General features: G+C 32.4%; 2 protein-coding genes across 2 annotated transcripts; one reads left to right on the forward strand and one right to left on the reverse strand.

Moving 5' to 3' along the window:
• Positions 1-22,052: 22,052 nt before the first annotated feature.
• Positions 22,053-39,163, reverse strand: LOC132716620 (uncharacterized). The gene is made up of 5 exons (XM_060699928.1): positions 38,891-39,163; positions 30,276-30,889; positions 29,891-30,049; positions 28,359-28,704; positions 22,053-27,047 (listed from the first exon to the last, which is right to left on the reverse strand). Exons 2-5 carry the CDS (start codon positions 30,810-30,812, stop codon positions 24,454-24,456), a joined length of 3,636 nt encoding a protein of 1,211 aa, XP_060555911.1. The 5' UTR covers positions 30,813-30,889; positions 38,891-39,163; the 3' UTR covers positions 22,053-24,453.
• A 2,486-nt stretch (positions 39,164-41,649) lies between these two features.
• On the forward strand, positions 41,650-95,885 carry LOC132716621 (protein ELYS-like). The gene is made up of 36 exons (XM_060699929.1): positions 41,650-41,746; positions 49,885-50,003; positions 51,554-51,810; positions 54,396-54,525; positions 54,900-55,043; positions 57,090-57,270; positions 57,895-58,017; positions 58,397-58,653; positions 62,074-62,212; positions 62,862-62,952; positions 63,623-63,716; positions 64,546-64,733; positions 66,028-66,118; positions 68,032-68,121; positions 68,661-68,801; positions 69,936-70,040; positions 70,696-70,792; positions 73,961-74,075; positions 76,382-76,495; positions 77,699-77,800; positions 78,513-78,703; positions 81,057-81,151; positions 81,488-81,669; positions 82,101-82,248; positions 82,997-83,117; positions 83,586-83,657; positions 84,414-84,533; positions 85,057-85,247; positions 85,761-85,890; positions 86,416-86,685; positions 87,399-87,601; positions 87,942-88,546; positions 89,651-91,679; positions 92,567-92,629; positions 93,008-93,212; positions 93,903-95,885. Exons 1-36 carry the CDS (start codon positions 41,664-41,666, stop codon positions 94,147-94,149), a joined length of 7,533 nt encoding a protein of 2,510 aa, XP_060555912.1. The 5' UTR covers positions 41,650-41,663; the 3' UTR covers positions 94,150-95,885.
• The last annotated feature ends 48,294 nt before the right edge of the window (positions 95,886-144,179 follow it).

The raw sequence follows: 144,179 nt of genomic DNA on the forward strand, positions 1-144,179 counted from the left end.
TTATTTACACTTTTGTGTCATTTAGGAACATATTGGGACAAAGAGTGAGGTTTGAAGCGCCTTAAACCGGTATAAACACCCCAGTGGTTTAACTACAACTGACCGTTCCAAGGCGGTTCCCTCTGTGTTCCTTCACATGTTTTTCGTGTCTGTATTTTTACTTGTTTCGGATGTTTACATGTTTTGTGATGTCTGTCTTGTCGGATTGTCGTTGACTGTAGGTATTTTCTCAACTCCCCCTCGCATTTTTTACGCCTACCCCCCCCCCCTTTCACCCTTACAGCTGTTATCCCTTTAATTCACATATAGGCCTGTTTTGTTTTTTGTTATTTCACACATCACGTGTCCCTTTCCTTTCGCCGCCATTGTGTCTACTCCCGGTTTTGGTTTTGTTAATTTTTCTATTTTCTTATGTAGTAAGTATGACATGTTAAATTTTGAATGGTCCAAATTTGAACAAAATTCGTTCACAAATCAGCTGTTTATACTAAAAAATGAGTGCCTCTGAGTATATTGACTTATTTTTATGACATCTGATGTAAAATAAACAAGTGCTGCCAAGTTAAAGAGTTCATACCAGTGTTCATAAGAATTTTGACTCCTTTACCAATGTGTGTAACAGAAAAATCTTCATTTTCTTTCGATAGGATAAATCTGTCTCTATTGTACTCTTTTCAAAATGGTATTTAATCGCTATATATATTATCGCTATATAGCATATATAGTATGCTCTTGATACATGTACTTATAGTTTGCTTTTGGATACAATTGCTATTTCCGACGAAAAATATAAAATATATGTACAGTTTGAACAGTTTATTTGAAAATGCTGGGCCTCATAGAGGCATCAGTCACATATACAATAATATATACATATAGTATGACATATAAAGAGATATCCACGAAATATGCTGATGTATTACATGGCCAATATAAATCAAAAATGAAAGTGTTACATTATGAAAATAAGCTTAGTTATCAGTTACTTAAATGCTGAAATAATTTTTTTACAGAATACTGCAAGTTTTAACAATATACTCCTTTCTGGGCTATTCATTAACATAGAAAACTTTATTGAATTAACATTAGTACTATACCACCGTAGGGAACGTGTTACAGTATCGCGTTTTTCGGTTACAGTATAGAATTTTCAAGATGGAGGATTATTTGTTGGGAGGACTGGTAGGTGATTTTTAATCCGGTCCATACTTCAAGTTGTTTAGTTTCTAAAAGATGTTTTTGTGCTTTGCTTGTAAGGAACAGAATCCGGTATCTAGTCATATATTTCTTCAGACTCTGCACCGCAGATTTATCGTGATATTGTCTCATAAATATGCAGATTTGACAGTTTGAAAATTTGAATCGAGAGACCAACGCATTTTTCTCCAATTTCGAAATTATTTATGCATGCCTAGAAAATGTAAATCTGCAAAACGTTAGTCCGTTATGTTAGGAAACGTTTATAAAAGTACATGACCAGTTGAACCTATTTTCCTGTTCGTTAAATGCGTTTGAAAAAATAAACAATGTTACAGTATAGAGCGAGGTGATTTATGCAAGGTTACAGCATAGACCTAGCGATTTTTATCCGATTTTGTTACAGTTTATACTCAGATTTCGGTTACAGTTTAGACTTCTATATTTTCTATATATACTAGGTAAAATGTATAAATGTTACATAGACATTTAAATCTCTGTGAGCTTATTGGCCCGATGATTATTCGTCCGTCTGTCGTATACATGTGTGTTCAATCTCATCCGCTCAGTAACTACTTGACTAAATGTGATGAAATTTACATGACTTTCTACCAATTAGTTGTTCAAATGGTTTCGGTTGCAATCGGGGATACGAAAACCCAAAACATAAATTTTGAAAAAGGGCAATGTTTAAAGACCCTTCTCGTCTCGAACCAAAAGCATTCAAATCAAATCATGATCATGGCGTCATTTCGAATGCTTCTTTGTTGAATTTACGATTATTTTGTCATAATTAAATTAAAACTCGTTTTTATCTTATTTCAGTCATTCTGTATAGCAGTTTTCATGTTTCTGAAAAAGAAAATAATATTGACAGTTATAGAGTATAAATTAAGGTCAGACAATTACAATATCTTCTCTAGTGAGCCTGATGGAGGTACATAAAAGTGGCAGAGTCGGGATAAGGCCGTCGACTTCACATTATCTTTCATTTACTGCTGTAGTTGAAATCCAATCATGACTTTCGATTATTTGTTTGTGAGGAATCTATCAAGCTAATTTACGGAAGGTCGGTGGTTCTAGTCAGGTGCCCGCTCGTGTCTGAAATGTTTCACAAAGGGTACGTATCTGGGGTATTTCTTTACACTAAAGCAGGAATGTTTTCACATGACCTCAGTGTCGTTGAAACTTAAAATCCAAGAAAGCCAAACGTAACAAACCCTTTTAAATACTTACAAAATACATTAAACTTAAAATGAAATTTAATGTTGAAATATTGCTCACTTAAAAAATGTTTAATTATTCTTAGGGTAGTGCCTGCTTGTTAATTGTGTCTTTTGACAGTTTATCTATGGTATGCAGGCTTCATAACCTCCGATCCCCTCTCAAAATTTCATTTTATTTAGTTTCACTCATTGTATTCTCGTTTAGGGCACACGAATTTTTTAACCTGGGGGTAATATGCCGATTTTCATAGAATGGCAATAACGTGTCACATTGAAGGTTCCATGATAACCGCCATATGAACACATCCGCAGATGTTAAAAATTCTTAAGTGTACCAGTTCATTTTTAATGTGAATTTTGCTGAAGCCGGTGCTAGGAGGCGTGGACGGTAGCTTGCAGTTACCACTACCGTCCATGAACAGGTTTAATCAAACTGATCCTGCAACATTTTCATGTTTTCCGTGTTGGACATCTGTTAAGGATTCTTTTTTCCCTATTTTATTACTAATAGGCATTGTTATAATGTGTAATGAAATCAAACAATAATCTTTCTTCTCTCAATACAATTCGATAGAAATTACTGTTGTTGTCGTGAAAAACAGTCCTTACTAGAACATTACGTATTCTGCAAAAAAGTCTCAATCTGAAACTTAAAGTCAGAAAAAATAGCAAACTATAACTTTTCTGCTGAAGGAAATAAGTAATACAACCTTTCAATAATGTATTAAATAGAAAGGTATGAGTTATTTCATAAAAATAATGGATATACGAACTTTGTTTGAAATTTGGCAAGTATCTAAACTGTAACCGAAATCTGGGTATAAACTGTAACAAAATTGGATCAAAGTCGCTAGGTCTATGCTGTAACCCTTCAAAATTAACCTCGCTCTATACTGTAACATTGTTTATTTTTTCAAACGCATTTAACGAACAGGAAAATAGGTTCAACTGGTCATGTACTTTTATAAACGTTTCCTAACATAACGGACTAACGTTTTGCAGATTTACTTTTTCTAGGCATGCATAAATAATGTCGAAATTGGAGAAAAATGCGTTGGTCTCTCGATTCAAATTTTCAAACTGTCAAATCTGCATATTTATGAGACAATATAACGATAAATCTGCGTGCAGAGTCTGAAGAAATATATGACTAGATACCGGATTCTGTTCCTTACAAGCAAAGCACAAAAACATCTTTTAGAAACTAAACTACTTGTAGTATGGACCGGAATAAAAATCACCTACCAGTCCTCCCAACAAATAATCCTCCATCTTTAAAATTCTATACTGTAACCGAAAAACGCGATACTGTAACACGTTCCCTACGGTGTATACTCTCTAGTACTATATTTTTTTCTATCAGTATTAAAGAATTGACAATTAAATAAATAATGATATTCATCACCAAGTGAGCTATTATTGCATAAATTACACACTCTTAATTCTCTTGGTATATTACAAAATCTACCAGACTCAATAGGCATTTTATGGTTCATACATCTAAAGCGCAATAGTACCAAAGCTAAATGAGATGGTAAAATATCTAAAAACTTTTCAAATCTGAATTCACTTTTGTACATTCTAAAATTCAGACTTTTACTTGATTGTGACATTTCACTATGCCAATTTTGAATGAACTGATCTTTCAGTCTATTTTTAACAATTTTCTTAAACAATGGAAGAGAAGTGGCAACATTATTAATCCAAAAATTTGATAAAACCCAGTGAATCTAGTAATTTACAAACACTATTCATCCATGGGAGTTTCAACACAATTTCTACAATACAAAGAGTGTGACACATCATACAATATATGGCTTATTGATTCCTGTTTGCTACTTAAAATCTTATTCCAAAAGCACAAAACTCTACTTTTTATATGAATAGATAAAGGTAATATCCCTAAATCTCCATAAAGCATGCAATTTGGAGTACTTTGTTTCAAATTTAATATGAGTTTATAAAATTTTAATTGAAATCTATCAATGATATTCACATTTTCAATTCCCCCACACTTCGCTACCATATAACAATAAAGGTGCTACCATGCTATCAAATAAATGAATTTGCATACTGATAGGCAAATCCAATTTTCTAGCCTTAACTATAATTGAAAACATAGCCTTCGCTTGCCTGTTCTAATAAATGATTCTTTGTTTTAGCAAATTTACCATTATAAGAGAACTTAACACCCAGATATGAAAAATCATTCAACAATTTCTAGCAAATTACCTTCAAAACTAAAGGCTGGAATATTACATAAACCTCTTTTTACTTTTACAAAAAACAACAATTTTAGTTTTACTAGGATTAACTTGTAAATGCCATAATTGACAATAATTTGACATTGCATCTAGTGCTTTTTGCAGTTCTTTCAGCAGATTCAGCAAATATGACAGTGTCATCAGCATATAAAAGAATATACAATTTAAAATACATTTCAACATCAGAATCACTCAGGGTATCATTTACAATGTTTGATAGTAGATCCAGACCATTAAAATGTTGTGACAGGAAATAGTTTAAATCATTTAAAAATAAAGAAAACAATATGGGAGATAAATTTTCACCCTGACGAACGCCTGTATGACTTGTAAAAAAATCCGACATATGACCAAAAGAATTAATTTTAACACAAGATTTAGCTTGTAAATACATGTTATAAATGATCTTTATACATTTACCATCAACATTATTGCTAATTAATTTCTGCCAAAGTGCAGTTCTATTTATGCTATCAAAAAGCCTTTCTATAATCAATAAAAGAACAATATAACTTTTTACCTTTAGACAGATATAAATCAATCAAAGTTTTCAGAGAAAATATATGATCAGTAGTGCTATACTTTTTCCTAAATCCAGCTTGTTCTTCACAGAGAATATTATTACTTTCTAAAAAATTATTGAGTCTAGAGTTAAGAACATTTGTGAAAAGTTTCCCAAAACAACTAAGTATAGTAATTCCCCTATAATTATCTGGATCGTCTATGTTACCCTTGTTTTTTGTATATTGGTAAAATAATCCCTTTACTCCAAACTTCAGGAAAAAAATTCCAGAATCTAAAATAATATTAAACAAATAACAAAACACATCAAACATGCTGTCGGGTACATTCTTCAGATATTCATTCAATACATGATCAAAGGAAGATGATGCTTTATTGTTTTTTCAGTGAAATAATAGCTTTACGTATTTCTAATACAGTAAATGGTTTATCTAAATCAGAGTTATTTGACGAGACATTAGTTATATCAAAGTCATCAATGTCAACTTGAGTGTCAACCTCATTCAATTTACTAAAATGATCAAAAAAAGCCTCAGTTGTTACTTTGTTAATAACTTCCTTCCGATCACCTGAATATTTGTTCAATAGACTCCAATAAGATCTAGGATCTTTATTTTTTAAACCTTTAATTTTATCAACAATGCTTTTCTGATATGCTCTAAACTTTTTCTTAACTTCTTTTTTATACTGTCGGCTACTACAAACTAAACTATCTTTATTTCTGCAGTAGGGTTCCTGCTATATACATGTTTCTATAATTCATATATTGAATACGAGCATTTTTACAATCACTATCAAACCAAATTTTATTGTTTTTCTTAGACTTCCTATGATTAACATTTTCTTTATAAGATCACAACTTACAGCTGCATCGGTTAAAATACCAGACACTTTACCGGTCAAATGATTAACAACATTTACATCAAAATGACGATTTTCACAAACCTCTTTAAGCTCATCCAATAAATTTGATACAGCTGTGCTATCGAACTTATGCTTATAACTAGTACTTAAATTAGAACTCCACACAGGCCTATAACAAACATCATCTTTAGATTTGATACTTGCATCCATAACATTACAATCTGGTATAATGTTCAAGTTAAAACAAAATTCCAATGCACAATGCACATCAGATAAAATTGGATCAAATTGCAAAACATTAAAATATGTTATACAAGGGAACAAAATTCCTGACATAAGCAAATAATCAATCAAGCTACCATTACCTTTATTACATGTGTTTCTACCAATATATGCATCATTACCACATCTACCATTACCAATAAAGATATTTGCAGATTTACACAACTGAATAAGTCTCTGGCCATAATTATTACATTTGCTGTCACAAGAAAAACGTTCAACAGGGAAACCAAGTTCATCAAGGTTAGTCATAACTATATGTTGCATGGTAATATCATCAAAATTTTCATTAATTACATACTTATCAAAGTCAACAAAATCACTCAAGGAACCAGTTCTTGCATTGAAATCACCAAAAATACAGAATAAACAGTTTGCAAATTTGATTTTCAAATCAATAATACAACTTTCTAAGCTATCAAATAATTCAAGAGAGCTATAATGAGATCCTTCAGGAGGAATATAAACATTTCCAAAGATGACATCAGAATCTTTGCATTTTAAAAATAAAAAATTCTCAGAGCTACAATCTAACACAGTTAACTTTGTGGATAAAGATTTCTTGATAAAAACTCCCACTCCCCCCGATTTATTACGGCATTTATCTCGAAATTTGTGAAAGAAAACATAGTGTTTCATACAAACAGTGTCATATGCATCTAATTTAGTTTCAGAAACAAAAAATATATCGTATTTTTCAACAAAATTAATGAAGTCTGGAATTACAAGTTTAGATCTAAGCTCACATACATTTATAGAACAACATTTTGTAATATTAGAAATATTAGACATACAATATACATGATCATGTGAAATATCATCACAATTATTAAAAGAATTAAGCATACTTAAAATCACTAGAGTTAACAAGTGATGATTTTAACTGACTTGAGTAACTTGTACTCGAACAAGGTTGAATATTTATTAAACACTGATCTATATGACTAGAATTATCATTGTTCCACTGATTTTGATTCACTTGGCCCAAGTCACTGTTATATTCGGTAACTGTTTATCATCATGATTACTTAAAGTAGAATCCTTGTCAGCAGATACACACATATTAACTTGATTAGAGTCATATTTTGAGTTCATACTACATGCCCCTATATCACTATTATGGTAATAAAAATCAACGTGCGATAACTGTTTATTAATGTTGTCATTTTTACTACAAGATAACTTGTTTCCATCATCACCCTGGTTAGAAACTATATCAACTGAAATAAACTTATTGGAATCGTTACTTGTTGAACAGTCTTGACCACCGGTCAAGTTATAACTAGAACAAAAATTAAATGAAGTTGAACTAATAGGGTCATTTATTCCCAAACATAACTGGTTACGAGTAGACTGAGCCTGTAAGGTTTTGAAAAATACTTTGACGGAAGTGACGTCATACCATTCTAGTGAATATGTTCCCGATGGACTATAGTTGATGTGACTCGGCGAGCTTCATCCTTAATGGATTATTTATGCCAAAGGTAGATGTTGTGACCGACTTTATAGCCCGTGCCAAAATTCGACTGGAAATATTTGGATACTATTATATGTATACATTCGATCATTATACCTTAAGCTCTTAAAATTGCCAAAGCTGAGAAAGATGTTCAATATTCCACAACAAACCTTTTGGTATTTAATCGCTCTTTATATTTATTTCGTCACTAAAACATCTGTATTAACTAGTATTTATTTTATTCAAACAAATTTGTTAGTATTGCGTTGTGAAATCTTTTTATGTCCCCCCCCCCCCCATGAAGAGAGTGGCATATAGTAACCGCACTGTCCGTCCGTCCTTCCGATGCTCTTGTCAGCGCTTCATCTCCAAAACAACTGAGGAAATTTGAGTGAAACTTCAAAGAATTGTTCGTCACCATGCCTAGTTGTGGATATTATCTTGATTTTCCGCTTGACTATCTAATGGTTTTTCAGTTAAATTTTTAGAAAAAAATATTTATCAAAGGCAGTCGGGGTTATAATACCGGTATTTTGGCATTTATTTTGGATTTTATGTCAAAGCTTCCTTTTGTCATTTTTCAGTGACAGAGAGCTCTTGTTTAATATTGAATTGCAATACGTGAAATCACAACACAAGTACGAGTCTTAAATATACTATTAAATTACTGTTGAATTATTTCCTTAAATATTCATAAAATATGATAAACAAGATCATCAAGGAAAGGCGGCGTTCAATGAACGCAGCCACCAACCGACCCATTAACAAGAGCAAGGAGTGGGACACCCACACTGAACGCCGAACAATCCCTTAAGGATGAAAATATAAGATTGATTGCATATACGGGGAGACTTTTTACAGCCGCCACACGGCACAAACAACACGGTTGTAAGCCTGTGATTAGATCAGAACGGGTTTGAGGTCATAAATAGCCTGATTTTTGCCCGATTTTGAAATGCATTCTGTGCAAGGTCGCTGGTAAAGGAGATGACTGTATCTCAAGCACAGTTTGAAAGGGTTTTCATTGCATCAGCTTTCTTGGTATTTCTCCTGACGACACACAATCTTAGCATCAATCGGTACATGGTAAACCAGTGTGATATATAAAACGAGCAGACATCCAATGACAATAAATCATGTAAATGTGTTAATGTATAGAATGTAAGGGACAAATAGCTTTTTTGTGTAATTAGAATGGGATTTTATGATGGGTGTAAGTGGTCGCACTGTCATACTTCTTATTTTCCAACTCTTGTCCTTTTTAAAGACGAAAAATCAGGATACATGACCGCACACTGCGAGTTTTGCTTATAAAATAAGTTAATCATTAAGGAAATTTCAGTATCACAGTTTATTATTACTTACATAACATTTCGGTATTAAGCGCTTTCAATCATAAAAGGATTATACTGCACTTATAAAGATATATATTAATTTAGGGCTTGGGGGTTGCAAAGAATCATGGTCGGTAATGTTGTCAGTGTGAGATCTTATTCGTGCTTATACCCCATCCATGCTTTCCTATGTGCTCTGTCTCTTTTGATCCTGTGATGCTGGGTAGTGTAGTGGTTGCGTTCTTTGAACGCCGCCCTTCCTTGTTGATCTTATAATACGTTATAAAGATTCCTTACAGGTTATATGACCTATATGAACGTATTTTACAATAAAAAATCTCACCTTGTCGCTCAGGTTATATATACAAATACAGTAAAGACTGTCTTAGTGGCCCCCTGTTTATAGCGACGTTCTATCTTTAGTTTCCATAGTTAGGTGCGCCGAACAGTATTTACTAAATAAATGCTCTGTATGTAGCGACTCCCTGTGACCATGATTTAGTCACCCGTTACGGTATTTGCGCCGTGAAAAGCGACTTTTGCAAGGGGTGCAGGGTTTGGACTAGGGGCGACTTGGGCGAAGAAGTCACCTTCGGATCAGCGACTAAGTTCAAAGAGATTTTGAAGTCGCCCGATTTTTTTAATGATCTGTCATACTAATTTACGCCGCTAGGTCTGTTAACAATTTGTTTACCTCTCAATTACAACCAATTACCGTTAATCCGCTATTTAAGAACGCGTGTCAACATCAACAAAGTCTAATACACGCCGCAAGGCAAGAGTTCACTATGTTTATCTTTTTCATTATGTATTCATGCGATTGACGAATCAGAACGCGCGTTGTATCTACGGCAGTTTGCATTGACCAATCGGCGACACGCTAATACACTGTGGCTGTTTGTTGACAATTACACAAAATGGCGACAGATTCAATCAATTTTCGCCGATTGAGTGATTAAAGACACCTGCATATACATAATTGCTGCGGTGTTTTGGCGAGTAAAGATAAACAATGCGCAACGTCTTAAAGGTGTGATAATGTTCGAAATCTCGATTGTTAAATTTTTTTCGGAGCACTTATCTGTAGAAATTATGTGAAGGTTTGTATGTACTGTTCAATACATTGAACTCCGTAAAGTAAACAGGCTGATTATACAAAATTGAATGTATCTAACATCTCATTAGTAAATTTGAAATTAAACATTTTTTTACAAACAGATCTATCAATATAAATTACATTTTTAATCAATATGTTACTTTTAAATACTGATGTAATGGTGTAGTTTATAATCTAAACCAATTATACATGCAATTTTAATACTGTCCTGTTTTTTTTACAAATGATATTTGGTATAATTAATATCAATAGAAAATATAATTAAACCCTAAGTATGGTACTATCCTGCTTTTCAACAAAATATTGGTATGATATGTTCATATATCCGAATTATGTAGAGACTGTCCACAGTGACACCCTATCTATGATGACCTTTTTTCTTTTCTCCCATCGAAGGTCACTGTTAACAGTTTTTACTGTAGCTGTTGATACGTTGTATTAGTAGATATTTTTTTATATAATTACTTACATAAAGCTTAAATGTGAATAGCAATGAGAATAAAAAGAAGAGAGGTTAAAAATGATAGACTTTTGTTTCGTCATTTGTAAATGAAAAAGTGATAAACTTGGCCAAGTTGAAAATTGCGTCCACTAGGGTTCTTAAACATATTATTATATCATAGCCCTCTATCATTCCTGTTGGTAGTAGACCACCTATAGTATAATTCTTTTGTTGTCAAATAATCATTTTTGTTTTGTCATTTGTTATTTATTTCATACATTTATACTAATGTTTAGCCGACTGATTAAAGTTTGATATTACTTTTTTTAATGTACATGTAGTTCATTTTTATCAAGTTTTTTTATAAATTCCTTGAAACCACCACAAGTATTTCTTTGTTATCTTGCATTAGAGTTGATAATAATAAAAAAGAACACACGACAACTCCAGCCTCACTAGTGAAATAAGACCTCTGGTGCCCCGTTCAAGCATTATTTTAGGCACAAGGGGCCACCTGAATAGACCTGCATACCTTTTATAAGTCAATTTTGTCACTTCCACAAAACAAAATGTCCCCAATAGAATGTTAATTCAAAGCAGTGAAGGGCAAGTTTAAAAGCTGCCAGGCTTTTGCATTTACGCCCTAGCCAAAACACACACACACACACACACACGCACGCACGCACGCACGCACGCACACACACACACACTGATGTTTTTAGCTCGAAATAACAGTTATCCCAGTGCCCGAGCGTAAACGTAATCACTTTACATATAGCTTTGAAACTTTGTGCACTTGTTCACCATCATTCCGCAACTTTTACACAGGTGGTGATAACTATAACAAGCATTCTGACAGAATAGTGCCCCATTTTCAACTTAGAATTTACATTAAAATTTGCGAACCACCTAAAATATTTTCAGATTCTATTGACATCTGGATTTGAAACTTTGCACACTTATTAAACCTCATTCCCCAACCTGTACACAGAAAAGGGTAACTGTATCAAGCATTTTGACAAAATTGTGCATCTTTTTCAACTTAAAATTTAAGTTAAAGTTTGTGTACTACCTAATATATTTTCAAAGTCCAGTGACAGGTGGCTTTAAAACTTTTCACATTTGTTCCCTGTTATAATGCCAATCTGTGCAGGAGATGATCACAATATTAAATTAAGCTTTCTAACAAAATAATTCCCCTTTATTTACTGATTTTAGCTCACCAGAGGACAACTTGCTGATAATAAGCTATTGTGACACTCCTTCATCCGCTGTCCGTCATCATGCGTCGTCAACATTTTCTTTATAAACAACATCTGCACTGAAACCAATGAATGCACATTAATTAAACTTTTCAGAAATGATCTTTCGGTGTGCCCTTTCAAAGTTTTTGAATTTTCTGATCGCAGATCAGTAAATACAATGCTGACATTCAATCTCTGGCACAGAGATTTCACGACAAACCTAACAACAAGTAGTTCTCAGAACAGCTTAAGACTAGCGATGTAAAAGAAAGAAATATTTTTATTTTGTTACAAGTATCCAACAAATTACAACGCATTCAAAGTTTAAAAGTAGCGTTGGCTTATGAAATTGTCGATAAATGCACAATCACAAATTACGCGGATGAATATCATTTTAATCAATGAAAATGCTAATGTTAGCGAAAACTTCAGAGCGTAGTACACAAATAAATCTGACTGTCAAGTAGTGGAATATATACACTGAACAAAAGTTCTAACCGATCACCCCGAGTTTTCGTTTATATATGAAAATGAATAATACCAATAGATCCGACTTTTATTTTATTTCGAAGGGAATGAACACATTGAGAATAATAAAATTATAACATTTTTCTTTTAAAATAATACTTTTATCGATATTTTAAAAAAAATATTTTTATAACAGCCACTCACCTGTCTGATAGAGGCTCCAGTATTCAACACTCCACTGTTTCAGCACGATTCTGCATCGACATTCGTGCCCATTTTGTTTTTTTTCAATTATAAAGTTAACAAGGATTATGCAGTGTAAAATTTAATACTCACCACGCTCTGCACAAACATTTCGTGCCAAAATGTGTAAACCGTGCCCTGTCTCCCGCGTGAGTGCATGGAACCGTATTAAATTATTTTTCTTTCCACAAATCGGTAGAAAATGACACAAAAATCACCTCTGCAAAATTTTATAAGGATCTATTGACCCGTTATAAAATAATCAAAATTTTAAAAGTGATCGGTTAGAACTTTTGTTAAGTGTACATGTCGGACTGTTTTGGCGAGAAAATTTTCGCTAAATAATTTATATCAGTGTTAAACAACAGGTTTATCGCGAACAAAATACCTCGAAATTAATAAGGATTACAAACCCGAAATGGAAATGGAAATTCTAAATTTAGAATTATCTGGGTTTTTTTTCTCAAGATTTCTTCATATAACTTCCCGTGGTGCAGTTGTAACGCGCTCGTTTAGGGTGTGAGAGGTCTGGAGTTCAAAATAATCCCAGTTGAGGCAACTATTAAAAGTGTGGCTGTCATAAAAAATAAACATAATAGATTATTTGATGCAACTCTAGTCATGCAAAATTCCGTATGCATCAAACTCAAACTGTTATAAAGTAAAAAGTCTAAATGCAGTCGCTGCATCTCGGTGCCCTGTAAGATGAATTATAGTATATAAAAATAAACTTTTGTACAGGAAAATACATACGGATATACAGTACGATTTAGACTGCAAAGGTCAGAAAATCCCACAGAGCTTGCAGCCCTTTGATTTCAAATGGTTCCGATCTGTTGCATATGTCGGTCAAGGGGACAATGAAAAACACACAAATAAAGCATTATTTTCTCAACTTAAATGCCTATAGCTTAAATATTTGGCATGTGGTATTGCATTGTGGACCCCTACAAAATGTACACGTATCTAAATCAGTCTGTAACTGACATTTCGATCAGCGACTTGTCGTCGGAAATTGGTTCTGATGTCAAACTATTTATAATTTTCTCTTTTATTTGCTAATTATATGTTAAGTCTCAAGTTTTTACATAAACTCAGTTTTGTCAACATTTAAGAATTGCCTTTAACCATTTCTGTTTATAAGGACTGAACAGTTTGTTTGGTATAGAGTACTATAGACCTTTTTACAATACGATTTTCCATAGCAACGAATGTTGCATTTCGGCGCATGCGGCATTCTGCGTGGGCAAAAAGCAATTGATGTCTAAATTTTAATCAAACTTTAAAGGCTTTAAAGAGCAAGACAATGTTAATAGTCACCCCAAAAAAATAAATTTTTGGGATGACTTAAGGCGGGTAAAGTACTTGAAAATGTGAATTAATTTTTTTAACAGATTCTACAAAAAAATGTTGCGGGGAGAATAATTCAATGGTTCAAAACGGGCCACACCATTCTTGATGAAAATATTGAGATATTTCGCACCTTACCATTACTTGGTGTGACATTCCTCTAAAACAATGGTTGCCTTCCTTTTTAAAGCATTGAAAGCCACGTAGTTAACAAGCAACTTAAAGCAATGTATTACCTATTTACTAAACAAATAACTCAGACTTACCGATTAGATCTATTATAAAAACTATTTGACCACCTGGGTTTAAACCCTATTCTGACATTACACGGGGGAGGGGAAGTGTTACAACGAAAGTGGATTCTTATGATAAACTTGTTTGGAGTTCTTTTTAGATAACCTGTCCACGGAGTTCCTGGAAAACGTTACGGATTTCCCCTGTGGAAAAACTTTCTATTATTACTTGGAGAACTCGCGTATTTTCAAATTTTCAAATTTCAATCATAAACTTCCGTAGAAGTGGGAGATACGGATGGTACTCCTTATAATAAAAGAATTTGGAAAATTGTGTGCGACAATCAAACTGGGCAACGAGCGCATTACTTTTTACATTGTAGTTTTTTTCGGGAGACAAAAAGAGGCATTTTTTTCCAAAACGCAAATTTAAAATTAAACGAAACGCGAACTTTCGGCCTGAAATCACTATTTAGGGTTTCAAATAACCCATGTTTAAGGAGCCTCGTGAAATTCAATTAATCTTATAACCCAAAAACTTTTCCAATTTAATCCTAATGCAGTCTTCCATCAGTATTCAAGATTTCATCCTAATATTTTCTCACTTTGTTAAAATGTTGTTTTCCTTTTAAATTACGTGTTTAATTTTTTTTTTCGCAAACATTTTTTTTGGCAACTGTAAAATTTTTCTTTCAAAATGAATTTATTTTTTCAAAAAACAGATGTCTTTTTTTTTAGGAAAAAAAGGGAAATTATTTAATTTTTAAAATTTTAATAAATTCCCCCATTATTTAAACCATTTTACTAAAAAAAAATTTTTACCCATAGCCCATTGATTTCCTATTCAAATTTTCCCCAAACACGTAGTAATACTTTAAAAATTTATAAAAGGAATTTCCCTTTTTCATTGTAGATAACTTTTAGCACGATTTTTCACGTGCAGTTTTACTACATTTTTGTGCAAAATTTTTTTTTTACCAATTCGTGTTTTAAAATAATACGGGTTTCGTATTGTGTTGTTAATCCCTTTTTTAAATTTTTTACAATAGACAACTCCTTATTTTTTTATTTTTTTTTTCAAAGTATTTTACACGTGAATTTAACTAAATTAATGGTGTCTATAATCGATTTAATGTTAACAAACACCGCTGCTCGATAAAATAGTTTGTATCCGTTTTTTTTATGGCAAGTGTACTGTGTTAAATGTTTATGGATTTTGTTATGCCCCCATATTGCTATTGAAAAATGGAGTGATTAAGACGACGTTTTTCCATCAGTAATGTAAATTGAAACAGCAGGGTGTAAAGATAAAATTAATTACCACTGTATTACATATATAACACAATTTGTATTGCTACACTTCCTATTGAATAACTGGATGGTCAGGCGGCGTGCAAGTTACGCATTATTAAAAATAACAATGTTTATGGATTTTGGGAGTGACGTGCATTATTAAAAATAACATGTATTACGAAGAAGCGGATAAAATGTGTTATATCTTTTCCAAGCAACCCATCTTAACTCTTCAAGATTTTGAAAAAAAAAAATATTTAAAATCTTTTTATGTGACTTAGATTTTTCTGTTTGCATCACAGGCAAATCGGATAAAGGATATAATCATGTATATTGAACACTAAAAATGCATTATCACCAGTTCTGATATTTTTTCTGAATGATAATTAATCTCGATTTCATGTTATATAATTTCTTTTGTTTTTAAATGAACTATTTTAACAGCAAATAAGTTGACTTTTCATTTGCTAATAGATATACGAGGGCTGTTCAAAAAGTTCGTGGACTGCGGCTCTACTGTTCACATCTTTTAATTTGCGTATATGATTTTACAAGAGACATATATGAAAATATGTCCTTAATAAATAGTGAAAAAATCAATACAATATGTTTACAAATAAAAATTCTGTGACAGCTACAAATCACAAGGGGTGCACAATCCGGCGCACGCTGATGATGAAACAAAATGACGTTCGTGACGTCGCAATATATATGAAACATTTTACCAGCGTCATTGTTTCTGAAAGTACTCTTTTTAGTGTTCAATATCTGCGGATCATACACCAAAACCATATTTCTGTTTGTGATGATGACCCGAGATATAAAGTGGTCATCTTTTCGCTCCATTCTCCGTATAAAGGTCCAAGTGCCGCATACTTTCTGTGCTTATCGGGATTTTTGAGTAATTTCGACACTTAACGGACAGTGTTATTAAGTTAATTCAATGGTAGATTTATAGTATCAATTTGAAATCGCCCTCGTCCGATCTTTAAACAATATGATTATCAATGATAAAAAAAAATATTTTATCAACTGACAATTATTCTATGCAGTTAATCTACTCAACACCGGCTAACATTAATTCTCAAACGGACCAGGGTAAATACACGTAATACAAATAATAACTACAATTATTTATTGTCAATACGCATATATCCTGATGAATGAAATAAAATATTATTTTAATTAAATTAAATTGTTTTGTCAGAATTGAATGCATAGACCCAAGGCAGAAATTAAACATGTCAGACATCTCGCAAAACTTTCATAACTGGACTTCTGTAGATCTTTTGCAATTGACGTAACAAGCGTCCAAACAATTTGCCGCTAAAATTATCCGTCACCCTATCTGTCTGTGAGCATGTATTTGCCGTGTTTGAATCGCATGTGCGACCTGAAACCAAGAGACTTGCTCGCCAACTCATTGTTCTTCGTTAATTTAATCACCTCATAAAAATATAAATGAGTGTCCCACATTTATTGGTAAAAAATTACGAAAGAGCGAATTTCTAGTTTTTTTACGGGCTTTATACTACCCAACTTACCCATCTGTCTACTGCTGCTCAAAACCTGTTTGTTCAGCTATTCAAAGTCCAAACGACGTCAAATGTCAGATTTATGTCATTTAAATATTAATAGATGATTACTTGTATTTTACTTCATAAAACAATCATTCAGTTTGTTTCAACATGTGTTTATATTTAAACATTATATGAAAAGTTCGGCGTGCGCCGATGTTGCGTTGCCATGGTTATTAAAGTGCCCATAACTCATAAAGGAAATAAAAGTTAACAATAAAAGTAAATATTACTTTTAGAAATAAAGACACTTTTTCGATTCATATCCACTAAGGGCATTTTTATGAACCAAGTAAAAAATGACAGCAAAAATCCACGAACTTTTTGAACACACCTCGTATTTCCACATCTTCTTTAAAAATGATCTCAGTGTCAGGTCCGTGATCGTTAATTGTTAAACAAGTATCTTTTCCATGCCTTTTTATGGCATTCTTCGCCACAAAGCTATAAAGTGACCTTTTCTACATTTGTTGAAAGCTATTTTATATAATTTTCTACCGTTTACCTTGAACTAACTCGGAATTGTCTATGAACTTCTACTATATTTCTTTGTAGGGCGAAGCATTTTTTGCCCAACGCAGATTGCGCATGCGCGAGAAAATTCTAATTCCGGTCGACTTTTCATAGCAACGGACCGCGTCGTAAAAAGGTCTATAGATTGGCAGCATAATGAACTTTATTTTCTGTCGTTACTGGAAATTTAATTTCCACATCGTTTTGAGGTTTGACTTCAACGTATATGTACATATTGACTTATTATTTTATTACATCTGATGTAAAATAACAGTGCTTCGAAGTTTAAGAGTTCATACCCGTGTTCATACGAATTTTGACTCCTTTAGATCTACCAATGTGTGTAACAGAAAGAAATCTTCATTTTCTTTTGATAGGAGAGATGTCTCTCTATTGTACTCTTTTCTCCGTATTGGCCTTTTCAAAATGTTATTTAATCGTTATATATATTTATTTCGTCACTAAAGATTTGCATTTATTAGTATTTATTTTATTCAAACAAACGTTTTAGTATTGGAAATTGCGTTGTTAAACCGTTGTGCTAAAGTATTTTTATGATATTGCATTGCAACAACACCAATGCGAGTCTTAAATATACTTCAATATACTATATACTATACTATACTAAATTACTGTTGAATTATATCTTTAAATATTTATATGCATGTGATTTGATCATAACGGGTTTGAGATATAAAAAATGGCCTTATTTTTTCCCGATATTGAAATGTGTTCCGCTTGATCTTCGCTTGTAAAGAGGATACAAGTAACTGTATCTCAAGCACAGTTTGAAAGGGTTTTCATCATATCAGCTTTCTTGGTATTTGTCCTGATGTCACATAATCTTAGCATCAAAAAACAACTCGGTACGTAGAATTTTCATTGGTCATTTAAAAATAACATACTGATCAGGGACTTCAATTCGCCATTCTAAAATTAGAAAAAGAATCTAAAGGTCCTTTCTGAAACGTATACACGCCTAAATTTTGAGTTAATATAAAAAATATCGGGGAAAAAAACCTGCACTTTTCTCGTACACGATATCAAATGATTGTTGTTGTTTTCTATTGATGTATATTTTGTATATTAATGCAGAATATATTAATGTGTAAATTAAAACGTCAGTAAACATGTCTACGAAAGACTGGAAGGGCCATTTCACTTTCATGAATTCTCGATTTCATCTTCATGAATTCACAATTTTAACTTCATGAATTCCCGTTTTCAACTTCACGAATTTACGATTTCAAATTCATGAAATTGAAATCGTGAATTCGTGAAGTTGAAATTGAGTATTCATGAAGTTGAAATCGTGAATTAGTGAATTTGAAATCGTGAATTCGTTAAGTTGAATCCATGAAGTTAAAAACGTTAATTCATGAAATTGAAATCGTGAATTCACGAAGTTGAATTCGTGAGGTTTAAATCGTGAATTAATGAAGATGAAATCGAGAATTCATGAAAGTGAAATGGTCCTACCAGTCTTTCGTAGTCATGTTTACTAAATGTACAGGTAGAAGTCAGAGGGAGCCAAGGGAGAACATGGGGGATTGGGAAGAATTTCAAAACCGCAGTCAGTTCCAGCAGCCATCGCAACTTGGGATGTGTGAGCTGGAGCAGAACGCCTTGAGTCAGTTTGCCCCTCCTTTTCGCACGATTTCTTGACGCAGACGTCTTAATTCGTCTGCATAGTACGTACCGTTTATGGTATACCCTTTTTCAAGAAGCAATTTATTTTTCCCCGACATCCCAAAAAAAATTTAAACCACATTTTCCTGCTGAGGAAACCCCTTTGAATTTTTTCGGAGGAGAACCAGGGGGTTCCACGCATGCCTGTTTTTGGTTTCTGGGTCGAATGATGGACAAAGTTCATCCCGAGCACGGTCCGGTAAATAAAATCAGGTTATCCTTGACCCGACAAAAAATCTTTAAATGTCAAGTTGGTCGTTTCTGGTCGGGCAGTGAAAATGTCTGGGGCCCATCTATGGAAACCTTACATTCCCTGACATCAGTCGAAATTTCCCGTATGAACAGAAGCTCATCCCACTTCCCCAGAAACCCGCAAAATCTCGCATTTGTGCACATTACCCGATCTGCAAGCTAAACTCACCACTATTTTTCACAGTGTTATAGGAAGGGGGCTCGTTCCAAGTGTATCCATGAAGTCTTCATGGATTTCCTTGGGGGACATCCCTTTCTTACATCTTTAATGACGACTCTGATTTCAACTTTCTCCATTTTGTCTAAATGACACACCCTTCTACTGATCAAAATTTGTTTTATGTTACCTAATCTGTGTAAAACCGCGTGTAACTTGGTCAGTTATCTTCAATAAGATAAAGGTATCGACGTATTGTGTGTAAATATCAGTGTAGTGGCTAAAAGTATGTTGGGCCGAGAACTTTTTGATCATACCTCGTAGAAAAACAATTAGCCTATACAAGGCGTTGTTTGCGATCAGAGAGACAGGACGTAAACTAGTTAAGAAGGGAACCGTTTTCAATTGAGGTAAGCTTATGAAAGAGACCTCGATGCCATATTCAGTCGAATGCTTTAGAGATATCGCAAAACACAGCGTGAACCTCCAATCCTTCGTCAAGAGCCTTGCAAATATTGTTGTATATGTATGTAATTTGATTAATGGTGGAGTCACCTTTGACGAAACCGGATTGATAAGACGTGAGGAGGTTGTTGGCAATAATATAGTTGTACAAGTATTTGTGGAAACATCTCTCTATTTCTTTACCTATACAGCTTAAAAGAAAAATGGGTTGGTAGTTCGAAGGTTTAGATGAATCATTCTTTTTAAATATAGCAGTGACATTGGCTATTCTCCGGGAGGTAGGAGAGGTAGATTTTGAAAGTAGCATGTTGAAAAAGTCAGCCAAACGTTAAGACAGAAAGAACGATCCTTCTCTCAGTAATCGGGGATAAATAAAGTCTGGCCCACCGGCTTTCGATGGGTCAATTAACGAAATAGCATCTTTGACATCTTCTTATGTAATTGTTATTTGGGGATGAGATGAGTTTGTATGCAAGATCATATTTGGGAGTTGTGTGTATTGAACGTCAATGTTTGATTGTGTACAAAAGAAATTATTTAATAGTTCTACCTTCTCTTTGTCAGTAGTTGCAGAAATTCTGATATCAAGGAGGACTGGGTTTGTTGGTTTTGATTGGTTTTGTGTGAAAGATTTTGTCAGTTTAAACCAATTTTTCGTTGAAGTATTTGTTGAGTTTATTTGTTCAATTAATTAATTTTGATCTTCATTTTTACATTTTCTTATTTGTTTAGTAACCGCATTTCGAAATATTCTCAATTATTGTCAAGATAACTCTGTATTCATCAGTTTTGCTTTTTGGGCGTTTTTGCTTTTTCTAATGAGATTTTGTATTATGGTGGTCATCCATGGAATATCATGTGGTTTCATTGTTACTATTTTTTAGGATTATTGTTGTCTGCGGCGATGAATATGATACTAGTTATTCGGTTGACTGTTTCATCTATATCATTGTCAGTGTTTGTTATGGATTGCCAGTCTACTGAGTTAATTGCTTTTCTATAGCCAGAGTAGTCACCCTGTCATAAAGCCATATTTTGCGTTTGTATGTGGTACCCTATGGTTTCGAAAAAAATAATTACTGATACAATTGGAATATATTTAACGAATAACATCTGGAATAAATGGGTCTGCAACAAAACTTGTTAATATATGATTCGTGTTCTATACAAACATTCCATCGAGTAGTGAGCAAGAGCGTTCTGTAAAGTGGGTTGGTGTAGTAATAAGCTGTTCTGCATTGGAGAGGTAATGAGATTAGACAGTTTGTTTGAATTAGAATTTAGGAGGTTTATGTTAAAATCGCCAGCAATCAAGATATTGTCAGATCTCTCGTAAAATGCTTGATCTATACAATGTTAAAGAAGAAGACAATGCTTATTGTTAGAGTCTGGGGGTCTATAAATACCGCCTAGAAGAAGTTTACGACTGTTTATATCAAATTCCACCCATATACATTCGATACCACGTACAGAATAAATCAGATCTTGTATGAAATCTTAAGCTCTCTTTGAAATAGATCGCTACTCCGCCACCGACTCTGTCTGTTTTGTCGCAACGAACAGGGTACTGGAAATTTGGTATTTCAGTGCCATTGTTATGCATTTCAGGACGAAGCCAGGTTTCATTCATAAAACTGTGTTTAGAGTTCAAGTATATCGAGCTTAAGTCTAAGGCTCTAAATATTTAAACACATAATACTTAACCCACTATTTATCAGCTCAGAAATAGAAGATGCAAAAGATGAGTCGGTGCTAGAGTTGCTTTCAGCAGATGGACCAGGATTAGGATGAATATCTCCATCACAAAGTAATATTATTGATAGCCATTGAGGAAGTATAAATGTAGAGTAAAAACGGATGATGATATTTAACGTATATTTGTCATTGGTTCCAGGTTCTGTCTGTGACACTGTCATATTTGCATGCAATAACAATATCATTGGGGATGGTATCTAAAAACATTTAAGTAAGGCATCAGAGACAGGACATATATGTTTTATGTGTCACATCCTCCACAAAAAACCTTGTGCAGGTACATTGAAAATGAAACTTTAAAAAAATGAATTGCAGGTACATTGAAAATGAAATTTATAAAAATATGAATAAAATAAATCAATGGTAGTCATAATAGGAGTGTTGGTGCAGCGTTAATGATTATGATAACTATAAAAATGTGTCTTGAAAATTATAGAAAATTATATTTTTCTTTAGTGCCGATTAATATAACTGTTTTCTATCAACTTTATATCAAGTCAGTAGCAAAATGCATGATATGAAATAATACTGATACAAAAAAGGGACAATTATTATCATTTACAAAATATGACAAGTACATGAAGACAAACAATCAGCATTACTTACAAAGAAAACCATATATACATGAACACAAAATAATTACAAGTATTTGAGTTAAGCATGGGTATTTTGATTATTTTTTTTTGCTGAAAAATGTTTTGTTTCTTTTTTAAATTTTAAAGAAATGTAAAGACTTAGTATTTATGCTTTTATGCAACTGTACAAATTAACAAAAATGACTGGTGCTTTAATAATACTTTTAAATTCATGCATAAGTTCAACAAATATGTACAGTCTGGAAAATATATATAATGTATTTGCAGAATAAGTCCAAATATCAAAACATGGTAAAGACTGATAAAACTTTATCCTCCTTAGATTAATATTCAGTTCAAAATAATTTTATTTAGTATCGACGAATTTTGAAGAAGAAAAATATTGCCAGATACAGTAAGTCATGAATTTTTGGGCCTACTTTACATGGCTTAAAATATAGATAAGATCATTTACAAAATTAATGGTTCAATATTAAAGTGGTACATGAAAAAGAAAAAAAGAAAACAAGAAAAAGAAAATAACAAACAAACAAAAACACGACAAAACAATAACAATGAAATTAGATGATTGTTATCAATTACATATACGACAGGTATGTAAAAAGTCAATACTTTTCACACTGAAAAAAATAAACAAACAAACAAAATACAATAACAGGGATTTTATAAGATTATGAAACACGAATATATGTTTGATTCTTTTCCATGTGCTATATTTTCATGATTTATATAACGAGGAACTCATAATTTACAAAGTAGGTCGGATACATCATAAACATGACAATTGTGTGTAGTTGAACTAAGTCAAGGGAATCAATCCTAATAACAAAAGTACAGAGTAAGCAATTGGTCCCTTGTCCCTTATATTCGTCAGCTACCGTCCAATATAATTATACAATAAATATTTTTTTTACTGAATAAACATCGTTTTTATTTGAATATGTTTTAACGTTATTGTTATTATATTTCCCGTGACATTTTATTAAATGAGATATTCACTGTATGAAGAACACATATATTAGAAATAAAACTACATGTATATAGAATTACGAGAGAAAAATAGCTTATAATTTAGTTGAAGCCGAATTCGTATTAAGGATTCAAAGGCCTTCTTTAAAAAGAGTTGGTATCTTCGTAACGGTCCGTTTGTGAAATCTTTGACTTTCTCTTATAAAAATGTGAGCAACTCAACCGTTAAATGATCAGTATTACAAACACACATGGTGATCAAAACAAAACAGATTAAACACAGCGTGACATACTATATTTTACACTGTTAAGCCGTCAACAGTATATCTTTGACAGAAATGAGTCAAAGTCTTTCTTGGTTTCGATGCGGGCTTTGTTGTCTTTTATCAGTATTACGCCGTCTACGGTCCTTGTTCCGCTCACAATCTTGTCTTTGATTAATTTACGAGTCTGTTAAACAAAGGCCTCGTGTAAGTATAAGGTCTTCATTGAGGTAAACGCCTGTTAACTTTGAGACTTTTAACTTGTCTTTATTGCTAAAAAGTTTAGATCTAGCACGATAACTCACAAATTTCACGATGATGTCCCTTGGTTTCATATGTGAAGACGTAGCTTTGAATGGATTTGCCCTGTGCGACCGATCTACGTCATCAATAGTTATCTCGGCCCCATTGCCCAAGCGACATCAAGCACGATTTAGTCTGTGGATTCGCCACTTTTTGGCGGTACGCCACTAATGCCTAAGTAACGGCGAGAGCACTGGTCAGATTTGTCTTTAGGGGTCATTATTAAATGTGGGTTACTTTTCACGATGGTAATTTCTATATATAGGGAGGCCATATTACTTGCCGATTCAATATTCTTTAAATGATAAAAACCAGGGCTTGATAATTCCTTGGGGGTCACTTTACTTCACTTCATGGTAACAGGTTCGATATTTGATCAATCGCATATTGACTTTCCTTTGGTTGTAAATACAAACGAATTTTCGCTGTTTTTATCATTTGGGCAGTCGACTGTGAATGAGGTTGATTGACGACGGATTATTCCTTTGAAGTCTTCAAAAGCTTTTAAATCTGGCAATACTGTACATTCATCAATCTCCACACATACTGGATGGTCAACATTTTCCAAGTCCGTACGCACTTTGTCAAGGGCTTGCACTGAAATTGTAACGTTCCATAATTTCATCTTTTTAATTTTTGGTGGCAATTTTAGAACCTTTTCACCGACATTCATTTTCCGTAGTTGAATAATCTGTAAGTGACTAAACGCTTGAAGCTTTTCCAGAATACTTTCAATATCATCTTCTGACTCTTGAAAGCTGCACAAAAATGTTTTAAGTTTATCTGCCTTCTCTAAATAATTTAGATATGAAGGAACTGTATTTAACTTTCCAACATCACATGACCTGAGTGAAGAAACATTAATCTTCATGTCTGATATTGGGATACAGTTTAACCTTAATACTTTAATATTTTTATTAGTGGACAAATCAAGTTCGCAGCATCCTTTAATATTATGATCAGAATCAGCGCATTTTAAGTTGTACAGTGAAACCTCTAGCAACGATGACTCTTCTTTGAGATAGCCCAATAATTTTATTAACAACTCATGCTGAATGACAAATCCCTCAATAGCAATACCCTGCAGATTCTTCAACTCTCCGAGCTGGTCGAATAAGGCGTTTGGCCATTCACATTTAACATCGTTGTCCCACTTGTGACAATTAAGTGTCAAGTACTTAAGAGTATCTTTTGACCCTTCTAGCAGAACATTGACTTCTCCACCAATAGTATCATTTCTGTAAAAAACCTTTTCAAGACCTTTTGTTTCATTTAGCTCGAACTTTTTAAGTATCTCGTGCAAATTACTGATATTTTGATTCGATTTGATACTTACTGTTTTAATATTTGCTTTATTTACAGACAAGAGTTTTTGTAATGAATTTGTGTAATTGTGAGATTCACATTCATAACCTATGAAAAAATCCTGTAGTCTGAGAAAGCATACTGTATCAATATCACAGCTTTCATTCAAAATGTCAACAAACATATTTTGAATTCCTTCTAATGCCTGTGTGATTCTTCGGTCCCAAATCAGCGAAGATCTTCTGTATTTTTTTGTTCTTTTGTCTGTTGCCGCAACGTCCATTATCATTCGAAACAATTGTTCTGAAAACCGCAAACTAATACCAGAAAGAAAGGAGTACACAAGTTTCATCTGAAGAATGTCGTCAATATCTTTACATACTGGCCGGACGAACTCTACGATATTTTCTCCTTTTGAGTATATAAATAGTGCTGCAAAGAATTCTTGTATCGATTTATGTGCAAACGAAACTTTTCTCTTACAAGTTGTCATTTTTTGTTCTTTACTTTGTGTCAAAATACCGGACTTTAATGTAATATCAAAGTTATCTTTCAAAGTCTTCTCAGCTAAAGTGCTATCAAAGACAAGTGTGCTTTCCCTATTTGGAGAAAAGAGGTTGCAAAAGGCTAAGTTACTGACATTTAGCAACATTTGGTAGTGACTTTGGCAGTATTTTTGCTCCTTAAAGCATAAAGGTACATTGACATCGGGAGAATATTCCGTATTATTTAAATTCTGACATCTTGCTAAGAGAAATTCAATGACTCTTACATAGAATTCACTCTTTGATCGCCCAAAGTCAATTTCATCATACCAAAGACATATCATATAGAGAAGAAGTAGAGGAATTTCTCGGAGTTTTTTTACGTTCGTTTTCTCTATTGTTTCTTCAAAATCTGCAATCTGAGTATCAATGGGGTCTTTTTTACTTCCTACTTCTTCCGACATTTTTGAAATAGCGTTTCTTGTTAGTTGTCGCACCAATTCTCCATTAAGTCCTTTGATTTCAACAGTATTGTCAACTTCATTACTTTTCAGCTTAAGGACACTGAGCTTCCATGGTCTAGTCGTAGTTACTATGGCAGTATTTGGTCGGAAGTTCCTATGGGGCACTTGTTTTTCTGGTTTTAAACATGTAGTAGGTGTTGTATGCATCCATTCATCAAGTCCGTCCAATATTACAAGGCATTTTTCCTTAGACAAAATCTCCTCTAGGAAAGTACGTGTATATGTTGATGGTTTGCACATACTATTCAAGATTTGTTTCTCAATCATACCATCTATGTTACATTCGTCTTCTGCATTGCGTAAAGATACTAGAAATAAAAAACTAAAGTTGCTCATAGTATTAATATCCTCATTAGATTCTTTGGAATCCGGTTGATGTGCTTGACACCATGTCATAACCAGTCTTTTACTAAATGCAGTTTTTCCAAATCCGGCGTCTGCTGTAACATATATTTCATCATATGTTTCATTTCCATTTGGCTTATAGAACATGTCCCTCAGTGATTTTATTGGAACCACTTCTTTTTTTAATTTTGTGACCATATCTGGCATGACATAGAAATCCATCAGAGGTGTTGTGACCTCCTCGCACAAAGGTGAGAGTGGGATAGAGCTGTATTGATTTGCATTGAACTTCACGAGGTCATCTTTAAACACTGCAATTAAAAATAATGAAAGTCTTGTAATATTCATATATTATATTTAAATGGTTTACTAGCACATAAACTAAACAAGACCCGACGGATGGCTAAATATTTGGGTTCATGTGTTGCATCCAAGTATAAGGTCACACACTCATAATATATTCAAGTAAACTTACAAACAACTAGACTTGCTTACTACAAGCCGGAACACATTTGTGTTTCTTTCTTATAAGTTAGACTTTACTGGTATATTTTAAGAAAATTGTAAAACATGTAAATGGTTTTGGAATATTAAAGACAGATTATTTGTGTACATGTATTTTCCAAAAAAAAAACAACATAATATGTCCGGCATAAATCTTTAAGGATCAATTTAAACGGTGTTTTTGTATCAAAATTTTATTTTCATAAATAATAAAGAGACAAGGTCACACTGTTTGGGAAGTTGAACAGGCTCAATCAAACCGAGCCTGCAACATTTTCAATTTTGCCGTGTTGGGCTTTCTTTAGGGATTCTGTATTTATCTATTTTTGGAATATTAAAGACAGATTATTTTTGTACATGTATTTTCCAAAAAAAAAAAAACATAATATGTCCGGGTTAAATCTTTAAGGATCAATTTAAACGGTGTTTTTGTATCAAATTTTATTTTCATAAAATAATAAAGAGACAAGGTCACACTTTTTGGGAAGTTGAAGGTCTACAGATATAGGTTACAATTACGGTCGCTAAAATAGTTTTTTTCCTGGTCGCTAAAATAGTTCTTTTCATTTTCAATTTTTGTTATATTGATTGGGCTGGAAATGTGCCTAATAAAAGTATCTAATTCAGAACTACTTGATAGGTAAATGACGTTATCCATGTATGGTATACAAATATTCCAAATATTAAGTGCGAGTCAAGTTTGATAAAAAAATTATAAACTTAATTGTCTAAAGTGCTACGAAATCAGAAAAACTACACAAAAAGCTTGATCAATGTCAAAAGAAGGCATTGCTGAACTTTAAATAAAAGCTTATTCCTATTTCAAGCTTTGTCTTGTTAAGCGGGCAAAAGTATTTTCTCAATTGCGTTTCATTAAAATCTGACTTGCAGTGAAGGAGAAGTCGTCATTCTTTTCAAGTTACTGAATTAATAAAAGGCTTTGTCGGCCATTTCTGCAGCTAACAAGAACGATATATTCTAAAATGTGAAATGTAGGGCCATTCCTATCACAACGAGGTTGTGGTTTAGGATATGACAGTCTTTTTCTTTGACGTTAAAAACGTAAATATACTGGTGAATTATTTCCAATTCAAAGAATAGATATAAATAACAATTACCTTTCTTTAAATCATCATAAGATTCTCTTTTTTTCTCAGCTTTATTTTCGATGTTTTGTAAGCTTTCTTTAACTATGTTCTCAATTTTTATTATCCCTTTATTGATATCATCACTGATTCCATCTCTAAACTTGGACAACCGCATCTCCATTTCAGAAATTGACATTTCTGTTTGACCTTTAATGGCAGCTATTGAGTCTGTAATCAATTTCAGATTTTGTTCTTCAGTTTCTTCTTTTCGCTTGTCGCTAACATCTTTTTGTCGTCGCTGTTCAATTATTTTTGCAGCATCAACCAATACACCTCGTAAGTCTTTGCTTTCGAAAAAAAAATCATCATTTTCTAGCTGTAAAGAAAGTTATATTAATCAACATTACATTGTTACAAAGAAATATTTTTCCAACAAAGTACGTACATTGTATTTGCTTCAATAGACTAGATCTTTGTTCTTTTTACAATTGCAACAAGCGTCTTGTTTCTACGCTAAAAATTGCATGTTTTCTTTGATGATTAGGCTTTAAAAGATACTTTTGTTTTCCTAAAAAGACAGATGATGAAACATTGGGATACATTTTATTTGAAGAATATCGTGTCGTCTTATCTACATGGAAGCTTCTTAAATATACAATAAAAAGAGCATCGTTAAGGCGGGCTTTACACGTCCGTATGTAAATTTGTTTTTAAGTGATATAAAAGTAAGTCAGATTATATTGATACATGCCAAAGAACTATGCTCTTGTCATATGGAAAAAAACAAACAAAAAAACTTATGCATCCAACGATTAAAGTATATGTAAATACACTGGCTGAAACAACAATTATGTTGGTTTTTAAATGATAATACTTTGAAGAAAACAAATTATAGTGTACCAGATATTCACAAATGCTCTGATTACAAATATTTTTATCACACCCCTTTACATCAATAACATCAATACCCACACATACATGTACCTTATTTTCATGATTTGTACAAAGTGATAATTCTACCTTAATAAAGCCAGTAAAGTGATGCTACCTCACATATTAATGTCTATGGTCTGCACTTTTAGGTTGGAGGAAAAGATTTTATGACATGTATAGTACAGTATATATAATTCTATGTATAAGTGAATTGTGCCCCGAGCCATTTTTAACACCAGTGGAATGATTTTTGTAACTATTGCAGGGTTCTTTTTACAAATAAGCCATTCAGAAAAGCAGTGGAATCATTAACTTTCTGCAACTATCACCAATTCACTAGATCTCAATATATTTGCATTTCTTCTTTTGGACATATATTTTGTGGTAATGTAAAATAATACAGATACAACAACTTTATATCAGCCCTTAAACATTTGAATTGTACTTGTATCATAGTCAAACCAGGACAAGCTTGAAACATCAACGTGAGTTTAATAAAAGCACATAATTATTTGGTACTAAATAAACTTAATTATTTTGAGAGAAAAAAACATGTACAAGTAACAAGAAAACTAATATATTCAACTGCATTTAGTATAGGAGGAACAAATATGAGATAAACCACTAACCTGAATTAATTTTCTTTTAGCATCTTGAGCAATTTTATCATATGACAGACACGTAGCGTCAGAAAGAAGGGACTTCAGTGTTGTCAAATACTGTGAAAGGTCTGAATCTTCTATTTCAAAATTTGGAGAATGACGAATGGACTTTCCTATTTCCCTTGCCTATACATAAAAAAGGTCAAAGGAAAGGAAAATTTGTTAATTTAAGACTTCATAACATATATGACACGAATTACGAGTATCATTACCAGAACAAAAATCAATATTTTCGTTATTAGCAAAATATAGTTTGAGCTTCATAACTCAACCAGTTCTTTTTTTTATAAGATTTGTAAAATTATGATGCTATTAAAACTGTCGTTCATTAGAAAATAACTTTTGTATATACCTGTTCAAAAATATGACGCTTCTGAATTTTCTTGTCAAATTCCTTGAAGTTTAATATAACACTTATTATGCCATTGAAATCGGTGCCATCTTCGCTCTGGACGTTATCGTAACCATCAGGGGGCATGAAACATTTTGCTAGTTCCCATGCATTTGTACACCACTGCTTAGCATTTGTGTTACGGAACGACGGACCATCGAATCGATGAACTTTCTTAAGTTCTCTGTAAAATGTATCACAAATATTCTTTGGGCAACCACTTTCGTTGAATTTGGTACAAGCATTTCTGTGAAAACTGCACTTTTTCCCATACTTTATTTTACATATTCCATTTGTAGGGCACTCAACAACATTTTCTGTTCGGCAATTTGAACAGGTACCTTTATTATTTCCTTTGCTGTCTTTTAAAAGCTTCTGTTGAAACAGTTTTATCTCTTTGTTTACGAATGGTCGAATTCCCTCTTTTGTGAAAAATATAGCCAATCCTGCTTTACACCAATTATGATACTTTGAATCGTTCTGTTTCTTCGTTGCCATTGGGTCTATTTTCTAATCAGTGAGTGGTACAATATATGTAATTCCGCAACTTTGATCGGCAAGATTGTCTGGATGAACTGAAGTTATATATAGGGTATAAAGCTATAACTTATGAGTTCTAAATTAAATTTTATAAATATCAAAATTATAATGTTTCCATAATCATATGGTCGATCGTCAAACTAGTTGTAACATAAGTTGTTTCTGTTTAACAGGCATGAGTATTGCACGTAAATAGAGTGAAATGTTCCGGAAGAAAATAGTATGCTGCTATTTAGAAAGGCGTTTACATTTAAGCATGGCGGGGCGTCCGTGGCCGAGTGGTTAAGGTCGTTGACTTCAAACCACTTGCCCCTCACCGCTGTGGGTTCGAATCCCGTAAACAGGGACATTTCGATCTTTCATGTGAGGAAGATAGTCCAGCTAGCTTTTACGGAACGTCAGATGTTATTCTAAGTCACGCCGTGCCCCGGGGAAATAATCACGGAGGCCCCTGGGGTTTCCTCCCCCAGTAAAGCTGGAACTCGCGAATGCCCTTACGTGTCGATGTGACAAAAACCCCCAAAACAAACAAAACATTTAAGTTTAATATGCAAAATTTCTTGCATTAACTTTCGCTTTTTAAGGAAATATTGACATTTTTTATATACAAACATTAAGGAATATTCGTTTTGTGCATAGTTTTTTAAAATCTTAAAATCAAAAAAGTTATGGAGAACAAAATCTTGACCTTGGGGGAAGCAACCTTTGATGTTGAGCCTCCGATTGTGTATAGGGGGGATCATTTGTGCAATTAATTTTAAACCCTTTTGAATGTTAATAAGTTTGGCGGAATGAAAAATAGTGTTATAAAAGGGAAAATAAAAGCCTCGTTCAAATTTAAACAAAAGGCGATGCAGCCAAAAAGTAGGATTTTAGTCCACTTTTTTCTCTCTGAAATTCGTGATGTTCTTGTTGTGTAAGGTACATATGATATACCTTCTCCACAATTTTCCTGCATACTAGATTTTTTCATTGTTTTCGTCTCGATTCATCTGAAAATGCGCGTCACAGATTCGAAGCGAAGAAATTTTCACGAACGGTTTGAAATTCGTGATAACGTACGGCTTCTTCTCTAATTCACTGTTTACTAGTTTTGATCATAGTATGCATACTTCAACTGAAAGCCTATATTGACTTAAGAGTTGTATTTGTTGTCAAGATAAGCGTCATCATAGCCAATTCTGCCTAGATTTTAGCGCTGTAAAATATTGATATCGGGCATTTTCGTGTGACGCAAAATATTCAATGATGTCGTACGCGACATATTTTTCTACTTGGTGGATTTCAATTTGTCCAGTCAGCTGATAATGAATTATTTGTATGTAGGAAATGATAGATATCTGAAAAAAATGTTTGTCAGGTCAGAAATTATTAACTGCACAATGCTGCACCATCCGGTATAAATATCTTTCTAGCTAGTGGCGTAATATATATTCGTTGTTAATATACCAATTAAAACACACGTGTATAGTTTGAGAATATTTTGTGGAAAGAAAAGCCTCCACTTTCAGGAAACATGTGTCTATTGTTGTCTTCACAGTGTTGTGCGATAATTATTGTCTTATCCCCTTATCAGAAAGAAGAAACGCATCAGCAGAGCTGATTAAAAAGGTACAGACGGCTTGATATATTTTCTTTTCCAAAGAAAAAGTCTAAAATCATTCCTAACAAATTTCTGATAAGGAATATTGATATTTGAAACATAAAAAAGTGATTGCGACTAGCTTACACACAAATGAGATGAGCCTGTGTTTATTCAATCTGGTCGCTCATTAAGAAAAATACATAACAGAGAATAATGAATGAGTGTAGGTTCTTTTCTAACTCATTCAATAAATTCAATATAGAATTTATTGCATGAGTTAGAAAATAATGTTATGCGAAAAACTTCAAAAAATTTAGTAAATAAGAAGTTTCCTGTTTATTGGACGGGCGGTTAATATTGAAACGCTACCATTTAGCGTGACGCTGTGCCACTATGACATTAGATATATTTGCGCGACATAGCCTTACAGTTTTTTTTATTAAAGTAGACATTTTAATTTATTCAAATAGGCTTTTAAGCCGATGAGGACATTAAACATGCACAATAACGAACAGTGTATGACGTAAACATATATACATAATATCAAAAATCATGAAAAGTTTGGAGACGATCAATTTTGATTGTTAAAGTAAATACCAGCCGAAATTTTCTTAAGTATGTACATAATGAACATTTTCATATCAAAATTGATATTTAAACCACTAACTTAAAGGTCTCTTGTATATACATATACACATACATACGCACATATACGTGTACATACATACCAAAACATACATTACATGAGCCATTAATGCAAAATTGTTGTATATCAATTGATTTTTAATACATAAACGTAATTACTATATGTTTATACACATATCCTACAAAATGAAGGTCCCTCCGCATAAATTGCGGATTTCATAATTGCAAATGAAAGGAACGTCATAATTTTATCGAAACATTTACATGCAAAAATTTGCATATCATATTCTTCCGGCGTTTTTTTCCACAAACAAAACAAAAACAATAATTTCTTTTAAAAAAGTATTGCAGGTATCAGCAATAAAAGAGTGTCATTGGAATTTGCTTATTAATTTCTAGTGGTAAACATTTTACCGACCATGAAATATAAAGTTTCAAATTTGATTTGGATTTCGGTGTTTTTATCCATGCCGGAAAACCCGTCTGAAACCTTTAATGTCAGACCGCTTATGCGCTCAGATGACGTCATTATCTTTACGAAAGAACAGTTGTAAAAATTATTACGCAACTATTAAAATTGTATTTACGAAGAATACGTTAGTGTTATCTCTGTTCTACAGAAATTAAAACTTTCGACGGACGATAGCAGACCGAGACATATTCTTATTTCTACAAACATACTACGGATAAATACAAAAATTGTTGTTTTAAGTTTTATTTAGACTTCTTAATGTTTTAACAAATCCGTCAACTACCCCGGCTTTCCGTTTTAGTATTGAAAGAATCCGAACCATAATTTATTATAGAATTACACAAAAATGCATATATATTTTCCGGTTTTTACCACAACTAAAAGAAAACTAACTGTTTAAAAAATAGTAATTAATGCTGGGAGTTTTGCATTTATTAATCTAGTGGTAAAATTCCACCATAAAATAAAGTCAAATTATATGGTTACCCAAGCCAAAACCGTCTACTTTAATTTAGATTTATCCTCAGTAGTCATTATAGTTTAGAAACGAAAGTAAAAAAACCAACCTATTAAAATCATTTAGTCGAATGTATATTAAATATTTGATCCGTCAGTTTACAGATTGTTGCGAGCATTAGGAATACACTGGAACAGACATTAAATACAAACATACTTAGCGTTTAACTTTATTTGGGTTATTATGTTTACAATCGAACTACGTCGAGCACTTTTCCGTCATGTTTCGATAAGGTTATTATAGATAATAGCCGAGGCAGTTCCGAATGTAATGTTTACTTTATTTCGTCACTATACCTTTTGTCACTAAACATACTTAGCGTCAAGCTTTATTTGGCTTCATTAATATTTACTTTATTTCGTCACTTTACCTGTCCATTTTTACGAACGCGGTTCTATGAAGCACTATGAAAAATAGAAGACTGATATGAACGGACTTTTGATATATCATCGACTTTTGTTCTTCTATGAACATTTACACAAAGAATTTTCAAGAAATACAGCGTTTACATTGGATGGCAAATAAAGCTGGACACTATTATTATTTATTTCAGTTTCTTTATTTAGATTCTACAATATCTTAGAAATTTGTGTAAAAACGTATTTTCATTTTCCGTATTTTCATATAGAAAATTTTTAATTATGCAAAACATATTTTCCGTATTTCATTGTCTTGCCGGACTACTTTCTATTTCCGGAAGATCCCAAATTTTAATATCAGCATGTTATTATAACAGAAATCCAGATTTGCTTAGATGAAATACATATTAACCAAAAATACCATATTTTGTGACCACTCATGAAAATTTCTTTATATACATACTATGAAAATAATCATATTTTAAAAGAAACTTAAATTTCCTCTAATTCAAACCTCTTTGTGAAAATTTCTTTTCGCTTATTAGTGACAGCATTTCATCCTTATGTATCTTTACTTTGAGAACATTCACAATTTCAGGAAAAATGGAAAACATATTTTAGCAGTATTTTAGACCATCTGTTTGTTTGGAACGAAACATGGCGTGATTCTCGCCCCATTTGGGATAGATTGGACCCTTTTTGAAATTGAACCACTGACCACTTTTCTAGTTTGTTGTTGGTGAACTTTGATTATTGTTGAGTTAACCTGCCAATGGTGTGTACTCAATGGTGCTATGATCACTTCTGCCGAGTTATCTTAAAAACATTGCAGCAGGTTAAATGTTATAGACAGACACGAAATGTAGACTTCCTAACATTTGACCTATAGGTGTGACCTTGAAATTAAATTATTGCGCTCTGCATTTCGTCTCATAATGTTGATCACTTGTGCCAAGTTAGTTAAAAAACGTTTTAGTGGTTTAAAAGTTATGCAGCGGACACGAAATGTAGATTTTATACATTTGACCTTTAAGTGTGACCTTGACCTTGGGGGTAGCGACCCAATTATTGCGCTTTGCACATGTTCTTATAATGGTGATCAATTATGCCTAGTTACTTTTTAAAAAAAATTCTGCAGTTAAAACGTTACGGAGCGGATACAAAATGTAGACTTTTTAATATTTGACCTTAAAGTGTGACCTTTACCTTTTGGGCAGCAACCCAATAATTGTGCTCTGAACGTCATCTCATAATTGTGATCAGTTATGCCAAGTTATTTAAAAAAATCAGTGGTTTAAAATTTATGGAACGGACATGAAATGTAGACTTTTTATTATGAAATGAAGACTTTTTAACATTTGACCTTTAAGTGTGACATTGACCTTAGGGAAGCAACCCAATTATCGCGCTCTGCACATCGTCTCATTATGGTGATCACTTGTAGCAAGTTATTAAAAATATTTCAGTGGTTTAAAAGTTATGGAGCGGAAACGAAGTGTAGACTTTTATTATGAAATGAAGACCTTTTAACATTTGACCTTTGAGTGTGCACTTAACCTTGGGGGTAGCAACCCAATTTTTGCGATCTGCACATCGTCTTATTATGGTGATCACATGTGCCAAGTTATTTCAAAACAATTTCAGCGGTTAAAAAGTTATGGAGCGGACTCGAAAATGTTACGAACGAACAGACGGACGGACGGACTGACAGACGGACAGACAGACGGAAGCCATTCCTATAATCCCCTCTCCGCTACGCGAAAGGGGATTAAAAACATGAAAGCCATAGCTATGCAACTAGCCCAGATCATTTATTGAGTAGTAAGTGTGTAAATTATGTAGCCATTGGTACAGGTAAAACATAAAATTAGTCCATTTTGCCAGTTTAGGTTCACCTCATGCGGAAAGATGGACGGACTTGCTAATGAGACAGTATTTATGTGGCAATTGCATTATTCTCTCATTCGTTCTTCTTAGCCACAGAAAGGGTAAGTGCCGTATAAAAGCACACGGAATGCATGTCATCACCAATTGTTTCTATCGCCAAAAATCCAAATGTTAGCTCGGACGGACGGGCCTACGGACGGTTCGTTTACTGTATGGTATGCCCGGGACATAAAACGTGTTATTACCACCTGGTCAAAATATAAGTATGATCAAACAGTGAAGATAGAGTTTCATGACAGGTGTGTCAAAAATGTGACCACTAGAGTGTTAACAAGGTTTTTCCATATTTGGGCGGTGTGACCTAGTTTTTCATCCGAGATGACCCATGTTCGAACTTGACCTAGAAATCATCAAAACAAGATTTTTCTATTTTTAGCTCCTGTGATCTAGTTTTTCATCCGAGATGACCCATGATCGAACTCATACGAGCAATTACCTATAGACAAGCAACCTGACCACGTTTGATGACGATTGAGTAAAAAATGCGACCACTAGAGTGTTAACAAGGTTTTTCTATTTTTAGCTCCTGTGACCTAGTTGTCCATTCGAGATGACCCATATTCAAACTCATCCGAGCTATCACCTAGACAAGCATCCTGACAAAGTTTTATGATGATTGAGACAAAATTTGACCGCTAGAGTGTTAACAAGGCTTCTCTTTTTTTAGCTCCGGTGACCTAGTTTTTCATCCGAGATGACCCATGTTCGAACTCATCCGAGCTATCAACTAGATAAGCATCCTGACAAAGTTTGATGATGATTGAGACAAAAATGTGACCGTTAGAGTGTTTACAAGGTTTTTCTATTTTTAGCTCCGGGACCTACTTTTTCATCCGAGATGACCCATGTTCAAACTCATCCGAGCTATCAACTAGATAAGCATCCTGACATCCTGAAGTTTGATGATGATTGAGGCAAAAATGTGACCGCTAGAGTGTTAACGAACAGACGACGGAAGGTGGACGACGGACATTCAACGCTCCTGAAAGCTCACCCTGAGCTAGCTCAAGTGAGCTAAATATAAAGGGACGAAATTACTATCAAGCGCAACATCAAAACCAGATAAGAAGGTACAGACTTAAAGCGTTAATTCGACTGTGTGCCGCATTGGCCAGCGATATCGCTTTGCCAAATTTTGGTTTTTCTATTACACATGAAACTCAGTCTGACTGTAATAAAGCCATGTTATGAAAACGATATTACACTAGTGTAATATAACACTGAGGTGACGTCATTTGCGTACATAGTTAATGCGCGCTAATTATAATGTTAGTTACACTGAAGGGTCGCCCATGAAAACTGACACATTTTAACTGTAAAAATCTGGAAACAAAGTGATCCCTCGGAAGCAATAACCACAACAAAATAACAAGAGAATTGCAGACTCAGTTTGATTGAGTCTGTACATGAGGGATAATGAATATGTGCAACATCCCTCACGCCCCCTAGCACTGTAAAACCATTCTTATTTTGGGTATGTGATAAATAGAATATTAAATTCGTGAAAATTCAATGATAAATTCATTGAACTTGTTGAGTATAACAATATTATTAAACTCGTTCAATAAATTTATTATTTAATCTTTACTCATTTAATATACTGTATCATCTACATACACACTAAATGCATTGTTTCTGTTTTAAATTTGTTTTTGTTTTTGTTTGAAAACGTCAGAAAGGTAGAACAACACACTTGTTTCTATTTCACGAAAACTTAACATTTATTTTTTAAAAATGTGTCTGCAAACAAATTTCAATATCTATTATACCTTGATCTAACTACAAAGGTTTTATATAATTTTACAAATGTAATAAAACACATCTATACGAGACAATAGTTTCAATGCGAGCTTTATTTTCAGTGATATCGATTTAGTTACCTTTGAGGTCGCAGGGGTCGGCTAGTTTATCAATACATTAGAGTAGATATCGTATCTGAGTGAGTTTGCTTAAAAGCGCGTCAGATATAAAATAATCTATTTGTATTTGTTCAAACACGTATGTTGTAGATATGATATGTTATACATGAATCTATCTTGCAGTGGTGCAAACGTGCACTGTTAATCAATACAGACAAAAATAACTGCCACTTGGGGTTATTCTGACCTCCTAAAAAGGCCGTATAGTTTAAGTATTGTATGGAACAGATAGTATAGATAAGTCAGTCTGGCTAAGAATTTGTTTTGTACCCACCCCAATGTCCGTATTTTATAAACAGTTATCTGCAAAGGTATACGTAGGTTAGTTTTGCTAAATTGTGGTACTGAGATAAAAATGTATGTTGTTATATGATTGATAATTAGCTGAAAAATGCCCCGTTAACGATAAAATTTAGCTAAAATATAAATGAGCTACTGGGTCCATATTGTCTTAAGGACGGAAGGGTCTAAATAAATTTATCTTAGGATCATTATAAACCTGAAACAATCACTTTCAAATGATAGCTAAGCATTCAATTAATAAACGTATATTATACTTATAAAATATAGGTAAATAAATCGTTCTACTTACTTGACTATCTCCTTTATTTTCAGAAAATCAGCCCAGATCATGTAGCTGTCAAATGATCCCAGTTACATGTCCAAACGTGTACAGAAATGTTTGATTCACATAAATTTCCATCAATTCCAATCTACATTGTGCTGAGGTTCCATTAAAACCATTAAATTGATGAGTTGAATTTTCTTTAACAGTTGCTAAAGATCAAACGAGCGTCTTCTTAGCTCCGTTCATCAGTTATATTTATTCCGTATATTTATATATTTGTTTAATTTAAGTGCAGTATAAGATACATTAACTATATTATAGATAATGGACTGATCCGTTAGAATAATCATAATGATATAGTGACGCGGCGGTCTAGTCCACTGTCACGGTGTAACAGCGTAAATATCAATTACAGAACAGAACAGCACATAATTTTATCTTGGATTTGTATATAGTGCATCATCACTGCAATATAAATATTTTAATTAACACAATACCTTTATTACACGATGGAGAGGTTTCTAAGACATTTCGTCGTAATTTTCGTAATTACAATTGGTTTTATTTGATTTCTAGCTTATTTGCGCGACCATATACTCAACGGTATTTATATATGTACACACACTTTAAATTAGTTTGCACGAAATACACATGTACTTGTGCACAGCGCTAATACTGCTTGCACTTTACACTTGACAGGTCAATAATTCACTATTAGTCCCGGGTTCGAGTCCCGGTCAGGCTGCACATTTTTCTCATCCTGTGACACTGGTATATATAATAATACAAGAAGTTAATAGATGATATAATAAACCGTCTTATGTGTGGCAATTCATTTACGTCTGAAGTAAAATTGAAAGAAAAAAGTATATACATGTGGAACTCGATCGTGACAAAATGTTTGTTAATCCGTTGAATTGATATAAAAACAGATATTCATTAGGTAATACTGGACTTTTCTTCCTCACTTTGCTAGGTTTCGCTCCCAATTAACAACTTGAATTGGACTGGAAAAAGACTTCGCCCGTCCAAAATTATATCTATGTCTCTATGACAAATCTAATCAGTAGGACTATCTGACGTAGAATTTTCTATTGGACGTTATTTTTTGCCACAGTGTTTATGATAAAAGCCCAAAGTCGATAAAAACAAGTTAACATATGTTCCATATAGTTTGTTTCCGAGAGGTGATTTTGGAACTTAAATTTCCAGCTGCATGCAGTTTATAAATAACACGTAGAGAGTCTGTAGCGTTGCTGTATATAATTTGTTTATTTATTAAAGTTTTTTTGAAGTTTATTTATTATTATTATTTGTTTTTTTGTGTTGTTTTTTTTGTTTGTTTCAGAACATGAAAAGTACAATTTGATCGGTTAATTGTTTGCAATCGATGCATGTATATTACCTATTTAAATTATAGGCAGTGTAACTGTTATTTATATATGGACTTCGGTTTAGGGACTTGGACCTTAAGGGCATGATAGTGAACAAACAATAACAAATATGACTAAGAAGTGGACAATAACAAACGTAGTATGTAAGGCATTAAAGGCATCAGACACGTTACAAAATCCAACCAAAATAAAACAACACAAGTGTGACCTCGCTTTATTATATAAAAGGCGGCTACTTCAGTTAGTTTTTCAAACCTGAACTACATGTATGTCCGCACAGCACTATCCAAATCATCTCTAAAGAAAAAAAAACTTCTTCAAAACGAACGAACTTGTTTTTTAGTTTCTAAAAGTCCACAAATTGAAGAAAAAAATTCAGATGTTTTATGATAGTGTAATGCAACAGCTCTTACACTGATGCGTTTGTCTAAATGCGAAACAGTTCCTCTTAATTATGTGGAGACAAAGTGTTTACGCATGATTTAATTTTAGTCTGGTTCCCTGATATTAAATCTAGGTAAACTACAGCACAAAAATACGACAAATTAAAAAAAAGAAAAACGAATGTATGTAACATTTTTTTTATGATATGTTAAATATTAATTATTATTTAATCTTTTTAATTATCGGCCATAAAGATTAATTTATAATTGAAATATCGATTTGACATGTCCAGAATGTACATGTTAGTGTTCAATGTGTCGTCTGTAGCCTTTTGTTAAACACTTTTTTTCCTTTTTTGAGTTTCTTGTAAGCAGGGTCTTTCAAATAGAATTGAAAGACCCCGTTGTGAGTCAGGTGTTCAAAATGTGTCTTGTGTATTTGTTTACAGTGTATGATCGTGATGTATGTTGTTTGTTTTATTCCAATATTTATATTTGACTGGCACATGGGAGCTTAACATGTGCTTATATATGTAGTCTTTAAATGTTGCAACGTTATGCCTTTAAAATGCTTAGTGTTACTTTTTATTTGCATACATGTATGTGATTGTCCCATGCAGTTTCCTTGTTTTTATATACAATGTCTGTTTTTAGCTAATGTAACTCTTTTACAGGAATGTACATATATATGTATATCTTACTTTTTGTATTACCTTCTTGAATTTTTGTAACTTTTAAACATGCTATAATTTCTTAAATCCGTGTACTTAGATGTGCATGCTTATGCACATGTCTGTTTATAGCTAATGTACAATTCTTTTACAGGTATGAACATATATGCTTATAACGTTTTAGTTACTTTACTTCTTTAATCCATTTACATATGTATGTCGGAAAATAGCTCATGAGCTAGTGTTTTCTATTAAAATATACCCGACGTAAAATAGTGTTCTTGTATCTTGTATATAACTTACTTTCGGGACCGCAAACTGAATATCATTTCTGAAAGTAACGTCGCGCATGCGTTCCACGAGCCGGGAAAATGGCGGTTACCATGAATTGAAAAGTGTGAATTGGAAATTTACGTGTGAATTATTTCATGAGTATGTAACAAACCTCTTGATTATCTATTTTATATTTGTTTTGTAGTTGATATCTATATGTTAGAGCACTGTCATCAATCTTCCTTCAATAATAGCGATCCAAGTGACGCAAAAACGTTCCATACAGTCTGATAAAATGGGTGGGGTAATCCTGGATACAGTCGGTTTGGCTATATCCGGGTTTAGACCCCGGAGTATATATAATAAGGTATAGTACTGTATCAAATATAGAGGTCTATTTCAGGAGATTATTGGTGTCAATATGAAATAGCTAAATGTCATCATTATGCAGGCCTTGACATTAACTTTTTTATTTGGTTGTCCTGTCGGGCTAGCCTAATTAATTCGGCGTGAACGGTTTGACCCATTTTACAGACTTTTTTTTTTTACTGTCAAACCGTTACGCCTAATTTTAACTGTCATTTTTACGCACGGAAAATCTACCGGCAACACTATCGATAGTTTGGACTGATTTTTACTGCTTAAACATGAAAGTAACTTCAATGTCCTCTAAAAATCAATAGAATATAAATTCTTGTACTAACTTCTCCTAGAAAAAATATTAGATTGTACCTGTCTTAGCGCATACATGCGATTTATTTCAAATTTGTACTGTCTACATTATCTTTGGCGGACATGTTATGACGTCATCGTAAAAAATCGATTCCGTGAAAGCTGGTAGTACCTACCAGTGTGTCTAGCAGGTAAGTTTGGGTAACGCAGGAAGATTAACTTGCAAAAAATATAGGGGAAATAAATCTTTTCATTATTTTGTAATAAATTTGTTTATTATTAAATACTAATGAAAAAATACCAATGTGTTTAACATAAAATGCCATGGTAGCAAATAGGCTCCGTACAAGTGCTGTTGTTTAATATTTTTTAAATGTTTTAATTTACAGTAACATGTGCTCAACACTTATCAATAGGTGGTTTGCCTTCTTGTTTACTGCTAATGACTGCCAATGTCACTCTCGCATAAAATACTGACTTCATTTATACATGCATATTTATATGACAATTAAGAACGTAAAAGAAATTTAATATTTATGGGAACTTTTTGAATGCACATCAAATTATTCAGTATTTGTACAAATAATATTTCAAGAGTTTTTTTTCACAAATTGCCGATAAATAATACCATATCAAACCTACTGATGAAGATTAATGTCTTCTTAACATACTTTATTAATTTACTAAAAGGAACTTTATTGTGATCCAGCCATATGCTGTGCAACTATAAGGGAATGGTCACATATTTTAATTGAAATAGATTTTAAAAGAGGATATTAAAAAAGGTCATTGAGAAGATAAGAATTTTCAAATGAACAGATTAAGAGACTTGTACATGTTTAAGGTGTATGTCTTGTTGTTTTATACTGTTTTGGTGCACTTTTGTTTGTTTCCTTTGTTTTCTCGTCTATGGTAAGTGTCTTCCTTTTGCCCCTAGTTTTATTTCTTTATTTCGCCCCCTCCCCCTTCCTTGAATTTCCTATCCCCTTCCCATGTGCTCGTTACTTAGAGGCCCTATTAATCATTCATTTAATTTCTTTGATTTTGATTTCCTTGTCAGTTACCATTATTTCTTCATATGTTACTGTATCATTTTAGTAAAAAGCCTGACCGTGCTCTCCCTTGCGCCCTGTCTTGTTTTTGTTTAGGATCCTCCTGGGCTCCTTGCCAATTAATGGTTCTTGTTCGTGGGTCGTGTTGGGGTTGCGTTCATTGAACGTCACCTTTCCTTGTTCATCTTGTTTAACATATTTTATACATGTATACCGAACCGTATAAACAAACACATAATGATTATTAATACAAGGTTCGGCAAGCAAGCAAAGAAATGTAAAGAAAATAGAAAAAACTTATCCACCCATCTCCCCGTCTTAAAACCCCCACAAAAAACGCCTAAACTGCAAAACCGAAACATAAATACACATAAGTGCCCAAGACGGCTCTGGTAGGTGCAAGTGCTCCATTGCGCCGGTTTAAACATAACTTAAACATAATAATGTTGAAATTTTTAGTCAACACCCACAGAATGTGTACAAAATACGGAGATAGTCATGGAACTTTCAATGTGACACATTCGAGGTGCCGTTTGAAATGAAAAGCGGGCACTAGATAACATGGAATTTTGCGACAGTCGTTCTAACAGACGACTACAGTAATTTAAGCAGACTATCTGCCTTACATTGTTATGTTATTCTACGTCTAAATTATGGTCACTAAATTCCCATTTGCTGCGTTTTTATCATAAACCCCGTCATATCTGTGCGACAATTGCATTTTACTGAGAGCTGTAATTTCTTAACTTGAGAAAAGGCTAGTCTGAAGTGTGAAATTTTAAGTTTTTTTTCAGAATTTTAAGTTATTTTTGGTTGCTTTGAACTTCTTCTCCTACGCAACTGTCCTCAATATTGTTTTTAAGATAATAAACTAGAAATTGATATGGAGTGTAATACAAATTGAAATTCTTCTTTGCTTCATCATGTATAGTATTTATAATATAATTCATTAAGATGTACCTACAATTACATTGTATTTTCGTATGTGGGGAATCAAAGGCAGTTCAGAAATTTCACCTAATGATCACAGATGTTGAAAAACCCAACTGTATAATTTCTAATTTGACAGTTTTATTTAAACAGACTTAAATGCAGTATGATCTTATGTCGGACATTATAAACTATTTAATTTCTAAGTAAGGTTGTCAGAATTTCCTTTTTACATTTTATTTTTAATGGTGAAATATTCGTGTGTGAATATAAGAGTTATTCCTGCAATAATTCACACCAATAACATAAACAAATTGTATTATAAGGCTTGCGTATACTATCGATTGCCACCGATACCTGTGGTACACCATGAAATGTCACAATTTTACCATGACACCGCTTCCAATATGGCCGCTTTCAATAATTTTCAACGATTTAAAAAAAATAAAGTGGAATATTTAGACTTCTGTTTGACTTTGAAGTATGATAATTTGGAACCTTACATAAAAAACGGTCCTCTTTCACGTAATGTAGGCCGTTTTTTAAAAACTTTTCTAGTTTTCGCTCCCAACAACTTCTAATTGGGAAGCGTCCGTGCATAAAAATGCAGTTCGTGGTTGGACTTGGAAAAAAGACAGCGCCCGTCCAAAATTATCTCGGTGTCTCTTTGACAAGTCTAATTAGTTGGACTACCTGTCGGGCAAGTATCTGAGTATACTCTGTTCCTACACGGATTTATATTACAAGGATCGGACACTTTCGTTTTAGCTTAAAGTCTCGTCGCGCGCATGCGCGGAATCGCACATCGGATAAAGGTGGACAGAATGAGAGATGGCGGAACGCGGGAGTGCGAAATATGACAGATTTTCACAAGAGTGTGTGGTGTTATTGCAGCATTGTGAAAATTTTTACACATATTAATGTATTGAGTACAGTATTTATTTTGTGTCGCTAAAGTATTATTATATGAAAATATGCTGATAGAACGCTGTAACGCTGAGTTAAAAAGTACCTAATTTAAAAAATATTCGCCCATTGTTAAGGCATACTCTCTACACTTTGACGCCCTTTTACTTCAAGCACAATTATTACCCGCGATTTAGATTAAGATAATTATTTTCTACATGGTTTAATGGTTGCCAATGCAAAAAAATGTTTCTTGATTGTTTTAAAACTTTTAAAAAAATTCACGTTTGAAATTTGTCTTTTTTCTGTGAATTATTTCAAAATGATTTGAACATTTTTTATTTGATTACCTGAATAATAGTATAAATATAGTATTCTACTAATAAGTGTATTAAATATATTTTCAGATCATTGAAAAAAAGCGTTCATACATAGATGAATTCATTATATTGGCAAGGAAGAAACTTTTATTGGCATACAGAACAGCTGTTTTATAATATTATTTTTTATGTTTAAACAGATTTTTTCATAGTTATCCTTCACAATTCACGTCAAATGATTTATTTGTCATACGTTTATTTTCATTATTTTTCAACGAAAGGACTATACAAATTTACTTGTATATATTCAATATATTCAATTTCATTTATAAATGTTAATAAAGAAAATAGATTTACATTGTATTTATATATATCCTCTTCAGAATCATTTTCTTATCACACATTACCATGGATTGAAGTTAAAGACCGCACGTATACAAAATATACATTCAAATTCTATTTGTTTTTTGACGATTGAGTGTTGCAATTATCACATGTAACCTGGTAATGAAAGTTTGAAAATAAAAGTTTTTCAATTATCACTTGTTACTCTGTTAATTAACCCCCTTCAAAAGTAATTAAACTTCAAAGAAATTTAAGCGATATGTGTAAAAAATAATCAAAATTACTTTTTTATTTCGCATAATACTGACTCAAACTGTAAATACTTTATTGTTTTTCTAGCTTTACATTAAAAAAATATGATTAATATCTTTCTACAGGCATTCAAATAAAAAAAAATAATTAAAATATACGAGTGACATTGTAAAGCGCCCGCAATACATTACCCGTAAAACAATTGTGCGTTAATAAATTTGACTACATAACCCAATAAATCTTAAATATTGCATCTTTGATCATGTGTGAATAAACTAACAACGGCTTCTTTTTTTTTTGAAATTGAATTTATTATGTTACCATAATAATAAATTTCGAATACCTGCGTTTTATATTAAAAAAATGTAAATTTACCGCGGATTTCGTCAAGTTAATTTTTTAATCGTCGTTGCGGACAGAGATAAAACTGTACCTTTAAAAAATAAATTAGATATTTGAATTAAACAATTATTTTTCTTCAAAATAAACTTTAAATTTCCAAAATCGGATAATAAATGGAAAAAACTATATGGTATTTTGTAAAATAGGTATCCGTTGCGAACGGGCATTTACGCTTAGCGCTGTACCTTTATCGGGTGCACGACAAGATATTTAAGCATTTATATAGGGTTAACTGGGAGTGTCCGATCCCTGTAATATAAATCCGTGGTTCCTATGATATCAAGGGTTCTATGATATCAAGGTATTTAAATTTTCTATGACTGCTAGTAAAAGCAACACATAATGATGCTCATATTTGTAAAACTTGCTCACTAGATTCATTTTCATCTGCCAATAAATTTAAATTGGTGAATAATGAATGTATTTGTGGCAAGAAAACTATTTTATAAAACCTTCATATTTGACCACCATTTTCCTTAATGGTTTTTACACAGTCAATTAAAATATGTTATAAACACATATACTGACATGTAGTCTGTTCATATTGTTTTAATTTTATAGCAAGTTAACTGTTGGAAGTTTTTCACAACTTAACCTGAAAGTTTTGAACAATCTATCCTTCCATACTTGCTTTTTTGGGTATTACCTTGATACCGTACTCCATAGTAACCTCCTCTGAAATTACCCAAAATGGCAGACATTGAAAATATTCTAAAAAATGTCATTTATATTGGTTCTTTTGAAATAATTTTTTGACAATCAGGTCTGGAAAAGGTTCAATTATAAGATGGAAGAAAAATCTCATTCATTTATGATATTTATATTTAAATATTTCCGATAAACGTTAAGTACCGTGATATCATAGAACCCCGGGCTACTTTTGAAAATTACTTGCCCTGACCCAAAGCTTGCTTGCCCAGACCTAAACCCGTAAAGTGTTGAAAACGACCATACATTAGTAAGTTTCGCGAAAAAGGGTTGGCAATCTTTGAAACCATACTCATTGTTTCACTAAAATTGGTTGGAAATAGAGGTAAAGTTAAAAGGCTAATTTAGATTTTAATATATATAATTAGGCATTTTGAAAAAAGAAAGTAAAATAAAAATTGTTATTCTGACACACAAAAAAATTCCCTATTGAATTTTGTGCAACTGATGTATAAAAATTACATTAATGTAGTACTTTCATCATAAAAGCATTTTAACAAGTTGTGAAAAGTCCGTGAAGAGCGAACAGAAACTGTGCTCCCTTTACCATGTCTAAGTCGCGAAAATATATGACAATTTTATTTACCTATTTTGGATTCTTTTTACTTTTTAATTTTTAGATCTGTTTTCCTTGTGAAAGTTGTGAATACGACTCTGTAACATATCTACAGATGAATTGTTATTATTTTCACATTTAGCTACAGGAGAAACTTTTTCTTTGAGGAAATTACAATAATTTAACAGCAAAATAAACAGCCTGAAATCGTCAAATGCTTGGAAGAAAAAACATATAGGCCTATATCAGCTACATTAAATTAAGTTCAGTGTTGTGATTTGAACTTCCACAGGGTTTAAACACTGTTAATAAGAGGTTATTCGTCAGACAACTTGATAGCCGGTCAGGGTTTTTTTCCAGTATTTTGGGAACATGACCCATACCCTTGAGATTGGGAATTTTAGCGGCATTTTGCCCACAATTTGGGGAAAAAACCCACAACATTTTCAAGTTTCCTGAGGCAATATATTCCTTTTCTGATATTATAGGATTTAGTTCACAAAAGTAGGTCTCTGGTTTTCAAATTTTTGAACTGTGTTATTGTATCACCTGTACCATTTAATCTGTAGCTGAAACAATTTGCAACAATACCCAACTTTAGCACCACTATGATACAACAATTCATACTTCAACTCGTATTTGTTGGAACTAAATAACCTTTGATCAGGGACAGGGACAACTGTATCTGACTTAAACTCGTCGCTAGAACTTTTAAAACCCCCAGACGGAACATCATTGTGGTAACTCACGGTCACCATTGAAGGCAATTTCTCACTAGTACTTGCAGTGTCATTCGCCATTACCGTTTCTGAAGTACTTTTTTCCGAGAGAGTCGCTTGCTTAAACATTAAATCAATTTTTCTGACTTGATCAGTGCTTTTTTAAAGTTTTTTAACGTGTGAGACATTTTGATTTACTTTCACTTTCGAAGGTCGTCGCTATCTTTAGACGCTCGATAAACTTATACTGAGAAATCAAGCGTCTACTTAACACGTGGGTTGTTTAGATGCCGGCTATTTGCTTAATTTTACGTTCCACAAAGATCGATTTTTTAAAAATTTTTTTTAAGTTTTCGATTGGGAATTTTTGTATCAAAATTGGGAAAAAAACATACTATTTTCAATTGGGAATATGACCGAATAATGGCTATAAAATCGGCCAAAAAAAAAACCCCTGCCGGTGTACATGTACAATTGCCCCTGCTGTGAGCTTCAGCATGTTTAGTCTCGACAAATTTGATCCATTCTAATTAAATCTAGAATTAAGATTGAAATCGTAATTTCCAAGGATTACTGGTCATAAAATTGGAATTTAATATGTTAACTAATGATTTTTTTCACTTGCCCTGTCGGACAAGTTCTTTAAAAATTCACTTGCCAGGACCAAACTTTTGGTTGTCCCGGGCAGTCGGACAACCATTAATCCATTAATGTCGAGCCTTGGTCATGGAAAAGTGTCTTGGAAAGGTAGTCCAAGAAGGCAAAATATTGTGCAACTATTTTTTGTATTTTTGATTTTTTTTTTCAAAATCTCCCCTATACATACAGTATAATAGTACTTTTTCTATGGTGAAATTTGAGCGGGGATTTTTAGCACAATTCATATTTGAATGAATTTGTTACCATACCTTTAAAGATAGTTCTGGCTTCCAAAATTTTATAAGCCGCTTTTCAACATTTTTGTTACCCTTGTCCTAGTCCTATAACATAAGATGTTTCCGTTCGAACTACCTACACTCCAACGTCTTATAGACTTCTTCACGGGATTATGGATAAATAGTTCTTTACTTTTATCATCTATATTATTATGTATGATGTAAAAAAATCAAAGAACCTTAATATTTCTTAAAAAACGTTCAAAGTGCAAATTGCTGACAGTATGATGATGAGGCTTCTGTGAAAAATTATTGAAAACCTGGTTTTGTCGCATCACAGTCATTTCTTGTTGGAGTTATGCTGGTGGCCCTTATGGCTTTTCAATTTAAAATTTTTGTTAACACTGGTTGTATTAAACAGATAAGTGTTAAAAACATATGCGATGCTCTTGTTTTCCTTGTATTTGTATATTGATATCATATGATCATAATTATTATCTTGTTAAGCTGAAGGAATCTTATGGTAATGAGAATCAGTATTTGTTTTTATGTTGCTTTAGGGTGACAATGAGACCTGGTGTTGAGCCACATCATGTCTCTGACATGAAACCATTTCTACCATCAACATTAGCATGTTTGGAGGATCAGCCTGCTGGTGCTTTCTCAGGAGTTTTCAAAGGTAAACCTCAATTAGTTGTTGCTTAAAGTTACATGGAAAAAAAAAACTGATGTAGACTACAGTATACAATGTATAATACTATGACAAGGCAAGAATCTTATGTTAGCCAATATGTTTATTGTGCTGTTGCAGGTACACACTGTCCAATCCCCAAGAAATTTTCTTTTAAAGTCCTGCGAGTTTACCCCATATGAAAATAACATAGATCTGTTCTGTCTGACAGAATTCTTTGATGAAATTTCAATGTTTTTTTGAAATATAATTACAACGTAAGCAATTTTGTACAAAATTTATATGCATGCACAACAGAATTTTTCTGAAGCTTCAATACATACATTTTAAAGATATTATATTTAATCATCATAATTATATGTCTTTTCTGCCTAAATTTTAATGTACATGATTGCATCTTTCTTTAATATTCTTTATAATATTTTTATCAAATAGGTTGTCTCATTAGCTACAGCTCCCCAATCTATGCTCCCCACCCTTAACCTGTGATCCCCCAACCTTAATATGTGCTCCCCCAACTTTAAAATGTGCTCCCCCACCCTTAACCTGTGCTCCCCCACCCTTAATCTGTCTTCCTCCACCCTTAACCTATGTTCCCCCACCCTTAACCTGTGTTCCCCCCCCCCTTAACCGGTGTTCCCCCATCCTTAACCTGTGTTCCCCCACCCTATTCCTGTGATCCCCCATCCTTAACCTGTGTTCCATCACCCTATACCTGTGTTCCCCCACCCTTAACCTGTGTTCACAGAGAAAAAATTAGGAAAAGGATTATAATCAAATGGTCCTAATTATGTTTTCATTGATGTATGAAACAAATTTTACATGAACCATATCATACAAAAATGCTTTGATTCATATCCAAATGTTAAAACTGCAAATTTACAATGAAACTAGCTTTTACAAACAATTTGTTTATCTGTTGTTTTTTCAGCTTATTTTAACACATTTAAGTCATACATGTATCTTGGCCTTCCATCCACATTTCCTGGATAACTAACAAGTAATTTAGATTACCAATTTCTCGACAAATAACTGACTGCTTATCCTATATGATTTGAGATAAGTAAGAAATAACTCGAGAAAAATTCGAGATTATTTGTCACCGAGATATTTTACCTTACCTAAATGTCCAACCAATGACCCATGGGTTACAAATCCAGTTCTCATCCTCCTATTGAGCTTAGCAGATTTTTGCAGAATGACAATTATAATAATAATGATTAATTAAAAAATTATAGTAACTACAATGTAAGTCAAAATAAATTTCAAGTTCAGGATCAATGTTTGGTTTAATTTATAAAATGAAGCGTACTAGATTTAGACCAGTTTTTGGGTTAAAAATGGCTGACCTAAGTAAAGTGATTGATGGGCTCCAAATAAGAGTACAGCAAGACGGACATCAGTATAAGATTGACATTTTTTCAAAATCCAAAAGCTGTCTGTCTGAAAGATAAAATTTTTCCCAATTTATAAGGCATGCATTGTTGTAAGAAAGTATAAAAATGACTGTAGTTTGAACTTGTTTTGAGTAATTATAGATGGCAAGTCTGGCTGGATTGTTAGAGGGAGTCTTCTTGAAGTGGTTGATATATCTACAAGTAAACGTTGTGCAGCATGGCAGTTTGGTCGTATCCTTAGTGATGAACACACCAATGTTACATGTGTGGAGGAGTTTAGATCCGGACAGACACGAAAGCTGCTTGTAGGCGTGTGTAATGCTTCACCTATTGGCCTCATTTGTGTGTTTGATGTTGCATTGTCAAAAGTGATCAAAGCTGTGGAGATACCACACCCTGTAAGAATCTCTTTATTTTTAAGTTAAATACTTCGTTTGATTTCTTTCCTCTCCATTTTGTAATGAAATTAGCATATTAAACAGGGGAAACAAACTCAGGCCTAGTGAAGAAGCAAACACATACAGGAGTTTATAATTATTATAAAGAAACAAACAATTGTATTACAGTTTACTTCAAGGTTTGAGTTGTATCCAAGGCTGAATGGTTATAGTAGTTATCTTATCACTTAACATACATGGGTTATATCAATGAAACAATGAACTATAAGTACTGCTGTTGTGTGGTTCTACCTTAATAATCCTACAATGTAAGGAGCAAACTTTAATATACTTTAAATTCTATAAAGACTAAGAATTTGATATACTAGTCTATTATTATATTTTTGTATAGAGGAACTGACCTTTGTACATTTGATATATGTTGACTGTCCATATTGCTGTCCTTTCTGGTTTAAAGGATTTTAAGATATACATGTACCATTTAAACAGTCCACAATGTTGAATCTTGTTGAAATTAACATCCAAACAGTATATGTACACATACTGCTGGCAAAAGGCTTCAATTAATAATCATGGCAGCGACTTCAGGGATCATCCTGGTCAGGATTTTTAGTGAGAGATTTTCTCTCATTTGAGAAATTTTGATGAGAGAAATTAGATTTTTTTGAGAGATTAAAAATAATTTTCATGATGGGCGAGGTTAAAAATATGGAAATTTCTAACTTTTTAAAAATCACTGTACATATAAACATTGTTTATCTAATGAGGATATAAGAAGATGTAGCTCTGTTTATTACAGTGATTTTTGTTTTCACTTTTTTAACACATCCTATGCCTTTTCTTTTGTGATTTTTTTAAACATAATAAAATTCTAATTGTGAAAAATAAATATAACACCTTTATTCTGAAATATAAAAGAATTATACATGGATATCTACTACAACTATTATTTGCAGTCAATGTTCCTAATGGACAACACTGTACTGTACAGAAGTGATTGTTGAGATTTGAAGAATATTTTTATAACCTTTCATTTTGTTTTCTTTATGATTCTCTTCACACACCTCCCTCCATTAAAAAATATACCTGAACACATAATGACAAATATCTCCATATCCACAAATATAAACAATAACTAAAGTAATTTTTATTCATAAACATCATTTTTAGTGTTATAAAACACCTTTAAATAACACTCGGCTTCCTTTTAGTATTTTTTTTAATCACGACATCGCGAAAATATGTGACAAATGAATATTTGTCTGTCTTCCGCTGAAACATTCACAATTCTAGCTGTTGCTGATTGCAATTATATAAAATTAAATATTTTTGTTCAATAAAAGAACATTTATTATCGGCTATTTCATCAGGAATCGTAAAACAAAATTTTTAAATTTGTCCTTTACGGCAAAATTTACCGTGGTTGATGTGACATTTAGAAGACAAATTTTACCGGTAGATTTTTTTTTGACATGTCCATTTTTATGTTAGTCTGTGTCTAAAATTTTTTATTAAAATCAATTAAAAGTGTTTTGTGTAAATTCTCGACTTACAGATAGATAAAGGTTAGCCATCATACAGTATTTCTGTACGGTGAATTTGCGGTCTCCGATCGGCAATTATTTTAGGCTAAATAATTCAAAGTGTTGGACTACTTTTTGGAGTTTTTTACACCGATTTCATTAATTAACAATTTGAAATTAAATTCTTGATGGGAATCGTGAATTTTTCATCATATTTTTGTGTAATTTTAGCATTCCTTAGATTGTGTTTAGACATTTTCCGGCTCAAATTGCCGTGCGAGATTTTCTCTCATTTCACAAATTTCTCTGAGATTTTGGTGATATTTTTGCGAGAAATCGCGGAAATCGCCCCCTAGAATGATCCCTGGACTTAAAGCTTGACTTTATTTTTGATATGGAAATATCTTACTCACACTGTAGTTATTGGAAGTTTGTTGAAGGTTTTTATTTCAACAGCATAGATTATTTTTCACTGAATGGTTTTACTTGAAACATCACAAAATGTTCTCAAGAACATACAATGTAGTTGTTGGTCACTATTAAAGACAAATAATTTTAGCATGATCTTTTTGTGTGAATTACGTCCCTTTGTGAAATTAGAAAAATTCTGGTTAAAGTTTTGCACACATCTATCTCCTTGGCCACTTAACTTCTGTAAAGTATTTTCTTTAACCCTTAACATGCTGAATATTTTAAATGGACTTGTCCCACTTCCATTTTTGGGACTGTCCATTATCAATTTTAGGGATATCAATTTGAATATTTAAAGTTTGTCAGCCAACAGTATAGAGCCTGGTCAGACTGCACGGAAGTGCAGGCTGGCCTGGCTCTATACTGGTGGCAAAGGCTTAACACTTTCGGTTCCAGCACTTTAAGGGCTAAACTTGAAAATTATTATCAGAATCGTAATTTAAGTTCATAGACCAAACCAGATCCTATCGATTTTTACTGAATTTATTCCCTTTTATGAACATAATTATATAATGCTTGTACCGTTAAGCTGTCAATCTGACAGGTATTGTTTTATTACATAACTACATATAAATCTTACTACAATAACAGGTTACAGAGGTGGAGGTGGTGTCTAATTTAACAGGGAATCTTGTACCAAGTTGGGCACTCAGTGAACATCTCCGGTATTTCTGTGGTCTTGTAGCTGTAGGCACAAACACAGGACAAGTCTACCTTGTTGGTAAGTATTAGGTCAGGATGCATATTTATCTGTATTTTTAAGCTAACTAATGTAAGAATTTGCATTGTCAAAGTTCTCTGTTTTTGGTCTAAAAAGTGTATTTGAAATTTTCTTTGTTCGTGTATTCATAAATTTTATCTTAATCTTAGTCAAAAAAGGAAATGCTGCAGGAAAAAATTCATGTATTGCTATCTAATTGACGTTTGATTTCAAATGCCAGTATTTATGAAGATAATTGTCTACATTGGATGCAAAGAATGAGGGAGGATTGAAAGATCAATTTATCTCATTTATTCTATGTAAACAACTTATGAGCTGCACAGAAAATAATCACTTGTTATTACTGGCTTTAAATGTTATGTTTTAATTTACAGACATGTGTACTGATGACAGTGAATTTTTCTCTGACGAAGAAGTGCCGAGTAAACTACATTTTATATCACCACGTATCCGAGACATAGAGAATCAGAGGTTTCACTGCATGTCACAGGGTCTTCATCTAGCTATGATGTTAAATGGTAGGTTTACATTTTACCCATATCATACATGCCATAATTTTTAGACTCATTTCCGGGACACTTTTGGCATTGATCAGCAAACGTATTTTTAAAAATTTTACATAGTGGCATACAACCTATATTACCGCGTATTTACAACTTGTAAATTTAATGACACCATAGACAAAGGAGACAGAATGTCAATGATTATTAACAGTTTTTCTATCTTTTTTAAGTATTTAGGCATCGTTAATTCAATCAGTCATAGAAAAGAATAAAGCTATGTTAAGTAATGACAATTAGCCATGTCGTTTACCTGAAACATTCACTGAATCTTGTAGATTTTTTCACCTCATATTTAGTGGTAATTATCAAGGTGTTTGACCACTAATAACTGCCTCCAGGCAGATTAAATTTATACTGGCCAGTTGTTAATTACAGTGTATGACACCTTCACTCAGGCAGCCACAGGGTGTAAACAATTAATCTTTTAATTGATCAAAATTATTGCCGATACTAAATTGTTTGTTGGAAGGGGCACATAGATATACCAATCAAAGGATCAGTGTCACCATTGCAATGCTGTTAGGGGATAATCGTTCGTTATTAGTGTTCTTGACTAGTTAATAAAAACTTGACAATAAAATTATATAAAAATGTAAAATTTCTTACTTCAAAGTAGATTTTTTTTTTACCGGGACATAAATCATCTCCGGGACAGACACCTTATTTCCGGGACTGTCCCGGACATCCGGGATGTTATGGCATGTATGCCCATATGATCTAAGAAGTTAAATTGGCTGTTGGCTATTGACTAGAGATTACTATTGTAACCATGTAGGACTTTGGTGTAAATTGTCTGTGAATAGTTTATGAAAGTTATACTTAAAGGCCCATTATGCCCCTTAAATGATGTTATTCTTATTTCTCAAAAGATTTTTATTGATTATGTCCTGTTCAGGTTAAAAATAGTTACTCATTGGTAGGTAACCTGAACCATCATTTGCTTCTGTTGCTTTTTGGCTTGTGTGGAAGTCATGATACTACTTTGTTTATATTTTTGTACTTTTATGTCAAATTATATCACATGCAGCTGCACTTTCGTCAGATGGTAACCATTTAAAATGCTCTAAACTCATTATTTAAATGTTATAAAACTCATATTTTTCCATTATAAAGAAGGGAAAAAAATATTTTTTTCTCAGGCATAATGGACCTTTAATCATACATTTTAATACCCACCAAATTTTATGTTTGTTTACCATTGTCCTTCCTTTGCCTATTTGTCCTTGCTTCTGTCAGACAATTTCTCTTGTGAGCAGCACCTTTATCTAGCCCATAGCCTTTTAGTAGCAACTGAATCTATCCATGGGTAAGGTCAGTCCGTGCATCCATGACAACTGCAATGTTTACTATGCAGTCAGTGCTTTATAAATTGATATTTTCCCTAAACATAATAAATGGTTTGTCCAGGTTGTAGAATAGACAAGTCCACTTAACATATTAAGCCTGGTAAGGGTTTATAACTGTGATATTTGATATATTTATACATTACCTTCCGTGGACCTTGACACCTGGGGGATATTACAGATCAATATTGTCAAGGTCACTAAGTCTTAAATGACTAAACATACTTTATGGAAAAATAATGTATGGGGCATTTATTGCATGTTTTGGGCATTGTTAACTTCAAACCACTTGCTTCTCACAGATAAAGGTTCGAGCCATGCAAGCGTTATCAGACTCTACAAGTTAAAAAGCTATCTTAGCTAGCTTTTAGAAAATTGATGGTTCTACTCGGGTGCCCGTTTGTGCCTGAAATAAAAAGAAAAAAATAAGGTTGTGTCTTACTTTTGTCAAGGTGTCATTATGGTGCATGCATTAGTACTCTAGATATAAAATACAAACTTACCTGTCTAAAGTGACTTCCAATCAGAGTTACATAATAAAGTTGCTAGGTCTTTATTTACAGAATTAAGTATTGGCATTTAAAATGTATTACATTGTATGCTGAAATGAACTACAGCTGACCAAAGTGTTTTAACAATAATACAATATCTTTTTCAGATAACATGATCAGCAGAAATGGGTTTGAGTACCAGAAACCTGATGGACTGGTTATGAAAACATTCCATACAGACTGTGTCACAGTCACCTGTCTCAAATACATTCCACAGACTGGTATACTGGTTGTAGGGTTTAGTTTTGGTTGCTACCAGCTGTGGAAACTTAATATACCAGTCCTAGAGTATGTAATCCTTAAACTTGTTTATTGACAATCTTTTACACATCTTTCACTAAATAAAATCTGAAAAAAACTTTGTATTATAGACTACAGTATGTCAAGCAGAGAAAATGGTACTGCCTTTGAATAGGATTTTTTGTATCAACAAATTGAATGTTAAATATTGACACTGTATGGAGTTGAATGTTAAATGTTATATAAGACTACAGTAATAAATAACAAAACAGTCATGGTTTTAATAGGAGATGTGCGGTACACAAGAACTGTAACTATTAACTTAATAACTTTTGAATTATTGCCTTTTTGACACACAAAAATTCTCATGTGACTGATTTCCCAAGATCACATTGAGTAGGGAATTCATAACTAAAGAACCTTACTTGCTAGATCTTCTACTATAGCCCAGTTTGTTGACATGTAGACAGGCGTTGGTGCTACTCTGCAGAGCTCTAGTTTTCAACTGAAACTAGTCACTTTACCTTATAATTATCTGTACTAATAATATGAAAGTAAAATGTCATGACCATATTAAAGATAAATCTGGGGGAAAAAATGTGTTGTTATTGCTACAATGATTTATTTTGAAATCTAGCAGTTACGTTATTTGTTTTATTTTGTTTGGTATAGATACAGCAGCAGACTAGAGCCAGACCCCATGCCTGTTACTCATATAACTTATCAGGAACCAGAAAATGATCCCAAAAATTTCTGTTATATCTGGATTGCCAGAGGTCAAAAGGAGTCGGAGGAGTAAGAAAATGATAAATTTACAATTTACTTATATAATTTACATTTATCACAGGCGCTGGAGTGTAATAAAGCCATTTTATAAAAACGATATTACACTAGTGTAATAACACTATGATGTGACGTCATTTGCAGATAATTCCACTTAAAGCATAACAAAGAAGAAAAGTGGAAAATAGATAATTAATTAGGAAAAGTAAAATACAAGATATATCTCTATTTATTTCTTGTTGTGTAAGTTTTTGGAGGAATAAAATAGTAATAAAATGTAGGATTCTCTTTTACAGTAGGTATTTAAACACATGTGATATATTCATCATATTTAAAGATAAATCTTTTAAAGAGGATTACCTTACATGATACCCATTCTCTATATTTTCAGTCAAGGTTTGGATTCAGTCAGCAGTATTTCAATGTATCAGTTGGCATTTAATCAGAAAACATTTTATAGTAACTATGGTGTTTACTATGAAGAACTGACATCTGTGTGTTTACGATTAGATCATGAACTGACCTCGAAACTCGTTCAGTTTGGTACGAATTACGACGGTGGAAGTCGTGTAGTGTCGTGTTATACTCTGTCAGATCCTCGTTATCAACCGCCAGCTAAATTAGATGACAATGAATCATTTGAAGAGAGTAAGTATCTTATCTAAGACATTAAAAGATGTAATTATGCCCCCGCCATGTAATGGCCGGGGCATATAGTGTTACCCTGTTCCGTCCTTCCGTCATTCCGTCCTTCCGTCCTTCCGTCATTCCGTCCTTCCGTCATTCTGTCATTCCGTCATCATCAGTTTCCGTTCATTATCTTAGTAACGGTTGCACACATTCAACTCAAATTTGACATATGGATATGTCATGAGAAAATACAGGTCAAGTTCGAATTTGGTCATGGTTCGATGATTTTTGGCAGAGTTATGCCCCTTTTACTTTAAAATAAAATGAAATTTTCAGTTTCCGTTCATTATCTCCCCAACGGTACAACACATTCAACTCAAACTTGACATATGGATATGTCATGAAAAAATACAGGTCAAGTTCGAATTTGGTCATGGTTCGATGATTTTTGGCAGAGTTATGCCCCTTTCACTTTGAAATAATATGAAATTTTCAGTTTCCGTTCATTATCTCCCCAACGGTACAACACATTCAACTCAAACTTGACATATAGATATATAATGAAAAAATACAGGTCAAGTTCGAATTTGGTCATGGTTCGATGATTTTTGGCAGAGTTATGCCCCTTTCACTTTGAAATAATATGAAATTTTCAGTTTCCGTTCATTATCTCCCCAACGGTACAACACATTCAACTCAAATTTGACATATATATATATCATGAAAAATTACAGGTCAAGTTCGAATTTGGTCATGGTTCGATGATTTTTGGCAGAGTTATGCCCCTTTCACTTTGAAAATAATATGAAATTTTCAGTTTCTGTTTATTATCTCCCCAACGGTACAACACATTCAACTCAAATTTGACATATGGATATGTTTTTGGAATGCCCAGGCCAAGTTTGAATTTGGTCATGGTTCGATGATTTTTGGCAGAGTTATGCCCCTTTCACTTTGAAAATAATATGAAATTTTCAGTTTCTGTTTATTATCTCCCCAACGGTACAACACATTCAACTCAAATTTGACATATGGATATATTTTTGGAATGCCCAGGCCAAGTTCGAATTTGGTCATGGTTCGATGATTTTTGGCAGAGTTATGCCCCTTTCACTTTGAAAATAATATGAAATTTACAGTTTCTGTTCATTATCTACCCAACAGTGTTACATATTAAACTCAAATTTGACATGTGAATATGTCAAAGGAAGGCGCAGGTCAAGTTTAAATTTGGTCATGGTTCGATGATTTTAGGCAGAGTTATGTCCCTTTCACTTTGAAAATAATATAGATACATCTTAGGAATAAGCAGTTTAAGTTTGAATTTGGTCATGGTTCAATGATTCTGGACAAACTTATCTTTCTTGAATGTTGGAAAAATTTTGAACTTTCAGTTTCAGCACTCATACTTTTGTGGAAATGTATGTAGCCATTATTTTGGCTACAAATATCAAATATGCTTTTTTCAAAAGGTTAAGACTGAATAATTTCAGTGCCTTGAACATTGTATGAAAATGGTTTGTGTTAACATTGAACAGTTTTAAGGGCTTTGAACTTAAAATTAAAAAAATAATTTGTGCAAACAAATTTGGAACTAAATATTATAACATCTGAAATTTTGGCTGCATGCGGGGGCATCCGTGGCATGATGACACATTTCTAGTTTTGATATAGTTGTTATCCAAGTATAATGATAGAGATATACTGAAAATACAAAGAAATGAGACCAAAGGATACAGATATGCTGAAAAACTGAAAGAAATTAGGTTCAAAGCATATGTGTATATTAAATTGCAGTTTCACCAACTCACTTTAACCCTTTACCACATATGACCCCCCCCCCCTTTTTCAGGCCTGAAATAGTGAAAAAATGTCCTATTTCAGGGCTCTCGTTAGCATTTTGAGACTGGGGCCAGGGTCCATGCAGGGGGGGAATTTTGCATGATTTTCAAATATTTTTCATCCAAAGGGGAATTTCCACAGAGGAAAATTAATTTAGAAAAAAAAAACAGAAAAAGGTGAATGTAAGATTCAGTTAACAAATAAACATCATTAAGCTGCTTTCATGAAATATTTCTGTTATTTTTTTGCTGTACGACTTGAAATTATGCGACATGTTGGAATGATAAAACCCGTCCGGAATGTTTATTTATATATACATACTAATTTCCGATTGCCGTTCACAGAATACTTACTATTTTCCGGTTGCCGTACGCGGAATATGCATTCGCCGATCGGCGTTTTCTATGCCCATTAAAAATTAATTTCAAGGGATTTTAAGGGGGATTTTTTTCGGTTTTAGGGGAAAAAAACACACTTTTTTGGTGGGGGAATGTGGCCGATATCCGGCCCCATATTGTACCAAACGTGAGCCCTGTATTTGGGCCCCAAACACGTTTCCGTTTGAGAAATGTTGCTAAAAAAGTGAGCACTTTTTCGGCGCCGCCCCCCATCCAAAAGATACATCAGGGGGTTGCCAGAAGGGGGATGTGCCCCCTTCTGTTTGGGGGGTTTGAAGGGGGGGCAGAGTCCCCCTCATCGCCAAGAAAATTTTGGACTTGTGAGAGGCTTAAAATGACCCCAGGTTCATTATAAGGTAACGTGTAACCAACGCTGAAAAGCCTTTGACTCTATCTCAATCCCTTGTGAAGTTGCAGCACTTTGAAATAAATTTTGATGGAAAAAATCGAGGCAAAATAGTGATTTTGGCAATTTTGAGATGTCCCCTTGTTGCCATGGTAACAGGAAATTTAAGACTGAGCATGTCGTTACAAAGGCAATGGTCCAGTCAACATTTGTGCCAAGTTTGATTAGTATTGAAGCATTTTTCATAGTTTCATAGCAGTTTGAACTTGTAAGAGGAGGCTTTTCACTGAAAATGGCCATTTTTCACAATATGCTCATGGGGGAAAGGGTTAAGTAAATATGAACTCAGAATTTTATTTGACAAACTGGTTAAACTGCTTGTCCCACAGTTCTTTGTGTTTAAGGCCATTCAGGAATCCTAGGGTTGGTCATTTATGTGAGAAAGCTTTCCTGCAAGCTTATAGAAGCCAGGTGGTTCTACGGAGGTGCTCGTCTGTACCTGGATAATGAATTGAGGGCACTTGACATCTGTCACCAGTAAAGGGGAGAAGTTGTTATATGATCTCTACAGTTAAGATGTGAATAATCCCCTTAATTTACTCCTCAGGTTTATCAGATTATCAAACTGTTCAACTGTTTTTTATTTATCAATAGACGTATCATTAAGAAATTAAATTGACATTGCAAATAAAATGATCAATGTGATACAAAGCAATTTGAATTGTCAAAATAATTCACTATTATCATATTGCTATCATGCTATATTTATGTATTAAATGTGTATTACTTTTGATTGATGTCTACAGTCAACCTAATTGTTTCATTCATGTAACATGTATTGTTATTATACAGGTAGTCATGGGCCTGACCTAAGTCTTTGTGTGTTTGTGTGGGAGGCCACAGAGGGAAATCTGTCAACAAAAGTTGGACGACATTTAGCTATATTTGACATTAACAGGTGGTACCATGCTCAGATGCCTTCATCTATCAGGTATACCATATATGTATTTAATATATGTATGTTTATAGTAGATATGAATGCTTTTTATTGCTTCTCCTTAAAAAGTTGCTTGTGTGGGACTGTTTACATGTAATGGATTAAGTGAAAGGGTATGAAATGCTTCCGTTTAAAAATTCTTTTTCAAGGAAAAACAAAGGAAAGTAAAATGAAAGTTGAAATGGATCTTGGATAAAACTTTTTGCAACTTGAAATTGACTGTAAAAAATGACAATAAAACTAGAAATGGAAGGTTATCTTTACCCACTATAAACATTTCAAAAGAAACTTGCAGCCTTGATGGAAACACTATTTATCAAAAGTTTAGAAACACTATCAAAGGTCTAGAACCACTATTTATCAAAAGTTTTAGCTTATTGCCTGATGGAACAGGAAGTGATTAAGCCCATGCCACCAGTGAACACCTAAGCCAAGTCCATACAACTGTGCAATCTGATCAGGCTCTATACTGTTACAATGTTGGCTGACCAACTTCAAATTTTCATCTTATAATGGACAGTTCTGAAAACTGAGACTGGACTAGTCCATTTAAGAAGTCCAGCAGGTAAAGATTTTAGAGGCTTATGTATTTACTGTTTCATACTTGTTAGTGACTGACAAACGTGTGTTTATTTTATTTCAGATTTGTCCATGGATCAACAGACATGTGTGCATATTTTTGTTCGTGCCGACTAGACCTGGCAGCAGAGAAAGCAGGAAATGATAGTTTGTTGGTAATTAAGTTTATTCTTCATGATATCAGTTGACAATGTTGTATATAGCATGTTTGTATTCTAGTTTTATGCTGGGTTTTCATTATAAACAGATTGGCGATTATCATCAGTTGAAATGCTGTTAAAATAGGTTGTATCTTTAGTCTGTAGATAAAAATATCCCCCTTGACCCCTAGACAAATTAGTTGTTTTTGTTGCTGCATCTGTTGCCTCATGTAAAAGTGAAATACTGTTTTGTAACATACTAGGTGTAAAACATGAAAGTCTTGCCCATAAGACAAGGCTGTGCTTGTGGTTAGGCACTGTTACTACCAGAAAACCAGACCATTGAACAGGCCTATCGGGCCCTCCTTGAATGTTTGACCTGTACAGAATAAGCTGTATTTAAATCAGGATATAAAAATAGCCCTGTCAGTATAGTAAAACATGGACAAGTTCTCATGAGATTTAATACTACTGGCTATTTGTTTAAACTTTTGAATTTGTGTGTTAATTTGCTTTAAATGTTGAAACTGTATAATGTTGAGTTGCAGTATTTTAAATTAGATTAACTAAATTTGAGCCACTAAGAAAATAGCTATGCTAACTGGCCTGAATATATTGGCTACTTAAGAAGGTTGTTATTCTGAAAAGGTTTATTGAAATAATCATGATATGTTGATTATTACAGATGGTACATGTAAGTACAGACAGACTGAGGAAATTCACCAACAACTCCCCAGTACCACCAGATCAGTACTTTTATCCCTCATCATTAGCTTTCAGTAAGTGACAAATTCATTACCTTCAAAAATTTATAATTGGTATTATCCGATGGAAATTTACCATAGCAAATCATTATAAAAATTGTTTGCTTTAATCTCTTGATAAAAATATGAATAGTTACATTGTAGCACTCGATCAAAATGTGAAAACTTAAAAGTAGAGCGCTGACTTTTGAAGAATTGCATGTAGAGTGACAAGTAGTGTTATAATGTTACGATAGGTGTTCCTCACTGTTTTATATCTAAATATATAAAGGGTAAATATATGGCATCTGAGTCTTGTACCTTCACATACAGTTCTTAATTTTCATGACAAATATACCCTTCATATCTTTGAAAGTCCATCATAACTTTTGTCGAGATATTAAACTGTATTATATTTAATAATCTTTTAACGAGATGTCATCTTCGATATTATGCTGAGATAATGTGTTTGAATCATTTTAATCAGCTTCACACTGAATATCTTAAATGGACTGGACCATCCTTCAATCTGGACTTTACCAGTTTCAAAATAGTGACTGATTAAATTGGAAACAGTTCATTTCATGATGAGTCTGGACAGATGACTACTCCAGCTTGTATGTCTGTGCTGACAGTCTGATTATATTCTATACTATTGGCTGTACATTTTCATTAATTTAAATGTTCAGTTCACAATGTTATGCATCTAAATCTAGAACATACCCAGTACACAGGGCTGGAATAAAGTATTTCTAAGCACTTCTGATATCGGGATTTATTTATTTATATATGACACCAAAGTTAACATTATATCAAGCTGATTCACCATTGTATATAGATTCTAATTGATCTTCCTTGTTTATAGATGCCTCTTTGATATTTGAAAGTGGAATAGTAAATGCAGAATTTCTTGGTTCCCAGCGTGAGGTTTTGGCTAGCATGGAATCCAAGGGACCAGCAATCCTTATGCAGCCTCTTGATCTTTATAACTTATGTGTACATGTAGGATTATTACCTAGACCAGTGGATATAGTGTCAAGTAATCCAAATACGGTACAGTACATTTATATATATATATATATATATGATATGTTTTAACTTCTTATTTATCTGGTATAATAGGGTCAATTGCCATTGCCTAGAAATCCCAATAGAGTTGTTTACATCTGAAATGTCTGCAAGCCATTGAGCCAGGTTGTGGTGGGTGGTTGAAGGTTCAACCCGCAAGGTTCAGACATCTTGTGCTTACTTTATGTGATAAAATTGGAAGGACCTGCTTGGCATAAAGGTTTTTAATGATTTTGATGCATTGTTTAATAACGATTTTAAAGCTTTATTATTTAAAATTTCAAAAATGTGTACAGAATGATAACTCCAGGTCATTGTCAAAGTATGCAATTTTCTTCCTTCTGGTGAACTTTTACTGTCAAGCTTCGAGAAAAGTCTAGTGCATTGTCTGTATTGACAGCTCATGTTATATCATTTTATGTCAGGTTATTTAAGGTATTAGCACCCTAATGCATTACCTCCGCTTTGAAGAGTATTCAAATAGGCTAGAATTACTGTTAACTACATTGAAAATGAGGGCCATGGGTTCAATCCCCAGAAGGGTCAACTTTTTTTTTCTTTCTTTTTTTCTTTTAACATTATTTATGTATCTCTCATGTCCCATATGGAAAGAAAAAAGTGTTTAGTTTTGAATTTTTAATTTATATAGGTATTTATTGGCTAAATTATGCTAAATCTAGTAATAAATATGGTACCTGATATTTTCAAAGTGTAATATAATCAAAACTAGACGGTAAAAGTATTTCATATTTTACAAGATCAACCAATATACTTTTTTAAAAATTTAGGGAAACTTTGAAAACAGGCACTCATTTGGGTAAATTTTAAGAATTTTTTTAATTAGGCTCCCTAAGTAAAAAATGGTCAGACAAGTGGTAAAAATGGGTGGGGTAGGGTAACATTTTTATACAGATTTCATAAATTTTAAGTAGAAACCATAATTTTGCTTATGTGGATTGTTAGCTGAATGGTACTATTTGTTTCTTACCAAAAATTCATGGGAAAACATTTTTCATTAGAATGTTATTGCAGATTATTTAAAGGTTCCTCATTTCTAAAAAAGGGCCTTATAACATCCCAGTTTGAGTTCAGAAAAGTGGCCATAACTTGATTTCCGTACGGTAAACTTTGTTTAAATTTTGCATACAGGTGTACTTTAAGGTATACATCTGACCTATGATGTCAATTCTTTAGTTCCTGATAGTGCCCATTAGGGTCCTAATACCTTAAGGCACATATATGATATACATCACTAATAATGATAAATTTGTGATTATAGGTTGTAAAAAGAGAATTACTTCTAGGATTGGCATTGGAGTACAATATGATCAGCTTTCTAAAGAGTTGTATAACAACCTGGGCAGGTGGAGGTAAATATTGTCAACTTTTATATTCTATATTGATGTAGTTGTTTACCATTATCAGACTACACTTTCTTTCTTGATATGTCAGTATGGTACTTAACTCACAGGAAAAGAACACTAATGGTTCAATGGTTCATTGCTTATGTCTTATATTTTTACATGGTTACTTCAATGGGTAGGGGAGGAATGCAGATGTCAAATTGTCACTTGTATTACCCTCTCATTGTTTTGGCAATTTGGAACAATATGTTGCATTTATTACATGCTGTACTAGAATGCAGGAAAATGATGATACTTTACCTGCATGCAGTGTTTAATAAACATTTGTATAATCGTATCTAGTTTCTCGCCTTCATTGGCATGAATAACAAAGAGGTAGCATTAATTCTTTTATTTGAGGAAGTTTTGTGTTAGCTTATGGAGGGGTATAGATGGATACCGAAAATAAGCTATTTTCGCGAAAATAAGATTGCGGCTACGAAAATAAGATTTATTTTTGAAATAGTGCATTTATCTGTTTGAATAATTATGTAAGTAATATACTTATGCATTCATTGAATGATTTTACAGCAAATTAAAATTTCAGAACAAATAAAAAATATTTTGATAAGTGAAGTTTGAGCCGAAAATACTCTCACGAAAATAGCTCAAATTTCCGTGTAAAGCGAAAATAAGATCGGGTCTACGAAAATAAGATTTATATTTGATAAAATGTAATTAAAACGTATTTTTGTTATTAATAATTGATTTGTATGAATGAAATAATAAATTTCAGAACCAAAAAAAAATTTAAAATGTGAAGTTTGATCGTATGAAAATAGCTCAAATTGCCGTGTAAAGCGAAAATAAGATCGGGTCTACGAAAATAAGATTTATATTTGATAAAATGTAATTAAAACGTATTTTTGTTATTTATAATTGATTTGTATGAATTGTATATTTTTTTCCTTCTGTCAAATAGAAAGATCTTGTCCGTGCATTATCTAATTAAAGCACTAAAGCAATAAAGTTATATACTGATCTTTTACTAAATGTAGATATTATTTTTACATTACACGTATTTTAAATTATCTTTTATTTTGGTATAGATCATTTCCATATTGATATTTTATTTTCATATAGCTAGACATCTTATTGTTTACAGATTTTGATCTTTTTTCGTACCATTCTGAGACAGATATTATGTTCATACAAATACATTTGTATTATTTTCGTATTTCATATTCACAGACCTTATAAAAATATTTGTAAAAATCTTACTTGAAAAAATTATTTTCATACAAATTTTATGTTTGCACAGATCTTATTTTCGTGCAGATATATCAATTCATACAGTAATTTTTTTACAGATCTTATTTTCGTATAGATCACATTTTCAATAGGATCTTATTTTCGTACATATAGTATTTTCATGCAGGTATTCTTTTTAAACATAGCTCATTTTCGTATATATATCTTATTTTGACAAAAATCATATTTTCAATTATATCTTGTTTTCGTACAAATATCAATTCATACAGGTTTTAATTGTTTTCGTATAGATCATCATGATTTTCAATTGGATCTTATTTTCGTGCAAGTATATAAGTATTCTCATACATATATTATTTTCATACAGGTATTATTTAAACAGATAAATGCACTATTTTAAAAGTTAGTCTTATTTTCGTAGCGCGATCTTATTTTCGTGAAAATAGCTTATTTTCGGTATCCGTCTATACTGCTTATGGAGGGTTGCTTCCTGAACTTTAGTATGTTGATACTTTGTTATTTATTACATAATAGGCTATTTTAGATCTTCTTCCTTCAGTAAAGCTAAATAATCGCCATGTCATTAACTTTGTTGATGATATTTAAAATTGAACGAAAATTGGAACAAATAGCTCTGTTTATATATTCTGTAAACATTTTTGTTCTAGAATATGAGAATCATGGATGTACGTTAAAGTTTCTTCTAGACTGGGCGTGGGAGATGGTTTCCAGTACCAAACACAAGATTGATTCTACATGTAAGATATGTTTTAACATGCTTATACATATAAGAAAAATCTATCCAAAAAGGTGCAAAGATAAATGCAGATTTTACTCCAATATGACTCTTGTTTATTTGATTTTTTATCCTTTTATATACGCCTGTTTAAAAAACTGTTAAAACTATAGTTTCCCCGCTGGTGGACAGGCAGGCGGTATCCACAATTTGTCCAGAGCATAACTCTTACATGCATTGAGGAATTTTAATGAAACTTCATAGAAATGTCCATTACTAAGAGAAACTGTGCCGCGCACATGAACCAGGTCTTTAGGTCAAAGGTGAAGGTCAAGAAGTCATCGAAAAACGCTTGTCAGGAGCAAAACTTTACATGCATGGAGGGTTTTCATTATAACTTGGCACAAATGTTCATCATTGTAAGGTGGAGCGTCACATGCAAAACTCAAGTGCCTTTGGCTCATTGTCAAAGTATGCAAGGTCAAGGTCACACATACTATTCATGATACAATCTGTACAAATTATACATAAGAAATGAATCCTGATACATTTATGTTGTAGGTGTTATACTGTATAACTACTCGGGACTGAATTTAGATCAGCGTTCCATGCAGACTTTGATACTCTGTAATCAGCGTCTATCTCACCTTGTCACTCTGTTTAAAACATTCCAAACACAGACTGGACCTATCACAGAACAAGGTAAATATTTCTTAACTATTAAAATTAATGTAATAATTAGTTTTCAGTTTATTTATTTTTTAATCAGAATGGTTTAAAATGGCTTGTTACTATCACTTTTATGAAATTGAATTTGAAAGAGATCATCATCTAGGTGTTGTTAAAGTTCTAAAATTAAAACTTAGTGCACATGTAGCAAATATATAAAAGGTGAAGTATGCATTTGATTACTAGTCAGACCTGTTAACCACTCACCCATTGAATTATTTGACAAGGATCTGAAAAAGTTTAAGTTACTGTAGTCCGGTATTATTCCTGATGTTTTAAGTTTCACTATTATTCGTGAATTGGTTGCATCACAGATTTTTCAAATTTCTTTTTTTTTTCTGATGAATATATCCAAAGACAAAAATCTAACATTATTTTTCAACAATGTCAACAAATAATGCCCTTGAAATTAAATACTCTTTTAACAAGAAATAATGAAATATGACAAAAGATTAAAAAAAGAAAAAAAATTCATAATTAATTATATTCGTAGATTAAATAATAAACTGTCACTTAATGGGACAACTTTAAAGTTGTATTAACAGCCAATAAGTTCGTCATTGTATGGAAATAAATGTAACTGAGACATTGTACCCTGTTATATTGTGGAAATAAGATATATAAAATATAGCAACTTTAAATTACTGACCCTGCCGACGCAAATTCATGAATGCGCGAAATAATTTGGGAATAGTGTTTTCATGAAATAAAGATCATGCAAATATAAAGTGATTTACAGTACTAGTACAAGTACTACATAAAGATGACTTCAGTTAAATAGGTCCAAATTATTGAATGAGTACCTTGCAAATAATTGTTTTCTGTAGAATTGTAGTAAAATGGAAAAGAAAGGCACAAACTTGATAATATTTGGGTGTACATGTATAAATCCTACAATGCTGAAATTGAAACTGTGATAATTCTGCCAGACAAATCTGCATACAATCATTAGCCGGCTATATACTGTTAGCAGCTGAATTTTTGTATTTTAGTATTAAAATCCCTTTACCTTCGAATGAACTGTTCCAAATAATTCAAGGCAGGGCAAATTCATTACACACATTCAGCAGATTAAATGATAAAGAAATTGGTGTACATTTATTATAGGTGAGGCTGAGTTAGAAAGTAAGGTACTGGTATCCAGTTTATTGTCACATCATTTAAGTGTGGTACTGTGGTTTGTAGGAGCCGGACTTCTACCTGAGGGTGATGGTGGGTATTTGTTTCATATCTCTCTTTATAGTACAGTATTAAATCTATTAAAATTTTAAAAAATCAGTTTACATACTTAAATATAACCAAGGATATTAGACGACTATTAATAGTTTTGGCCAAGTGATTAAGGTTGCCAACTTAAAAATCACTTCCCCCTCACTGCTGTCTGTTCTAATCCTGTAAGGTACTTTGGATTCTTTCATGTGAGGAAGCTATCCAGCTAGTGGGGTTCTATTCAGGTGCCTGCTCGTGTATGAAAAAATGCACAAAGGGGCAAAAACTGCTGACTTCATTTTGTCAGAATCAAATAATACTGGAGAAAGTTTAGGGTAGGACTGTATTAGGAGTTCTACGCAATTAAGGTTTAGAATTTTTCAAACTGTACACCGAAGTTGCTCTATAAATACATTATCCATATCTGTAAATGAAAAAAAAAAGCTCACACATTTACAATAACTTACTTTAGCTGAACTGTCTTTAGATTTTATTTCAATATTTGGGGAAAAATACTATTTTCCATTTGAAATATCACCCAATATAAAAGAGACTCTGAATATCCAACTGTAAATATAGTAATATTGATTTCATCAAATTATCATAAGTGTGAGGACATGTTTATTGTATTTTTAAACTAATCTATGTGATATTTTAGACACCGAGGTAAGTCTTGGTGGATTGTATTGTTACCCAGCAACTAGTCTGATGACAGCATACAAGAACAGGAGAACTGAGCTTCAGAATATACACAGGTTAGTGAAATAATCTTCTTATATCATTCTTATATTACAATATGATGACTGCAGGTCTGCAATACAGGGACTGCGTTCAGGGCGAAGTAAGGCAAAAAATTCGCCGTAAATATTTTCACTTCGCCCTATATGATCTGAAAAGCGAAATTCTAGTCGCCCTAAAATCTCTATGAAATGTCTGACATGTATATTTCTCCACTCGGTAATACTGCCTGGAGGCAGATTTAATTGTGTAATTTGACGTAATTAGCACACGCGCTGAAGCATGGCCATAGCGACATTTTGAAATCACACTTGGAAATCTACATCACTAAAAATAGCGCATTGATTATACGGTAAATTAAAGCTGTGAAAGACCCTGATATAAATGCAGCAGATGATAAAAAGCAAGCTAATTGATAATTAAGTCACCTCAAACGTATATTTGTGTCTTAATTACAATATTCCCTGTACGTTTTGTTTGTTTCACAATATTCCTTAAACGTTCTGTTCGATTTACTAGTTATGCCCCCGCCATGTAATGGCCGGGGCATATAGTGTTACCCTGTTCCGTCCCGTTATTCCGTCATTCTGTCATTCCGTCATCATCAGTTTCCGTTCATTATCTTAGTAACGGTTGCACACATTCAACTCAAATTTGACATATGGATATGTCATGAGAAAATACAGGTCAAGTTCGAATTTGGTCATGGTTCGATGATTTTTGGCAGAGTTATGCCCCTTTTACTTTAAAATAATATGAAATTTTCAGTTTCCATTCATTATCTCCCCAACGGTACAACACATTCAACTCAAACTTGACATATGGATATGTCATGATAAAATACAGGTCAAGTTCGAATTTGGTCATTGTTCGATGATTTTTGGCAGAGTTATGCCCCTTTTACTTTGAAAATAATATGAAATTTTCAGTTTCCGTTCATTATCTCCCCAATGGTACAACACATTCAACTCAAACTTGACATATGGATATGTCATGATAAAATACAGGTCAAGATCATATTTGGTCATGGTTCGATGATTTTTGGCAGAGTTATGCCCCTTTCACTTTCAAAATAATATGAAATTTTCCGTTTCCATTCATTATCTCCCTAACGGTACAACACATTCAACTCAAACTTGACATATGGATATGTCAAAGGAATGCGCAGGTCAAGTTCAAATTTGGTCATGGTTCAATGATTTTTGGCAGAGTTATGCACCTTTCACTTTGAAAATAATATGAAATTTTCCGTTTCCATTCATTATCTCCCTAACGGTACAACACATTCAACTCAAACTTGACATATGGATATGTCATGAGAAAATACAGGCCAAGTTTGAATTTGGTCATGGTTCAATGATTTTTGGCAGAGTAATGCCCCTTTCACTTTGAAAATAATATGAAATTTACAGTTTCTGTTCATTATCTACCCAACAGTGTTACATATTCAACTCAAATTTGACATATGGATATGTCAAAGGAATGGGCAGGTCAAGTTGGAATTTGGTCATGGTTTGATGATTTTTTGGCAGAGTTATGTCCCTTTTACTTTGAAAATAATATAGATACATCTTAGGAATAAGCAGTTTAAGTTTGAATTTGGTCGTGGTTCAATGATTTTGGACAAACTTATCTTTCTTGAATGTTGGAAAAATTTTCAACTTTCAGTTTCAGCACTAATACTTTTGTGTAAATGTATGTAGCCATTATTTTGGCTACAAATATGAAATATGATATTTTCAAAAGGTTAAGACAGAATAATTTCAGTGCCTTGAACATTGTATGGAAATGGTTTGTGTTAACATTGAAAAGTTTTAAGGGCTTTGAACTTAAAATGAAAAAAATAATTTGTGCAAACAAATTTGGAACTAAATATTATAACATCTGAAATTTTGGCTGCATGCGGGGGCATCCATGGCATGATGACACATTTCTAGTTCTCCTATATGTCCTGTTTGATTTACTATTTCCCCTATATGTCCTGTTTGATTTACTAGTTCTCCTATATGTCCTGTTTGATTTACAATTCCCCCTATATGTCCTGTTTGATTTACTAGTTCCCCTATATGTACTGTTTGATTTACAATATCCCATATACGTTTGTTATCACCATTACATTTATGATAGTAATATTCATCATTAAAACTAATGTAAGTTGATAGAATTTGGATAATTATTATGAATTAAAGAACTTTTCTTTTTAATAAATTGCATTTAAAAGTTAGAGTCAGAAACTGTTGAACCTAAAAAAAAGAATTAAAAAATGTTGTGTTGATGTAAATCAAATGCAACTAGTACTTCATTAAATATCATCAGAGCGATTTTCAAATACACATTTGTTTATTTTCCATGCCATACACATGTATATTTTATATGCATGTACATATAAAGGTGTACATGTATATTTTGTGAAATTAAATTAGAAAAAAAAATCCAATGATTTGATGATCACTTCTCCCTAAATTTCAAAACTTCTCCCTATTTTTCCTTGAAGGGAGAAGTCACTTCTCCCTAAATTTTCAGTCCAAGGTAGTCCCTGCAATATTGAAATTTTAAACATTCTATGCAATTAAAAGTTGTTGAAATTTGAGATATTTACTACATAGTCAAAAGAAGTTGTTGAAAGTTGTGACTTTATTGCAAAGTCTGGGAGTGGAAGTTAGATGAAATTTGATTAAAGTATTTCATAGTCAAGTGGAGCAAGTTGCTGAATTTTGTGTGATATAATATTTTACAATCAGGGACTGAGCATTTGTGTTAGATTTTTTTTATGACAAATGGTACTATTGTTAAGATTTATTATGGTACAGGAAGTTGTTAAATGTCAATGATATATTATTATATATTATGCAAGTCAGTGAAATGGGGCTTTCTTGTTAATTGGCAAACTTCCTTCACTTTTCATTAACCACATGCCTGTATCAATGCAAAATTTTGTTGAACAAAATGTTTACATACATAAAGTTGAGAAGGAAAAAAATAACATGATGGTCTGTTATCTGCCTATATCCCTTCTCCCATATTTCCTTTTCCTTCTGAAACCTGTAAAGCTATATCATTTAAAAAGAAACTAAGAAACTCTTATGGCTATATGTTTTTTGACTTGATATTTTGATAGAGTGTCAGTCAGATAGGTCTGGCATTATTTAAGTTCTGTAATTGTGAACTTTGCTTTACGTATTTAGTGATGTAGATGAGACTAACATGTTAATGATTGACGGACTGGTGGAGACAATGGGAGTACAGGAGATGTGGGAGAGAGAAGGTGGTACTGGGCTGTACCCTCCACCTAGCATACATGTAAGTTCAGTTTTGATCATTCTTAGTTAAATATATTTATTAAGAAATGAAAAAGTTCTTCTTTATATTTTGGACTGTTCTTGTAGGTGTTCGGGGTTTTAATCTTTAGAAATAGAACAGCGTAGCTTACAGACACCTTAAAGTAAAAAAGTTTGGTTAAGGTTTGTAATCTTGGCAAAAGCCATTTATTAGCCAACATTTTCTCAGTAAGTCATTTAAGTCAGTTTGACAAATCTACTTGCTTTGATAATTCATTCTGTTTGAATTTTGTGGTTTATGTTACAGTGTAGATTGTTGCAGCAGAATTTTTATGAAAGCTGGAATGGCTGACCCTTTTCTTAATTATTAATGAGATTATAGTTGCCATGAAATTAACTTACCATATTCATGTTACACCTACATGCTAGGCTTGTTAGGAGGGGTCTGCATATGTTTTGTGCATAAGTTGTAGGGCTAGGACCTATATATATGTTTTTAGCTTGACTATTCGCAGAATAATCGAGCTAATGCAGTCACCCATTTGTCGGCGTCTGCGTCCCTGTGGTTAAGTTTTTGTATGTAAGCTGGTATCTCCATAACTACTGAAGGGAATGGATTGAAACTTCACACACTTGTTCTCTGTGATTATCTTAGATGATTGGCCCAAGTCCCATAACTCTGATTTGCTTTTTTACATAATTATGCCCCTTTTTCGACTTACAAATTCTTGGTTAAGTTTTTGTATGTAAGCTGGTATCTCCATAACTACTGAAGGGAATGGATTGAAACTTCACACACTTGTTCTCTGTGATTATCTAAGATGATTGGCATAAGTCCCATAACTTTGATTTGCTTTTTTTATATAATTATGCCCCTTTTTCGACTTAGAAATTCTTGGTTAAGTTTTTGTATGTAAGCTGGTATCTCCATAACTACTGAAGGGAATGGATTGAAACTTCACACACTTGTTCTCTGTGATTATCTAAGATGATTGGCACAAGTCCCATAACTCTGATTTGCTTTTTTACATAATAATAATGCCCCTTTTTAGACTTAGAAATTCTTGGTTAAGTTTTTGCGTGTAAGCTTGTATCTCCATAACTAATGAAGGGAATGGATTGAAACTTCACACACTTATTGTCTGTGATTATCTAAGATGATTGGCACAAGTCCCATAACTCTGATTTGCTTTTTTACATAATAATATAGCCCCTTTTTCGACTTAGAAATTCTTGGTTAAGTTTTTGCGTGTAAGCTGGTATCTCCATAACTACTGAAGGGAATTGATTGAAACTTCACACACTTGTTCTCTGTGATTATCTTAGATAATTGGCACAAGTCCCATAACTCTGATTTGCTTTTTTACATAATAATGCCCCTTTTTCGACTTAGAAATTTTTGGTTAAGTTTTTGCGTGTAAGCTGGTATCTCCATAACTAATGAAGGGAATGGATTGAAACTTCACACACTCTTGTTCTCTGTGATTTTCTAAGATGATTGACACAAGTCCCATAACTCTGATTTGCTTTTTTACATAATTATGCCCCTTTTTCGACTTAGAAATTCTTGGTTAAGTTTTTGCGTGTAAGCTGGTATCTCCATAACTATTGAAGGGAATGGATTGAAACTTCACACTCTTGTTGTCTGTGATTATCTAAGATGATTGGCACAAGTCCCATAACTTGGATTTGCTTTTTTACATAATTATGCCCCTTTTTTGACTTAGAAATTCTTGGTTAAGTTTTTGCGTGTAAGCTGGTATCTCCATAACTATTGAAGGGAATGGATTGAAACTTCACACTCTTGTTGTCTGTGATTATCTAAGATGATTGGCACAAGTCCCATAACTTGGATTTACTTTTTCGCATAATTTTGCCCCTTTTTCGATTCATAAATTCTTGGCTAAGTTTTTGTGTGAAAGCTTGTATCTCCATAACTACTGAAGGGAATGTATTGAAACTTGAAGGGTTTGTACCTTTTCGGACAATTTTATATATTCATATAGGTAAGCATTATTATACTCAATGAAACACCCTTGTGACAAATTTTCGAATAGTCGAGCGTTACTGTCCTCCGACAGTTCTTGTTCCATTACTGTTGAGTTTTTAACTGTCGGTAGATTTCGGCAATTGATTTACTGTGGAAGAAACAGGTTATTACTGATACAGAATCCAGTAGCATTAATATAGCTCTCTATTTATTCATGGTTACACATACAAAAGAGATTGAATTTTTTTTTTGCTAAACAAATTCCACAGAATTTGATGGTCAGACATAATATAAAGTATAAAATCATTAGTAAAGTTATCTTCTGTTTTATTTTTCAGGCACTGTTATCATCATACCTTCTGGAGAACTGTGATATGCTGTCGAAACAATGTCTAGTTCTATACCTACTTCTAGATCTGGTATCTGTCGACAGCTCAGATGAAAATGAAACTGTAAGTTACTGATCTACCATTATATTGTAGAATTGTCATTGATTATACATGTAAGGCTGCAAGAATTTCATATAGTTTGGAAATACCTAATGCTATAAGAATGACAGTATCATAAAATACCACCTAACGACCACGCCACAAATAGGACCACACCGCTATTAAGGGCACTTTTCAAAAGTACAAAATAATTGCCTTCTTTATTCATTGCGAAAAATGATCAGTATATCGACCACGTCTCTAATCCGGCATAACGACCACTTCTGTCAGACATGTGTGTGTATTTCTTATTAAATCATTAACCTGTATAACGACCAATTATGCAACATAATGACCACCTAACACAATGTGTTTATTGCCCCATTGACAGAATCTTTTCTCTGCCGTAAACAAATACACCAGTCAAACGAGGTCATTATCTGTCTAGCATTCTAGCGGCAGCATGATTCAACTAATTTTGTCGGTAATTAACAGGCGTTCAATTGCATTTTAATTTATTTGTTGATGGAAAGTATGTGAAAACTCGCTAATTTCACAAAGGATTGTTGGACTTTATAGATATGCAATTAATGGTTTAATGAGTCTGTTGGTCTGCTAAATATTATAAAATTGAACAAATGAAATTATGCACCTAAACAAGGACTTTATATATTTTTGGGGAAAAAATGTTGAAACCTCAGTCTTCTTTTAGTTTGCATTCTTATGAAACTTTAAATCATTCCTTGCTTAGTCTATCAACAATTGTATCATGAAAATATATTATTATTAATATAATTATATTTAAAAGTTTAAAATCTAAAGAAAGTTAAAAAACCTATATCAATGTCTTAGGCATGAGTACATAAACATTTAGTTTAGTTGGACTGCACAAGTTCTAAAAGTGGCTTATTCACTATTAAGACCAGTTCACTATTTAGACCACTTTTAGTCAGTCCAGTAATTGGTCTTAATAGAGGGAATTTGCTGTATTCAGATGAAATATATACAAATGTACAGGTATTAGCTGTTCAGCTTAAATTTAGAATGATGTTGAAACTGTAATAGCAAAAACAAAATCTCAAAGAAAAAAAGAATCAAAAAATCAATTCTTATTTTTCTATAGACTATATATGCCTGAAAGAATTCTGGCAAGAATTGTTTTACCAATTTACTGAATCATATTTACAATTTGAAACATTCTTTAGTTTTGTAAAACTTTAATTTCAGTTCTCTGAGAAAGTCAGTGGCTTTGCTCGTAGATTCAACCTTCCTCAAACTCTGGTGAAATTAATGCAGGCATTCTGGTTGCTTGATCACAGGGATTTTGAGGTGAACTTAATTTTCTTAAAGTTTTATATATTATTTGTACATAGAAACATTAAACATGAAAAAACTTAGTAATCTCTTTTAAAAAGTTATTAAGCTTTTGAGGAATTTGACTTAATGACATTGTTGCTTTGCATTGGGTATGTTCTGCTCTTTTATAAGACATGTTTAATTTTCTCATCTAAATGAACATATCCTGATTTTGTGCCTTATTTTGTGCCTTTTAAGTGCTACTTAATATGAAAGTAATCACTCACATATTGTTATTAAAGAGTATAGGAAAGAAGCCTGATTTTTTCCCCATACATTTGGCTTCTCTTTAAAATGAATATTTATAGGCTGCATTACGAAATCTTTATAGGCTGCATTATGAAATGTATTTTAATTATCTTGATTCCATACTGATTGTCTGAAGCTCAGTCCCTTAGATGAAAATTTGATATTTCTGTGAAGAAACTTTGAGAGCAGTCATTCTCAAAAGTTATCACTTCTACCTAGTCACTTACTCTGCCTAAATAATATATGAAGGGCATCTTTGGCCTTTTTGCAGTAGCTTTAACAGGTTGTCATTCTACCTTAGATGACCAGTGTCTGATTTACAGCCTTACAAAGTAATTCAGATAATTAGTTAAAAAGATTTGGTACCATTATGAACATTATGCTACAGAAAATGTAATGAAATATAATATTATCAGTTTTATTTTATGTTTTGTAGGAAGCATTAAGTTTAATGTTAGATCCAATGGTGAGAGCTGAATTTGCTAGATGGCAGCATAAGCGGATTATTAAAGCGTTATTGTACCAAGGTGATGCCAAGATGGCTCTCAGGTACATCACAAGTGTACAGCCTGCTCTCACCACACCGGAAGAGGTGAAACTGAAACTCACAGTACTACTGGCTAATGAGTAAGTACAAGTTGTCAATTAAGAAAGACTGTTAAGTTATTTGTTTTAAACACAGAAGCACTATTTCCTGGGCTCTGTATATTAAATGAATAAAGTGTACTTTTTGTGCCCCCCACTTTTGAGCATATAAATTTGTCTTTGTGATGTCAACATACATCCTAGAGATTCTGTGGAATGCATGGTTTCTTAATTACTTGACAGAAAATTACATAAGTACTAAGTCAGATAAAATATTGTGAACATGTGTATTAGTTTTATTGTAGAACAGTAATCCTGAAGTACAGAACCTTGACTATGATAAAATAAGTAATTTTACACACCGTTCCTTTATAGAAAGTTAACAAAACTTAAGCATTTTTATATAGAGGGACGGTAGGGTCCGCTGTGTTGTATAGGCACAGGTTATTTGATGTTCTGCATAGTTTTTTAGCTGACAAAGTTTGAAGCTTTATAAGTATCTTATCTTGCTTTTCTATGAAGTTTTGATATTCAAGTGTGTGACTTTTGATTGTCTTGTATCCAAGTTCCTTACAATGTATACAGTCAGACATATTTTCACCTATAGATAAATGTTTATCCTCTTACCAGACCTGGGGATGATTACATTGATCAGTAATTGATTTAATTACAATTACTTTCAGATTTTATTGTAATTGATTACAATTGATTACTCAGACTTGTCTCTGTAATCAATTAAATTACAATTACTTTAAGAAAGTAATTGATTGATAATTGATTACATTCAATGTATAACTATAAACAAAAGTTTCTTAATGCTTTTTAATATATACAATATATACATTATATAAACAAAGGATTTCCAGCTCATCAACAGTCATCAATTTAACACACTTTTAGTTACTGTCACATCACTTTATCATATTTTAGCATTGCACTTTAGCATCATAAGTTCATGAAACCGTCTGTCAGTCAGACTGCATCTATCAGGACAGAAAATTTTACCCGCAACACTAAACAAATGCTCTACAGGGGCTGATGATGCAGGAATGGTCCTCGGTCTTCTTGGTGTAGGTTTCATAATAAACTCTCTCTGCCACAGAAATTTTGATAAGTGTCAATTGTACAGTATGCTGTATACAGGTGTTAAAACAGGTGTGAAAACAATAAATTTTTGTATGGGAATTCAGAGACAATAGGCTTTACAAAGTATCAATTTCTTACAAACACTTCAATGGTACATCAGTATTCATTATAATTTAGACACATTGTCTATCACCTAACAAAATACCTAACTGTTGCATATAATTAAAATATGGTAATATGCATCTGACATAAACTCTAGAATATACAAAGTAAAGAAGTTATCTACATTGTTTGAAACTTTTTAAAACATGGTTTAACCAAAATATGTGAAACAAAATTTAACATAGTTACCTTTATGTGGATAATGGAATTTGAATGTGACTAAGTGTTTCCATTTATATTCCTAGGGCACAATTTGCAAGGTGCTGTCACATTTCCAGATGTCTCTTTAGGAAATTCAAAGACATCATTAATCCAATGATATGACATTTTGGTTGGAATACCAGCCAAACAATGATGTCTATCTTTCAGTTAGAATTTGGTTAACTGTATGGATTTAAACTTATTTCTGCATTGTGAGTGATGTCTTATTAACATCGCACTTGATATTTTACTACCATTATGGACAATCATTGTTTATTATGACAATTTCTATTATTTACTTCAAATATGGATATCAATAGATATCAACAATAATGAATATTCAATAAAAATCAATTTACACTCTACAATTTGTGATCAAAGATCATTATAAAGAAATATAAGTTCAACTGTAACATGTGAAATAAATATTTTGAATTTCAATAGTTTTATGTAAAATTTGAAAGTAATCAACATCAATCAAATTGTAATCATAATTACAGACTGAATTTAAGCTGTAATTGATTAATTACAATTAATGTAATCAATTTTGAGCAAGGTAATCAATTACATGATGATTACAGTGTAATCATGTAATCAATTAAAAAATCGATGATTACGATTGATGATTACCCCAGGTCTGCCTCTTACAATCTGTGTAATTGTTACTGCCATGCCACTTTAACAAGACTCTTAGATTTTCAAGCATGCTGATGGCAATAATTTTTGTTAACTTCTTGGATTGCTGTTACAAAAGGAACGTTAAACTCTCAAATCATTTGCATCAACTGTGACATACATTTTGTCACCAGTAAAGTCAAGCCACTCTTCATGTGTAATATATATACTAATCAGACTGAACTGTTTACACAAATTTGGCATTTTGATATCTCAAGCCCATGCAACTTAACAAACTAAACTATTTTCAGTAAAGTATTGGTATTTTCAGATTAACTGCGGAGGCTTTGACATATCAGAGAGTTTGTAGAGACAAGAACAACATGAATGATTTACTATCACATCTCTTCCTCGGATGCCAACAAAGTAAGTAGCTAATAAATAATCCAGCTGATCTTATGCCTAAAAACAATTTTTCATTATCCTCAACTTTTGATTTATATTGAAAAGTTGACATGTTGTTGCACGGAAAATAAATGCACACAACTACATCTTTAAGGACAATTTTTAAAACCAGTCAATTGTAGAAATTTGAAAATCTTGAATGTTGAATTAGTTGATGCTTATTTTAAAATTTGTTATTTTATCATCTGAACCACAAAGGAATTATTACTCAAATATAATTTTACATTATAAAATGAATTATTTCATTTATTTTGAGATTATTTCATGTAAGAATTTTATATTTGTTTTTATTCTCAGCAAAGACTCTAGGTCGGTTGCTACAGTTACCATTGAGCAACGAGGAGGAGACAATTCTGGTAGACTATCTGCTGGCCAGTTCGGAGCCTCATTCACAAGAGTTACTGGTCATGCATTACCTACAGAGGGCGAGATTTGTTGAGGCTATACAGTTGAATGAGAAACTAAAACATTCTATAATGGTAAGTATAGACATATTGAAGTTGGTAATGAGTTACTGTATGTACTATTACAAAGAAAACTCTCATAATTTCAAACCTACTCCACACCTCTGAACTATAATACAGTCAGAGACTAAAATCATTCAAGTTTGCAGTATTTTAATGTTATGTATATGCAGATGATATGTTTTATATTATAAAGTTTATGTTTGGACATAATTTACATCTTTACAAGTTTTATAAGCTATAATAACATACATGTCTAGATTTTTTATATAAAATTTAACCAATCATTTTGATATCCTTGAAATAAGTTTACATGATTTTTCAACACAGACAATGTTTCATGATTTTAAAAATTATCAAATTACTTCAAGTTACCCCTAGAAGTTGAAGTCAGTATTGAGCTTATAACTCCATGTTTAATTTGTGAAATAATATTACCCCTACAGACAGAGGCCAATGCCAAGGCGCGGGAGCGGGCAGCTGCACGTAATGCCATTGTTGATAGCTATGCCAGCCTCCTACCTCTAGTACAACGACGATTGATGCTGGAACAACTGCATGTACCAAAGAAAAATATACAGTGGAGACGAGAAGGTTGGTTAATAGTTTATATAGTTGTTATTATAATAAAAGTCATACAAAAGTCAATTCTGTATGAATACTTATATATTGGATACAAATGACAGACTTGTGGCACGAGGGTAGTGCCTGGAGGGACATATAAAATTATACAGTCTGAATACTTTTCTCATGGTTTGCCTCTTAATTTAACATTTGATAATAAAATTCCTGAAATTTACATCAGATGTTAACATTAGTTAATATCTTGAAGGCAGCTTGGAAAATGCTTGAATATAGGATAATAAATTGTAAGTGGTAGCACAACAAACTTCAGAATTAGGTGGTTTTTGATTTACAAATATGAGATCAAAGGTAATGCAATATTAAATAAACTTTAAAACTAAATAAACATTTCTATATTGAAAAAATGTTTGTAATGGAAAATGTAAGAACGGGAAGAATATATTTATAAAAATTGTTTGCATTTCTATGTATTTTAACATTGTTTTCTAAATACATTTAAATGTGTTGTAATTTCACATTTTCAAAGTCCTGAACCATTGTGATGTAAAAGTCTTTCATACATTTGATAGTAAATATTTCATTTTGATGTCTAATTGAATGCTGCTGCTTGCTTTGAACATTTGTCATTTGTTGATAAATATTTCATTTTAATGATCAAGTATCATCATTAATTTTCATGAAAAAACATTTTTTTTTTCTGATGGTGACTTTGTGTTGACTGTGTAGATTAGTGTTAAACAATAAGTTATATTTACAGTACGACGTCCCACCCCACTGTCAACAAAAGTCACAAAGAACAAAGCTCGAGCGATGTCCCAGTCAGCTTTTATCATGACTATCATGGAGAAATTGGATGAAATCGAGACAGAACAACCACAGTATGATCTGTTTTACTGTTTATATGTAAACCTGTTCATTTAGTTAAGAAAATAGTATTACAATTTCAACATAAAAGAATGGATTATTTCAATGTTTCTGATGTTTGGATTATTTCAATATTTTTGATGTTTAGATTATTTCAATATTTCTGTCATCTGGACATGGATTAATTCTGTGTGGCTGTGGATTTATTGTCAGTATCTTAAATTGTCTCAGATTCTATATTCTACAAGTTATGGACATTGACTATAACTTTCTGTGACTTTTTGAGTTATGGTCATAGACTTTAATTCTCACTGACCTTGAAGTTAGGGTCATTGACTTTAATACTTTAATTCTAAGTGGCCACGAAGTTGGGGTTGTTGACATCATTGAATATATGTTTAGCATTACCTGCTAAAATTGAATATTAAATAAATGATGTAATGAAATATAACTTTACTTTATGAGCATTTTATCTTGTATAGGAATGAAGCACTGGACAGATCTGTAGGGCCATTTATCTGTACCCCTGTCACCCCTGCCAGGAGGTCTTTACGGTAAGACTCAAATCCTCTTTCACTATATAATAAAGACCATATATAGTAAAACAAAAGGAAACCATTTTGATAAAGACATCCAAATTGACAATGTTGTAGCTTGGTTCCATGGACAGCTGTGTCTACAGTATATTCCTCCTAGCATTGGCTTAAGCAGAAGTCAACATTTAAACCATTTTGTAAAAAGCAACATAGAGTCCTCATGTAATAGAGTTTGTTTGCCTTAAAAAGAAAACAGTGACTGAAAATAATTAATTGGAATTTCTTGAGGAAATCTAGAGGTTAAGAAACTTTTGTGTCGCAGACTGCTGCACACAAAAAAAACATATACCGTAAAATCCCGATTAAACGTAAATCATGCGTATCATGGGTTGACAGGATGATAATGTGTTTAAATAGGACTTGCTTGGATTTTTTTTACATCATTTGAAGAGAGAGAAAAGACAATCATTTTCATTACGCCTTTCCTTGTTGATCTTGTCTATTTATTTATTTATTTTTTTATATCTTTAGTAAATGCCCCTCTTTTAAAAAATGTTACTTCCCCCGGGGGCGTTAAAATGGAATTTTACGATAAATTAAAAATGCCGGAAACATATTGTAATGGTGATTATGAAGTGTTCTGCAGGATTAGATTTCATATATCCGGTACAATTGCATTTTGTGTTGTCTAAGTAATACAGATGTAGTGTTAAGTTATCATTATTGTGTCTGTGTAGTGTTGAGTTATCATTATTGTGTCTGTATATTTTTCAGGGACACACCAGCTACATTGTATCCTGAATCAGCTGGTAATGTTAGTGGCAGTGCTGGACTAGTACTGAATAAATCACTCAATGTGTTTAGCTGTGATACCCCTACTAGAGCAGATAATAGGTAAAAATTGTACATCTAATTTCTTACAATGTTTCTAGCTTAATAACTTAGATTGCTACCTGATGGTAACTGATGGCATAAATTTGATGGCGTTCCATTTATATCATCTGATAAAAAGAAGTCAACCAGCTTTCCTACTGGTAGCTTTTCTTCCAATTAAGGCCTTATTCAATAAAAGACTTGTTTTACAATCTTTGCTTTTATTGTTAAAGGTAATAAGTGAGAAAGTACATCTCTGCCCACCCAACACTGTGTCAGCATGTTAGTAATGTTTAACTGCTTTGTGGAATTATAATGAAATATACAAAGATCATGTTGTTTCATAATCATTGTAATAAATCGTGTTTTCCATAGAAGGATCCCTATTATGAAAGTATATACAGAAACTTTAGTCATTTTGAAAGCATAACACCTGTATATGATGTTATATGATAAAAAAGAAAGAATTAAAAAGCTGTATTTCTTGAAGGTATAAAATTACTTGTTATTTTAAAGAAGCAGTTTTATGGATTTATTTTTCTAGGGGAAGTAGATTTTTCTCAGCAAGTTGTATGTCGATGTTACAGACACCATCAGTGAAGAGAGTGACACCAAAGAAACAGAGGATGTCAACAAACAGTGCAGTCACCCCGCAATCTATTCTTAAAGTCCGTAATATGATAGCTACAACCTCACCAAGTCCACATAGTTCCAATGTCACACCGAATTCACAAGGTAAAAAATATCCGCATAAAACTAGACAGACAAATGGTTAGATAATGTTTGTGATGAGGTCGGTAATTAAAATGACAATGCATACTTAATATCTGATTTTTTTCCTTTGTTTTTCATTTGTAACTAAGTTTAAGGCCTGTTTATGTATACATTCTTTACATAATACATGCATTTTTAAATTATTATTTTTATATAACATACATTACATGATGATAACCATAAATAAACATATGTTGTTGTATTAGTAGATATTTTTTTATATAATTACTTACATAAAGCTTAAATGTGAATAGCAATGAAAATAAAAAGAAGAGAATGTAAAAATGATAGATTTTTGTTTTGTCATTTGTAAATGAAAAAGTGATAAACTTGGCTAAGTTGAAAATTGCGTCCACTAGGATTGATTTCATGCAAAACATTGCTTCCAAAGCTAATGTTACTTGGACAATGAAGATGATTTACAGGTAGATGTCTAAAACTCTCCAAATAAATTGAGATGCAATTTGTTTTCAGAACTTGAAGGAAGCGCTAAGAAGGTACCAAGGAAGCTTGGATATGGTGCTGGCACCACACCTTTGTCCAGTATACCTCGCCATATAGCAGGGGATAGAAGTCTATCAAAGTCACAGCCGTCTTCCCCAAAGTTAGTCTGTTTCTATTATGAGAATATAAGTTTGTTGTTGTTGTTGTTTTGGTCAGATAATACAGAAGATAGAAATGTTATTATTCAGATGCATGGGCAATTTGCCTGAAATTTTTGTAACATAAATGTGATTATGTCTTGTCTGTCATATAGACGACACTACAAGATAATGATAATAATAATAATAATCTGTAAAGGTTATCATTATATATGTTAGCATTTAAATATTAGGCATGAAATGAATTTTGAGTGACTGCCTGTATTATACTAATTATTTTTCTGTTATAAAAGCATGGATGAAAGTTTTCAGGATTATTCCTGAAGTTCAGGATTTTCAGTCTCCTGAAAGCCTTCTATTTCATATATGAAACTATAGAAAAACTGCTAAATTCAGGATTTTCGGGATTTTTAAAATTTCCAACTTTCACAAATGTAAAAGTGATCTTTCTAAAATATGTTTGTTTTGAAATATAAACAACATGAATATATTTATTACTGTATTTTAAATGTAAAAATGATTTACAGGTCAGTTTCTTTCTTGGAGCCCTCGTCAGCAGAGACGTCGTCCCCGGTCACACCTATACAAAGCCGTCTGTCACAGCCAACAACTCCCAAATCTGTCTCATTCATGGACAAGTCAGCTTCTAAACTACAGCCAATGTCTACTCCTAAACAACTCCGATTTTCATTAAAAGAAACCTCGATATTACTGGGATCATCCAAACAAAGTTCACCGAAATCACCAACACAATCTAGTCCAAGATCTATCAGAGACAGGAGCCCTACTCCAGAAAGGTAAGTTGTCTTTTTGTGTCGTGATAATTGATGGTACTTCTTGTTATTACCATTAAATGAAAGAAGTGCACTTAACTGCTGCCAATTTGAAGCACTGGTTTTATTGCCTGCTTCATATAATTGATGCAAAATTGATGTTCTGTTAGTTTTTTGTTTGGCCATAAATTGAGGTACTTGTGTTGTATATAAGTGATTTAGTTCTATTAGGTTAAGCATATTTCTAAGTAGACACCTCCACGTGTATGCCTGCTCATGTCTGAAATTTTTTTTGTTTAAGCCTTTTCCCAACAGTATTTCAGTCATATAGGCGGGTAGTTTCCTAACCATTGTTCCTGGAGAGTTACACCAGTACTAGACTACCCTCCTCCATGCTAAACTACCAAAGCATCTCCCGGGGATCGAACCCACGCCAGAGGGGTAACTGGATTAGAAGTCATCGACTCTAACCCCTCGACCACGGAGGCGGTATATGTCTGAAATAATGCACAAATGGACAACTGAGGTCTGCCTCCTATAGGTCAGCAGTGAAGTCAACATATGACTGTAGCAATGTGAATTCTAGTAAAATTCTTGGTCTGCTGGCTGCCTGAGAGTCAATATATTTAGAAAGTGACATAATTATTAAAACAACTTTTTCGGTAAATACATAAGCTTACAACCATGGTCTGGATTTATTTATTTATTCAATTTGTGTTGACTTTTGTATCTTGTAGCAGTGAAAAGTCTCCCAAATTTTCTGAAAATCTTGATCAGTTACACAGAAGGCCTCTCCATTCGCCACCAAAAGACCAGTCAGAAGCTGAGGTTCATTCAGCAGAAGAAGATGGATCACAAGTTAATAAAGTTGACATACAAACTGATATGGTTGATTATGTGGTATCAAACTTGGAACAGTCTGACGAGAATATCAGTGATGGTAAATTAGTTAATGTTCTGTTTCTTACTGTCTTTCTACTGTTAAAAGCACCAAAGTTTTCATAGCTGATTTCTGTTAAGATTGCCCTGTGTTAGATGATGTTCTATGTTTCATTAACAGATTGTTTAAAAATGTGTATTTTAGCATGCTTGATGTCCACTTCATGAAACTATTGAGTATTTAAATGTCCCTCATGTTGTAGTAATTTTAAGTTTGAAGCTTGAAACATTATTTTATTGAGAGGTCACTGTTTCGTCGTACACTTGCTTACAATTCATAAAAAATGAGCTGTAACAAACAAAATTAACACATAAATATTTTGTATTTTTTATCATTGTAGAGGAAGTTGAAGAAATGGATGAGAGTTACACATCAGGTATTGCCTCATCTGTGTCCGGAGACATTTCAATCTCTTCTGTAGCAACAGTGAGAGAAGTGATTGCTTCACAACAGTCTCCAGAATCTGTTAGTCCTTCAAAATCTCCAACAAAACTTCCATCTTCACCTACAGTCAAAGTCTCCAAATCACCAGTTTCTAAATTCACTTCTTCTGAGCCTGCTCAGTCAGAAATAACATCCACTGAGCATGCCCAGACTGGGTCTCAGGAAGAAAATGATTTTGACAAAACTGGTTCACAGAATGTTCATATTGACTTAACAGAGGAAGATGAAATGGAGGTAGACCAGTCAGAAAAAGTTGAAGACAAAATGGATGTCATAGATGTAAAGAAAACTACAGAAATATTTGAACAGTATGAGGAGATTAATGCTCCAGCTGAGATTGAAGAAATGGAGACTGTGGAGACTGTATCTTCCAGTGCTGATGAAGCATCATTAGCTAATCAGTCTATCAAACAGGAAGTTGAGGAAGAATTTAGTGTACCTCCTGAACCAGTCCGTCATTTGGAACCACCACTAGCACCTAAAAGTGACAGTGAAGACCAGGTAGGAAGAATTTCATTGTTGTATCTCTATATTGTAACTGTTTATCTGCTTGAATCCAGGGTGACCAGCCTTGACTGCCAGTATAGAGCCTGGTTACATTTGCTGACTTGATCAAAAATTATATCACCTAAAATTGATAATGGGACAGTTCCGAAAAAATTGAAAGTGATCAAGTCAGTTTTAAGAAATTCAGCAGGTTAAGGGTCAATTGACATATCTTTTTTTTGATTTTGAGGAATCCTTTAGTATATTGTAGTTATAGATGATGTGTTTGCTGATATTGAGCAGGTAACTGTATAAGCCTAAACTGATGATTTAAGCTATAATTGTGGGTAGGGCTCAAAAGGTTAATATATGTGTGGGTAATAGACAAAGATGGTCAAATATTAGTAAGAGTGATTGATATATTATATTCTATCCTTAGTTTTATGTTTGGAATACAAAAAAAACCCAAAACAAAAAACATTATTGTGTGAAATTTGGATGCATCCATAGTTAGAATATACAGTAATCGTGTCAGGATGTGTTTCAGACTTGAGAAATTCCAAGTTTTTATTGTCAAGGTAGATTTTCTGCTTTTCAACAGGAGAATTGTCATTTTTAGTCAAAGAAGCTTGCAACACATTTCAAAATTGGTATCATTCTCAACAAGGCAGAACAAGAATGTTTATATTGAAAGAATATAGAATTTAAGATTATATTTGAGTTTATAATTTATACAAAAAGTTAATATAAGTACTGTTATGTTTCGATAAAATAGCTAATTCAGAGAAGTTGTCAGTCACTTGCAGAGAAATTGGTAATTACTAGTTAATTATCCAGAAAAACCAGTTTGGTGTACCATCTGCCGAGATATGATGAAAAAATTTGTTAAAATCCAGAAAAATTAACAAACAATAGAATAGACTTTGAAATATGATTTTAATTTGTAGTCAATGTGTTTTCTTGTGACTAAAACCAAATTTGAAAACAAGGCATTATATGGTCAAAAACTTGAGATTGTATTCATTGTTTACATCTCCTCACTGACGTATCAACTCTCAAAAATGGTTTTTTATTGCTTTGCTATTTCCAGTACTTTCAGTGCTTTGATTTATACTTCAGATTTCACCTGTGCCTTCAGAAAACGAAACATCTCCACTTCGGCTTACAAGTCCAGTTGTCAAGACAAAAGATTCACCCCCTGATTCTGATTATGGGTTACAGTCACATTCAACTGCGAGTGATACCATAATACATCCTTCATCCACATTAATAGATAACATAATGACAATGATAAATGATAAGTTTGGCGAGTCACCAGTTCTTGAAGAAGAAGATGTGCAGTTAAGAGCCAAGGTCGAATCTGAAGATGTAAAAGAACAAAGGAAGGCAACAAGAACAAGACGTAAATTTGATTTGTCTCCTGTTAAAATTGAACAGGAACCTGTTACTCCCACTCGCAGAACAAGGCAAAAAGATTCTGAGGTCATTGCCCCTCCCACAGGACAAGTAACTCCAACACGCTCCACACGCAGGACTAAGAAAATAGGCAGTGATGAAGAGGAAGAAGCCCAAGAAGTTTTAACACCAAGGCGTTCTACGAGAAGTAGACAGAAAAAAGAGTCTGAGTCTTCTCCACATTCTCAAGCAGAAGCTTCAACTCCAACTAGATCCTCGCGTAGGCTTGGTAAAAAGGAAAAATCAACACCAACACGAGATCTTAAACAGGAATCAGTAACACCAACAAGGTCTTCCAATAGGTCTAATGTGAAAAAGGAAGTGAAACCTGAGAAACTGGAAATTGTGTCTGCGATTTCACCAAAGCCGTTTAGTCCAAATGCAAAAGAAGCGATACAAGAGTCTCTGCTACAGATCTCAGCAGAGATGAAGGCACGAATGGAATCACCAGAAAATAAGATGACTCAAATTAAAGATAAACCTGTAGCCTCACCACCTAGGACACCAACACGGTCTAGGAAGAAAGTACAGGATGAGTTTACCCCACCTAGAATGTCGACTAGAACAGGCAGTAGGAGTGAAGTCAGTGATAATGATGAAAATGTTCCTGGAACATCAGGAATAGGTGTAATGGATACTGGTGCTTCACCTGCAAAGAAATCAAAGAAAGCTACAACACCTAGACGAGGTCAAAAGAAAGCTGAAGACGTGGAACGTCAAAATGAAAATAAGAATGACAATAGATCAGATTCTCATTCAGCTGACATTGAGGATGTTAAAAGTGCTCAAATTAAAAAAACACCTACAAGAGGGCGGCGGAAAAAGGAAGATCCCTTTATTGAAATCACTTCAACAGTGGAACCGAAAACACCACCAAGAAATGAAAGAAAGAATGATGAAAATATGGATGAATCAAGAAGAGATAGTTTTGGAAGATCAGAAATTCCAGAAGTGTTTGAAGATATTGAAAATGTAGAAAATACACCTACCAGGAGACAAACATTATCACGTTCTTGTAAAAAAAGTGTTTCAAATGATGATGTTATTAAAACTCCTACACGGAGACAAAGTTTAGGTCGTGAAGGAAATGAGAATGAAAACAATAGTAGAACTCCAACTCGAAGGAGAAGTATTGGTCGTGAAACTAAAATTGATGAAGAAATTAAGGAAGATAAGGTTACAGCTCGTAGACAAAGTTTAGGACGTGATTTTAAGTTAAGTGAAGAGACTTTAAGCAATAAAATGACTACTCGTCGTCAAAGTTTGGGTAGAGAAACGGAGACTTTTGATGAAATTAATGTAAAGACTCCAACTCGTAGACAGAGTTTAGGTCGTAGTGATAACTTAAAAAAAGAAGAAAAATTACCTGAAGAAGACAATAAAAGTGATTTAAAATCAGAAAATATAGAGCCATTGACTCCTTCAAGGAGAGGACGACCAAAAAAGAAAACAGAAGAATCAAAAAATGAAACTGAAAATCAGGATGTAGTGAAAACACCTTCTAGAAGAGGGAAAGGGAAAAAAGCGCTGCAAGATGTAGCCAAAGAAATTAAAGACACTAAACAAGAGGACTCTGGTAATGAAAAATTTGTAGAGAGTAAAAAAGGGAACCAGGATGAGGAAGGTTCCCCGGCATCTCATACAAGAAGTCACGATGTCAGTAAGAAGAAGGGAGATCATTCTACTTTGCCAGGTATTTACTAGGTTTCTATCCCTTATTTCCAAAGTTTGTACTAAATGAATTGTGACTTTGAATGTACCTTACAGTTTGAAATGTAAAATTTTAAGAATGCCAATTATGATCTTGATCATAGTAATGACCCTTAGAATCAAATATATTTGCTGTTTAATTTTATTTATATTTCTGAAATCTTTATTCAAATAGTTTAAATCCAAATTTTTAGTTGTTTTTTTTTTTTAACATTTATATATAATGTATCAAAGCATTTTTTTTCCTGACATTAATGTAAGCTGCATAAATAGATAATCACAAAGTAAGAAAGACTTGATCCTGATTGTATTCTTGGTGAAAGAAAAGCTTGCTTATATTTTAATCTTAATCAGAAACAATGCAAAGGTAATTGAAATTTGTAAATTATAAGGTAAACTCTATTGGACCAAGAATATGGTTTATGTCTACTGCTCAGTTCAATGTTGAAAGCATCATATAAGCATTTATGATTTGCTGGTTGAATTTTCCCGCATGGTGAATTTCTCCATGACAAATAATCTCAGACATTGACTCAAATTGTCTTTGGTCTCTCAACTCTTTCTTATTAAGAAATCATATGGAATTAGTAGTTGGTTACATTCAGAGAAATTGGTAATTACTGGTAAGTTTTAATACAGCTATAAGGTGAATGTTTATAATTGTTAGTTTGTTGCATAAAAAAAAAAAATTTCTTGAAAGTTTTACTGTAATTATCTAATATGTGAAGTTGAAATTTTGTATTTCGACCACAAGGACCAGGATAACAATACACGGTTTATATATGTGTATATTTGTTTTTAAAAAAATCCTGATTATTGCTAGCTGAGAGGCGTTACCATTGTTCACAGATGATCGTTGTTTCATTGCAGATGTATTTGATATACAGAACAACAGTTTTCAGTTCTCTGATCCAATGCAAGTGGATTCAGCAGGTATGTTATGTTAATATATTCTTGTTTTGTATTGGACTCGTACAGTATATTTTGAGAATATCGAACTTCTTCAAGGCTTATGTAAATACTGCCTGTGTTCTCAGTTGGCTTAGTCAATAAAATTTGGTCAGTTTAGCTTAGATTTGAATTATGGCATGTGTTAAGATGATTTTAATGAAAGATATGATTAAATTGTTACCTGTCAGAAGTGATCAATTTTACCTGTGGTCTGTGACAAATTCAATAAAATAAAAACAAAACAAAAAAAATAAAATAAAAATACAGAAATGATAAAATCAGCTATAAATGAAATATGAAACTTTGTACATTATTTCTACCTTAGTGCTAATGATAATGAATTAATATTACATTTGACAGATTCAGCTGTAGCAAAGTCATTTACCCCTGTGAAATCATTCATCTTCTCTCCACCCATCACACATACACGATCAGTGATACAGAAGGAGGACATTGAGGCCAGTCAAACTGAGGCCGGGATACTGCTACCACCAGGACGACCATCATCTATAAAACAAGTCAGTGACGACCTAGAATCTAAACCAGAGAAAAAGTCAAAAAGAAAGTAAGATTTCTAACAGACATTGATGAATTCATTGTTTCCTGTAATATATATTTTTTCAGATACTTTGATGCCTTTGCGAAAAGCTGAGCATTTTGTCCTGTAATAGATCTTATTGAGTGACTAATATATATGAGATTAAACAGGTTGTGTTAAATATTTTCATTGATTATCTTGATAACAGGCTTATGATGTTCTTCCTTTCTAATTTGATAAATATATACATGTAACAAGAACTTATTCATGACAAGTTCAAATACTGAGGTGGCGTGGCCAAGTGATTCTAAGGATTGTTGACTGCGTGGGTTCAAATTCTGTCAATGGCAAGATGTTGTTTCATTGAGCAAGAAACTTTACAGTCATTGCTTAGTACTGGTTTGTTCAAGGAATAGTTTAAAGAGTGTTTCAATAAGCATAGTCAAACTAAAATAAATTTGTATAAACTAAATACTGAGCAAATTCTTTGTATTAAAAGGAACTGTTAAGATAGCTCAGTGATGGTCTAATGGTTTGTCAATGCTGCCAACTTGTACCCGATAAACACTAGGATAGTTGCATGCAGTTGGGGAGACAATTATTGATGATAGTTGTGTTATTTGTCTTTCCAAATTTCGGAACTTTAAGTGTTTTTTTTTTCTTATTTCATCATGATTAGAAAAACACTGAGTATTTTTTTTTTCCCCAATTTTTCAGAACTAAAAGGTTATACAAGGAGCGGGAAGAAATTTTATTAATCAGTCCTATCACAGGGGAGCAGGGCGGAGACTCTGGTGAGGAGGGGCGGGGCATCATGACACGTTCTACGCGAGCAGCATCAAAAAAAGTTCAGACAAAGAAAGATGGAACAAAGTTGCTCTTACAATCACTTCCTGGTGTAGGTCGTAAAACAAGAACCAGTCATAGACTGGGTCCTCTTGGACAGAAAAAGTCTGAAAAATGAATAAATATACCAGGTGTACAAGTGTAAAAATTTATTGAATTTTCAGTGAAATTATTAAAAATAAATGGTTTATAAATTATATTTTTCAAATATTCTTTAAAAAATAGACTGAATATGGTACGACATTAGATAATTATATTTAAGTATATCTGACTCGCTGCATACCAATTTACAGAACAGTTCCGTATGATTTATTGCCAAAAATGTGTTCAAAGAATACTAGGTAGTTATAATTGATATGAATGATATAGATAGGAAAGGAAGTATAACTGTGAGCAAATTATGTGTTTAAAGTCTTTAAAAAGGATTTCCAAGTTAAATTGTTTTGTCTTATATATACAAGCTGTATGCCTCCAGATGAATAAACAAAATATATAAAAAATCTTGAAAAAATATAAAAAACAATGTGTGAATATCCAAGAAAATGAAATGATCCATATTTTATGCATGGTAAGATGGTAATTAACTTAATCACTATATTACTAGCCAAGTACAAATGGTACAATGATTAAATCTGCATATTTGGGATATGTTAATTATTATGGGTAATTTGTATAAATAAAAAGTGCCTTTATCACTTAATATGTATACTTTGACACTTCTTATATAAATTCAGACAATTTTTGATTTTTCATAAAGGCCCATTATTCTCCAGAAATGCTTTTACTTTCATTTCTCAAAAGCTTTCAATTTTTTGTGTCCTGTTATAGTTTCCAAAAAGATATTCATTAACCAAATTCCAATTATCACATTCATCTTCTGCTTCTGTTGCATTTCAACAATTAATGAAAATATAGTGATAAAGTATTTGAATGGAAGTCAAAATACTGATTTGTTTACATTGCACTACTTTAATAACAAATAATTTCACATTCAACGTTACTTTCTTCAGATGTTAAGCATATAAAATTCTCTCAAAAATTATTCAAAACGTTAAAAAATAAATGTTTTCCTTTTCTTAAGAATGAAACATTACCCGGTAGTTTATTTCTGAGGCATAATGTGCATAAGTTACAGGAATCAGGAGGCATGTGGTTTGTATTGTACTACATGTATGAATATATAAACCTTGAATTGAGCTTATTTACATAATATTTCGGGTATAATATATGGAAAAAAAACTGTTCATGAACTCTTCTATCTTATTGAGAGTCGGAATATAGTTATTTAGGGAAAAGGATAAACAGTAAAAAAAATCAATACCCTTACATGATACAGTCATAGAGCATGCATGAATTTGTCCTTTTTTTGATATGATTGTTCCATTACAAAATCTCTTATTATAAGTAGGTTTAATTTTTTAAGCAAATGGATATACTACTGTAAAAATTGTCCCCTGTTTTACACAAGCTATGAATTGTTCTAATGTAATTGATAACAGAAATTGTATATAACCAGTTTGTTAAATTATCAAATACAATTTCATATCAGAAAACTGAATGACAGGCCGTATATAGCTGTACACTGCCATGTCATAAATTATATAGTGACGGTCTAAGGGCTTGGTTTGTATTTCCTGCTTAATGACATATGAGCAGAGCCACAAAGTTTTTGCAACAAGCCATGGAATATTGCATTACATTCTTTCTATTATACATTATTATATACTTGACTTTTTTTTCACTAGGGTGCTCATGTCAAGTATTTTTTGTAAAGAAAAAATATGTATTGTTCTAGAAATATTGTTAATTATCATGATTCACTTTTGGAAATAAATTTTGTGTATATTGCTTAAACTTTTTTGTTCCTTCAAGCCTTAGGATTATTCATTTACACTTTTCACTTCCTTCAAGGGTTATTAATTAATTTTTTTTCAAGTGTTATTCCTTTTAAGCTCGACTATGGGAAGTATTTGGAGAGCTGTCCTACTTGCCCTGGCATCGCGTCCAGATTTCAGATTAAAGTTTTGGTGCAGTAAAATATTTTTTACTATATCCTTTTTCATTTTTGAAGGTATCAACTTCAAAAATATGTTCCTTATCATCAACCACATCTTCTATCCAGTACTTTCTAACCAGTATTTTCAGATTTAACTCCCCTTGAATTTATAAATTTCCTTAAAAAATATTATTTTTTACTGTTACTTCTTAAGCGATCAACTTCATACTTAAAATATATGTTCTTTATCATCAATCACATCTTATGTGACAAGGTTCATAACTAGTACCAATATTGCAAGAGATATCTCCCCATTAACTTAGATTTATTTACTTGAAATATGTTATTTTTTACTATATTTTCTTTACTTTTAAAGGTATTTACCTCAAACTTCAAATACATATTTCTTATCATCAACCAGATTTTATGTGACAAGGGTCATAACTCTTGAAGCAATATTTTCAGATTGATCTCCCTTTGAACTTAGAATTTTATTTAAGAAATATAACTTCTTTACATTTTAAGGTATATTCTTCAAACTTCTAATACATATTTCTTATCCAGGCATAAAAATATTTTCAGAGTCACTCGTCCTGCAGAATGAGTAGTTTCTTATTCCAATGTGCAGGGCAACGTTTTTCTACTCGTCCTGCATCAAATTCTCTTAAATTCTACTCGTAATTACCAGCCAGGTACGTGTACCAGCAGACAAGTGGAATTTTCGATCTCTGACTGTTATCATTACACACATGTTGTGTGACAAGGTCCATAACTAGTGTGACTATTTCAAGAATTATTGCCCCTTGAATATAAGGTAACAACTATAACTTTTTGTCATAAAAAGAAATATATTTTTATCATAATTGATGTTTCTTTCATAGTTTTGTCTTCCTTACTGCGCCCAGTATTAGTCAAGCTGAGTTTGACAGCTTTGTTCTTTCCACAAGGAATATTCTTTTATACTTTTTAGCTTGACTGTACAATAAGAAAAAATAGAGCTATCCTAGTTACCTGGGCGTCGGCATAACCACTTGTGTTAAAGTTTGCGTACCACCTCAAATATTTTCAAAGTCCATTTACATATAGCTTTGAAACTTTGCACACTTTCACCATCAGGCCCCCAACCTAAAGGCAGGAGGAAATAACTCTATGAAGAATTTTGACAGAATTATGCCCCTTTTGAGCTCATCAGAACCAAAGGTTCAGGGTGAGCTATTAGTATCAAAGGGCGATGCTCCAGCATCCGTAGTCAACATTCAGTTTCTCTAAAACTGCTGGGCAGAATTACTTCAAATTTGGTTTGTAGCATCCTTGTGATAGTCACACGTACATGATTTGCTCATATCATTTTAATTGGCCCCTTTTAGGGATCAACAGAGCTAAATTAAGAAAAAGCATTAAACAACTTCTACTACTGAACTAATTGATGGATGATCACGTAGCATTCTAAAAGAATCCAGTATGAAACGGAAATTAGAAAGCGTGAGTTAACTTGCTTTACTTGCCAGATGTACTGTAACAATGAACTTTGGCCATGTAAGTTGAAGTGGAGCTGGATTTTCCTTCAGCAAGTTCATTTGAAAAACAATTGTTTCTGGTGAGTGATTCAGGGCGACCATGGCCCTCTTGTTTGACTTGGAATTTACTTGATGTTTGTGTACCACCTCAAATATTTTCATTGTCCACTGACATATGGCTTTGAAACTTTTCACACTTGTTTACCCTCATGCCTCCAACCTGCACACAGGAGGAGGTAACTATCAAGCATTTTGACAGAGTCATGCCGCTTTTTTACTTAAAGTTTGCATACCACCTCAAAACTTGCCGATTTCATTGGCATCCCGATTTGGAATTTTGCACACATGTTCACCATCATATCCCTAAGGAGGTCACTGTATCAAGCATTTTGACAGTATTATGCCCCTTTTTTGACTAAGAATTTACATTCAAATTTGCGTACCACCTCAGATAATCCATTGACATGTTTCCAGATTTTAAAGACATTGCAGAATTGTTCAACCTGTGTTTAGGAGGTCATTGTATCAAGATTATTTTTTTAACAATATTATGTGCCATTACGAATAGTCAAGCACGCTGTCCTACTGACAGCTCTTGTTAAACTTACTAGCAGATTATGTTAAATTGAGATACATTTTTAAAAGAGTGCCCATTTCAGTATGAAAATATATTCAAAGACCGGGCAAGCAATATATAAAGATTAGAGGGAAGATCATTGTACTTGAATCGGGCGTGCAGGTTTGATTCCCGGACGGTGTAGGCGACTTTAATTGTGATTGATCATGAATTCATTTCTACGGTCATTCGCATTGATTCATAGTACATGATTTACATTGATACATAAAGTACATTATTTACCAGAATTCATAGTACACGATTCATTTAGATTCGTAGTACATGATTTACCTAGATACGAAGAGTACCTGATTTTCCTAAATTAATAATGAGATATTAGAGTATATAATTTGCATAGATACAAAGAGTAAATGGTTCACATAGAAATATTGTAAATGATTTACATAGATACAAATAGCACATTATTCACCTAGAAACGGAGTAAATGATTTACATAGATACAGAGAGCACATGGTCCACCTAGAAATATTGTAAATGATTTACATAGATACAAATAGCACATTATTCACCTAGAAACATTGTAAATGATTTACATAGATACAGAGAGCAAATCGTCCATCTAGAAATAAAACCGCCTCCGTGGTCGAGGGGTTAGAGTCGATGACTTCTAATCCAGTTACCTCTCTGGCGTGGGTTCGATCCCTGGGAGATGCTTTGGTAGTTTAGCACGGAGAAAGGTAGTCTAGTACTGGTGTAACTCTCCAGGAACGATGGTAAGGAAACTACCCGCCTATATGACCGAAATACTGTTGAGAAAAGGCGTAAAATGAAACAAACAAACCTAAAATATTGTAAATGATTAACATAGATACAAATAGTACCTTATTAACCTAGAAACGGAGTCAATGATTTACATAGATACAGAGACCTAGAAATATTGTTAATGATTTACATAGATACAAATAGCACAATTTTAACCTAGAAACATTGTAAATGATTTACATAGATACAGAGAGCACATGGTTAACCTAGAAATATTGTTAATGATTTACATAGATACAAATAGCACATTATTAACCTAGAAACGGAGTAAATGATTAACATAGATACAGAGAGCAAATGGTTAACCTAGAAATATTGTAAATGACTTACATAGATACGGAGAGTGCAAAATATCAATTGTTACTGTCTGTGAAATTTCAGTCATTCAGTTAAACACTATTTTTTGTTGTTTTTATTTTATGATCAACTTTACAATGTCATTCAGTGAGAGAGTGAATTAATCAACAACATACCATACTCAGAGGGATATGTGTTTGTGTTGTTATTAATACTTGCCTCACCTGATTAAAGATGTCTTATCAATTATAAACAATGTCATTTATTTACCATAATAAAATTATACGGGTTCCATTGTCATGTATATGTCAGTTATGACGTCATCACCATATAAGTACAATATATAATGCGCTTATGTTTTTAAAGTTTGCCGTAAAGACAAGGCAATCCCAAATAAATTATCTGTAAAGGAAAAAACATTTCACAATTATTTACTGCTCTGTTCCTTTGTTAGTAAGTAGGGTCGTATTTAAAGTGACACTAAGTGAACTTGTAGTGCTTTACTGGAAAAGAGCAAAACAACAACATATTTTTTGAACAACGTTATTATCGCTAAATAGTAAATCACATTTGTATCCTGCAGCAGCCATTTAGAAATTCACGAGACTAAAAATGAATGGAAAAGCAATGAATGAATGAATGAATGAATGATATATCACAAAAACACCAACATTTTAACATGCATAATGATCATTTTTAGCGCGACTATTCGATAAGAATAAGTAGAGCTATTGCAGTCACCCGAGCGTCGGCGTCGGCGTAACCACTTATGTTAAAGTTTTTGTAATACCTAAGTCCATTGACATATGGCTTTGAAACTTTGCACACTTGTTCACCGTCATGACCCTAACCTGTAGACAGGAGGAGGTAACTGTATCAAGTATTTTGACAGAAATACGCCCTTTTTCAACTTAGAATTTACGTTTAAATTTTTGTAATACCTCCAATATATTTAAAGTCCATTGACATATGGCTTTGAAATTTTGCACACTTGTTAACCGTCATGCCCCAAACTCTTAACAGGAGGAAGTAACTGTATCAAGCATTTCGACAGAATTATGCTCCTTTTTCGACATAGAATTTACGTTTAAGTGCGTACCACCTCAAATATTTTCATATTTCATTGACATTTTGCTTTGAAACTAGTTGAAATTTTATACACTTCTTTGGGAGCATAATGGGACTCTCTTCAAGGCTTATAACATGGATTTGTAAAAAAAAAATTAGCTCTCTTGTGAAAATTGTAAATTATCAAGTCTCATTTACTATATAGCACTTAGAATAGTCGTGCGTTCTGTCCTACCGACAGCTCTTGTTTAATCTAGTAACATCCATACCTCATACATTATTATTATTATTTTTATTATTATTATTATTATTATTATTATTATTATTTAAAAAGCTGAATCTTACAAACACACTAAACTGAGTAAAACTTAGTATTTATTATTATAAAGTCGCCATCTGATCTGAGTTGTCATTGTTGAGTACAATACGAAAGTCATTTACAGTCTGTTTTTTACAGACTGTAAATGACTTTCGTATTGTTACACATCTGTAACACCTTTATTGGACAATTAGGTAAATCGGCTTTAATTGACGACTTGCACCGACTCAACGACTCCAGCATATTCACTGTAGATATTTTTATGTTATAAAGTAAGTCTTAATGAAGAATCAATCTTGTTTATAGAGGACCATACAGTACAATGTGTCACACAACGCCTCATTACCGTGACGGTAATCGGATATGTTATGTCGGGGTTCGAAACCATTAATCTTCGTTAGACTTGTTTTGTCATCTTAGTAGAAAACAAAAACAAGACATTAGTCCTGTCAACATATGTACAAACGTTTGGTATAACGTGGTTCATATAGTTCAAAGCATTTTTAAAACGTAAAGTGGTCTGGTTTAAGAAGTGTTATATAATAAATATATACATTAAATAGTTCTGTATATTAACTTTGGCATTTCATGTGAAGTATATAAAATGAATATGCTGGAGTCGTTGAGTCTTTGTAGATCGTCAATTAAAGCCAATTGACCTAGTTGTCCAATATAGGTTCAACAGATGTGTAAAAAGACTGTAAAAGGCTTTCGTATTGTACTCAACAATGGTAACATAACTCGCAAGTCACATTACCGATCAGACGGCGGCTTTATAATAATTAAAACAAATAAGTTAAGAAATGTTATCATTATGCATGTTAAACTGTTGGTGTACACATTGAGATGATAGTTGTTTGCATTTACAGCTGAATATAACCTAGTCTTCAACATTTTCAATTTTGCCAATTTTTGCCGTTTTTTATTTATTTAGATTCTTATTCGACCAAAGGCTTGACTTCCTGTAAAATGTTTCAGGGAAGAACCGAATATAACATGAATTTATTTGGTCATTTTAAAATTACAAACTGAAATATGGGAATCTCATCTGCCATTCTATAATAAACTGTAAATAAAATGTAAAGGATAGTTATTGCCATTCTAAAAATGAACTGTAACGAAGTTAAAGATAAAACGTTCATAAGTAGTTGAATTTATATTTTCCGTTATCCTTTTATTCCTGTTTGCAATATTTATTATGTGCTTCTGTTAATAATCCTTCCAATATTACATATGATTACAAAATTTATGAAGTCAAACGTAAAAACAAGTAATAAATTATTGTAAAATAAAAAGTGTCCCAGCTTCGAAGGGACATTATCAATATGCTTATTATTTAATTTCTATGTTTAGAAAATGATGTTGTTTCTTTGTTTTATCTACAAGAAATTATAATGTTATTGTCATGCAAGCATTGTTAACATTTATATATGTATCGAAAACTTAGAAATTACATATACAAGTTAACCACTTTTACTTCGACTGGATATCTTTTTTAAATATAGGTTAAAGTTTATAAGTAGGTATTTACAAAATGAAATTAATTTTGTAAATACCTACTAATAAATTCTAAGTAAACATGTTACGATTCATTTGAAATACTGCAATCCTATTGGACAAAAATAATTTCAAACACTAAATTAATTAAGATACTTCTTGTTTGTGACATTTTAGTATTATATATTTATTTATTTGGGCGTTTGTCTATTCATTTATAAGCTCGTGAATTTCTAAATGGCTTCTTTTGCAGGATACAATTAATGTGATTTACTGTGTTGCGATAATAAAATTGTTCAAAAGTTATGTTGTTGTTTTGTTCTTTTCCAGTAAAGCACTACAAATTCACATAGTGTCAGTTAAATACCGACCTACTTACTAAAAATGGAACAGAGTATAGCAAAGGAAGCAGTAAATAATTGTGAAATGTTTTTCTCTATAGATGATTTATTTGGTTTTGCCTCGTCTTCTACGACAAACTGTGTAAAAATAAGCGCGTGATATTTTGTACTTATATTGTGATGACGTCATAACTGACATTATAATGAAAATCACGATCTTAATCATGGAAACGGAACTCGTATTTATATGTTAATTGATATTGTTTATAATAAATAAGTCATCTTTAATCAGGTGAGGCAGGTATTTATAACATCACAAACACAACATCTCTATTAGTATGGTGTCGTTTATCCCCGGTGTTGTTGATTATTTAATTCGCTCTCTCTGAATGACATTGAAAAGTTGCATTATTATAAACAGTGAAATTGATTTCTAATAATGACAAGGCAATTACGGGACTTTGCAAATTGACTTTATTTATATAGAGTCTACAATAGTTCTATAATTTGAAAATGATACAGGTCGATTATCAATATAAGTTGCAAAATAATCTGGTGATCAAATCAACCGACTTTTGAAGTAAATAATATGATTCATGTTTGAAGACGTTTTATATGACATTTTCGATTTCCCTAATTGCAGGTTCTTTATTTAGGTCGCCGATGTAGTAAACACATTACTTTTAGTTTAAAATACATAGAGATTTTAAGAAAGTAACATTAATATAACGTGAGTCGTTGTGTATTTTCAACACTTCAGGTAATAATTTTACAACTGTAAAATACACTTTATGCGAGAGTTTAAATCATTAATAAAGTTTAAATAAATTAAGATGAATAAAAAATGTGTTAAGTATGAAAAATGACAAGATATTTTAAATTTGAACGTTAGTTACAGAGGTTTATGGCTACATAAAGTTTTTTTTTATGTCTTTGTACATATTCAGTTGTTTTATACTTATTAAGTACGGCATTAGGCACATCATTTGACCTCTTAATTTTGTCCAATCATCAAGCTAGGTTGTAACACGTGAGGCTATCAACCAATCAGTATTTACTAGGCCATTATTCTTTGTTCATAATGTTTTGCAAAAACTACCTCCTCCAACACCACTATTTTGTACATAATATCCATATGTAATATTTGACTAAAATTATTTGTGCTTTGTTAAACATTGTCTAAATTTACTTTATTTACTTTGTGCTTTGTTAAACATTGTCATCAGTATTATGTGTTAATGTTATCATTACCACCCAGATATGTTTTGCTTACTTATGTGCTTTATTTAGCACATTGAATAAAATGTTATGGACATTATGTTATGTACAGGCGCGGAGCTATTTGTGTTTACTATTATGTTTGTCCATGGGCCCGGATTTGATCAATTAATCCATTCGATTTACAGCTAAAAATAAATCCGCATTCAAGAACTCCTTTCGATTTCTATATTGGTTTCCCCTTCGGTGATTCGCAGCATGTCATATTAATAAATGAGAACCGGAAAGCAGTTCTGCTGTACATGAATTCGAAAGCTATAAATAGCTATAAATGTTCTGATTTTTGACACTTAGGATATAAATTTGTTATTTCCCTTTTTTAGTAGTACATGAAATTATAATTTGTTACATTTTGAATAACATTTACACACAGCATATCAAGTATACTATTAGTGATTGAATTTGTCAATATAATGAAGATTTCAGTCTTAAGACTTAATAATTTTGCTTTTAATAATTATTCTTAATTTATATTTATGAAATTAAATGTTTAATAATAACATGTTGATATATTTGTTGTTCTGAAATAATTAAACTTTAGTATATAAGGTTACATTTCATTGGCGTCAATTAGTATTGCATACCACTTTGTTCTTTAAGGATATGACTGGTGACAAAGTCCGGGGTCCGTACTCGACAGCGAAAGCTGTATTTTGTGGCCTTACGATCGGATGGACCCTCATTAAGCATAGGCTATAGATAGATGGCATCATTGATAACAGAAACTTTGATCTGCAGTTTGAACATGAAGTGTAATGTTTTTATGAATGGTTTTAAAGCAATTCAACAAAAAAGTATATTGATCTCCCAATAAATCAATTAACAATAGTTTTTATTTGTTTGGGTCGTCAGACCAAACAAATAATGGTAGCGAAATTTCAGAGTCTAATGTTGTTAATTGCAAACGCCGAAAGTAGTCCACTTTTTTGAAGCGGTTACTTCCCTTTATATGTACACTAACGCCGAAAAATTCAGGGGAGATCACTGCGTAAAGATGGTCAAAGACAGGCGAATTAATGTTCAAGCAAAATAATTTCCGAATGGTCGAAGATTTCTAATATTGTTTTATTGTATTTTCTGATCGAAATTAAGTAAATACAAAGCGGACATTCAATCTCTGACACAGAAGTTCACAACAAACCTAACAACAAGTAGTTCTCAAAACAGCTTAAAACTAGCGATTTAAAAGAAAGAAATATTTTTATTTTGTTACAAGTATCCAACAAATAACAACGCATTCAAAGTTTAAAAATAGCGTTGGCTAATAGAATTGTCAATAAATGCACTATCACAAATTACGCGGATGAATATGATTTTATCAATGAAAATACTATTTTTAGCGATGTCTATTACCGAATACTACACAAACCGAGTAGTGGAATATATAGATTCTACATGTCGAACTGTTTGGGCGAGAAGATATCGCTAAATTATTTACTTCAATTTCAAACAACAGGTTTATCCTGAACAAAATACCTCGAAATTAATAAGGATAACGAACCCGAAATGCAATGGAAGTTCTAAATCTAGAATGACTTGATGTTATTCAGATGTTATATGTATAACTCCTCCGTGGTGCAGGGGTAACGCGCTCCCTTCAGGAGTGAGAGGTCTGGAGTTCAAATCCAAGTCGAGGAAACTTTTTTTTTTTAAATTCTTTTTTAAGTGTCTTTGTTAAGGAAGTAGCCATGATATGCAAGGATAAAGTGTGACTGTCGTAAAAAAATGAACATAAATGATTTTTTGATGCATCTCTAGTTATGCAGAATTCCGTATGTATCAAACTCTTGTGCCTTGCAAAATGAATTATAATACATAAAAATAAACTTATACAGGAAAATGCATACAGATATACAATACGATTAAGATTGCAAAGATCAGAAAATACCACAGAACTTGCATCCCTTTGATTCTTTATAAATATACATGCTTATAGTAAGCTCCAGGATTATTTACATCTGTGTTAAACAACAGTTAAAGTCGTTACAAGCCCTAATTTAGAATAATATGGTTTTCTTCAGGCCGTTCACATATATTCACCGTGGCTGAAGGGTTTTTGCGCTCGCCTATAAAGCGAGAGGTCTGGAGTTCAAATCCCAGTAAAGGCAACTCATTTTTTTTTCAAATTGTTTAAGTCAAATAAACATTGGATTGCATATCAGTGTTGCAATAAGTCTTATAGCCAATTTACTACAATTAAAACGCTGGAAAGCATTGGTGGCACTATACATATAATCTCACAACCTGCACCTTTCTTACATTCTGAGACCCAAACAAATTCAGCGCCTTCTGTGCTTTGATTTTATATATCACCAATGTCAAATAGCTTTTATATCTTTGACTCGCACGAACATGCTGTTAGTGAATTTCCTCATACCTGCCTAAAATTCAGGTAACAGTCTTCTATTATATTGATGAATACTGTATCACCATGTAACGCGTGTATAACAAACAAAAAATCCTGATTTTGGTCTTTTTGAAATTCATCCCATTTTTTCATTCCAGAGTGTGTTCTACTTTCAGTATTGAAAGAAACCATTTTTTTTTAATTTGTCATAAAAAAATGCATGTAATATTACTATATTATAATATTAGTCTATTAGTCCCTTTTGTTACTATTTGTTACAATTATAATAATAAAAAAAACAGACTGTGAAATTTTTATCATTTTATGTTACTAACTACAGTAGTGACACAAACAGAACACAGTACAATCATGTCACATAACATTTACAAGTCTTGTAAGTCTTGTTTGTATTCAATGAATATACTTTCCTTACCAGGTAGGCATCAGTGAAAGCAATTTTTTATATTAAATATCTTTCCCCTCTTTTTAATTATGGACAGTGCATAAGATAAGTATAATTATGCAAAAAATGGTTTTACAAAACATTCGGAAAAATCTACAATAGTACAATGTACTTAATCTAAATATAACATGACCTGTGCGTAGGAATAATTTGGTAAGGTATCTGTAATGAATGAGCGCATTTTTTGCGGGGATCTTCTCAATTGCAGCAACATTTGTACTTGTATATCATACATTCACCTTGCGCATAACTTAACCGTGCATTATAGAAAACGTGTATTGCACGAAATAAACGGATCTCCCAGAAAACGTGCACATGAAATGAACGGACTTTATTCGATACATGTACATGAAATGAGCCGTCTTCAAAAAAAGATAACGATATGGACGGATCTCCCAGACAGTATGTGCATGCAAAGCATGTGCATGATAGAACACGTTCAAACAAAATGAATGAATTGCAAAGGCTTTTCGAAATGCTAGCCTGGATGAATGAGACTTATTCATAAAGTATCGACCAAAGTGAAAGTACTTTGTACAACTCCCAATAAATAGTGTTTGAAGAATATCTACTTCATGAATTACAATTAAATATTTCCTTAATACATTGTAGGTGTTTTCCCTGGAAAGTACAAGATAGATAAGTCAATACATCTCTAATACTAATTCTGTTTTAACATTGGCATCAGGTGTTTCCTTTAATTTTAATTGTGACTGCCTGCTTAACATGATTAATTCAAAACAAAAACCAAATTACTAGTTGAAATCAATATCTTTGGTATTTACAGAAATGTTCTAGCTCTTTTGAATATGTCGTGTAGTACTAGGTACACAATGACAGATAAACTGTAGTAACAGTATTTTGTTTTTGTCGTTTTTGTTGTTGTTTGGTTTTTATTTTTGTTTTTTTCCTATGTATTTAACCTAATGACATCAATGCTGTTCATTCGGTTACATCTAGTTTCGGATAAATGTTCTCTCCGACTTATACTTCAGTCACATGATGTTTCATTTCCTTATTGATATTTGTATAAGTCTAGAGCATTATTTATAGGTAACACGTTATAATTTAATGTCCACAACCACCCAGAAGGGTTTTGTATTAAGTTATTTATTCATCACTCTTTTCTTCATTCTGAAATAGACTAAACATATGAACGTACATAAAATAAAGTTGACATGATTAAAGATATAGAGGATATTTGTTTAGTTCAGTGTAAGATCGGAATTTATCCTGTCACTTGTATCAATTTCGGCCCGATAACAAGGTGCCGTATATTTTTACTGATCTACGGCACTTGATCACGTGGTATGCATGAATGGGCACCTGTTTGCCGGACTTCTTTTCAAGAAAAAATATAATTATTATTATAATGTTAGATTTTATGTTTGGTGGTTAAATTTGTTTTCGCCTCAGAGTTTCCAATAGAAACGTTCTTTACAGGCCGTTCCAGTGGTATGAAAAAAACTGTCGTTAAATCTTCTGTGTGTAGAGTAACGAATTTTGAAAACGTTGATAAAACTTTGTTTGTTTATTTTATTTCACTTTATAATTTTTCGAGCGAAATAAAAATTATTAAAAGTGAAATAAATGTAAAACTTAACTCGTTTGCGACATTAAAATAGCGTACTTGATTTGATTGTTTTGCACGTGCTGTTTGGCGCAACATTGTGACAATTGTAACAATACTTTAAACGTCTGTACAGCGTTAACGACTGAATTAAAGATATTGGTGTTCGAATTCATTTTCTTAGTTAGACCATTTTCTTTCATTCTAGATAGTTTTCACAACAAAATTCGACAAAAAATTGTTTTTATTTATCACATTTTTCAAACAAAATGGCGCCCTCAATGTGAAAATACACAGGGAGATAATATCTATAAGAACGGCGAGTGCATTGTTGTAGAATAATGCACGCTTCGGGCCTTCTTAGTTTATATAGAAATATTTCCGATAGTGTGATTAAAGGTAGTTTGCCTAATAAAATTCTTTAAAAAAAAACGGTGATAGGATAAATAGAATAATATATTCGTGCCGTGGATGGAGAAAGTTTATCTGGCTCTGCTCCGGAATTTATTGGGTTCGCCTTCGGCTCACCCAATAAATTCCTCCGCCTCGCCAGATAAACTTTCTCCATCCACGGCACCAACCTATTATTCTCTATATATTTCACCGAGTGGGCACCAAAAGGTTTATTTCACGAGTGGCGCAGCCACGAGTGAAATATGAACTTTTGGTGTTCACAAGGTGAAATATGTTTCGATCTTACACTAAACTAAACAAATTTTCTTTTTATTATATGCAAAGAAACGTTTTAAAATACATTAAACCTAATACTGAATGAAAAGCGCGCCAAATAATAATACAACGTGACGTCATTTACGACGTCACGTCATTAAGTTGGTACCCAGTTCTGTGCACGCTTGTATTTCACTGAAACAACGTAAGGGGCTTAAATTCAAAACAGTGAAATTATCAAAGTGGTAATTTCACTGTTTTAAACAAAGAAATACAAGTTTTATATCACTGATATATTTCTATAAACCACCGAAAAGCATGTAATAAATGTTTATTACATGTTCGTGAAGTCAATCTACTTTCTCTGATGTTGTATACAATAAAGACTCTATGTCGCTATTTCCTATCGTCTAACATCTGTCCTTTCAATTCATATAATTCTTCCACCAGTTGACGTAATCTTCTAATATGCTTACCTAATATTTTCCACTGAGTTGATAAAAGAAACATATTAACAACAAAACTAAAGTGAATGTTACATCTTTAAGTTTGTTGTTTGTTTCTCGAGGAATCGTCCCTTCTCTAGATTTGTAAATAACAAATTAAATTGGAAGATAGCATTGCCAGGTTGGCATTTACGGTTATCGATTTATTCACCCTTGACTCGACTGGTCAAAAGTCAAGTTACATTTATTCATCAATAGTCATATAAATATTTTGTTTCCGTAATATAATTATTTTCTTGGTAACATTAGCAGATGCAATAACGAGATAAAGAACTTACTAATAATATTTTCATATATTCGGATAGAATTCCTCTCATTGTTAATGAGCTTATTATTGTATAGTAAAAACGTTTTGATAACAATTAAATATGAAACTCGCCAGAGAGAACAGATATACTGTTAATAACACAATGGTACAAACTATCCAAAGAGTCGTGCGATGACAGTCGTGTATTAACAGACGTACAAGTTACATTAAGATGGCAAATATATGTATGGATTACCTTATCTTATCATTTGTTCTTATTGGAACTTTTAACAATGGTAATAAGATTAAAAAATAATCTTACACTTTAACTGTGTATTTTTTTTCTGAATTATTAGATTTCAACTAGCTAGACGTTTGTCAATGTCATAAAATCATATTTGGTATTAAAATTCTTTGACACTACTTCAATATGATATTTCTTAACGTTTGGTTTACTTGTACATACAATGCTAATATTACATTTTATAACAATAATATGGCACCACGAAGGCTGACAAAACTTTAACAATAAAACAATTCTTTGACCTTTTTTGACTGTACATAACTTTGATGTTGGACGTTCCTACATTTTATATTTGTCTCTTAGATTTTCTGGATTTGGCGACAAGAGCAATCTGGTGCAAAGTTGAACAAAATTTTCTATTTTATAAATATTATGCTCCATCATTTTTATTTAAAATACGATCACCACAGTGAGTAAATACGCATTTTTATTTTATTATAGTCTTTTCAATTAATATGCTCTTCCCAAACGCCGTACGTAGATACATGTATGAACTAGAGGCGTTTTTTTCCAAAATGTTACGAGTAAAACATGTTTCACTATCATACTTGTATATTAAATATAGGCCAAGATGTTTGCAAATAACTAATATTTGTATTCATTTACTAATGATTTATGGAAGGGAAGTACACTGCTTAACTCTAGCTTCTTAATTTCGACGAGATTATTTGAGAATGCGTCATTACATACTTTGACATTTTAAACGCTACATGTAGTGGTCCGATGGAACTACAATATATAGATATTTATTTAGACAGTACAGGGTTAATTTTTGTAGGTTATTTACTATCAATACACATTTTACAAAAGAAAAAGATTTTGTTTCTACTGATTACTGTAAACAGCACATTAATTTTTGTAGTTTTATTACTTACATAGTCCTTTAGGATTGATTTTTTAATAACGACATACTACTGTATCGAAGTTTATCGGTATAAAGAAAGCTGATTCTTTCCATTTTTTTTTCTCAGTTTGTTCTGAGCAGTGGTCATATTTCCATGATGGTTGTCAGACGCCGTACGGAAGGATTGGTTTGCTCTACAATCTATTTCTGTCACACTGCACAGCCGAATGCAACGCTAATACAAAATGCACGGTGTTCGGATATTCATCTTCGGACAAAACATGTTTTTTATTCGACGAAACCTTTTCGACAGCGAGCACTGAATGTTCACTAAAGACGGTCATGTACTATAAAGTTGGCGATTTTGTCGGAAGTCCGAAAAACGGTACATATACATATATATCAGTTGTATTGCACCCTGCATTTATGATTTAACCACCCACTCACAAAAAACCTTAATGTCTTAGACATGGTATAGAACTTAATTTTGTAAGTTTCGAATATGTAACATGATAATGACAATTGAAAGGGGTCAGTGCAAGAAGGTACTTAAATCTAGTAAAGGATAAAATTGAGTTAGGACTTTGTGATTAAAAGAACGTTTTTTGGAATTGGAATAACCTTCCTTTGTCACTCACCTCTGTGATTTCGGTGAAAATGGTTCTTGAATAATCTAAACGAAAGTCCGGTGGTGGAGTTGGTACCTTTGTTACATTTACTCTATCCATGTGTTTTTGATTTGAGGCAAAACTATATGAAAATGTAATTATATTTTAATTTTATGTCAATGTATTCATAAAACTTTACAACAATAATGGTTTTTTCTATGTCTTGTCAAAATAATTTGCAGAAAAACTTATTTGTTTAAAAAATGTTACAAATATTATAAAGTGAATTTTGTGTTCATGGAGATAGAACTTTTGTGCACATTTAACATATTAATTCCTTTTTCACATTATGCATTAAGACATTGAAGTCTTACAGATATTCTTAGAGATTGTTTTACTTTTCGAGTAAATAGAATGTATTCACATTCTAAGATATTGAAACTATAAAGCTAAAGCTTATGTATTTCATAATATTTGTAACTTTGATCATTTTAATGTAGTCTAATGAAACTTTTTTTGTTACAGTTTCTTCACGCAATACATGTATTTTGAAATTTTCTGTGTTTGCAGTTAGCACATGAAATATTCTGAACTATTGAAAGCAAAACTTTTATGCGTAACCATTATACTTAAACTGGTCTGTATGTTAAAGCTTTGCTTCTTTCTATGAGGAATATATGATTAAAACTCATATTGTTTTTGTTTTGTTACCTGTAGTCAGTCAATTAATCAAAAATTGTATACAAAAAAAAATTGTATACAAAAAATAAAATAGTTAAAAATTGTGTAAAACACGCAACTATGGTTTCAAATATTTTTGTTTGATAACATAACTTATTAGTGAATTAAATATCAATTAAAACTAAAATTTCATACATTTTTTATAAAATGCCCCTTTTCTCAAAATAATGTTGAATAATGTTATTTACCATCTTGCACCGATCAATTATTAAAAATCTAACCTACTTAACTATTATTTATTATTCGTATTGAACTAAAAGAATATATATTACAATAACAACACGTCATTTTAGTAGGTTAGACTTTTTAATATTTGGTGTTTTATAACGAATTAAAACGTACGTTTTGTGCTACTGTTATTAATATTTTTTTAATTCATTTAGTTTACAGAAAAAAAAACGGTGAAAATCATATAAAATATGTAAATGAGCAAAATACATGTATTATTTATTACATTAATGTTAAGTTTCATTGAAACATCAATCACGCAGACGATGATGATTGTTGAAATAATGTTTCAATAAAAACAAGCACATTTTCATACCAAAGCACATTTTGACAAAAGTAGTGGACATTAATCTGCTTTTATTGTAGTTGACTGTGGTAATTTCACTGGTTATACCTACGTGACGTCATTAAATAAATGTATACGCTACAAATCATCCAGTAGACTCTCATGGAACGATGCGAAAGAAGATTGTGAAAAGGAAGGGAGTCATCTCATTTACGCGACCACAAAGGCGGTGCTTGATTACATCCAGGGTTTTCTAGAACAACGTTGGTGTTCTTTACGTTATATATATATTATACGTATACGTATATATTTGTTTTATTTTTTATTTAAACACTTGCTAACTTGAGCGATGGTTTCAGGTTTAAATGTACCACTGTTCTTTCTAATGGAAGATGTAAATCTTCTTTCCATGTTTCTCGATCGGGTCTGCTAACTTGATTGTGATTAACTAGTATTTTAAAACATTAAAAACATAAACATACTTCTTAAAAATATCAAATGGCAAAAAATAAAACGAGAACACAAGGCACACTGAAATAACAGTAATCATCTATTGGATAAACATTAATTTAATCTTTGTTTTAATCTCTGAATCTTGTTATTTGTTTCCACTTTAAAACAATAGTTTAACAGCTTTGCAAAAATATTTGTCCATGAAATTCTGGGGGTGTTTGCTGTTGTTGTTGTTGTTATTCTTATTTTTCGTTTACAGACGATACCAAATACTGGATTGGTGGTAAGCAGTCGGCAGTTGGTTCAAATACATTTGAATGGTTGTCTGGGGAAACAATAGATGAGTCAAATGGAGGAAACCTCTGGCTTGAAGGACGACCAGCGGTGGACAGTCCAACTGATAACTATTGTATTGAAACAAAAACTTCAAGTGATAGAAAGTCATTCGGAATATTTGACAGGCAATGTGATAATAGACATCGATTTTTCTGCGAAGTGGACATCTTCATTTAAAAACGAATATGATATAAGATTATTTAAAAATAATTGCATGTTTAAAATATATTTGTACTTTTATTTCCTTTTCATTTTAGTTCTTGCACAATAATCTCATATGTATAAAAATAAGAACATTGAAATGTTTGCGTTTATGGAGAGACACATATTTTGTATTTTGTATTTAGTATGCGTCCAAACATTCAGACTGTGTTATTAATGCATCATGGATTTTTTTCAATAAGATTCGGAGAAGTTCTACCTTACCGTTTCAGGACGACTTTTTATATCTTATTAATATCATAAACACATTTTCCACTGTCCGCTATACGCATTTACCGCACATACATATATAGAACATGCTTTGCAAATATTCCAAAATGTGATTACATTAATATGCTGTTTCTTATTTGTTTGGATTTTTTATTTTACAAGCGTTTTACCTTGAACGTTAGTTTTGCTTTAGTTCAAATCCAAATATTGTTTCTTCTGAGTTTTCCCTCTTTCGGATACGATTTTGATGTGTTTTTACGTGATACTTCATATGTAGATCCGAAACCCGGAACCTGAATATGGAAATTTATAGTATTTTTATTTTCGTACTTATTGATTTATTTTTTCAAATTGTATCCAAGATTTAGACAATTCAAGTATTATTTGATATATCTTAATTGAAAAAAAAATCGCTACTCCAGTTAAAGTGACTTGATAAGTATTTATTTGATAATGAGACATAATTCAAAAGTGTTTCCTACTTTACGTTACTTTTGCTGTCCACAACAATTATTTGAAAATATTTAAACCTACATTTTAAACAGCGTCATATAAGTAGTTCCGGATCACTAAAAAACCAGTATTTTTCCGTTTATTTATATTTACATACTTTTTTTAAACAGACATAATGTGATTTTTGTTCTTAAAATTTTTCATATTGTTTTAGATATTTAATATATGTGATTTTAGTGATTGGCTCCACATACTGTATGAACGTTGTCCTTAGTTGTTATTTTAAGAAAAGCTTCCATAGTTTCTGACATTCAAAAAAGCTATTTTGATTTGCAATAAATTTAAAGGCAATGAAGTGTTTATAACCCTGTGTTTAGTTATTGGTAATTGGATGAATATTTTAATACCGAGACAAAAAATACCAATGTTTTTTCGTTAAAGCGTGTGGCACATAAGCAAAATTATACTAAACCTTATTACTGCGGATAAATACTTTAATAATAAAGTTTTTCTATAATGCATTGATCTAGTGTGTTAAATAATAGATGCATTTGTTGTTAAAATTCGCTCAAGATCTAAAGGAAACACATACACATTGCTTGGCATGAGAGCTACGGAGATATTTAAAATACATTGAATTAATTTACACCATTGCTAGCAATAAATAATATTTTGTTTATTTTCGCTGTGATAAATACTTTATTAAACATATTTCCTTTAAACAATGTAAATATCAAAATTAACCATCAACAATCTTTACAAAGAAAATTTACGCTTAATCACTTGACAAATAGAATAATAACAGCACTCGCACACAAAATACTTTTTTGTTACAAGGACGTGAAAACCTTACAACAGTCGACCAATCGACTTTTGGAGACTTGCATGTCGACAAAATGTTAACTTTGTCTTTCGATCTCATGTTTTAGCATCGCGTGCTTCCTTTAATTCTTCTTTGTAACAAAATGTTATGTCTGATGAAAACATATCTTATACCGTTGCTGTTAATTTAAGTGTAAAGATAGATACACTGAAATACACAAGCTCATTGAAGTCACATTGATCTGGACAGTCCTTAACTGGTTATGTTTGTTTTTGAAGTTACATGTAAAGACAAGCATATGGAAAGTTCTACTCATTACAATAATGTCATTCTTGAATTTTAAAGGAGTATTGCAAAATTAGTTGGTATTACTAAAATGTCAAAATTAAGACTTCAGTCAGAGATCTTTTTTCTATTGTCTTTGTTGTATCAATATCACACTTGTAATCAGACAGATTAAAGCACATGACGTCAATTCGTTCGTCTAATGCTTGTGGTAAAGTTAGTTAACTGCGTTCAGCATCTCAGTTACATTATATTAACAGACAAAAATCACATACTTAGAAGAGATACATATGCTTTTAAACACTCTATCTACCCATATGTCACATACTGACATGGTCAACTCTGTAAAATATAAACGCTTGTTTTAATTCATAGCAGTAGCCGACGTAGCCGTAGTAGAAGTAGTCGTAGTAGTAGTCGTAGAAGAAGTAGTAGTAGTAGTAGTAGAAGTAGTAGTAGTAGTAGTAGCAGCAGCAGCAGTATAAGCAGTAGAAGTACAGTAGCACCAGTAGCAGTAGCAGCAGCAGCAACAGTAACAGCAGCAGCAGTAGCAGTAGCAGAAGCAGCAGCAGCTGTAGCAGGAGTAACAGTAGCAGTACCAGTAGCAGAAGTAGTAGTAGCAGTAATAGAAGCTGTAGCAGAATCAGGAGCTACAGCAACAGCAACAGCATTTTATAATGAGTTTTTTTTCTGTCTCTGATAACTGTTTAAATTTTGACTCATTTTACAATTTTGGTCTTTAATCAAACCAAAAATGCGTACGGCATAATAAAAAAACATCAACAATGATAACACTGGTTTCAACAGTTATCAGAAATAGTGTTGCAATTTAAATATGAACCTTTTGTACTTACTTACATTTTTCTTAACACAACCTTAATAAATTATACATAATAGTTTGACATACGGTACTTTTATATCTGTAGGTATATTAAATGTCCACAACCATCCAGAAAAATTTTGTATAAAGTTATTCATTCACCACTATTTTATTAATTCTGAATTAAGCTAAACATATGAACGTACATAAAATAAAATTGACAGGATTAAAGATAGGTATATAACATGTTCGTGAAGTCAATCTACTTTCTCTGATGTTGTATACAACAAAGACTCTATGCGGCTATTTCCTATCGTCTAACACCTGGCCATTAAATTTATATAATTCTTCCAGCAGTTGACGTAATCTTCGAATATGCTTACCTAATATTTCCCACTGTTGATAAAAGTAATATGTTAACAACAAAAATAAAGTGAATGTTACATCTTTAAGATTGTTGTTTGTTTCCTTTACTCTCGAGGAATCATCCCTTCTCTAGTTTTTTTAATGTAAATGTGGAAATAACAAATTAAATTGGAAGATAGCATTGCCAGGTTGACATTTACGGTTATTGATTTAAAACTTTTAGTATTCACCCTTGACTATACTGGTCAAAAGTCAAGTTACATTGATTCATTCATTGTCATATAAATATTTGTTTCCGTAAAAAAATGATTTTCTTGGAAACATTAGCAGATGAAATAAAGAGTTATTATATTTTCATATATTCGTATAGATTTTCTCTCATTGTTAATGGGTTTATTATTGTAAAGTAAAAGTGTTTTGATAACAATTATATATGAAACTCGCCAGAGAGAACAGATATACTGTTAATAACACAATGGTACAAATTATCAAAAGAGTCGTGTGATGACAGTCGTGTATTTAATAGACGTACACTTTTCGTAAACATGGCCAAAGTGTGTATGGATTACCTCATCTTATCATTAGTTCTCATTGGAACTTTAAACAATGGTAATAAGATTAAGAAATAATCTTACTTTGGCTGTGTTTTTTTCTGAATTATTAGATTTCAACTAGCTTGACGTTGGTCAATGTCATAAAATCACATTTGGTATTAAAATTATTTGACACTTCTTTCATTTAATATTTCTTAATTTTTGTTTTTCTAGTACATACAATGCTTATATTACATTTTATAACAATTATGGCACCACGAAGGCTAACATAGCTTAAACAATACTTTGACCTTTTTTGACTGTACATAACTTTGATGTCGGACGTTCATAGCAACTATATTCTGCATTTTTATATTTGTCTTGTAGATTTTGTGGATTTGGCGACAAGAACAATCTGGTGCAAAGTTAAAAAAAATCTATTTATTAAATATTATGCTCTATTACTATTTATTAAAATACGATCACATAAGTGAGTAAATGTGCATTTTAAACTATTGTAGACTTTTCAGTTAATATGGTCTTCACAAACGCCGTAAATATTAACTAGAGACGTTTTTCAAATGTAACGAACAAAAATCATCATTTTATATCAAAGGATGTTTGCAAATAACTTGAATCATATTTGTAATAATTTTCCAATGATTTATGGAATGGAAGTACAATGCTTATCTCTAGCTTCTTAATTTTAACGAGATTATTTGAGAATTATTAAATTACACACTTTGACATTGTAAACGCTACATGTAGTGTAGTTTGATGGAACTACAATATTCAGATAGTTATATAGACAGAACAGTTTTAATTTTCGAAGGTAATTTAATAACAATTCACATTTCACGAAAGAAAATACTTTTGCTCCTACTGATTTCTGTAAACCACACATTAATTTTTGTAGTTTAATACTAACACAGTCCTTTAGGATTGATTTTTGTAATAACGGCAGACTACGGTATCGAAGCGTACCGGTATAAAGAAAGCTGTGTTTTTCCATTTATTTTACACAGTTTGTTCTGAGCAATGGTCATATTTCCATGATGGCTGTCAGACGCCGTACGGAAGAATTGGTTTGCTGTACAATCTATTTCTGTCACACTGCACAGCCGACTGCAACGCTTATACAAAAATGCACGGTGTTCGGATATTCATCTTCGGACAAAACATGTTTTTTATTCGACGAAACCTTTTCGACAGCGACCACTGAATGTTCACTAAAGACGGTCATGTACTATAAAGTTGGCGATTTTGTCGGAAGTCCGAAAAACGGTACAAATATATATCAGTTGTATTGCACCCTGCATTTATGATTTAATCACCACTCACAAAAACCCTTAATGTCTTACACACGTATATAACTTAAATTTGTAAGTTTCGAACATGTAACATGATAATGACAATTGAAAGGGGTCAGTGCAAGAAGGTACCTAACTCTAGTATAGGATAAAATTGAGTTAGGACTTTGTGATTAAAAGAACGTTTTTTGGAATTGGAATAACCTTCCTTTGTCACTCACCTCTGTGTTTTTAAGGTGAAAATGGTTCTTGAATAATCTAAACGAAGGTCCTAAGTCCGGTGGTGGAGTTGGTACCTTTGTTACATTTACTCTATCCATGTGCTTTTGATTTGAGGCAAAACTATATGAAAAAAATATAATTATATTTTAATTTTATGTCAATGTATTCATGAAACTTTACAAAATAATGTTTTTTTCTATGTCTTGTCAAAATAATTTGCAGAAAAACTTATTTGTTTAAAAAATGTTACAAATCTTATAATGTGTATTTTGTGTTCATGGAGATAGAACTTTTGTTGCACATTTACCATATTAATTCCTTTTTCACATTATGCATTAAGACATTTAAGTCTTACATATATTTTTAGAGATTGTTTTACTTTTCGAGTTAATATAATGTTTTCATATTCTTAGATATTGAAACTATATATAAAGCTAAAGCTTATGTATTTCATATTATTTTAACTTTGGTCATTTTAATGTAGTCTAATGAAACTATTTTTGTTACAGTTTCTTTACGCAATATTTTGAAATTTTCTGTGTTTGTAGTTAGCACATGAAATATTCTGAACTATTGAAAGTAAAACTTTTATTCGTAACCATTATACTTATACATTGTACTGGTTTGTATGTTAAAGCTTTGCTTCTTTCTATGAGGAATATATGATTAAAACTCATATTTTTTTGTTTAGTTTCCTGTAGTCAGTCAATTAATTAAATTATTGATTGTCAAAAATTCATACATTTATCAACTAAAGCATGTGTAACGTAAACTATACAATTAATGGTTTGTTTGATAGGCCCTTAGATTTTTAAAACTTAATATTCATCTGCAACACATTTAGAGTAATATGATAACCTTTTATTTGATAGAAAAGTTGAAAAATATATAAAATGAAAGGTCAAAAACTTTATGCAATTGTTTCAAAGTTACAAAGGTCTTAACTCCATAGGATTTAGAACCGTTTTTGCATAAGCACATTTGATAAATATCGCTTTTCATTTCATGAAATAGTTGAAAATTGTGTAAAACATGCAACTATGGTTTCAAATGTTTTTTTTATTTATAACATTACTTAGTAGTGAATTAAATATCATTTAAAACTAAAATTTAATAAATTTTTAATAAAATCCCCTTTTTCTCAAAATAATGTTGAATAACGTTATGTACCATCTTGCACTGGCCAAATATTAAAAGATCTAACCTACTAAACTATTATTTATTATTCGTATTGAACTAAAAGAATATATATTACAATAACAACACGTCATTTTAGTAGGTTAGACTTTTTAATATTTGGTGTTGTATAACGAATTAAAACGTACGTTTTGTGCTACTGTTATTAATATTTTTTTAATTCATTTAGTTTACAGAATAAAATTATACATTGAAAATCATATAAAATATGTAAATGAGCAAAATACATGTATTATTTATAAAATTAATGTTAAGTTTCACTGTAACATCAACCAAGCTGACGAAATAATGTTTCATAAAAAACAAGCACATTTTTAAACCAAAGCACATTTTGACAAAAGTAGTGAACATATATATGCTTTAATTGTAGCTGACTGTGGTAATATCACTGGTTATACCTACGTGACGTCATTACATAAATGTATACGCTACAAATCCTCCAACAGACTCTCATGGAACGATGCGAAGGAAGATTGTGAAAAGGAAGGGAGCCATCTAATCTACGTGAAAACAAAGGCGGTGCTCGATTACATCCAGGGCTTTCGAGAACAACGTTGGTGTTCTTTTTATTTATATATATGTATATTTCTTAATTTTATTTTTTATTTAAACACTTGCTAACTTGAGCGATTTTCAGATTAAAATGTTCCATTGTTCTTCCTAATGGAATATGTAAAACTTCTTTTCATGTTTCTCGGGTCTGCTAACTTGATTGTGATTAGCTAGTATTTTAAAACATTAAAAACATAAACATACTTAAATATATCAAATGGCAAAACAAAAGACTTACTGATGCTTGCACTATTAAGTGTTGAGAATTGAGTACCGCTCGTAGGGCCCAACTTTGTCCGGTGCTAGGGGGCGTGAGGGATGTTGCACCTACTCATTATCCCTCATGTACAGGCTCAATCAAACCGAGTCTGCAATTCTTATGTTATTTTGTTGTGATTAAAGCTTCCGAGGGATCACTTTGTTTCAGATTTTTTTTCTGAAATAACATGTAACATCTATTGGATAAACATTCATTTGAATCTTTGTTTTATAAGACTCCGAATTTTGTAGTCATTTGTTTACAACTTTAAAACAATAGTTTAACAGCTTTGCAAAAATGATTGTCCATTGGCATCTTTTACGTAAATGCTGGGGGTGTTTTTGCTATTGTTGTTGTTGTATTTTTCGTTTACAGACGATACCAAATATTGGATTGGCGGTAAGCAGTCGGCAGTTGGTTCAAATACATTTGAATGGTTGTCAGGGGAACCAATAGATGAGTCAAATGGAGGAAACCTCTGGTTGGAAGGACGACCAGCGGTGGACAGTCCAACTGATAATTATTGTATAGAAACAAAAGCTTCAAGTGATAGAAAGTCATTCGGATTATTTGACAGGCAATGCGATTATAGACATCGATTTTTCTGCGAAGTGGACATCCTTTAATAGCAAATATGATATAAGATTATTTCAGAATAATTGCATGTTTAAAATATATTTGTACTTTCATTTCCTTTTTATTTCAGTTCTTGCACATTAGTCTCATATGTATAGAAATAAGAACAATGAAATGTTTGCGTTTTTCGAGAGATGCATATTTTGTACCTAGTGTGTCCAGACATTCAGACTGTGTAATAAATGCATCATGGATTTTTTTCAATAAAATTCGGAGCATTTCTACCTTTCCGTTTCAAGACGACTTTTTATATCTCATTAATATCATAAACATATTTTTTCACTGTCCGCTATACGCATCTACCGAACATACAAAGAACATGCTTTCCAAATATTCCAAAATGTGATTACATTAATGTGCTGTTTCTTATTTGTTTACAAGCGTTTTACCTTGAACGTTTGTTTTGCTTTAGTTCAAATCCCAAATATTGTTTCTTCTGTGGATTCTCTCTTTTGGATACGATTTTGACATGATAATACATCATATAGATTCAAAACCCGAATATGGAAATTTATAGTGTTTTTATTTTCGTATTTATTGATTTTTTTTTCTTTCAAATTTTATCCAAGTTTTAGACAATTTAAGTATTATTTGATATATTTAATTTGTTCAAAGTCCATTGAAAAAATTACGCTGCTCCAGTTAAAGTGATTCGTTTATAGACTTGATAAGTATTTACTTGAAATGTGCTTACCTTCCAATGAGACATTATTCAAGTGTTGTTTCTTACTTTACGTTACTTTTGCTGTCCTCAACAATTATTTAAAAATATTTAAACATGCAATTTAAACAACGTCATATAAGTAGTTTCGGATCACTCAAAAACCAGTTTTTCTCCGTTTATATATACATTGTATATATACATACAAACATAATGTGATTTTCTTTCGTAAACTTTATCGATTGTTTTAGATTTTTAATATATGTGATTTTGGTGATTGGCCACACATACTGTATGAACGTTGTCCATAGTTGTTATTTTTAGAAAAGCTTCCATAGTTTCTGACATTCAAAAAAAGCTACGTTGACTTGCAGTAAATTTAAAGGCAACGAAGTGTTTATAACCCTGTGTTTAGTTATTGTTAATTTGATGAATATTTTACCAATGTTTTTTTACGTTAAAGCGTGTGGCACATGCACAAAATTATATTTAACCTTATCACCGCGGATAAATTCTTTGATACTGTTTTTAGCTCGACTATTCAAAGAATATGAAAGCTATTGTAGTTGCCCGGCGTCGGCGTCGGCGTCGACGTCGGCGTCTGCGTTGGTTAAAGTTTTTTGTAAAGTCAAATATCTCAATTATTGCTTGAGATATTCAATTGAAACTTACAATACTTATTTATAGTAACAAGGTACATCAGATTAACAAGTTGGATAACTCTGCCTACAATATTGACAGAAAAATGCCCCTTTTAACTTAGAGATTTTGGTTAAAGTTTTTTTGTAAAGTCAAATATCTCAATTATTGCTTGAGATATTCAATTGAAATTTACAATACTTTGTTATAGTAACAATGTACATCAGTGTGCAAAATTGCATAACTCTGCCAACAATATTTGCAGAATTATTTGCCCCTTTGAAACTTAGAATTTTTGGTTAAAGGTTAAAGGTCTTCAAAGATATTTACTTAAAACTTTACACATGTACTTAGGGTCATAATTGGAGGGTCAAAATTTTATGTCACTGACCAAGTTCCATAACTCTATCTTGCATTAAGGCTGATTCATATCCCCTTTTCTACTTAGTCTCTTGGTTAATGTTTACATGCAAGTTTTATTTATCTCAATAACTATTAAAGATATTTATTTAAAACTTCACATATGCATTTAGAATCATAATTGTAGGTCACTGACCAAGATCCATAATTCTATCTTGCATTAAGGCTGATTTTTCTCCCCTTTTTCAACTTAGAAATTCATGGTAAAGTTTTGCTTGTTAGCTGTTATCTCCATAACCACTGAAGGGTTTGTGCCTTTTTTGGGACAATTTTATGCATTCATAATAATAAATGCAGTGATTTACTTGATAAAACACCTTTGTACCTTTTCTGTCAATTTTATGTATTCATAGGTAATTAGTATTGTTATACTCAATAAAACACCCTTGTGACAACCTTCCGAATAGTCAAGCAAATACTGTATACTTAGACTCTCTCTAAGGCCTATAACATGAATTTATAAAAAAATAGTCCTATTGTGAACTTAGAAAATTTAACATTATCAAGGCTCTTTTACTATCAAGAACTTAGAATAGTCGAGCGTGCTGTCCTACCGACAGCTCTAGTTCTATAATGCATTGATCTAGTGTGTTAAATAATAGATGCATTTGTTGTGAAAATTCGCTCCAGATCTGAAGGAAACACATACACATGGCTTGACATGACAGCTACGGAGATATTTAAAATACATTTAATTCACACCATTACTAGCAATAAATAATATTTTGTTTATTTTCGCTGCGATAAATACTTTATCAGACATATTTTCCTTTAAACAATATAAGTATCAAAATTAACCATCAAAATATTTACAAAGAAAATGTATTTTAAATCAATTGACAAATAGAATAATAACAGCACTCGCACACAAAATATTTTTTGTTACAATGACGTGAAAACCTTACAACAGGCGAACAGTCGACTTTTGGAGACTTGCATGTCGACAAAATGTTAAACTTGTATTTCGATCTCATTAATTTCCCTGTATTTTTTAGCATCGCGTGCTTCCTTTCATTTTCTTTGTTATGTCTGATGAAAACATATCTTATACCGTTGCTGTTAATTTGAGTGTAAAGATAGATGCACAGAAATACACTCTGATCTAGACAATCCTTTACTGGTAATGTTTGTTTTTGATGTTACAAGTAAAGACAAGCATATGGAAAGTTCTTCTCATTAAGATTATGTCATTCTTGCATCTTAAAGGAGTAATGCAAAATTAGTAGGTATAACTAAAATGTCAAAATTAAGACTTCAGTCGGAGATCTTTTATATATTTGTTATTTTGTCTATATCACACTTGTAATTAGACAGATTAAAGCACAAAATGTCAATTCGTTTGTCTAATGCTTGTGGTTAAGTTAGTTAACTGCTTTCAGCATCTCAGTTAATAATATTTACAGACATTAGATCCTGGAATAGACAAAAATCACACATACTTCAAATATAGAAAAGATACATATGCTTTTAAACACTTTATCTACCCATATGTCACATATTGACAAGGTCAAATCTGTAAAATATAAACGCTTGTTTTAATTCATAGCAGTAGCCGACGTAGCAGTAGCAGACACAGCAGTAGCAGTCGTAGTAGTAGTCGTAGTAGAAGCAGTAGTAGCAGCAGCAGCAATAGCAGCAGCAGCAATAGCAGTAGCAGTAGTAGTAGCAGAATCAGAAGCTACAGCAACAGCATTTTATAATGTTTTTTTTTTTGTCTCTGATAATTGTTAAATTTTGACTCATTTTACAAATTGGGTCTTTAATCAAACCAAATAGCGTACGGCATAATTAAAAAAAACATCAAAAATGTTAACACTGGTTTTAATAGTTATCAGAAATAGTGTTGCAATTTAAATGTGAAGCTATTTGTACTTGCTTAAATTTTTTTTAACACAACCTGAATAAATTATACATAATAGTTTGGCATATGGTACTTTTATATCTGTAAGCACCTAAGAGCCTTTCCTGATAAGACATTCAAATTATTACATAAACATTAATGATGTTAACTGATATAAGAGACATCATTTAAGTAGGCGAGGGTAGATTTATGACGGTATTTTCATGGTGTTTAAATTGAATCTTGGTGTTAAACATTTCAGCAAAGTATCGCTTTAGGAAAATGTAACAAAAACATGACTGATTCATTGTCGTAATTACAAAATTTCAGCAGAGCTCTGGAGAATTATAATTAGTGACGTTTATTTGTTATTCGTTAAAGTAATCACGCTTTTACAATTGAACAATAGCTAAGCCGTAGAAGATGAACGATTAATGCAGTGAAAATACTCATTATAACGTAAACAGTGTAAGAAAATCAATAATTTTTCATTTTCTGGCAGCAATATTTCACTGATTATAAACGTGTCAGATTAAAATACTTATACATGTATTATAAAAATGAATATTTACAAATAAAGTAGATACAATATATAGTTCATGCAAGTAAAACACACAATTTGCACAACATTCAGCTTGGTACAGCAAATATGCGACAAATAAATGTTCAATATGCAATTGCTAAAGGTTACAAAATACGACAATGTAATATACAGAAAATTATACGGCTTATATTAATATGTTCATTGTATATATTAATATGCACACATCTACAGTAACCTGTACTGCACAAGTCTACCATTACCTGTACAAGACTACCTCAACACTACAGGCCAACATTAACATATACAAATAAATTTAATAACTTCAGATCACCATTCACAATTCCATTTTATGTAGTTCCGCTCATTGTTTTCTCATTTAGGGCAGACACATTCTCTTACTTGGGAACCATACGTCACTGGTCATGGAATGGCATGAAAGTGTCACATTGAAGGTTCCATGATTATCGCCACAATTGCATTAAAATGGACAAGTCTAAGCTAACATGTAACAACAAATAAGATAAATCTAAAATTAATATGCATAAATCTACACTACACTAAAATGTTCAAGTCTACTTTAAAATGCACAAGACAACATTAAAATATACAATATAAAATTAATATGCATAAATCTACACTACACTAAAATGTTCAAGTCTACTTTAAAATGCACAAGACAACATTAAAATATACATATACAATACAACATTAACAATTAACATATACCAAACAGCATAAACATATTCAAGACACCATTAACAGATACAAAATAGCATAAACATATACAAGACAACATTGAAATATACATGACGTTATTAACATTGACGCCTTACACCGACTCAACGACTCCAGCATATTCACTATAGATATTTTTACAGAAAAATGCCAGAGTTAAAATACATAATTATTCGTTGGACTAGTATATCCGATTACCGTCACGGTAATGAGGCGTCTCGTGACATATTGTACTGTATAGTCCTCTATAAAATCTAAAGGTTTACTGGTACGAAACCCAGGTAATCCTCGCATGTATCAGTGCTATTCACTGGGAATGTAAAAGAATCAAGGAATCTATTCAATAAGAGCTAGGGACTGGTACCCGGATTTCCTTGTATCTCATAGCTGTCTCTACAGTCTGTTGAGGTAAGGACCCTACTGTAAATAAATGCTTGCACTTTCGTAGGTTATACTTGACCGCCCGGTCTAAAGAAAATCAATCAATGTAAGTGTACATATGTACATATGTAGACTTGTATTTGTTAACGCTGTCTTGCATATGATAATGTTGTCTAGTGTATGTTAATGTTGTAACCATGGAACTTTCAAGGTGACACTTTCATGCCATTCTATGACAAAGGCGCATTGTCCCAAGTAAAAGAGTGCGTTTGCCCTAAATGAGAACAAAAATTGGCGGAACTAAATAAAATGGAATTTTGAAGTAGATCAGAGGTTATGAAGTTCATGTTAGTGTATTTTTGTATATGTTGATATAGACCTCTAGTGAAAATGTAGTCTTGTACAGTTTAATGTAAGCTTGGGCATATATACAATAAACATTTTTTATCTTCTGTTTATTAGATTCTCGTATTTTGTTCACTTTCAGCAATTGCACATTGAACATACATGTATATTTGTCGCATATTTGCTTTATCGGAAATGACTGTTTTTAATACTATAAGTATTTTAATCTCACGAGTTTATAATAGTGAAAAATTGCTGCCACAAAATTACAAATTATTGAATTTGTTACATTGTTACGTAATATCTTTTATTTTCACTTTATTTATTGTTCATCTCCTACAGCTTATATATTGTTCAATTGTAAAAGCGTGATTAGTTTAACGAATAACAAATGAACTTCACTCGTTATAATTCTCCGGAGCTCTGCTGAAATTTTGTAATTGCCGCAATAAATCTATCATGTTTTTGTAACATTTTCCTAAAGCGATACTTTGCTGAAATGTTACAGCACCAATATTCAATTTAAACACCATGAAAATACCATTATAAATCTACACTCGCCTGCTTAAATGATGTCTCTTATTTTATGTAACAACATTAATTTTTTATGTAATAATATGGATATTTTATAAGGAAAATCTTTTAAGTGCTTACAGATATAAAGTGCCGTATATATAACTATCATAATTATGTAATTTATTCTGACTACATGAAGATAAAAATAAAGCTTCACATTTTAATTGAAACACTACTAATTCAAGTTTCGGCATTTTAAGTAAATAAGTGTCAACTATGGGTAGATTGTAATTTTGATAATTATTGAAACTAGTGATAACATTGTTGGTGCTTTCTCTTAATTATGCCGTACGCATTTTCGGTTTGATTAAAAACCCAAGTTGTAAAGTGGGTCAAAATGAATAAGATTTTCAGACACAAAACAATTTCCAATGATAAAATGTTTCTGAGTAGTACACAGTCTTATAATATTAAGAAACGACGACGACAACTACAACTACAACAACTACTTCTACTAAAAATAATACGGTATTGTGATCAATGAATTTACAAAAGAACGTTTATAGTTCATCTTGTTTTAGATATTTTACACATGTTAATGACATCGTCAATATGTGACATATGGGTAGATAGACTGTTTAAAAATATGTGTATCTTTTCTTTAGTTGAAGTATGTATGAGTTTTGTCTATTCCATGATCTAATGTCTATAAACATTATAACATTCTATAAGTGAGATGCTGAACGCAGTGAACTAAATTTACCTTAAGCAAACGAACTGACATGATGTGCTTTAATCTGTCTAATTACAAATGTTATATAGACACAACAAGGAATATCTAAAAAGATCTCTGATTGAAGTCTTGATTTTGACATTTAAGTTACTAATTTTGCAATACTCCTTAAAGATGCAAGAAAGGCATTATCATAATGTTTGTCTTCACTTGTAACACAAAAAACAACAACAACAAAAAAATAACCAGTAAAGGATTGTCCAGATCATTGTGGCTTCAATGAGCTAGTGTATTTCAGTGCATCTATCTTTAGACTCAAATTAACAGCAACGGAATAAGATATATTTTCATCAGACATAACATTTTGTGACATGGATGAATTAATGGAAGCACGCGATGCTGGACATAAATGAGATCGAAAAACAAATTTAACATTTAGTCTACATTTAGTATACATGCAATTCTTCAAAAGTCAACTGTTGTGAGGTTTTCACGTTCTTCTTCATAATGATGACTGTAAGAGAATAAATTACAAAGCATTTTGAGTGCGAGTGCTGTTATTATTCTATTTGTCAAGTGATTTATCAAACATTTTCTTTTGTAAATATTTTTGATGGTTAATATTGATACTAATATGTTTTTAGGAAAACATCTCCGATAAAGTATTTATCACAGAGAAAATAAACAAAATATTATTTATTGCTAGCAATGGTGTAAATTAAATATATTTCAAATATCTCCGTGGCTATCATGTCAAGCAATTTTTATGTGTTTCTTTAATGTGTTTTTTTCAGATCTGGAGTGAATTGTAACAACAAACGCATCTATTTTTGAACACACTAGATCTATAGATTACAGGAAAACAGTATCAAGATATTTATTCGCGCTGATAAGGTTTAGTATAATTTTGTGCATGTTCCCACCACTTTAACGAAAATAAACAAACACAATTCTTTCACTTTTTGGTACTTGTATGTCTCGGTATGAAAATATTCATCCAATTACCAATAACTAAATATAGGGTTATAAACACTTCAGTGCCTTTTAGTATGTGTAGCCAATCAGAATCTAAAGTTTACTTGTAACATTTTGAGTTCATATATACGAGTTTGTGAAGAGCATATTAAGTGGAAAGACTACAATAATTTAAAATGTGTATTTACTCATTAGAATATATGAAAATATTAGTAGTAAGTTCTTTTTCTCGTAAGTGCATCTGCTTATGTTTTCGAGAAAATAATTATTTTAAGGCCTTGTCACACTAGACTGAGCTTTTATTGCGTTTGCACGGCGTTGTTAGATTAAATAAAGCGCCGCGAGATCGCAAGAAAAATCTGATATTGTTATGACATGTAGAGTTCAGGGCGTCTTCACGGCGTCCTCACGGCGATCATTGCGTTGCTACGGAGATTCCATGGCGTTGTTGTGCGTTCTAGTTGGCGATTGTCTGCGTTCAGACTGCGCTTCTACTGCGTTCTTTGCACTTTCACGGCGCTAACATGGTGCTCTTGCGGCGCTCACACTGCGCTGAAATCGTGCTTCATATACCAGCGACTCTAGTCTGACTTGTCGTGTACCTGCTGCACCTGCATGCAGGCAAGCAATATTCCAGCTTGCTGCAGTTCATAATCCATGGTTTAAAGGAGAATACTTGCAAACAAGTTTTATATATACAGTGAAAACCCTCTATTAAGACCACCATAGAGACTGGACTTAAGTGGTCTTAATTGCCGATGGTCTTAATTGTGGATATTAGTATCAAGGTATATATATTTCAAGACCACTCTTTTTAAATTATTATGTATAAACATGTTTTAACAATTATATTATAACTCCCAAATATTTCTATAAACTGATGTTATAATATTTATCCTAATTAGTACATAAGTCTGAAGATATTTAACATAAAATATTAAATTTTCATACGTCTTGTTTCATGTATTAATTCACCTATTTAATAAGAAATTAATTCTTCAAAAAAGAAATGTACATACAGTAACATATAATCATTCGGAAGTTTATTTCTCACTTTTATACACTTTTTCAATCATTACAGTTTTAGCAAGTACATGCTTTAGAGAATTCAAGCAGATAGTAAATCTGATTAGGTATTGACAAGAGTTTCAGCTGTCTCAATAGTATTGTAAGATAAATAAAACAATGGATTAGGCCTGAAACTGATGATAAAGTGTTAACATTCAGATAAAGAACAGAAAATTCCGTTCTTTTCAAAATTTATCTTAATAGAGGGGTGGTCTTAATTCCAGGGTGGTCTTAAAGGGATTCTACTGTACTGTATTCTGCAATTTCAAATTAACGCAGCAGATTCGCATTGAGAGCGCAATGGTCGCCGTGACAGTGCCGTGAAGTCGCAGAAAGAGCATTTTAGAAAAATAAAGATCCGTAAAAGCGCCGTACACATGCAGTATGAGCGCGGTAGAGACGCCGTACAATCTCCGTAAAAGCGCTTTTGCTAACCACGGCGTTCATTCGGCCATCCTTCTTCGCTTTCACGGCGCTCCTGTTGCGTAACTGAGTTGCTACGGCGTCCTTACTGTGATCCCATAGCGCTCTTATCAGAACGCCGAGTGACGGCGTTCATCTCATTTACGCAACCACAAAGGCGGTGCTTGATTACATCTAGGGCTTTCTAGAACAACGTTGGTGTTCTTTTCTTTATATATATATATATATATATATATATATATATATATATATATATATATATATATATATATATATATTATATATATATATATATATATATATATATATATATATATTTTTTTTTTTTTTTTTATTTAAACACTTGCCAACTTGAGTTAAAATGTTCCATTGTTCTACCTAATGGAAGATGTAAAACTTTTTCCATGTTTCTCGGGTCTGCTAACTTGATTGTGATTAACTAGTATTTTAAAACATTATAAACATAAACATACTTCTTAAAAATACCAAATGGCAAATTCACAAACAAGAACAAATGACACACTGAAATAACATTCATCATCTTTTGGATAAATATTCATTTGAATCTTTGTTTTATAAGACTCTGAATCTTGTAGTCATTTGTTTACAACTTTAAAACAATAGTTTAACAGCTTTGCAAAAATGATTGTCCATTAATATCTTTTACGTAAATGCTGGGGGGTGTTTTTGTTGTTGTTGTTGTTGTTATTCTCATTTTTCGTTTACAGACGATACCAAATACTGGATTGGCGGTAAGCAGTCGGCAGATGGTTCAAATACATTTGAATGTTTGTCAGGAGAAACAATAGATGTGTCAAATGGAGGTAACCTCTGGCTGGAAGGACGACCAGCTGTGGACAGTCCAACTGATAACTATTGTATTGAAACAAAAACTTCAGGTGATGGAAAGTCTTTCGGATTATTTGACAGGCAATGCGATTATAGACATCGATTTTTCTGCGAAGTGGACATCCTTTAATAGCGAATATGATATAAGATTGTTTCAGAATAATTGCATGTTTAAAATATATTTGTATTTTCATTTCCTTTTTATTCTTGTTCTTGCACATTAGTCTCATATGTATAAAAATAAGAACAATGAAATGTTTGCGTTTATGGAGAGACGCATATTTTGTGCTTTGTGTGCCCAAACATTCAGACTGTGTAATTAATGCATCATGGAATTTTTTTTTCAATAAAATTCGGAGAAGTTCTACCTTACCGTTTCAGGACGACTTTTTATATCTCATTAATCTAATAAACATATTTTTCACTGAAAAAAACATGCTTTGCAAATATTCCAAAATGTGATTACATTAATATGCTGTTTCTTATTTGTTTGGATTTTTTAATTTACAAGCGTTTAACCTTGAACGTTTGTTTTGCTTTAGTTCAAATCCCAAATATTGTTTCTTCTGTGTTTTCTCTCTTTCGTATACGATTTTAACTGTTAATTTGAGTGTAAACATAGATGAACTGAAATACACAAGCTCATTGAAGTCACATTGATCTAGACAATCCTTTACTGGTTATGTTTGTTTTTGATGTTACAAGTAAAGACAAGCATATGGAAAGTTCTTCTCATTAAGATTATGTCATTCTAGCATCTTAAAGGAGTAATGCAAAATTAGTAGGTATAACTAAAATGTCAAAATTAAGACTTCAGTCGGAGATCTTTTCTTTATATTTTCTTTGTTTTGTCTATATCACACTTGTAATTAGACAGATTAAAGCAAATAATGTAAATTCGTTTGTCTAATGCTTGTGGTAAAGTTAGTTAACTGCGTTTAGCATCTCAGTTATATAATATTTACAGACATTAGATCCTGGAATAGACAAAAATCACACATACTTCAAATATAGAAAAGATACATATGCTTTTAAACACTCTATCTACCCATATGTCACATATTGACAAGGTCAAATCTGTAAAATATAAACACTTGTTTTAATTCATAGCAGTAGCCGACGTAGCAGTAGCAGACGCAGCAGTAGCAGTCGTAGTAGTAGTCGTAGTAGAAGCAGTAGTTGCAGCAGCAGCAATAGCAGTAGCAGTAGTAGTAGTAGCAGAATCAGAAGCTACAGCAACAGCAACAGCATTTTATAATGTTTTTTTTTGTCTCTAATAATTGTTTAAATTTTGACTTATTTTACAAATTGGGTCTTTAATCAAACCAAAATGCGTACGGCATAATTAAAAAAACATCAACAATGTTAACACTGGTTTTAATAGTTATCAGAAATAGTGTTGCAATTTAAATGTGAAGCTATTTGTACTTACTTAAATTTTTCTTAACACAACCTGAATAAATTATACATAATAGTTTGACATACGTTTCTTTTATATCTGTAAGTACTTAAGAGCCTTTCCTGATAAGACATTCAAATTATTACATAAACATTAATGATGTTAACTGATATAAGAGACATCATTTAAGTAGGCGAGGGTAGATTTATTACGGTATTTTCATGGTGTTTAAAATGAATCTTGGTGTTAAACATTTCAGCAAAGTATCGCTTTAGGAAAATGTAACAAAAACATGACTGATTCATTGTCGTAATTACAAAATTTCAGCAAAGCTCTGGAGAATTATAATTAGTGACGTTTATTTATTATTCGTTAAAGTAATCACGCTTTTACAATTGAACAATAGCTAAGCCGTAGAAGATGAACGATTAATGCCGTGAAAATACTCATTATAACGTAAACAGTGTAAGAAAATCAATAATTTATCATTTTCTGGCAGCAATATTTCACTGATTATAAACGTGTCAGATTAAAATACTTATACATGTATTATAAAAATGAATATTTACAAACAAAGTAGATACAATATATAGTTCATGTAAGTAAAACACACAATTTGCACAACATTCAGCTTGGTACAGCAAATATGCGACAAATAAATGTTCAATATGCAATTGCTTAAGGTTACAAAATACGACAATCTAATATACAGAAAATTATACGGCTTAAATTAATATGTTCATTGTATATATTAATATGCACACATCTACAGTAACCTGTACTGCACAAGTCAACCATTACCTGTACAAGACTACCTCAACACTAGAGGCCAACATTAACATATACAAATAAATTTAATAACTTCAGATCACCATTCACAATTCCATTTTATGTAGTTCCGCTCATTGTTTTCTCATTTAGGGCAGACACATTCTCTTACTTTGGAACCATACATCACTGGGCATGGAATGACATGAAAGTGTCACATTGAAGGTTCCATGATTATCGCCACAATTGCATTAAAATGGACAAGTCTAAGCTAACATGTAACAACAAATAAGATAAATCTAAATTTAATATGTATAAATCTACACTACACTAAAATGTTCAAGTCTACTTTAAAATGCACAAGACAACATTAAAATATACAAAACAACATTAACAGTTAACATATACCAGGCAGCATAAACATATACAAGACACCATTAACAGATACAAAATAACATAAACATATACAAGACAACATTGAAATATACATGACGTTATTAACATTGACGCCTGACACTTACTCAACGACTCCAGCATATTCACTATAGATATTTTTACAGAAAAATGCCAGAGTTAAAATACATAATTATCCGTTGTACTAGTATATTACATTACTTTTAACACCACTTAATGTTTAAAAAAATGTTTTGAACTACATTTATATGAACTATGCTATAGGAAACGTTTGTACATAATTATGTAGTAAGAAAAAATGAATGACAGGACTAGAGTCTTGTTTTTTCTCTTTCTACAACTCTAACGGAGATTAATGGCTTCAAACCCCGACATAACATATCCGATTACCGTCACGGTAATGAGGCGTCTCGTGACACATTGTACTGTATAGTCCTTTATAAAAACTAGAGGTTTACTGGTACGAAACCCAGGTAGTCCTTGCATGTATCAGTGCTATTCACTGGGAATGTAAAAGAATCAAGGAATCTATTCAATAAGAGCTAGGGACTGGTACCCGGATTTCCTTGTATCTCATAGCTGTCTCTACAGTCTGCTGAGGTAAGGACCCTACTGTAAATAAATGCTTGCACTTTCGTAGGTTATACTTGACCGCCCGGTCTAAAGAAAATCAATCAATGTAAGTGTACATATGTACATATGTAGACTTGTATTTGTTAACGTTGTCTTGCATATGATAATGTTGTCTAGTGTATGTTAATGTTGTAACCATGGAACTTTCAAGGTGACACTTTCATGCCATTCTATGACAAAGGGCGCATTGTCCCCAAGTAAAAGAGTGCGTTTGCCCTAAATGAGAAAAAAATTGGCGGAACTAAATAAAATGGAATTTTGAAGTAGATCAGAGGTTATGAAGTTCATGTTAGTGTATTTTTGTATATGTTAATATAGACCTCTAGTGAAAATGTAGTCTTGTACAGTTTAATGTAAGCTTGGGCATATATACAATAAACATTTTTGATCTTCTGTTTATTAGATTTTCGTATTTTGTTCACTTTCAGAAATTGCACATTGAACATACATGTATATTTGTCGCACATTTGCTTTATCGGAAATGACTGTTTTTAATACTATAAGTATTTTAATCTCATGAGTTTATAATAGTGAAAAATTGCTGCCACAAAATTACAAATTATTGATTTGTTACATTGTTACGTAATATCTTTATTTTCACTTTATTTATTGTTCATCTCCTACAGCTTATATATTGTTCAATTGTAAAAGCGTGATTAGTTTAACGAATAACAAATGAACTTCACTCGTTATAATTCTCCAGAGCTCTGCTGAAATTTGTAATTGCCGCAATAAATCTATCATGTTTTTTGTAACATTTTCCTAAAGCTGAAATGTTACAACACCAATATTCAATTTAAACACCATGAAAATACCATTATAAATCTTCTCTCGCCTACTTAAATGATGTCTCTTATTTTATGTAACAACATTATTTTTTTATGTAATAATATGGATATTTTATAAGGAAAATCTGTTAAGTGCTTACAGATATAAAGTGCCGTATATCTAACTATCATATGTAATTTATTCTGACTGCATTAAGATACAAAAAGCTTCACATTTTAATTGCAACACTACTAATTCAAGTTTCGGCATTTTAAGTAAATAAGTGTCAACTATGGGTAGATTGTATTTTTTGATAATTATTAAAACTAGTGATAACATTGTTGGTGCTTTTTCTTAATTATACCGTACGCATTTTCGGTTTGATTAAAAACCCAAGTTGTAAAATGGGTCAAAATGATTATCAGACACAAAACATTTTCCAATAATAAAATGTTTCTGAGTATTACATAGTCTTATAGTATTAAGAAACGACGACGACGACGACGACGACGACGACTACAACTACAACTACTACTAAAAATAATACTGTATTGTGATCAATGAATTTAGAAAAGAACGTTTATAGTTCATCTTGTTTTAGATATTTTACACATGTTAATGACATCGTCAATATGTGACATATGGGTAGATAGAGTGTTTAAAAACATGTGTATCTTTTCTTTAGTTGAAGTATGTATGAGTTTTGTCTATTCCATGATCTAATGTCTATAAACATTATAACATTATATAACTGAGATGCTGAACGCAGTGAACTAACTTTACCTTAAGCAAACGAACTGACATGATGTGCTTTAATCTGTCTAATTACAAATGTGATATAGACACAACAAGGAATATTTAAAAAGATCTCTGATTGAAGTCTTGATTTTGACATTTAAGTAACTAATTTTGCAATACTCTTTAAAGATGCAAGAAAAGAATGGCATTATCTTAACGAGTTAACCTGTCCATGTGTTATCTTTACTTGAAACATCAACCCCCCCCCCCCCCCGAAAAAAAAACAACCCAAAAAACCCCAAAACACACAAAACAACAACAAAAACCATAACCAGTAAAGGATTGTCCAGATCGTTGCGGCTTCAATGAGCTAGTGTATTTCAGTGCATCTATCTTTACACTCAAATTAACAGCAACGGTATAAGATATGTTTTCATCAGACATAACATTTTGTGACATGGAAGAATTAATGGAAGCACGCGATGCTAAAAAATTCCTGGGACATTAATGAGACCGAAAAACAAATTTAACATTTAGTCTACATTTAGTCTACATGCAATTCTTCAAAAGACAACTGTTGTGAGATTTTCACGTCCTTCTTCATAATGATGACTGTAAGAAAATAAATAACAAAGCATTCTGTGTGCGAGTACTGTTATTATTCTATTTGTCAAGTGATTTATCAAACATTTTCTTTTGTAAAGACTTTTGATGGTTAATTTTGATACTAATATGTTAAGGAAAATATCTCCGATAAAGTATTTATCACAGTGAAAATAAACAAAATATTATTTATTGCTAGCAATGGTGTAAATTAAATATATTTCAAATATCTCCGTGGCTATCATGTCAAGCATGTTTTATGTGTTTCTTTAATAATGTGTTTCATTTATGTGTTTCTTTCAGATCTGGAGCGAATTGTAACAACAAATGCATCTATTATTGAACACACTAGATCTATAATTTACAGGAAGACATGATCAAGATATTTATTCGCGGTGATAAGGTTTAGTATAATTTTGTGCATGTGCCCACCGCTTTAACGAAAATATACAAACTCAATTCTTTCATTTTTTTGGTACTTGTATGCCTCGGTATGAAAATATTCATCCAATTACCAATAACTAAACATAGGGTTATAAACACTTCAGTGCCTTTTAGTATGTGTAGACAATCAGAATCTAAAGTTTACTTGTAACATTTCGAAAACGCATCGAGTTCATATATACGCGTTTGTGAAGAGCATATTAAGTGGAAAGACTACAATAATTTAAAATGTGTATTTACTGATTAGAATATATGAAAATATTAGTAGTAAGTTCTTTTTATCGTAAGTGAATCTGCTAATGTTTTCGAGAACATAATTATTTTAAGGCCCTGTCACACTAGACTGCGCTTTTACTGCGTTTGCACGACGTTGTTAAATTTAATAAAGCGCCGCGAGATCGCAAGAAAAATCTGATATTTTATGACATGTAGAGTTCAGGGCGTCTTCACGGCTTCTTACGACGATCATGGCGTTGCAACGGAGCTTCCATGGCGTTGTTGTGCGTTCTAATTGGCGATTGTCTGCGTTCGGCCTGCACTTCTACTGCGTTCTTTGCGCTTTCACGGCACTCACATGGTGCTCTTGTGGCGCTCACACTGCGCTGAAATCGTGCTTTATATAGCAGCGACTCTTGTCTGAATTGCGTACTGTCTGTCTGTCGCGTACCTGCTGCACCTGCATGCAGGCAATCCCTATTCCAGCTTGCTGCCGTTCATAAGTAATGTTTTAAAGGACATTTACTTGCAAACACGTTTTATATATACAGTGAAAACCCTATATTAAGACCACCAAAGGGACTGGACTTAAGTGGTCTTAATTGCCGGTGGTCTTAATTGTGGATATTATTATCAAGGTATATATATTTCATGACCACTCTTTTTGAATTATTATGTATAAACATGTTTAACATAAAATATTAAATTTTCATACGTCTTGTTTCATGTATTAAGTCACCTATTTAATACGAAATTAATTCTTCAAAAAATAAATGTACATACAGTAACATATAATCTTTCGGAAGTTTATTTCTCACTTTTATACAATTTTTCAATCATAACAGTTTCAGCAAGTACATGCTTAAGAGAAATCAAGCAGATGAATATATCTGATTAGGTATTTACTGGAATATCAGCTGTCTCAATAGTGGGGTAATATAAATATAACAATGGATTGGGCCTGAAACTGATGATCTTTAAAGTGTTAACATTCAGATAAAGAACAGAAAATTCCGTTTTTTTTCAAAATTTATCTTAATAGAGTGGTGGTCTTAATTCAAGGATGGTCTTAAATAGGGATTCTACTGTACTGTATTCTACAATTTCAAATTAACGCAGCAGATTCGCATTGAGAGCGCAATGGTCGCCGTGACAGTGCCGTGAAGTCGCAGAAAGAGCATTTTATAAAAATAAATTTCCGTAAAAAGCGCCGTGCACACGCAGTATGAGCGCGGTAGAAACGCCGTACAATCTCCGTAAAAGCGCTTTTGCTAACCACGGCGTCAATTCGGCGACCCTTCTTCGCTTTCACGGCGCTCCTGTTGCGTTGTAGGAGATGCTTCTGAGTTGCAACGGCGTCCTTACTGTGATCCCACAGCGCTCTTATCAGAACGCCGAGTGACGGCGTTTGTATTGAGCATGCTCAAAATGCGCTCCGTTGGTCGGCGTTCTATGCGATGCCACTGCGATGCTGCGGCGATGTTGCGGCGATGTTTGCGATCTTACTACGCTCACCTCGGCGTTCTTAATTTTCTTTGGACGCCGTAAAAACGCCGTCCTAGTGTGACAGGGGTTTTAAAGCGCTTTTGCTAACCACGGCGTCCATTCGGCGATCCTTCTTCGCTTTCAGGGGGCCGTTTTATCAACGTGTCGTAGTCTACGACAATTTTTTGTCGGTGTCGTACGTCTGCGACAATGTCGTACGACCGTTTTATGAAACGTGTCGCAGACGTTGTGTTTCTGCGACGTCGCAGCCTTTGTCGTAGACAATAATTCACGCGAGACACAGTCTAGCCAGTGCGCGCTTTGACGTCACATATGAAATCAAAGTACTAAAAGTACTGATGGAATTTAAATGATTATTATCAAACGGGTAAATTTACATGATTATTATAAAACGGATAAATACCTTTAGTGTCAGTCAAAGAACAAATTTAGTGAGAAAATACAGCATATATTTTCTCGATTCACCCCTTAAAATACTAAATCACGCTACGGTTCCACCATTAATGCCGGGTCTGTACTGAATGCTAAAGGCACATTATGTCTCAGTCTAAGCAAGTTTCTGAACACGGGTTTTATAACGTTTAGATAACTATTTTAAAGCATGCAGCCGCTTATGACTTGAAGCGGTGAATGTAAAATTATTAACCAAAAATGTCAACAAAGTAGTATTTGACTTTTATACAAAATTCTAAATAACTATCACAACTAGATTGCCAAAAATTAACAGACGCAAAAGATGGAAACGACCGATCAGCCACTTTTGGAAATTAAAACAGAAAACTAAAAAATAAAAAGCATTTTTAAGAAACGCCAAAAAGTATGTTCATAGTACTTTAATAGTAAATAGCACCGGACTTTTCAAGTATATCGTGTGGCGATCAATCGGAATGTCACGGCTATTATCTATAATAACATCGGAGTTTATACGGATTGAAAGTAGTTACACCACGTAAGGAATACGCACATTTGTTTCAAACTTTGCTGTTACTCAACTGATTTTAACGAGATAAGGTTCAGAGCACCGTGACTATACAAGCTATCCACAGTATATAAAAACTAAAAAAATAATAACCTGAAAGCATTCGAGTATAGCCATTTTTCATAGTATTTTCCGAGAAAAACGGTACAGACTCGAATATAAGAACAAGCGAATAACTAGTCCCTTGTCTTTCTCATTGTTTGACACAAAAAATATAATATACATGTATAGTAAAGATGTTGTGTTACCTATGACGGTCGAGTATGAAATAGCGCGTAAGTTATGAATAAGCAAAAAAATTATCAACAGGCTACTTAAAGATATATATACGTATATCTCATGTAGTTGTAGTATACAAAATAACTCCCCACCCCGGGATTGCAAATTACGTAGTTACAGTTCGGATTCTAGATTTTTTTTAAGAATTAAAATGCATAATTAATACACCATGCAAATTGTGCAGACTGAATTATTATATGTACACTGTATATTGCAGTTTACCATAAAATTTGATAATTTCAACATTAGTGCTTTTCATCCACGGTAACTTTTAGTTAATGTCGCCTTGTCTTGTTGATCTTTTTTATATTCTATTGACTGTTGTTTTTTTTCTTTTTAAAATTGTTTTTCCGGAGTCATGACCACGGTAACTTTCCTGTGTCCTTTATTTTATACCATATGGGGTTTCTTCAAAGAAATATCTAAATTTATGTAAAATCTAGTTAAAATATTATGATTTCTCCAAAATTAATGTGAAATAAAAAAGATGTGAGTTTATTTATTTTTTATTCTTTTTTCCGAAGACATCTTTGGAACTCATTATTAATAGAATCGAGTATGACCGTAAGGTCATATTTGCTCCAAACGAACGATATTTTAGACATTTTTATAGGGTATAAGATTTGTATATTCTGTCTCTTTCTTATACTTAGAGCGCATGTATGAAGTCCCTTTATAAGCGATTGAAATTAAAAGAAAACAAAAAACAATTGAAAAATGTTGTTTGTTTTTTTTATTCTGAAAAAGTGATTTCATAAAAAGAACGTGCTGAGCATGTACATGTATACATGTAAACAGTGATCGCCAATCTTGACGTCACAGAAACGTCGTACGACAGCCCTAACCCTGTCGTAGAGCTGCGACATTTTCTACGACGTCGTAGGCTACGACAAACGTTAATAAAACGGTCTTAACGTTCTGCGACATGTCTGCGACAAAAAACTAGCCTACGACGTGTCGTAGAGCGTTGATAAAACGCCCCCCTGGTGCGTTGTAGGAGATGTTACTTAGTTGCTACGGCGTCCTTACTGTGATCCCATAGCGCTCTCAAAATGCGCGCCGTCGGTCGGCGTTCTATGCGATCCTGCGGCGATGTTGCGGCGATGTTTGCGATCTCACTGCGCTCACCTCGGCGTTTTGAACTTTCTTTGGACGCCGTAAAAACGCCGTCCTAGTGTGACAGGGGTTTTACGGAGAAAAACATTTATATGACAATTAGCGAATAAATATAACTTGACTTTTGACCAGTCTAGTCAATGGTGAATAATGAAAGTTTTACATTAAGAACCGGAAGTGTCAACCTGGTAATGATATCTTCCAATTTAATTTGCTATTTGTATAATTTTCATTAAAATCTTGAGAAAGGAAAATTCCTCGAGTGCAAAGAAAACAAACAAAAGATTTACTTCATATTTTCTGTTTTCATATTTCTTTTATAAATTCAGTGGGAAATATTCGACAGGTACGTCAACTCCTGGATCAACTACATGAATTGAATGGACATATGTTAGATTATAGAAAATAACGGCATAGATTCTTGGCTTTATACAACATTATAGAAAGTATTTTTACTTCACGAAAATGTTATAAACATATCTTTTATCATTTCAATTTTATTTTATTAACGTCCATCTGTTTATTTTGAATAAAAAACGTTATACAAAACCTTTCTGGGTGTTTATAGACATTTAATAAAACATGTTACTATTTATGATGTTCTACATATTATATGTTATTTGGCTTTTTGAGTGATATATGTGGATATAATACCTGCCAAGATTTTAATATATCCACATATTTCACTCCAAAACACTATTAACAATTTTATTACCCTTCCCCTACCGAGTAATACGATTAAAAAATTAAATCATGAAACGTCGAAATAAGATTCAATTTAGGGTAACCATTCATTGCAAAATGATGCCATGATCTACATGAAGTATTTGCCTTATTACCTAACGAATGTAAACAAGAGAAAAGAAGCAGTCTGTGGAAGACAAATTTTTGTAATTAATAAGAAGCTTTGAGGAGGTCATATTAGTTTTAAATACTGATGAGAATATTTATCATTACTCTATTTTTAGTAAATATTTTTTATTTGACAGTTAAAAAGTGCTTGTTTATTGGAATTTTCGCTGCGCAACATCGAACCATACGCGCATTGCCACAGCGCATATTGTTTACAACGTGGGGTACCCAAAGGGGAAATTTAATGTGAAACTGAATGTAACCGAATGAACAGCAATGGAAAAGTATATGAAAAGAAAATGAAAGAAAAACAAAAAACAACCCAAAACAAAAACAACAACAGCAACAAAAAACAACAACAAAATACGGCAATAATTAAATTTACTACGGTTTCTCTGTTACAATATGGTTTCTCTGTCATTGTCGACTTAGACGACATGTTCAAAAGAGCTAGAACATTTCTGTAAATACCAAAGATATTGATTACAACTAGTAATTTGGTTTCAGCTTTTAATTAATCAAGTTTAGCAAGCAGTCACAATTAAAGTTAAAGGAACACCTTATGCCAATGTTAAAACATAATTAGTATTAGAGACGTATGACCTTTCTATCTTGTACTTTCCAGGGAAAACACCTATAAAGGAAATAATTAATTGTAATTCATGAACTTAATATTCTTCAAACACAATTTTTTGGATCTTGTATAAGGAACTTTCATTTTGTCGCTACGTTAGAAATAAGGCCCATTCATCCTGGCTAACGTTTCTATGAGCTTCGTGCACGTCTAGTTTGACTGTTTCCTATGAGGTAAATTCTTTGCATGCACATACTTACTGGGAGATCCGTTCATATCGTTTACCCCTTTTTATGAAGCACGCTCATTTTATGTACATGTTTCTTATGAGGTGCGTTCATGTTCACGTTTTCTGGGAGATCCATTCATTTCAGGTACACGTTTTCTGGGAGATCCGTTCATTTCGTTTAATACGCGTTTTCTATTAGGTCCGAGTTAGTTCTGGAAAAAGGGAATGTATGATGTGGTATTCAAGATATTATTATAAGTAACGTTAAATTTTATAATATCTTGTCATTTTCAATACTTAACACATCTTGTATTCATCTTAATTTTATGTATCTTTAGAAACGATTTTGTGGTATGAAGTGTATTTTACAGGTATAAAATTGAAATAATTATACTGTGCTCTTTTTAGTTTACGGTACTTTACGCTTTGAATCAAGAAGAAAAACAAACAACGAATTCACGGTACAAAAATTGTCATAAGATGTAACATTTAGGTATTTTCTGCTTTATGACACAAAAAACAACAAACATATTCAATCAAAATCAGAATTAATAGTCAAGTCGTTGATCTTAGCTCAGCCATTTTCAAAACAGAAAATCATCATTAAAATCTCGATAAATGGTGTTACACACTTGCTTTACATGTTTTAGTTAAACTTACTAATGTTATATTGCTCAAGTTTAAATATTAAAACAACCTTTACGTCGTATATCAAAAGAAACTTTTTCACCAAACAAGAAAATTTAGAAAATGATGATTGGTTCGGACGTCTGCACACATTTTAACTGACTTTTGTAGCTTTTTGCAGGAACGAGTAAAATATTGTTTTAAATTATCTTAACCTGCAAATACAATATAAAAGTTTGTTATAATGTTACATCTAATGGGAAGAAAACATATTTCAGAAGAAATTTAATATCAAATTATATTTGGTCTGATTTCAATATTGATTATCTTATGATGTACACAATTCACCCATCAAATAAGAAACCAATTTTTCGCAAACTCAATATGCTTAAAGCAACATTAAACCAATCTAAAATCTCCTTCCTCACCTTATTTCATACAATATTCCAAAAATATAAGGTTTTTCTTGACACTTTCAGAAATGTCAGGCCTTAGCACATCATAACAACAAATTAAGGATCTAGGTAGGTGTTGACTTTTCATCAGTGGTCCCAATAGTGGGGTCAAATAGAACAAAAACAAAGAATAGTGACTGCATTTGGTGGTCTTAAATGTGGATAAGAGAGGTGGTCCTAATTCTGGATCATATAACCATTGACATAAAGAACAGAA

Source organism: Ruditapes philippinarum, unplaced genomic scaffold (genome assembly GCF_026571515.1).
Source record: "Ruditapes philippinarum isolate M1 unplaced genomic scaffold, ASM2657151v2 ctg1353_1_1_1_1, whole genome shotgun sequence".
NCBI classification, from domain to species: domain Eukaryota; kingdom Metazoa; phylum Mollusca; class Bivalvia; order Venerida; family Veneridae; genus Ruditapes; species Ruditapes philippinarum.

What these genes read in the sequence shown, in the direction of transcription:
- LOC132716620 (XM_060699928.1), bottom strand. Translation starts at nt 30,812, where the DNA reads ATGGCAACGAAGAAACAGAACGATTCAAAGTATCATAATTGGTGTAAA. An exon ending in CTAAAAGAAAATTAATTCAG is followed by an intron (nt 28,705 to 29,890) that starts GTTAGTGGTTTA and finishes CTTTCTTTACAG; the next exon opens with CTAGAAAATGATGATTTTTT. An exon ending in TTATGATGATTTAAAGAAAG is followed by an intron (nt 27,048 to 28,358) that starts GTAATTGTTATT and finishes TTTTAATTGCAG; the next exon opens with TGTTTAAAGATGACCTCGTG.
- LOC132716621 (XM_060699929.1), top strand. Translation starts at nt 41,664, where the DNA reads ATGCGTTCCACGAGCCGGGAAAATGGCGGTTACCATGAATTGAAAAGT. An exon ending in TTTCTCAGGAGTTTTCAAAG is followed by an intron (nt 50,004 to 51,553) that starts GTAAACCTCAAT and finishes GAGTAATTATAG; the next exon opens with ATGGCAAGTCTGGCTGGATT. An exon ending in TGACGAGAATATCAGTGATG is followed by an intron (nt 87,602 to 87,941) that starts GTAAATTAGTTA and finishes TTATCATTGTAG; the next exon opens with AGGAAGTTGAAGAAATGGAT.